The sequence below is a fragment of the Thamnophis sirtalis genome, unplaced genomic scaffold (assembly GCF_051295495.1).
Source record: "Thamnophis sirtalis isolate CommonGarterSnake01/CBP01778 unplaced genomic scaffold, rThaSir2_p1.2 scaffold_6, whole genome shotgun sequence".
In the NCBI taxonomy this organism is placed as follows: Eukaryota; Metazoa; Chordata; class Lepidosauria; order Squamata; family Natricidae; genus Thamnophis; species Thamnophis sirtalis.
This window is the reverse complement of record NW_028261386.1, coordinates 24840805-24958048: the sequence shown is the minus strand read 5'-3', so window position 1 is coordinate 24958048 and position 117244 is coordinate 24840805. Positions and strand designations below refer to the sequence as shown.

The window sequence follows — 117244 nt, the reverse complement described above, 5'->3', positions numbered from 1 at the left end:
TGACTGTGGCCATTGATTAGGTAAGAGCACTTAAAAACAGGAACAGGACTTTTTTTTTTTAACAAAATGAATAGATAAAATAGGAGCTGCCCTTTTGACTTATTCCTGTTTCTAGAAAGACTGCATAAAATACTTAAAATTAAAATTGAAAATGTGATGTGTGGGATGGACCAACTGCCCTTTATTACACTTTTACTGGATATTCTGCTTTTTTCTCTTATGGGGGGGGGAGAGGGAGGGAGGGAGGGAGGGAGGGAGGGAGGGAGGGAGAGAGAGAGAGAGAGAGAGAGAGAGAGAGAGAGAGAGAGAGAGAGAGAGAGATATGAATAATTCATTCGAAATCTAGATGGGAATTGCAAAATTACAAAATCAAGAGGCAGTTTTAGATCATTTTCACACTCCATAATTGGGGTGTATTTACCCTATTATTTTACAAGGATTAAATGAGCTTCTCATGCCAATGTTTGTCTCCTACTCATGTTTGTTAAAATATATCTTCTCTCTTATTCATGGGAAGTGCGATGGCTCAGCTGGAAAACTGACAGCTCAGGTTCGTGACCTGGGAGCCATGCAACGAGGTGAGCTCCTGTTCCTGCCCCAGCTTCTGCCCACCTATACTTCGAAAGCATGCAAATGCAAGTAGACTAATGGGTACCACTTCGGTGGGAAGATAACAGTGTCCCTTGCACCTTTGGCGTATAGCCATGCTGGCCCATGGCCACGGAAAATCTCTTTGGACAACACTGGCTCCCTTGGCCAAAAAACAGAGATGAGCAGCATGCCCTAGAGTTGGACACACCTGGACAGGGAAACTTCTACCTTTACCTTTATCTCTTATTCAGTAACTCAAAGGGATACCCTCCAACCTACAGATAGCTTCCCCTTCAGCCAGTGAGGCTATTTGGAATGTGTGGCTACTCTGTCAAAATGGTAGCTTGTCTTAAAGAACATGACCAATCAAAAACTCCTATTTTTTATTGCTGTTAAAAAAATTACCGGGGGAAAAAAAAACAACCAAAACGCAGAGATCATTATAATACAAATACTTCCAAAAACTATACATAAAAAGTGTTTAATGAAGTAAAAACACTACACAAAAAAGAAACAAAGTACACCATTATAGCAATGAACAGTTATAATTTTCTATATCTTAGCTAATGTAAATGGTATTCAAATGCATATATATTTCAATAAGTATCACTTTTTAACCCATTGTATTTTGTTTGTGGTTCTTATGTTTTTATTGGGAGATCTGCTTTTGCATTTTAAAGGTTTTTAAAAGATATAATTTACTTAGAAAGCAGATTATCAATGGTATTTCAGTGAAAATGCTCCAGACATCATTTATGCAAAACAATTGACCAAAAAGCTACTTTTTGAGCAACCTTTTAATTGTTATCATGTTTGACTGCAACTCCTACCACTCTTTTATGTAAAAATTCCACCTCTACTATAACAAAGGTTAAGGGATAATCCTATCCCATTTCCCCATATTCAATGAATTTGCTGAATGCTGGCCTAATCCTGACTGCTGATCAGTCAAAATGCAGGTCCCTGACTTGTAAAAGTGACATAACAAGACAGTCAGCAAGCCAGCAATAAATTTCCCGGATTTACCCTTTATCCTGCTATGATTCAGTTCTGTTGTCCCTGCTAACCCTGATGGGATGTCCTAATATCTAGAACGGTTACAGCAATTCTCCCTAACTTGCATTCTCTTCTTGGCACTTACTTGCTTACCCACACGTACGAATTTATAATCCGTTGTGTTTCTTCCTCTTAGTCACAAGGGGATGTTGTTACTCTGAATCATCAGAAAATGCTTTGGATGCCATCGCCACAGCCAGCTTCATGACACTTTTCAGTTGGTTTAATTGACCTGTTTATGTAGGAGCTTATGCGATAAGTGGCAAATGAAGGCCGTTGACAGTGATGTAATACGAGACTTCTGCCCTTCCATACACATTACGGGACAAGTCCTGCAATCTGCTCTGAGTCAGATGCCTAGACGCAGAGAGTTTGAAACATTTGAGCAAGGCAACTGGCTGCAAGATACCATACTGTACTCTCTCCTCTTCTTCCTTCATATCAGCCTTTCGGAGACTGAGAGATATTGTCTGTGCTTCAAAACAGGAAGGACAACCTGCAGGATTAACAGGGTGACATTGGTGGGGGCCACAAGTTCCATTGAAATCTAAGCATTTTAATAATTATAACATGCAATTAGGTGAAGTAGCTTTTGGTAGCTTCAGTTCCTGGCTACAGAGGGAATTCTAAACACTGTAATTTGGTATGTGCATTTTTAATAATCTTGCATGTTTAAATCATCAATTCATAAAATAGGTTTCTACTCATATAAAATTATTGATCAGCTTACAGTACCATAAAAACAAGCCAAAACACATATTTCTGCACTTGTGAATTGGTGTACATAGAGCAGGGGTGAAATTCAACAGGTTCTGACAGGTTCTAGAGAACCGGTAGCGGAAATTTTGAGTTGTTCACAGAACTGGCAAATACCACCTCTGGCTGGCCCCACAGTGGGGTGGGAATGGTGATTTTGCAGTCTCCTTCCCCCAGGAGTGGGGAGGGAATGGAGATTTTGCAATATCCTTCCCCTGCCACACCCACTAAGTCACGCCCACAGAACTGGCAGTTAAAAAATTGAATTTCACCACTGACATAGAGTATTTTAAATCGGGAAAGGGGAATTCCTGTCTCCTTCCTCTCCCATTTTGCAATATTCCTATCCAAAGCTATCAACTGTCGGTGATGTGATTTCTTTGTCACTTTAAACATTCAACATAGTAAAATGCCAGTATTTTGGCCCAATATTCTGCCGTCTATTCCTCAGTATGATCACATCTACTGCAGCCCTTGGAGAAAAATTATGAGCCTTTGCCTAAAAAAAAAAAGTTGCCTGCCCCATTTTAAAGTTAATAAAAGATATCCAGAACCTTGAATAAGTCTGCCAAGGAATCCTCATGTGGCAATATAGTACGGAACAATTTCATACTCAGCAGCCAAAGTTTGGGGCGGGGCACATTCCCTACACACAATTGGTCCCTCTGTAAACTGCATTTTAAAGGCACAGACCATGCACAATTCATAAATGCAAAATAACAAATGCCTTGCCCTTGGATATCTGCACCAGAGTACCCCATCTATCTTAAGCTAAGTTCTTAAAGTTGTGGTATTCTGTAGTATAAACTTTTAAGTATTATTAAAAGCCTTCCCTTGCAGCCATTGCGGTGCTTTGCTTTCACAACTGTTGTGCAGAGACTGTTCCAGGGCGGGCTAGAAGCAGAAGGAGATAGCTAGACTAGTAGTGTAGCATTCCAGGAAAGGGAGCCAGAGGGAATGCTCAGCTTCCAGAGCCTCTGGGAGGGCTTTGCCAATCGCTTTTCCTTCCGAACCAATGAGGAATAGAGAAGCAGCTCCTTTTCTTTCTGTTGCTAGCGTTGGAAAGAAAGGAATGCATGAGGTTCCTGGGTTGTTGGGAAGGGACTTCATCCAACATCCGAGATTGTTGTGTTTCTGAAATCTAAGACATATTGCCTGTGTCTCTCTGTGTGTATATATACGCGGACGCATTTGCAAAATTGTGTCAGTGGCTGTGGGTTAATTTTGCCTCTGGAGAGAGATCAATTTAGCATGTGGCAAACAAATGTCCCCGAGCAAGAACCGCAAGGGAAGATTTGGGAGGGAGCCAGGAAACTGGAAGGGAGGGGAGATCTGACCAAGATTGCTCAAGCTGGGAGAGCTACAGAGGAAAATGAGGGGGGTGGGGGTGGGGTGGGCAGGAGGAGTTAACAAGTCCACCCTTGCGTTGCCAGACCTGAACTAAAACTGGAACAGATTTTAGCATTCGATCTGCACAAGTCAGCCAATGTTGTTTGGCCTGAAGATGTAGGGAGAAGGAAGGTTAAAATGCTCTACAGTCTCCATAGAACACAAGAAATCTGTATACTACACTTACTTTCTCTGGCATCCACAAAGTGAAGAAAATCAAGGCCAAGAGGCCACATGAAAGAAAGATATTTTAAAAAGGGACCATATAGAGAGACATGCAAGGCCTGTTTTATGTAGTTTGGTTTTGCTTTAAAGCACCAAACAAAGCACTTTTGAAACCAGAACAATTTTTAGAAAACTAAAATACCTACGAAATAATAGAGTAACTATGCTGGGGAACGTAGGTTTCAGGGACTGTAACCAGTGGTGTAATATTTTTAAAAGGACATGGTTGATTCTGTTCTGCAAGCTTTCCCGGATGACTACGGTACAATGTTTGGTGATTAGATGATCAGCAGTGTAATCCTTTGCTCTCCTTGAGGCATCAATATTGGAGACAGTGAGATGTTGTTTTTGTTGATTTCTGCCTTTTTCTAAATTGCTAAATTCTTCAAAGGTTTCCAGACGAATGCTAATAGATGAAGAATTTATTAATAAATGCAGCTATCCAGTATCTGCTTGACTTCCATTCTGGGGCTAAAAGTGTTATGACTTTGGGCCAGTCATTCTCTTTAGCCCAACCTGCCTCATATGATTATTGTAGTGGAGAAAATTGGAAGAGGACATTATGTATATTCACCACTTTGAGTTACTTATAAACGTAATAAAAGTGGGATAAAAATCTAATTTCCATCCAGACTAAATCAGTTTTCCTTGTGCAAGGTGGTTGCATTGTGTGTCTTTAGATACTGGGATATTTAAAGTTAAAAAATATAGTTGTTTTAGTGTGGAGTACTTCAGCAGGTATTTTAAGATTATGGATGATAAAGGAGGCAGATAGAGCAGTGCAGAGGTGGGTCTCTACCAGTTCGGACTGGTTCGCCTGAACCAGTAGTAACTTGGTGGCCTGAGTCGCTGGAACCGGCAGTGACCCAGGCCTGCCAGACCCCTGAACCGGTTTTCCCGGCGGCGCCATAGGGGGCGCCATGTTGTTTCTGGCTTCTGTGCAGATGCAGAAGCATTTTTTAGTACTACATCAAGCGTGTGTGCTTTGCGCAACCACAAGCGAACTGGCAGTAGTGGCTGCCACAACCCACCCCTGGAGCAGTGGCCCCCAACCTTTTGGGCATCAGGGACTGGTTCCGTGAAGAAAGGATTTTCCACGGACCAGAGGGGGTGTGGTTTTGCATGCTGCCTGCATCCCGCGTACTCTTGTTTTCAATCCGGTTTCTGGCATGCTGCAGCCCAGTACCAGTCCATGGCCTGGGGGTTGGGGACCCCTGAGATAGAGTACATTCTGCGTCCTCACAGGAACAGATACTAAATCAGAATGGAATAAATTGACATTAAAGGTAGGTCCAAAATTTAAATATATGTTGATGTCCCCGAACATAAATACATGCAATTACAGAACTGTTGGAAAATTAATTTGAAAGTGGTTCCCAACTCAGGAAGTTAAAATATGGCATAAATGTTCTAGGGATGTTTAGCAGTGTACACTGGGTATTAGAATGAACTTTTGTTCATTCATTTTCATACATATTCTACATATCCAAGATGGGGATCTCATCAAAATCTAGACATTAAATATGCAGGACATCTACAAAAAGATAGTGTATATTGAATATTAAGTTGCAAAGCTCAAATTTTAGATATGTTTGAACATTTTAATTAAAGCATCATTGGTTATAAAAAGGTTTGAAAGGGGTTGCTGTGCATACTGAAATACATTTACATATTGATACACATTTTCACTAGAATATGATTGTGCATTTGCTTTTCTTTAGATTATTGTGCTATATGCTGTAATTTAGTAGTTTACATTTTATTTAGGTGTATCATTATTGTTAATAAAATTAACCCCTAAGATTTTTTTCCATATTCAAAAATTGTGTAATATGTGGGAGGGAGGGAGGGAGGGAGGGAGGGGAGGGGAGGGGAGGGGAGGGGAGGGGAGGGGAGGGGAGGGAGGGAGGGAGGGAGGGAGGGAGGGAGGGAGGGAGGAGAGAGAGAGAGAGAGAGAGAGAGAGAGAGAGAGAGAGAGAGAGAGAGAGAGAGAGAGAGAGAGAGAGAGAGAGAGAGAGAGATGTGACTAGTTGTGGTTCATGCGTAGCCCAGCAGATCTATGTTGTAAACATCCAGAGAGCAACAAGATGGCTGGAACAAATTCCAGTTGCCTGTTTGTTCATAGCTAGTGCTTGTAGTTTTTTACCCAGATCTGGTAGCCTTACCTAAAAATAATAATAAGCATGAGAAGATGAGCTGGTAGGATCATAAAGTAGAGAAAATAATAGAAACTGAAGAAGCTAAAGTGCTCTGGATTTTAGAATTCAAACAGGCACCTGCCACATAACATACCAGACTTAACAAATGTCAATAAGACAGACAAAAAACTCCACAATCTGAATAGTGGATGTGGCAATACCTAGAGACAGCAAAACAGAAGAGAAAGGATTGGAGAAGATAACAAATGCAAGACCTGCAAATAGAAATAGAAGGACTATGACAAAAGAATGCAAAGTAGCACCAATAGAATAGGCGACTTGGGTGCAATCCCAAAACAACTGAAGTACCACTTGAACACCATTGGCATTGACAAAATTCCCATCAGTCACTTGCAAAAGGTAGCTTTTCTCAGAACAGCTTACAACCTGCAACAATATCTTTGAACACCATCAAGCATCCACATCTGCCTATCCCAAGTCCTTGGGAAGAACTTGATACATGTGTTAAAAATACCAAAACCCGTATGAACATCTGGCTGGCTATGCAATGAACCATAAAAACAATAATAATAAAAGAACGCACAGCCAATCTTAAACATATCATTTCCTCTTCAGAGAAATTCAGAAGCTCTAATAGCTTTAATTGTAACACGCTAGCTTGCTCAATTAAAGATTTAGACATGCTTTCACATGCAATATACTAAATATGGCTAGTGTTTATTATATTTTATTATATTTTATTTTATGATATTACATTACATTACATTACTGTTGTTGTTGTTGTTGTTGTTGTTGCGTGGTTAATCTTTGGTGAGATTCACAGTCTTTGGGGCTGGTTGGTAGCTCAACAGCTCGAGTTCTAACCAAGGACTTAGGAACTGTTAAGGTAACGGAGGATATAAGCTGTTCCAAGTAGGGTGGTTTTTTGTAGAATCAGAATGTTCAAGTCTGATAAATTTAAAATTTCCAAATAGCGAGGTAGCCCTTTGGGTATTGCTCCAAGGGCTCTAATTACAATCAGGGCAACACATGATTTCTTTTTCCACAGTCACTCAACTTCAATTTGCAAGTCCCGGTACTTTGTGATTTTTTCTTGCTGTTTATCTTCAATTCGTGCATCTCAATTGCAATGTCAATGAACCATGCTTTTTTTCTTTTCAACTATTGCTATGTCAGGTGTGTTGTGGGCCAAGTGCTTGTCAGTCTGGATTCTGAAATCCCACAAGATCTTGACTTTCTCATTCTCTAAAACCTTCTCAACCTGATGGTCCCAGTGGTTTTTGCTGTACTCAAATCCAAACTTTTGGCATAATTTCCAGTGAATGATCTTAGCAACGCGGTCATGGCGTTGTAGGTAGTCAGTTTGTGAAATTTTGCTGCACCCACTGATCAAGTGGTTGACTGTCTTGTCTTTCTCATTGCAGAGGCGACATTTGCTGTTGGTGCTAACGTTGAATTTTTGCCTTCATGTAGTTTGTGGCTAAGGCTTGTTCTTGAGCTGCCAAAATAAAGCCTTCTGTTTCTTTTTTCAGTGCTCCTGATCTTAACCAGTTCCAAGTTAGCTTTTGGTCAGCTTTGCCTTCAATACTTTTCAAGTATTGGCTATGCATAGCTTTGTTTTTCCAATTTTCAGCTCGCTTCTCAATTACTTCTTTCTTATATTCAGTTTTTGACTTAGTTGTCTTTAAAAGGCCTCCTTTATTTACTTCCTTAATCATTGGTTCTTCACTTTTCTGGATGTAATCATACAAGCTGTGTTTTTCTTCTTCCACAGTCTGTTTTACTTGTAGGAGTCCTCGACCACCCTCTGCTCTTTGTAGATATAATCGGTCAACATCACTTTTAAGGTGCAAAGCCTGATTCATTGTCATAAGCTTCCTTGTTTTTCTGTCCAAATTGTCCAACTCCATCTGGGTCCAGTCAATTATTCCTGCAGAGTATTGAATCACAGGTATAGCCCAGGTATTTATGGCTTTTATGATGTTATTGTTGTTGTTATTGTTATTATTATTTGTTCATTAAACATGATACTCAGTCAACTGAACATTCAAAAATGTATCACAAATACCATTGACTGGTGTTAATAGTTGATACGGGTTGCTGCCAGCTTTCTAAGTATCAACCAAGTACCTTCTTAAAATATATGGGTAGTTTCGATGGCTAGGTTGCGGTATTTTGTGATTTATTTTCCAGTTCTTTTTCTTCAACTCTGGCATCATCATCATCGTCATCATTATCATTATCATCATCATCATCATCATCGTGTGTTGTGCACACCTAGCCTCTTTGATTAGTTTATACATAGTTCAATGTACTGTACAGTTCAAGAAATGGGTTTTATTCAGTAAACAGTTTAAATGGGTCATATGAACATAATCTAATGTGGATTTAAATATGGAGAGACTATGATTAAATTTAGTTATGGTTTCTTAAAACAAATCTAGCTCAAAACATAGTTTATTGATCTGAAGTTATGGGAACACAGATGTCAGGCCAGTTGCTATCTCTAACTGTAGCCCATTTCACAAGGTATTTTTATAAAGTTCATTATTACAAACTGTCTTGAACGATTGAGGTATAGAATAAAAATAAAATATATCTTGATTACTAGATAAAATATAATTCATAAACCATATAATCTCAGAATTCCTTTCTCAGAGATAATATCTATTTAATACACACTAGGATTTGCTGGGATTTTTAAAGTATTGCCAGATGTCTAGATCTTGTTTGATTCAATGTCATACAAAAAACTCAGCATTTGATATGAAGTGCTGTACTCCTATTTTCTCTAGCCAAATGTCAAAGGATATGGAAAAACTGGCTTGTATATCTCACTGTGCTTTTTCCTGCTTTCTCACAGAACCAAATGTTACTGATAGCCATATTGGCCTGTAAAGAAAAAGCGTCTTACAGATCAGATATCTTGATTTTGACAAGGCCAACTAACGTGCCACAAAATTGTGGGATGAAAGGAAGCCTTTAAATTGTTAAAATACAGTACTGATGCTTTCAAGAAATTAAAATTATCTAGCTGACAATCACAACTGAGCCAATATTTGGAAGCAAAGCTGGGAGGAAGTTTGGGGTGCAATGAAAGCTGAAAAATGTAAACCTTCCACTAACTGACATCATCTAAAAAAAGCCAGCGATGTGTTTATGGATCCCTTTTCCAGCTTTCCTGATGTTGTCTCTTTAAGGAAAGGAAAAGTTCAGCCCACTTTTGGCTTGCATGTGGGTGTCTTTACAGCAGAGAGAGCCAAGCCAAACAACACAGATCCCCTCCCTCATCACGTTTATATATCCAGCCTGCTGAGACTGGATCTCTCTGGCTCAGAAAATATTTGGCAGCTGCAGGGAAAAAAAAACATGTGTGGGTTTAATTTCTGTTCCTTTCCTTAACCACTGTGGTGGTGGTGGTGAAAGTTCTCAGGACTATGATAAAAACTTTTTTTAGAAAAGAAAAGGCTCTCAGTGAATAAAAAAAGGCAATTCAAATTCCCCTTAGAAAATTATTCCGTGAGCAAGTGACTTAGTGAGATATTCCTGTAAGCATTTATATTTCATTCTTTTCTAAAGGCTGATGTGCGTCCCTATACTTTGGTCTAATTTCCTTGAAATTTGTTCCACTAGATGAATCACATGTAGTGAAATCTCATGCAAATGTAGTTAATGTACTAGAAAGTCTCTGAGAACTTGCATAAGTGTAAAGATGCACATCAAGAGCAAAAGTGCAAAAGGTGTGCAATGAAAAGCACAAAAGAAATACCACATGGAGTAAACATAGGTAGTTTCTGCTTCAGGCAAAAACAGAACAGTGCCTTGCTCAAGGCTATATAGCACAAACCAGGATGTACTTAGCCTATAAAGCATAAACCGGAATGTACACAGCCTATGTTATTACACTTGGGTGTCTAAAGGTGTACAGAGCCGAGGTGGCGCAGTGGTTAAATGCAGCACTGCAGGCTACTTCAGCTGATTGCAGTTCGGCTGTTCAAATCTCACCGGCTCAGGGTTGACTCAGCCTTCCATCCGAGGTGGGTAAAATGAGGACCCGGATTGTTGTTGGAGGCAATATGCTGACTCTGTAAACCACTTAGAGAGGGCTGAAAGCCCTATGAAGCGGTATATAAGTCTAACTGCTATTGCTATTGCTACAACCTGAGAGGTGCTTTTGTTTGGCATTTATCAAGCTTTGATATCTGGTGACATACCGTAATTCCAAGGACCTCAAGACTGCCTGCTCTAATAATGGGGTAGGATGTACCTGTGACCATTTCATTGGCTTCTGATAAACTTCACTTATCCAGGTTTTTAAAGAATTAGATTGACATTTTGAGGGGAGGCTGATACGTTTCAAAGCCCAATTACTGGCCTCCTAGGCAATCTTAGAATGAGAAAATAGTGCATGGTTGTAACTGAATGGCTTTTCTTACATGGCATGCCTTATAATTGTTGCCTTTAAATTCACCCTGATGGCTATGTTCCTGTATTTGTTTCTGCAACACCAAATGCTATGATCACTTGGAATGTTTTAAAGACTTCCCAGTCTATCCTGCAATATTCTGAACATCCTAGACAGTATCCATCCAAATACTAACTAGGGGTGTTTCTGCTTAGTTTTCCAGATCAGTGAAAATTGTCTTGATGCTACTATGGTTAGGCTGATATGCTTATACTTTGCTAATTTGAATATGATTTATTCAGCCCAATTCAGCCTGGCTTGCATAATAGATAACTATGGACAAATTACCTAAGTTAGCAAGTTTGGGATTCAGTGTACCAGGTAAATAGAGTCATTGCTTTGTCAATATCCATGCTTCCAATAGAAGCCTTCTCATATCCCCAGCTTTTTTAAGGTGCTTACTGCTAAACTAATCAATAAAACAGTGTTATTGTATCTGAACTCCAGCTTCTAATGTCTCCTCCATTTCCTGCAACTGTTATACATAGTGTTACTAGATCTGGGCTGTATTCTGATTTTTCTGCAGTCTAACCTGCTTTACAAAAGCACCTTGGACTTAAACCCTTCTCAGCTTATACAGGTGAAACTCAAAAAATTAGAATATCATGCAAACGTTCATTTATTTCAGTAATGGAACTTAAAAGGTGAAACTAATACATGAGATAGACTCATTACATGCAAAGCAAGATAGTTCAAGCTGTGATTTGTCATAATTGTGATGATTATGGCTTACAGCTCATGAAAACCCCAAATCTACAATCTCAGAAAATTAGAATATTGTGAAAAGGTGCAATATTCTAGGCTTAAAGTGTCCCACTCTAAGGGTTCCCAAGCCTTTAAATGGTCCCTCAGTCGGGTTCAGTAGGAATCACAATCATGGGAAAGATTGCTGACCTGACAGTTGTGCAGAAAACCATCATTGACACCCTCTATAACAGTGTTTCTCAAGCTTGTCAACTTGAAGATGTCTGGACTTCAACTCCCAGAATTCCCCAGCCAGCATTCGCTGGCTGGGGAATTCTGGGACTTGAAGTCCAGACATCTTCAAGTTGACAAGGTTGAGAAACACTGCTCTATAAGGAGGGAAAGCCTCAAAAGGTAATTGCAAAAGAAGCTGGATGTTCCCAAAGTGCTGTATCAAAGCACATTAATGGAAAGTTATGTGGAAGGGAAAAGTGTGGAAGAAAAAGGTGCATGAGCAGCAGGGATGACCGCAGCCTGGAGAGGATTGTCAGGAAAAGGCCATTCAAAAGTGTTGGGGACTTTCACAAGGAGTGGACTGAGGCTGGAGTCAGTGCATCAAGAGCCACCACACATAGACGGATCCTGGACATGGGCTTCAAATGTCGTATTCCTCTTGTCAAGTGGCTCCTGAACAACAAACAACGTCAGAAGCGTCTTATCTGGGCTAAAGAAAAACAGACCTGGTCTATTGCTCAGTGGTCCAAATTCCTCTTTTCTGATGAGAGCAACTTTTGCATCTCATTTGGAAACCAGGGACCCAGAGTATGGAGGAAGAATGGAGAGGCACACACTGCAAGATGCTTGAAGTCCAGTGTGAAGTTTCCAGTTTGTGTTGATTTGGGGAGCCATGTCATCTGCTGGTGTTGGTCCACTGTGCTTCATTAAGTCCAGAGTCAACACAGCCATCTACCAGGAGATTTTGGAGCACTTCATGCTTCCTTCCACAGACGAGCTTTATGGGGAGGCTGACTTCATTTTCCAGCAGGACTTGGTACCTGCCCACACTGCCAAAAGCACCAAAACCTGGTTCAATGACCGTGGGATTACTGTGCTTGATTGGTCAGCAAACCCGCTTGACCTGAACCCCAGAGAGAATCTATGGGGCATTGCCCATGAGAGACATGAGACCGAACAACGCAGAAGAGCTGAAGGCCGCTATTGAAGCATCCTGGTCTTCCATAACATCTCAGCAGTGCCACAGGGTGATAGCTTCCATGCCACACCACATTGAGGCAGTAATTGCTGCAAAAGGGGCCCAAACCAAGTACTGAGTACATATGCATGCTTATACTTTTCAGAGGTCCGATATTGTTCTATGTACAATCCTTATTTTATTGATTGCATGTAATATTCTAATTTTCTGAGATTGTGGATTTGGGTTTTTCATGAGCTATAAGCCATAATCATTACAATTATGACAAATCACGGCTTGAACTATCTTGCTTTGCATGTAATGACTCTATCTCATATATTAATTTCACCTTTTAAGTTGCATTACTGAAATAAACGAACTTTTGTACGATATTCTAATTTTTTGAGTTTCACCTGTAGATATGTAGAGATCTATATAATTTATCAACTGACTTGCAATAGAACTTGCTTGATAGCTTTGCGTAACACATTTGTTGATGCCTTATTACAGTGAAGGCTAACCTTTTTGTCATCATGTGCCGAAAGCATGCACACATGCCCGCACCCATAATGCAATATATGTACAACACCCCCCGCACCGCTCCCCTACACATGCACACGTGACCCCCTCTGCACCCCATGCATGCATGTGAGACACCACCCCCCGCACCCCATTTTAGGCATTTTTACAGCCTCCTGGGCCTTCCTGCAGCCTCCTGGGAGCAAAAACATGCCACCACCCCTGCATGCCCTGTTTTGGGCCTAGTAGGCCTCCTTGAAGCCTCCTGGGACCAAAGGTGGGCTGGGGGGGCAGTCACAATCCCTCACTCATCCAAACCTCCCGCCCACATGCATGCGCATGCATCTCCCACATGCGTCCTGCCTCCCCGCACATACACAAGAGACCTGAAAATTAGTTGGCTGGTGGGAGCCGCACATGTATGTGTGGTGGAACTGAGCTGGGGCGATGGCTCATGTGCTTGCAGAGAGAGTTGTGCATGCCACTTGTGGCACTCATACCACCTGTTCGCCATCAAGGTCTTATTAGAATTGGGTAGTTGGCGAACCAGCCATTATTTTAGTATGCTGTATGAACATTAGGCCATAAAAGTAGCTTATTTGTTTGGGGACAGCATATGAACACACCCATTGTATGTTCTTAATATCAGGTAGTCATATGGATTTTTACAGCCCAGATTTGGTAGCCCTAAAATGATCTTACTATGAAAAATATCTTGGTTATAACTTTGGTACAACCTCATCATTAGCCCATTACTATGGTATGTTTTGAACTAACTTTGTATTTCAGAGGGTTTGTTTCCTTTGGGAGAGCCATGTTAGTCTTTTCAATAAGTTTTAAAATGCTACAAAACTGTTTGAACTGATCTATAATGTATTAATGGAACTACATCTATATGGAAGGATGTAAATGAATAAGACTACTTACTTTTGAAAGTTAAGTTTTTTGAAATAATAAAACAATTTGAACTGAACATTCCCGATTTAATACCCATTCATTTCTTGTAGCAGGAAATTGAGAGAATAGCTACTAGCATTCCCATTTATAGAGTGCAGAGTGCAAAGCAGTGGTCAAATAGTTAAAAATCAAATACCACAAAATTTCATTTGTCCAATAGACACTTATCCTGTATGAAGTTGTGTGTTGGCTTTTTTGAATGAAATATAGAGGGCTTTCCATCTCACTGTAGAATAGAAGGATGCCTCAGGGTGTTTTGCAGAGCATTGTTAACTGTGGTTATATAACTACCAGTGGCCACATCCTCTCTAAGCCTTTTACACTTTACATCGAAGAATGTAAATTAGACAAATGTGACATGCACAAGACTAGTCAACATGGATTAAGTATTTTAATGTTAAATATTAAACTATCAAATAATTTATTCCATCTATTAAGTATATGCTTATTAAATAAGAATCCCAATTATGAGGGTTAACAGTCTTCCAGATTAGTTAAAACAAAGTATACAGCACATGAAGTATTGTAAGTAAAAATCTTTTTTACACTAGATTTAAAAAAATAAGAGATCAATAAGAGTTATTGTTTCTGCTATTATTTAAAATCCATTTTATAGGATGTTTGATTGCCCTTTTGAGCAATGTACGTGTGTTAATATTTGTATTTTTATTTTGTTGATTTTTCTTTATTTTTTTAAACAATTCTCAGGTCAGAGAGGCATTTCTTAATAATAAAGAAGCCCCAATGAAATAACATAGTAAAGCAGCTTTAAAGTTAATGGTGAGGGATTTCCAGTAATTGAAACTGTAATTATTAAAATCTTCATTTGCTAGGTGACTTACAGGCAGAGATCAAAAATTTGATTTTAGTAATACTTTGCTTAGTGGCAGCATTCAATATTTTATAACTGGTTAAATACTGTGTTGCACGGGCTCATTTTGTTAGAAAAGCACAGAATTTTGGCAAAAGATCTTTTTTTCCCCCTTGGTGAAAAGTGCAAAGGAAAGTTGGCCACTGACCTACAGAATGTGTTGATCCTTAGCCCAGAGGTAGCCACAAACTGCTTTTGCTTTGGAAGTTAGAAAATGAGTTGGGAGGATCCATAGCTTTCAACAGTGCATTCCCATTATATGCAGACAATGTCAAGTTTTGTTTCTGGTAAGCATCTTGGTTAGGAAGGCAGGATGAGATCTCCACTTGATATATTATAATATGCTGGGGATTTTTGAAGTATTCAAGTAGATATTACAGGAGAGCCAGTTTGGTCTAGTGGTTAAGACACCAGGCTAAAAAATATAGACCAAGTTCTGGTCCTTCCTTAGGTATGAAAGCCAGCTGTGTAATTTTGAGCTAATAAATCTCTCTGCCTCAACAAGCCAGTTGGTCAATTTCTGTTGCAACCAATGGATCAACACTTGAACCCTGCACCTGTGGGGAAACACTCGGAAGGGGGAAAAAGGTAAAACATTACATAGCAAAAAGCAACATAAATAGTTCCACTAGAAGACACACTAGAACAATTGCCCCTTGTGAGGTTTCTGGAAGGTACCCATATAAACTTTTACAATCATCCCTCTCTGCTCTGTGTTTCTTTTTTAAACATCAGTTCCTCATCAGAGGCTTTTGTTCAGCTCTTCATTCCAAGATGTTGAAGGGTGTGGATAATCATTTTTCTGGGATGAGGATTCCTGCACTGGGCAGGGAATTGGACTAAATGACCTCTAGATTCAAGCTTTGCAATATACCAAATGTTTTGGAATCTGGATTGGTTGCCCTCTACCAGTCATTGAGCTGTTCCTTATTAGCAATTCTTGGTGGAACTCAGTCTGCCTTTGCTGTGGGGATATACAAATGTCTTGGTGTAGTGATGCACTGCCTTTATTCAATTGGCTAATGGTTGACAATGCAAATACAGTGGAAAGGGGCTGTGCAAATCATAGACTGGAGGTCCTATTTACCCATAGCTGACTTAAAAGCGCTACCCATTTTTCCTTTAAACTAAGTTGGCAAAAAAGCAATTGAATGCTAACATAGCATTTGCTGTCCCTATTGCTATGCCTCTCTCAGTTCTCTTCCCAGTCATCTGACTTCGAGTAAAAGGGAGGGCTGGGAGCCTAAACGCTTTACATATTTTTGAGGCTGCCCTTGCACATTCTGCAAGAGGAAAAACATCTACTCTTAACGCCACTAACAGCTAATAATGTCTTACAGTATTCATAGGCTGGGAATGAGATGAAGGCAGTTTGGGGAGCCAGCTTAAAAAAATGTTGCAAGGGCACATGCACACCTTCAAAGATAGAACCAGGAGGAAGGGGGAAGCTTAGTTATTTCCAGCATCCCTGACAACACTAAACAACAATAAAAAAAGGATGGATGCGTTGTTATAAACAGCAATCTCCCCAGTTAATAGCGACTTCCAGTGACAAAGACTTTGTGGCAGCAAAAAAAAAAAAAAAAAGCTTTGTGGATCCTATTATGGTCTTCGGTTCATTCTTTACCTAAGAGTAGGAAACCCAGAAGTTCTGGGACTTCACATGGTAAAAAGCAAGCCACTGAAGAGTGAGTGGGAAATGAGAGAGACAAGCGAAGTGTCTGAAGGAGGTGACCCCACTCACCACTGGCTTCAGTTCCTTCCCAACATGGGTCTTTAGTACCTGGGCCCCACCATCAGCATACAGAGCCTGCCAAATGATACCCGATCAAAGTCGGCCCTTCCAGATGTCGAAGAATTTCCAGTATTCCGGACAGCAGGGATAAGGATGCTCGGGGTGGCAATTCAAGGAAGGCTACAACTGCCGTCAGTAATTCATTGCTCGGCACCGAAAAGCGTCCTATTCCTCGAAAAGTTGTGGGGTTTGGGGGCTCTTTCGGGCACAACCAGCTACTCTTTTAACCACGCACCATCTTAAAAGGTCTGCCATTTTTTGTTTGTTTGTTTGATTTAGACTTGTTATTTTCTTCTCTGTCCCGCTGACGACGACACTACATGGCCCTCCTGTCCCAAATGTTGAAGGATATTCGTCGTTTCTTAGCCTGGCCTTCTCTGGGACAAGCTTTACACGTGCGCACGGCTGGAAATGGAAGATTAGGCCGCCAGATCGCTTCGGAGTAAACAAGCCTACAAACTCGCCTGTCAAACATGATAAATGTGTACCCAACGGCGGTAGAAGCGCCTCACGGCTGGGGCTTTTTATGACTGGGCGTGCGCGAGCGAAGGGGGGGGGGTGGGGGAGGAGGAGAGGCGGAATCCCAACCGGCCGCCTCACTCAAGCAGGGGGAAGGGACGCTCCCCCGCCCCGCGGCGAAAATAGCAAGCCCCGCCCCTTCACAGCGGGAGGGCGAGGGAGGTGCCTTTCCTATTGCCTTAGCAGCTCGAGCGGGCGCTTTTGCAGCTGGATGCTATTTTAGCCACTGAGCGTGCTCCCGCCCTTAGTGATAAGGTTGGGTTCCTCTCAGCTTCTTTGCCAGCGGCTCTTCTTTCGTGATTGGCTCCCTCTCTCTCTCCTCCCCCCCCCGCCGCCCTCCCTCCCTCCCTCCCTCCCTTGGGTCTCCTCCTTCCTATCCTCGTCTCTTGGCCTCCAGCGCCAACTCTTCCCGGTTTGGTTTCGGATTGGTCAAGCTCGCATCCCAACTCCTCCTTTTAAGCGTTGCGATTGGATAGGCGCCCCGGTCGCTGGGTTCTCTGATTGGACGCCGCTCTTCCCTCGTTGGGCTGCCGCCCTTGACATAAGCCCCAACCTGCAGTTCTGGCTGTTCTGTCAGGAGGAGAGAGAGGTTGAGAGGGGGGGGTGGGGAGGGGGGGGGCTGTTTCCACGTGGGGAGTGGCACGTAGTCATTTCCGCCCTGTCTGTAAGCTGAAGCGAAGGAGGAGAGGTTGAGCGCTGTTGCCCGAATCACGTGGGACGGCGAGGGGAAGCGGAATGGAGCGAGCCCTCCGATTTCTCAATTGGAAGCTCTTTTGTTGCGTGGCCACAACGATGTGCTTTTTTCAAACGGGAGGGGGAAACTCCAGCGCAGATGCTCTCCCGCCCGTCCCGCGGTTGCTGTCAGCTGCCTCTTGAATGCATGCAAAACAAACAAGTCTTAACCTTGTGGCTGATGCGCGTGCTTCCTCTTCCTCCCATTAGTTGATTAAAACATAAAAGCTGTCATAAAGGCTGTTGCGTTTTATCTCCCAGAACCGTGTGTGTGTGTGTGTTTAATGTGCTAAGTAATCTAGCATCTGATTTTCCAGGCAGTAATGCGATTCGAGTCTAGGAAAACTTAGGCCCCACTCAAGGAAAAAAATCAGCCCAGGCTTCACAGCAGCAGAATACACGGCAGATAATAATACTTGGCTATATATGTGTGGTCGGAAGTGAATTTAGTTGTTTTTGACGGGAGCTCTTTAATGATAGCTTTGGAGTTCCTCCCAATTAGATTTTCATTTTGAAGTTTGTCATATTTGTGCAAGTTTACATTCCACACACACACACACACACACACCCTTATTCGGAACCTTTTTCTGAAAGAACCCTTATCTAATAGTTCATTTGACATCTTAACTGCTGGTGACCTCTTGGGTTTGGTTGGATGTTTCTTGCAGTGTGTGTGTAAAATAAGTAAAACAAGTTACAACATTTTATACAATATATGTATAAACACACACACACACACACGCGTATCCTGTTTCCCCAAAAATAAGATCTCCAGAGGATATTAAGGCCAATTGGGCATGCGTTAAAATAAGCCCTCTCCGAATGCTTGCTGCCTCCTGCACCACAAAAATAATAAGACCTCCCTGAAAATAAGGCCAACTGCTTATTTCGGGGGTCAAAAGAAAAGACCCTGTCTTATTTTTGGGAAAACGGTATGTAAGTATGTGTATGTATGTACATATGTATATATGTATGGTGAATGGGTTCTTCTATTTCTAGTTTTGAATAACCCTGAACAATAGAGAATTGACCCCTCAAATTTCTGTTTCAATTTCCGTTTTACCAATCTGTTATTTAGACGTTTCCTATAGTGCCCAATTGATTGCCTTGGCAATTTTCTGGTTACACATAAATATGAAGTCATTGTGTTTACTGTTTCCAATTAGTTCAACAAAACCATGCATTTTTAGGATTAGTTTGAGGTCATCTCTAGTAGGTTCAGTTAATAATCTATCCTTTATATTTTCTCCTGTTTTCCTAATTGTATTTTGCATCTTATCTCGCAGAGAAAAGTAGCATGCCCCAGGACAAAATCAATTTTGCATCCTTGCATTTTCATCCACAACCATTATAAGGAAGAACTTTTTGAGGTTTCTGACTTCGTTGAAATTATGCTTTCTATAACACATATACACACATAGCCTGCTTGTGTGTTCCTTCCTCTGTTCTATTTAATACATTTGCATTTACATGATCATCTTGTTTCTGTTTCACAAGGTGTTTGTTATTCTGTATTTATTTTTTTACTTTTTAGCTCCCCCTCATCTTGGCACAAAGGTTTGTATTTAACAAAGAAACGGATAAGCACAGTGTTTCTCTTTGATATCTCTGGATTTAATTTTTTCCTGTGTCTGTTTATCTTTTTATCATGTTCTGTTTTCTTGTAGTCTATTTCTCCATTTTTATTTGGCTGGTCAGCAACATTTTGACCCTCATCCCGCTATTGATGATTCATCACAAAATGGAAGGTCAGTTTTTTTCCAAGAGCCCAGTTTGTTTGCTTTTATTATCCTACTTAGATGAAACTTCAGATGATGCAACCTTTGAGGGCCTTTACCAGGTTTTGTGCCAATAAATTAGTTTTGGAGATTACTGCCTGGCCACCTTCCTGCTTTGCAACTTTCTCACCTAAGGTGATTTCTAGGGTGGCATTGGAGAATGTCATGATGATTGCTCTTGGAAAATTTTAGTATTCATATTGAGGCTTTTTACGGGCAGGCAAGCTTTGGATGAGATGATTATAAAACTCTCAATTCAACATTATCCAACATTAGAGTAAGTCATGGTTTTGTTTTAGTCTTTGTCTTCGACATGAAACATGATAGTCTGGTTACCATGGAAGTGAACGTGATATTTGCTCATTGTCATGGCCAGGCCAATATTTAGTGACGTTTTATCCCACATAATCAAAACTGTTATTGTGAGGTGGGGATTGCTCCTTTGCAGATTCTGAAAGATTCCTGAATACTTTGAGGAGAGTCTCATACCAGTGTCCTAAATCCAGCTGAGGAAGTCAAAAGTGGTTGAGGTTGAGAAAATTGCCCTGATGGCAAAACACAAGGAGTCTTACATGATCACTCCCAATCATAGCAACCTGTAAAGCTTACTCTGTTGTCTGGGAAATTCTGAGACATAGAGATCAAAGGATAAATATTATACCACCATGATGGCGAACCTATGGCCCGCGTGCCACAGGTGGCATGCAGAGCCCTCTCTGCGGGCTTGCAAACCATCTCCCCAGCTCAGCTTCACCACGCATGTGTGCACATCTCCCGCCGGCCAGCTGGTTTTTGGATCTCTGCTGTGCATGCATGGGGGGGGGGGGGGGAAGGAGAGCGCCAGGGCATGTAGCGATGAAAAGATTAGCCATCACTGTTATAGCACATAATAAAGCCAGATTGTACTACTGGTCAGAGCTGCAAAGTTGGCAACTTCATATGGGATTTCTATACCATTCTTAAGTATTCTAAATCTGTCACCTATGCTCACTTTTTAGCACAGCTAGAGCATTACAATCTTTGAAATGTTATCTTTCCATTTTGATTGGAGAACCTCATTAGGGAGTGTATGTGGTCTGTTTCACGATGGGCCGGAGTTATCTCTCAACAAGTGCTTTCAAGGATCTGATGAACGCTCCTTCTGGGTTTTATCAGATCCATGAACGAAGATAGTATTGGCTTTATTGTCATTGTACAAAATAAATACAATGAAATTGGTTACAACACAACAAAGAGAGGGTTTGATAGCTTCATCTTCCTTCAATTTTGTTTTTTTTTTAATGTACAGTAGAGGGAAGTAAGTATATCCAATCCTGTTTCATTCTACTGTACTTTAAAACACAGTGTTTTACTTGAGTTTTTCTGTTAGCAGATCCTTTTGGTATTTTGTCAGAACAGCAGTCAGCTGATTGAAGAGAGCAGAGTGTTCCTTTCACAAACTATCTCTAGGCTTCTGGTTGAACTGTGGAGTTTTTTTTTTAACTGTCTTGTGCTGCATGAGTGCACATACACACACTAGCAAACCCCCCCTTTTTATGGAGGGCTTTTGCTGTGCCAGGGCTCTCCCTCACAGCCCCGTCAGCCAACTTTAGTGTCCTATTAATGCTATCTGTTGGAAAGTACTGTTTGCAAATGTTTCACCCTGAGGAAGATCGGCAATTTCTTCATTCATTCATTCATTCATTCATTCAATCAAAATAAATAAATAAATAAATAAATAAAAAGCAAGCAAGCAAATGCCAATTGATCTTTTGGGGGGAGGGCCCCCCACTCTCCTATTGGTCAGTTATTTATACCAACTGGTCATCCTCAGTTGATCTTGAAACTCTAAGCAATGTTGTGTTGCTTAAATTTAAAAATGTGGGAAAGATCAGAAGAAGAATATTAGGTATATTCACACTGACTTCAATTATTTATAACATATTGAATCTGGATGGGAAACATCAGGAATTCTCAACATCCAGGAAGAAGGCAGCGATACCCCACTATCTGAATTGTTGTCATGAAAACTACATGGACGTGTCCAGCTTGAGTTGAGAAAGTTGTTATTTTTACAGGTCAGATGGAGGAAGAACTTCATTTTATGTTCTAAAGGCTGCAGCGGTGAAGATGAAGCACAACAAGCTTCATGAAACATGAAGGAATTGGGGAACACAAATGGTGGAAGTGCCCCAAAACTGGATTTCTTGCCTGCCATATATCATCAAGTAGCCATACAGCAGAATTTATTTGAGTGGCTAAAGATTTTCCAGGATCTACATTGGTGTACAGCTGTTCAACCTACCACATAGTCTGTGGATGAGTCATACAGTACTAACCAAGAGATTTGAGTGCATGAAGAATGGCGCACATGGCCTTAAAGGTACATCTACTGTTAAATAAATGAAGTTCACATAAGCTAGTCCTCTCTTACAATATTCCTATGATTCCCAGAATTCTAAAAATAAAAAGCACTGTTTTGAAAAAAATACTACTTTTCAAAAAATATATATATTGGGATTTCAGTAGTACAAAGTAGCAGTACACTGCTGATCATGAAATCACCAGCTCGTGTACCATTAAAAAAAATGGCTGGGATTTGAAATTACAAAAATGCCAGTATGCTGCTGTTGATAAAACAAGCACTAATGAGCAGCCTCCAATGTTGCATGAATTAAGCTCTGCACAGTGGGATGTTTAGTTCACACTCTCCCCATTGCCTCCTCCATGTGCATCTTTAAAACATGCTACAAAGGCCTGAAAGACATTCCAAAGCACAGGATAGCACATTGAGGAGAAGCCGGCCCTCTCCACACACGTCCCACACCCCATTATGCAGCAGTGGAGCAAGTTTATTGCTCCTCTCCCAGTGAAATTATTTTGCTTATGTCAGCAGTGCACAGCTTCCTTTATACTGAGGGTTATATTTGGCCTTTGACTGATGTGTGCTAAAAAGTAATTACATTTGGGAGAAAGAAGTAGGCAGGACCAGAATGAAAAGGAAATAAAATTTAATTTAAATGTCCTCCATGTGGCAGTGCCTGTCCAACTTCGCTTGCCCTTGGAAGCTAAACACTGTTGAGTTGGATATTAGTGTGACAGATAAACATACGTCTATGAGAAGCCACCAGGATACCCTATGGTTAGAGACTGAGAAGTGGAAGAAAAATTCACGGACAACAGCAGTAGAAAACACCTTGCCCAGTTGCCCCCAAATCCTGCATTGATATATGCCCATAGGTAAAGGTAAAGGTTCCGCTCGCACATATGTGCTAGTCGTTCCTGACTCTAGGGGATGGTGCTCATCTCCGTTTCAAAGCCGAAGAGCCAGCACTGTGAAGACTCCGTGGTCTTGTGGCTGGCATAACTAAACATCGAAGGCGCATGGAACGCTGTTACCTTCCCACCAAAGGTGGTCCCTATTTTTCTACTTGCATTTTTACATGCTTTCAAAGTGCTAGGTTGGCAGAAGCTGGGACAAGTGACGGGAGCTCACTCAGTTAGGCGGTGCTAGGGATTCAAACGGCTGAACTGCTGACCTTTCTGATCGACAAGCTCAGTGTCTTAGCCACTGAGCCACCGCATCCCCTTTATATGCCCATGGTGTCTATCCCCTTACAGTAGTATCAAAGAGAAAGGAAGCTTTTCTGTAGAATTTATTTGAAATTAATCGCAATTAAGATAACAGTCATTGGTAGTTGTTTTTAGAGCCATACCCACATCCTAGGTTTTTGAAACAACACACATTCTGCTTTAGATCAATAGTTAATGAGGTTTTTCCTTCTAGCATTCATTTTTCATACAGGAATTCCAAGAACAAGCAAAGCCCAGGTTCCTCATGAATTAATGCTGGACAAAATAATTTTGAAAATAATGAATTTCTTGAGATAAGATACATTGTTGTTCTTGCCACTTTGGTTATTCTTAAATATTCAGAGGAGAAGATGAAAGGAACAGGATAGAAATGGAAAGACTACAATTGTACTTGTTTTCCTTACAGCAATTTTACTTTGAACACAGGGATATTCAAGGTTACCCTGAGGGCTGGTAAGCAAGCAATCCTTGAGAATGTTTCCATGCTTTAGTGGTAAAGCGAAACAGGGCCACCAATTTCCACATGCTCTGCCCTCTACTAGATATTGCTGATTGGGAGAGCCACAGAAGATTTCCCTGTGCTGTTCCAGGGATTCCATACACTCTGCACCTGGAGCCACACCATTATTTATTTTAGTTTCTATGACTGCCCACTGTCACACGGTTCTAGGTGGTTTGCATAGGTTAAACCAAGCAGCACAACTAAAATACTGTACCGTGGAACACATACAGAACGGAGTGCACAGGCCAAGAGCTAAGCCTTGGCATGCTGTCAACCATGTAAAAGTGGAATCGGATAGCATAGAGCCATGCAGCCACTTCTTTGTCAGACTCATGTTTCTTCACTTGGATTCTGCTCTCTACTTCTCACTCTGGTTCATTTTCTATCTCTGGTTCCTCACTATCTGTCCTTGTGTCAGTGAAGATCAGCCAATATAGTAAGCGAGAATGGTTGATGTACTTAGACTACCCAGCAACTGTGTCCCTGGGCTGGTTTGTATACAGTGTTAGGATTTACTTCAACCATTGTTCGATGATACCTCCTACACATGGTCAAAATCTTTGCCTTGTGTTGCCCATCCTCATTTGTTCCTCAGTATTTCATCTGGAAAGCAATAGAAAGAAACCTCATTTTAGCTCTGTGTGAGTTGCGGTGAGAAAGGTGTTGCATTATGTGTCATGTTTTCATGCATTATGCATTGGGATTCTCACAAGCATTGCCCCTTCCCACAATCGCCAGCAGCATTGTCTTGAGTAGAATGGTCACTAGGGTATATGGATATTATTACACCCGTGAGTCATTTAGTCAGCAGATAACTGTTAGACAACAGTCCTTAATAAATGCAATTTATTATATATTGCTAGTCCCCCTTTCAGGGATTGTTTCATTTTATGTATACTCATTGTGTGGCTTAACTGTCTTCCTGTGCATAAAAGGACTTGTTGCTAATTGAGGTGGATCCAGGATTTAAGACAGGCCTTTGGGGATGAGGCTGGACTAGCAAATGTTATGTGTTGTGTGAATCCATCCAGAATCTTAGGAAAATAAGCATGTTTTATACTAACTTTCCAATAGGCAATTTAATCATTGCAGCCAACACTTGGCAGTTAATCAAACCAACAATACGAGAAACTCAAAATAAATACTGCTCATTGGGAAAGATAATATCAAGTTAATATGCAGAGTCAGACTATTAGAAGAAAGAAACTTCCTTCTGAACATGGAAGTCTTAAAACCAAATGAGTACAATGAACAGAAATTCAGCCAAACAAAATGTATGCTGGCTACAACTGATGTGTAAACAAAATGTAGATTTGAGTAAATAAAACAATAGGAACACAATTCTGACAATATTAACACCCACTATACAAAACAATCTGGGAGGCAATTTAAATAGTTTGTGTGTGTGTGTGTGTGTGTGTGTGTGTGTGTGTGTGTGTGTGTGTGTGAGAGAGAGAGAGAGAGAGAGAGAGAGAGAGAGAGAGAGAGAGAGAGAGAGAGAATTAAAGGCTTTCTGCAGGAGAACACAAATATTAAGGAGATGGGTTAGAATTTGAAATTCATAACAGAAAAGGTATTTTAATTTTGCATAGTTGTAGACTTAAAATAATGTTAAAATACAAAGCAACCAACCTAACAACCCAGTTCATAACAGAAATTAAACATAACTGGATTTTTTTCAGAGTGAAATCCTACTAAAATGACTACAGCACAGTTGCTTTATAGCCAGTTTTCTGGAAACTTTGGATGCTGTTAATTTATTGGGAGCTGCACAATTGGGGCCAACCCAAGAGCTTTATGGTTAGAGGGAAGATTAGCTGCAACCACCAAGAACATGTAATGTATTTTGCCTTGTCTCATGTTGTACAATATATCACTTTTGGATTGCAACAAGAAATGGTGTGCAGATTCCTAGAATTTTCAGAGACATCATTTTGATATGCTTAATCATGTCTGGTTTATTTTTAACATGTAAACTTCCTTTGAGCTATAGAGGCAAGCCTGAAGGCATGGGATTATTTTTATGTTCATTAAAGTGTGGCACAATCAGTTATATTGTGCCCTGACATCAGGTATATGCCCAGAGTTAATGCAAAGAAAAGACGTTCTCTGCAATTCAGGAAGCATTTCAGAGAAATACCATACAGGGACAGCTGGCATGTGCTTCTGCCTCTCTCACCATTCTGTTTTGTGTCCACTCCTCCTCCTGCGCAGCCAGAGGCAATGGGAGAAACACAGTACTTTTTCCTCTGCACGTTTAAAACTGCAGTTGTGAACAGACAGGCCGAAGCAAAGCGAAAGATGTTGTGTGTGTGCTTGCATTGGCACAGTGCACAGAAGACTTGGACACGGTCCAAACTGACAGAGAAGCCACTGGGTGGGGAAAATAGCAGGGATCTCTCTCTCTCTCTCTCTCTGTGTGCGTGTGTGTGTGCATGCCTATGTGTAAATCAAGCTAATCTGGAGCTTCTTCAGTCAATCCAGGAGATCATGTTCCAAAATCTAGGCTATTGCCATTGCCACATGAGGAATTGGAGAAATGATTCATCCCATCCAGTATTAGTATAGCCCTAGCTTCTTCCTGGCCTGATGAATGCATTCAGCACTAATGAACTAACTAGAGGGATTGCCTATCCGTGCTAGATTACACTTCCAATTAGGCATGTATTCCTGATTTTAATAAATAGCATTCTCTGGGGAGGAGCACCCTCCTTGGCATGAGTGGGTAAATTAACTGTTTCCTTCCATGCTCAACTGCAGAGAACATTCCAATTTCTGACCTGGGAAGAAATGCCTGTTAGCACCGACAGGTAATCCATGAATGGAAGGAGACTGTTATTTCTTTTCTGGATTGACCCATTCTCTTCTGTCTCTTCCCTGTGAAGTTTCTTTCTTCCCATATTTAACCTCCACGATTTGAAATCAGCCTAAGGAGAAATGGCACAGAGGTAAAAGTAGTAGGTCCATTGTTACCGACATGATGATTCGTAGTATTAATTGAATCTAGCAAATATTTGCACAAGCCATTTCTATTATTGTTTATTTGACTGCCTTTGAGATCTGTCTTTGAAAAATATAAAGTAAATTAACATCACCGGTTCTCTGGGTCTAATGCATTCTTATGTGCCAGCACCATGCCTCATTGCTACCGTTAATATATGGGCATTGATACAGCACTTGGCACTAATATTGATTATTCAGTATTAAAATGAAAGAATCCACTGTGCACATGCTTTCCTTTATTATTCCTGAAAAACTTATGCCACAGACAGAACCAAAGGTTAAGGCCAGAGCTTTATCATGCTTACAGCAACACCAGATTCTGGCTGGGCTCATGTCAGTTTCTTGTATTAGTATCAGAAAGACACTTAGGTTTATGTTTTACATGAGGATTAGTAGTTAACTTTATGTACTAAACGCTAGCTGATGAAGCCTGAGGCTACAACAGTACTTATTATCACTTAATTATATAACTTTGTAGATCTTCCGTAGTACCAAAAGGATGATGAGTTAGGGTTAGGGTATGGGGGTAAACCCCCCCCCCATCCTCAGGTATTAGGGATGATCTTACAAAGTTGGAAAGGCTACCCATAGGGTATCTTTATTTGAGTCTGTCATTTTTACAAAAAGTCCTGAAAGAAAGATTGGCGGGTCTCCCCCAAATTGCAAAAAAACTGGGACAAAACCACGAACGCATTTAATAATGGGAGGCTCGTTGCTGCATCTTTTCCTTGTCGGTGGGCTCCACCACAGACATAATGTGCTGCTGTTGCTGCTGCTGCTGCTACAGGTCGGTTTTGTGAAAGATTTATTTCACGACAACGGCATTTGCTCCAATGAGGACTTTCTGGGTTTACACGAAGGCGACGAATAACGTTAAAACAATCTGTCTCGCTAAGGGAGAAGAATCCCCTTGTGGACTGGAAAGGGGAAACCTGGGGGCGATACAAAACCCTGCTCTCTTCTACCGAGCTCCGCAATCGCAGCCAGGAGTTGAAAAAGAGCTTAAAAAGCAGAGCTGGGCGAAAAGGAGTGGGTGAAAGCGGGGGAGGACGGCGAGGCGCTAGCAGGAGAGCTGAAGCGGCTTGGCTTCGGTGTTTATTTTTTGCAGGGCTCCGGCTGGGGGCGTGTATTTAAATAGAGCCGCGCAGCCAATGCGCGCCGAGGGGTTGGGCCATGAGGGCAGCTTGTTTACAACAGATCTTTCCGAGCTGTTCTAACCCGGCCGGCAAGGAGGAAGAGGGCGAGAAGCAAAGCCTGGCGTCGGGAGCACGTGGAGTCGCAAGCGCGGGAGAGGCGGCCAGGCCTCCCAGTCCGCTCCCCCTGCCGCCCGCCCCGGGAGGAGCCGCCTGCAAGGTGAGATGATGGGTGCAGCGACGGGGCTGGACAGGCCCTGCCAAAGTCCACCGTGCACTGGCGGGACTGATAAATACATTAAGGCAAGCTGGTGGGTGTTCTCTGCCAAAAGGTGGCAGATCTTGCGAAAGGACAGCCGAAGTGGGGGCTGGCTCGGAGCAAAGGTCCAATATAGTTCCGAACGACCCGTGCAAAGGTGGCTCTCGGAGAGGGAGCTTTTAAGCGGCTGGAAGGCGGCGACTACTTTACTCTTGCTGGTTTTGTGCTTAATCGGCCAAAGCGGCTATTGGCAGATATATTGCTTCTGCATATGCAGGATCCATTATTAAATTTACAGTAGTTACTTCATCTGCCTGGAAATGATCCAAGTCCTTTTGGATTCCTCTTAGAAGTCAGCGGCCATTGCTTCGTCTGACGACGGAAAGCTCCCCAAACTGCTTAGGCGTTAAGTAAAAAAAAAGATGCAATTTTGGTTTTCACTATCTCCATGATCTGCCTCAATACACATTCTCGGCTTCCAATGTTTTAAGCTTCCCGGGTTTTCTTTCTTCATATTTTTCGCATTTTTTGTAGCTGGCTGACATGTTCAACCGCTTTTCCTCCAAACCCCCCCCCCTTTTCCAATTCCTGTTTGCCTAAATTAAGCTCTTTCCCCAATGAAGAAAAGCAGAATCTCCGCCTTTTCTAAGGGCGCAGCTGCAGGTGCATTTGACCACCAACCTCTGCAGACAGCGTGTGTATTGGCCATGCTGGCGGAGGAAATGATTGTGTAGCCTAACGTTCAGAAGGCACAGGGTTGGCACAGGCAGTTTTAGCTGTTTCTCAGAGGAAGCAAACTACAGCTCCCTAATCATTTGTGTATTACTTTTTTGGATGTTTGTACATTAATGTCTGCATATATTTTGCTTCTACTGTAGTCTTAAGTAGAAAGTGAACAACCTCCTTTTTTCACTAAGATTGAAAATGTTTTGATTTCCTTTATTTTGCAAACAGGTATGTTTGGTCTTTGAGACTTTTAGCTCACTTAAAAACACTTTGTAGCTCATCTCAATTGTGCAATTACAGAAGTTCTTCCATAAAATTGGGGTGGGGGGAATCCTTTGTATGCATTTGTACCAATTTATATTTATTGACAGCCTCAACTGTGTAAACAGAAAGCCCCATAACAGCCTTTCTGAATCCTCCAGCTAGAGTGGACTGGAATTCCTAGAGCTTTCAGCTTCTAAAAATTTTAGGAATTGCAATTCCAACACATCCGGAGGGTGCCAGGTTGGGAAAAACTGCTTTAGATAGCAAATGGATGGTGGAAAGGGGTTACTTCAAGTCAAACGAAGGCAAACAGTGGCCCACAGAACACATTCAATCCCCAAACCACATTTTTTGGCAGGTGTCAAAGCTGTGTCTGTATCTCTGGATTTCAACAGCATAATAACCTTAGCACCATTTGTGGTGGGGAAAAAACACAGGACTGTTAATCTAAATCCTAAAATAGGCCTGGCATACTTTGGAAGAGAAGCCAATCTTTCTGCCTCAACTGGGAAAAATGGAGAATTTCGGTTCCACCAAAGTTGCAGATAAGCCTCTATTCATTTTATGACCCACCCAGTGCAGCTTTCCAATGGTTTATCCTCCACTCCTTCAGTTTAATAGAATAGATACACCCAGATCTCATTCTTGTATTTGTGAAATATCTTGCTTCTTGGTGATCATGCTGGATAATGTATCTTGTATCATTAAGGTAGGATATATAGCTGTCAGAGATTTTCACTTACAATTGGCACATGCTTGATGCTTTAAAATAAGATTGGGAGGGCCCCTAGCTTACACATAAATCCTTTTTGGCATATAGAGGGGCCCACATTCAAACCCTGATATCTCCAGTGGAAAGAAGGATCCATTGGATATTCAAGGTTCCAAATTCCAAATTGATAGTTAATAGTCTGTCCTGACATAAAGCAGCTACATTAATCTAGGAAAAACTAAGACTTCTTAATGGTGAGAACTATTTAATTACAGAGATTTTATAATTATTTTATAACAAAAATGCCTCAGACCAGCCTATATATGACCCCTTTATGTTTTACTGGTGCTTTAAGACCTTGTTTGAAATCCAGTGGCAAAATGGCTGCACTTTGGCAGGTCAGATTTGATCACTCTTTTACACTGGGAAGGGAAATCAACAGAATTGGACTTTCAGAAATCCATATGACACAGGAATGGATATAGTCCTGGAGCATAGACTTTAACTTCAATGAACTATGCCATATTTGCCCAAAACAGTGGAATTGTGAGAATTCTCCAATTTTGTTGGATCTTAAGAAAGATTCCAAGGCTGTTTTAACTGGAAGCTAGTATCTGCAAAACATGTCTTCAGCATTGGTGCTTGCTTTCCCCCAAATAATTGTACTAGTTAATCCAAGCTAGTGTTCCAACTTTTTAAATCTCCATTTCAAGGAACCTAAGGTCTTGTCTAGGTAAAACTGAATTGATAAACACAACTATGATATACAAAGCAGCGCTTGGAAAGGTTACCTGGTTGTTTGATCCAATTCAGTCTTTTTTTAAAAAACAAAACAAAATAAAAGAAGCTTACTTTTAAATGCAAATGAAAAATTGTTCTGTTTTTGCCTTGCAGTTAAGAATACAGAATGTTTCTTAGAACAGTGTTTCTCAACCTTGGCAACTTGAAGATGTCTGGACTTCAACTCCCAGAATTCCCCAGCCAGCGAATGCTGGCTGGGGAATTCTGGGAGTTGAAGTCTGGACATCTTCAAGTTGCCAAGGTTGAGAAACACTGTCTTAGAAGACCAAGGAAGGAGCTCTCCAACATTAAACTGATAAATATGAGGTGTCAAAGGTGTCACGTTTTAGCTTGGCAGCCTCCCTTTTTTTTCTTCCAAGTTTTCTAAGCTCTTTCATTGCTTCCTTGAGTCTTAAGGTACACTCCATCTTCTATTTGCAGTGTAGGTGTGTCTCTTCAAACAAATGATTGCAAACCCCTGGGGCAAACAACTTGTTAATATGTGTGCTAAGAAGGATAACTGCAGTAGTGGCAAATTCAGTGGTGAAAAATGGCAAACTTTTTTTTTTGGAAATAAAACTGATTTCCTCTGGTGAACATGGCTCCAATTCAATGCTAAGAAGTGGATTAAAACAAAACCCACAACAGCTTTATTTGCTTAATGAAGCAATTCTATATATGTTAGTAATTTTTGAGTCAATTCATTGGACAAGTGACGGCTTTCTGTATGTCCCCTTTGTATGGTAGTGATAGTCTCTGCAATATATTTTGTCTCCCCCTGCACACTTTGTCTTTGCTTCCATGCTTTTTTGTAAAATTTGTGTTCTATAAGCCCTTCTTCAGAACTTGGGTATATTAATTTTTAGGTGTCAAAATGTATCTTTTCATCCTGTATCCATAATAATTCATGAAACGGTCTTGGCTTTTGTTTTCCCTTCGCCTCACCTTTTTAATGAATATATTTTATATACATGAATTGTACCTATTATTTTATATTTTGTAAGCCACTTTGCAAGGCGTTTGCATAGGAAGCAGCGTAACTAGTGTCCAATATCCATCAAGTGTTTCTGAACAAATGTATTTTGGCTAAATCCTGCCAGCTAGGAATGATGGGACTTGAAATCTGACATACGTAGTAGGGGACTTCTGGCCTTCCTAGCTCCCAAAGTGTTGTTAAACAAAGCGCGATGCCAGTGTCCTTTATCGTGTGCCCAGTACAGTATCACCCGATCCTCGGAGCTACAGTGGTAACAAAACCTCCCTCGAGTGTGCGAGGAACCAGAAATTCACCTGAGCTAGCATTTTATCTACAGCGGCGGTTCGACACATGCCTCGAGGTTTCCATGCCCGACTGGTGGCACTTGCCCCGTGGATGCTGTCTGCCCAGTCAGCTGGCGCCTGCTATTTTGTGGCCACGCGGGTTGGCGGATGTGTGCAGAATTGCCAAGCCGCTCACCCCACCCCCCCACTCCCAGCCGGCTCCTCGGTGCGGCTTCGCGTTGTTTGCGTTCTGGTTTTTGCGCGTTTCCTCGACGTGCTGCTATGCCGCCGCCACCGCAAAGCGAGTACCTCCCTTCCGAGCCGGGACTCCAGGCCGGGGGCTGCCTGCAGCCGCGTACGTGAGGCAGCTTGTGCCGGGGACAGAGGAGGGGAGGAGACGGGACTGGAGGGGAGGAGAAAGGGAGGAGGGAGCTGGAAGGGGAAGGTGGATTTCAAAACAAGCTTCGGAAAGGAAGGAGGGAGCGGAGCTGGCAAGCGGCGTCTGGAGGTAAGCGGAGAAGCGCCGCGGGTGGCGGCGGGGAGAGCGCGCGCGCACACACCCACCCCTTTGCGCCCGCGAGGGAATCGGGGGCCGCTGCAGCCGCTCGCGAAAAGAGGCCGGGAAAAAAAAAAAAGCCCAAGCAGCCGGGGACTTGCCCAGTGCAAGCGGAGTGGGTGTGTGCGCGCGCAACCTGCCACGGGCCGCGCAGTTGTCGGTGCCGCGCGGTTCGCGGGCAGTCCGTCTTCCACCCGCTTCCTCTGCAAAACCCGAACCAAACTTCGTGGATCTCGCTTGGTCTCCGCCCCGGTTTAGGAATTAATTGCTTCCTAGCTGGAAAAGGGTGAGCTCTTGCGCGCAAGCTTCCTGATCCAACGCCGCGGACAGCGGTCCCCGGCGTTCTTAACACTTTACCTGCCCTTTAGATCTACTCTTGTCTTTTGCACAACCGGACTGTTTTATGCCGGTGCTTGCACCGCGGCAAGTGGTTTTCGCTGTGCGGTTGTCCCCCACCCCTTCCCCTCGACGTGGTAATGAAGTCCCCTCGCATTTCCTCCCCCTTTGGACAAGCCCTCCAGGACTTGGAGAGAGGAGAGGGAGATGGACTTAGTTTTTGCTTCCTCCTCTCCCCTCAGTCGATCTACTGCTGTTCCTAATTTTTTGCGATCACTTGGGTCCCGGTAGCCAGGCTCTTCCTTGTGCGAGCTGCCCTGTGTTTTGATCAACGCGTGTTTGCCACGCCTCCCTTTAGTGGGCGCTTTTCCCTTCGCTCTTGTCAGGGTTTTTCTCTCTCTTTTTGGCACCTGGAAGGGTGCAGGACTAAGGCAACACCCGCTTCTCCCTTCGTCTGCAGGTCCCTCGCCGTCCCGCCCTCCTTCCTAGCTCCTGGGTCCGCTTCAGCCCTTTCCCCACAGCCAGCCAAACCTCCCCCGCCCCCTTTCTGCCTTCTAGCCGCTGCGCCTTCCCCGCCCCTGGGTTGCCCATGGCACGCCTACTCGAGGCGCAGAGGGGCTCTGCCCCGGGAGAAAAAGTGCCACTCCCCCTCTTCTTGCGGCCATGTCACGTTTGCCTTTAGACCACGCCTCGCAGTCCAGCCCCAGATTCTACATTTTAAGTCTTAAAAAAGAAAAAAAAGCATCGATTTTATATGGCTTGCCTGTCTCGCGAAAAAAGTGACTTGGCGGTTGTTGAGTCTTGCCGGTCAAACTTTCAGGGCGCTTCCCGGGGACGTCCTGGAACGCGAGACTTGTTACGTTGCTGAGTCTTCTTTGCCATTATGGTTTGAGTGGATGGTAGCCCCATGGCTCCTTCTGTGGAGAATCTTTACAAAACCACTAAGGGGAGAAGAAGATACTACAACAGTTGAGAAGACCCGAGCAGTCCAGTGCAAAGCAACTATAGTTTTTTTTTTTTGTTTTTTGTTCTGTGGGTCTCTGCAGCTGTCTCCCTTCACTGTCGTTTTTCTTTCTCACATAAATATACTTGTGCAGCTGTTAGCTTTTGCATAGCTAGGCAAGGCTTCAGCTTCTGGGCAGTGCCTTCCACAGCTTGGGTCCCATTTGTCATGCACCCTCTCTTCCATAATGCTGTGCAAGGTTTGAATGTGTTCGCTCAAAAAGTAAATCTCATTGAGATTGTAGCTCAGAGCTCGCTGTTCTAATGGTGTGGAGTTTTAATGTGCAGTTAAAATGCTCTGGTAAGCAATTAAATAAATAGCTCTTTGCCTGCCAGCTTTCTGGTTCCCCAGACCTGAATTCCTGTGTCTTTATTTTAGGAAAGATTTAGGTATTTGAATGAGGACATTTTAGGAGGACTTTTTAGGAGATTTGGACCTTAGTTTGGATGAATTCTGCAACCAAAAGATCCTATTCTGGAGATTTCCTGCCTTAACAATTAATCATCTTGGAGCTCTGCTAGCTGCGAAAACTGCGAAAGTATTTTTCATAACTCTCACTGGTCAAGAGAAGGACTAGTATCTGCCTTTCTGCAATATATGGGGTGAGCTTGTTGGATTTGCATGTTGTGTGAATGCAGCCAGCTTGATTACCGGTAGTTTATAGCTCAGATCACCGTGCAAATCCTCCAGAAATGTTTAAGAGCAGCAACCCAGATAAGGATGTTTTGTGAACCTAGTCAGTGTGCTATGGGGTGGAAGAAAGCGGCATCTCTTAATGGGGAATCTTTGGCATGAACGAGCTTGTCCGGGCCCTGCTTCTGGCCTTGAAATAGAACAGGGTGGGATGAAATGAGAAGGGGAGATTACCCCAAATGATTGGCCCTTCCTGTTTCCCACTTTGTTACCGTGCAGGTTTTCACTCCTCTTGTGGACCTAACTGGTACTTGTTGTGTTTTCTCCACCCCCCCCCCCCAATTTGTGCCACACCCCTTCTTTATGCTTGCAACTTGGAGCATATCTCAGATCTTCTGCTTAGGAGCTTTGAGCCTTCACCACGTCACACCATTTACCTCACAATATGCCAGTATTGTAGGCTGTGCAATCTGGGAAATGTAGTCCTGAACTTCTTTGACATTGAGGAAGGTTTGTCCTGTGAGTTAATAACACCTGTTTGATGACTGGTAGCTCCACACTTGATTACCTTTTACTATGCAGTGTTGTGATGACATCTGGACTTCTGCCATTTTCTCCTGGTATTTCTTGGTATGTGTGTTGCTGACTAAGTTTGTGATTAGCCGGTGATCAGAGATCCTTTTGCCTCTTGGGAGGCCAGGCAGAAGTTCCTTTCCCCCAAAAATGGCTTGCTTCTTCTTCTTCTTTTCCCCGGAGTCACCAAGATTGCCCTAAGCAAGCAAGCTTATATATATAATGGAGTTATCAAATTGTTTGTGGAGCAGAAATTTTTGCAGACAGTAAAAGTCTTTTTGTACATTTCAAATGGCAAAAATGGCAGGGTCCCAGATTCTCAGAAGAGGTGGTGGTAGGGGAACCAACTTTGAACACTTTGTATGTGTGTGTGTAGCTCTAACGCTAACCTTCAAGTCAGTCTTGACTCTTGGTGACTGCCTGGACAAGTCCCTGCAGTTTTCTTGGCAAGATTTCAGAAAGGGTTTGCCCTTTTCTTCTTCCCAGGGTTGAAAAAGAGTGATTGGTGGAAGTTGCTCCCCTAGCTTAGGGCCTAAGGCAGGACTGGAACTCACAGTCTCCTGTTTTCTAGCCTGATGCTTTAACCACTGCCTTCAACTGGCTTCCCACTTTGAACATTGGGTGATGTAAAGTGCTGATGGAAGAACATTTTTGAAGGCCAAAACCCTCACTTACAGGTATACCCAGCAAAGCTACAGGGTCTTATTTTTTGGAGAAACATGGTAGCTTTGCAGGGTATACCGTATTTTTCGGAGTATAAGACACACCTTTTTTTCCTCAAAAAAGAGGCTGAAAATCTGGGTGTGTCTTATACATCGAATACAGCATTTTTTTGCCTCCCGAAGCCCCGCCCCTTCACCAAAATGGCCGTACATACTCTTATGGAGGCTTTCAGAGATGATCTGGAGGCTGGGGAGGGCAGAAATGAGCAGAAAATGAGCCATTTTTGCCCCCCCAGCCCCCAGCAGCACTTTATAAGCCTCCTAAAGGCTATGCATGCAATTTTTTGGACAAAAAAGGGCCATTTTTTGCTCATTTTTGCCCCCCCTTCCCAGGAGCACTCTGCAAGCCCCCCCCCAAAGGCTATTCATGACTTTTATTTGAAAAAAGGCCCATTTTTGTGAAAAATTGGCCGTTTTGGGGAGGTTTGCAGAGTGCAAAAACTTTTTTCCCCTTTCAGAAAGCTCTTTAGTTACAGTGATTGATGAGAATTAGATTGATCAAGTGCTGTGCCAGCAGAAACAAGTCTTAGGTGCTGCAGGTTGTCAGTGATTTCCTTCTCCAGCACATGTATAAATACACCTGGAAACATCTACCTACCTACTTACTCTCTCTCCCTACCTACCTACTCTATTTCTCTCTCTCTCTCTCTCTCTCTCTTCCCCCTCCCTCCCTCCCTCCACCTACCTACCTATTATCTCTCTCTCTCTTCCTACCTACCTACTGTGTTTCTCTCTCTTTCTTTCCCTCTCTCTCCCTCTCTCGACCTACCTACTTTTTAAAAAATTTGCCTCTTCAAAACCTTGGTGCGTCTTATACTCCGGTGCGTCTTATACTCCGAAAAATATGATACCTGTAAGTGAGTAGGTTAAAGTATAAGACGCGGTCTTATTTTCTTTTGAACCCCGAAATAAACTTATTATTTTTGAGGTATAGGAAGTGGCGAGCGTGGTCACCTCATGGCTGCTGTATGTTGCAATATTTTTGGGGAGGGCTTATTTTTTGGGGAGGGCTTATTTTAGCACATGCGCTCAAAAGCCTGATTGGGCTTATTACCCGGGGAGGTCTTATTTTTGGGAAACAAGCTGGAGGAGCCTGTTGAGATGAGTAGGTTGAAGCAAGTGTAAAGCCATTTTTGAGTTGACTTTAACTTCTGGGGGCTTCTTGTCATTTTCTTAGCAATCTTATGGTAGTGCTTTGCTACTGCCTACTTTTCTGATGTTTTTTCCACTTCTCTGTCTAGCCATAGCCTTGGGATTTCCTGGTGGCCTCCTATCTCAGTATCAAAAAGGTGTGATTCTATTTAGCTTTTTTTGCGGGTAGCCAATGTTACCTTGATAACTTGGTAGCTTGGTACTGCCATGTATGTTGAAGCAGAAAACTCTTTCAAATTCAACCAGGGACACATTCCCAGATGGAGAATCTTCTTGTCTTTTCAGTCTGTCCAGTTCCAACCTCATGGCGATCTTTTCAAGAAAAATCCCTCAAGCCCGTTTCCCAGCATTTATAAAGAGTTGTGGAGGGAAAAGACTGGTGCACTGTAGTTTGCTTCCAGGAATAACTCCTGCTGGTGTGATGTTCAGTCTGTCAGAAAAAAGGCTAGCTTTCTCTTTGATCTTTTAGTTGTCAGTATACAACGAGATCATTTCTATGGCAGGGAATTAAAATATGATGCCGCTCAGAGAAAGTTGCAAGAACAGTTTCTGTTGTGCGTATGGTTCTTGCATATGTAGCTACTGTGCCCCTCCTAATGATGTTTTGATTTTGGTATCTGGCATTAAATCTGAGAGACAAGGGTGTAGTTTGGCAGCCGTTATTGTTACTGTTGTTATTGTTAAGAGTCTATTCCTTTGGCAGTGATCTGCAAGAAATTATGCAGCAATGTGGATTGGGGCTTAAGCAAGCAGTGGGCAGGGCCAGACCCAGAAGTAGGTTTTCAACACCCCCATTTTTTCCTCTCTCTTTGGCATCAGAGTCTCTCTCTCCTCCTTTCCTTTCTCTTTTGCCCTTTCTTTTCCCAAGCAATAACATTGGATGGATTGCTCTTGCCATCAGTCTGACCTGCATGCTTGCAAAATGAGCTTTGAAATTTCCATGTGGTCCTAGTGCAACATGCTGCCCATCCTCGGACTAGCCAGATGTTGCCCATAACATTTGTGAGTCTGATTGGAAACAGCGCCCCCTTTCTGCCAACTGGCACTCCCCGAACTGTCCTGGAAGATTTGATAATTCCTTTTTTTAAGAAGACTAACAAGAGTCCACACATAGAACATTTCTAACCCTTTCCTGCCCCTCCCCCTCAAGACTACCTGTCTTGATTTTTGTGATGACATTTGTCCTTTGCATTAATGAAGTACCAGGTGTGTGTATGTTCATATGTGTGTTTGATCTGCATTCATTTGGGATTGAGAGAGCTGCAGAATTTGACCAGTAGACTTGCTGATGGAACTTGGTAACTGGTTTACACATTACATGATACTGCAGGTTGTGGATCACTATATTGCAGAAAGCCAGCTGTTATTTTAAGCATATTGTATGAGCAATGTAATCTCATTATTAGCACAGCTAATAATATTTTTAAAAAAAATATAGTAATCTATTTTTTCTTAGTTTGGATATATACCTTATTGTGTGAATTCCATAGCTATCAGGTGTGGATTTTGAAAATGTGGGCAACTGCAAGATGACAGCAAAACGATTTAAGAAAAAAATGCCACTCTTTGCTGCCCTCTACTGGTTTTCCGGGTTTTTGCAGCCCAGATGCGGTAACCCTAGTGAACACTCTGTGTTTTGTTCAGTTGTCTTTGCACAAGCAAAAGGCTGTTGAATCTATTTTAGCTTCATCTCTATTATATGCAGTGAGGCTTTATGGTTTGTGACTGCTCTTTTCCAGCCTGAACTGGAAGATGCTGAGCTGGAAATCTATTGCTTCTGTGTGAAAAGGATCAGCTCCAGCTCCCAGTTCCTGCAGGTTGTAGACACTTTTGCGATTGAAGCAGGTTGGATGCAGGGCTGATTGGGTTCAGTGTGTGACATGGTAAACTTTTCTTCTCTTGAAATAGTCTTGAAATCTGGTTCACTCTGCAAGGGGAGGTGGGAACAAAGCCCTCCTACCATGTCCTCAAGTTTTTCACTTGAACGTGGGAAATAAAAGGGATCTCCCTCACATCAGGGGCTTCTGCCAAACCATTGTATAAATGTGCCAGATAAATTGTTGCTGGGGAGATATAAGTGTAAGGAATAATGCCACCAGGGCATTCACAAGGGGAGTATGTGTATACTTTCCTCTTTCTCTTCTGATTGTATCTTCTCCAGCTCTCCATTATAGACTCATACCTGCCTCCAGGCAAGGCTGCCACTCCTCCTCCTTAACAGACTTCTCCTTGCAGGGAATATGCTGAGAGTAACTGATTTAAATTTGCAGGTTTTAGACCTTCCTTCTAAAAAAGCTCCTGATCCCTGCTTTTTCCTTCTTGGAGAATCTCACTTTTAACCCTTTGGTGCTGCCTGATTCTCCCCAACACAAGGCTGAGGGCAGTGGGAGTTGCTGCCCTTTAAAAGCCAGAGAGAATGACTTTTGAAGTTGGGAGGGTTAAGCTTCTATCAATCCTTATCCTAATTGTGTGTTGAACTGGGCTTGTAATCTGTACAAATCTAACTAAGAGGCTGAGGTGGCAGAAAGTCCTAAAGAATATACACCAGGGCTCATTTCCCAGATAAATCTGCATAGGATGGTCTTGCAACTTTGCTGCACAAGTTTGCTTTTTAGAGGCTGTTCAGCTGTAAAAATAACCCCTCTTGCATCAAAAGCCCCCCCTATTTTCAACCAATTTCAGCAAAGGATTTATTGGGTGGTTGCTGTCAGCCTCATTCCCCCTCCTTCCATTTCTACCATCTGGGTTTCATGATTAGGACCTGCCTTACAGAGCCTTTTCTGGGAAATGGGAAATATAAATATTTTTTTTTAAAAAACACGTGATCTACCTTTAACATTAAGTTATTCCTCTTGTTGATGTGCAATAGCAGATGTAACAGCTTTATATTAAAGTGAAAGCCATTCCCTTAAAAGACCAGATAGGAATACAGATAGACCTTCCTTACAACAGTGCATTTAATGACCGTACCAGTGGTGGGTTCCAGATCCCAGTGCAACCTGTACGGTGCAACGGGACTGGGTGTCCACCACATGAAAGCGTGTACTTACTGCCCACGACGCTCCAGCTGTTCAGCGGAGCATCGCGCAGGTGCCATACATTCCATGCACATGCGCAGAAGCCCAAAAAACCTCAAATACTGGTAAGAAGGGCGGATGGGCTCTCTGGAGCACTGTATCGGAAAGGTACCTGGTGCTCCTGGCAGGCCCCGGTACCCCCGTACCAGGGCGTAACGGTCGTAACCGACAACTGGACCGTACAAAGATAAAACGGCACTGAGAAAAATGACTTTTGACCGTTTTGGACAGTTATGACCTTTGCAGGATCCTCATGATCATGTGATTAAAATTCAGGTGCTTGACAATTGGTTCATTTTTATGACCATTAATGTATTATAAGGTCATGTGATATCCTTTTGTGGCCAACTGACAAGTGAAGTCAAGGGGAAGCCAAATTCACTTAACAATTGGGTTATTAACTTATCAACTGCAGTGATTCACTTAACGACTGAGGCAAGAAAGGTTGTAAAATGGGGCAAACTTCACTTAATAAATGTCTCACAACATCAGGGCTTAATTGTGGTCATAAGTTGTGGACTACCTGTACTTGACCCAAAACTTCAGATAACCCTGAGAACTTTGTGTAATGTAACCAAAAGGAAAATTGTGAAATATAAGGAGAATAATCACTTTAAATGTGGTTCATTTGAAATGCAAATCAAAGTAAATGAAAGTTAAATGTTTGTCCTAGCCCTATCTTAGTTTTCGAGTGCTGTTTCCATCATGTTTCTCAAAGATAAAATATGCATATCTTCCTTCAAGATTTTTTTTATTATGACTGATGCCTACTAAAGTAATATTTTATATTGAAGTTGAATATAGCTTCCTTCATTAAGGTTTTTCATCTTTAAAACTGCTGTAATCCAAATATAGGTCAGGTTTTGGTTGGCTGAGGGGTTAGTTTTGGTGGTGGGCAGGTATGCAAAATGGGTGCCACGCAAGGGTGGGCTAATACTTTTTATGTTTTTTCTTTCTTTTTCGCTGTTTCTTGAAACAGATCCCCCCCTGTAAAGCTTACTTTATGTTTATGCTAATATCTCATTTTTTCCTAAAATTTAGCAGATTACAGAAAAAAATTCCTAGTTGCAAGTAAAGGATTCTGATGTTATACACAACTTAGATTGACCCCCATTGCCAAAACACAAAATGGGGGTAAAATAATATACATTGATATAAACTCTTTAAATATTTAAATACAGATATTTGGTTTTCAAAACTGCTCCTATTTCTTTAGGAAGTCACCCAGGAATGCGTCCATTGGATAAGATGATTTGAAAACAAAATAAAGCATTTATTTACAACTTCTGGAAAGCTCTTAAAAAACAACTTTTGGGTTTTACATTACTAGATGAATAATGTAGAGTTTGCAGATGTAGAGTTGGGATTTTAATTTGAAAGAACTATTAGATTAAAAATTGTGGGTGGCATGGTGGCCTTGAAGTGGCGCTCTCACATCACAATTAGGAGGCTGTGAGTTTGATCCTAGGTAACGGCTGATATTTCTCTCTCTGGGCGCAGTGAGTAATTGTCTACTGCTGCGAACTCTGTGTAGGTGTTAGGAAGGGCATCCAGCCAGTAACCTCTCAGCTCCGTTCAGTCACCCTGATTAGATAAGATAACCGTATCTATTTACCCATCCAGTGATCCATATTTTGTAGGTAGGCTTGCCAGAAAAAAATACGTTGTGTGCTGAGAGCGTTGAGTCTGGAAATGAAGAATGGAATGGGAACCAAGAAGAAAACTTGGCCAAGCCCTCCTTTTTTTTTAACCTGCTCCCCATTTTTTTCCATTTACTGTTCAGGAGAGCCCATTCAAACATCAAAACAAGGTGAACATGACTACAACTCCTCAAATGTCAAGAGGATTTTTAAAAGAAAACTTTTACCCCCTTCCCCACATGTAAATAGGTGGTACATCCAAGAGAAATTCTAACTAGTTCTGTTTTTGAAGAGGATAAGTATAACTATTATTCCAAACCATATTGCTAAATCACAAGGGCATGAATCTCAGTCAGAGGTTAACAACTATTGTATTATGATAAGCAGCCTTTAAAGGTATAGTTGTTGTAACTACTTCTAAAGCATTCAAGCCGGTGATTTCACCCAGTTCTTAACTTGTCAAAGCAATGCTGTAATGAAGGCAGTACATCTACCAGAGCAGAATTGAAGCAACCTCATTGCACATATGAAATCAATAAATAGAACTTGCTCAGAGCCAATAGATACTTTCAGCTGATTAGAATAATTTGCAATGTTCCTTTTTGTTGCGTTAACCAACCTGCTTTTTGCAGGCCAGCTTGCTCTCTGAATTACAGGTACAGGCAATTCTCCATGTACGGCTGGTTGTTTAGTGACTGTTCAGAGTTATAATAACTCTCCAAAAAGTATGTTTATGGAGATTCTCTGCCATCCAGGTCGTGGTTATCCCAACAGGTACTTTTTCAAGAGGCAACTGGACTTGTCTTTGGTTTGTCTTTGAAGACATTTCGCTTCTCATCCAAGAAGCTTCTTCAGCTCTGATTGGATGGTGAGGAATGGAAAAGTATCTCCAAAAAGCATTACAACCCAGTTCTAAAGGTCCGGTAGCTGCCCCCTAGTCATGTGACTGTAATTTATGACATTTTTGCCAAAGCACTTGCTTCCCGTTTTTTTTTGGGGGGGGGCAAAAACACCCCATAGTGGGCAATTGGTTTGCTTAACAACCATGGATTCATTTAACAACTATGGTGATACACAACGACCATTGCAAAAACGGTCATAAAATTAGGTCGGTCAACATAGGTTACCCGCTTTATGCCTCTCGTGACTTACGACTATAATGGACAGGGATAAATCAAAGGCTACTTGTATTTCATATCCAGATTGTCTGTAAAGCCTTATCCTGAATTCTCTCAGCTAGCCCTTTCAGATGTGTTCCAACCAGCTGGCTACAAACTCCTGGAGTTTTAATCCCAGGATATCTGAGGATCCAATTTGGGAAAAGGCAGTTCTACTCCAAATATGAAAGAGAATTAACTGAGATGATCTGAATGAAGCCTGTATATACAAATTAAAAACATGGAGCTCAAATTTCAGCTAAACTCTGGAGGGAGCAGGTGGCTTACTGGGTACAGAACCTGATGCCTCCAGAATCACAAGCAACTCCCCCCTCTCCTTTAGAGCCTGCCAAAGTATAAAGTTAATGGGTCAGAACAGGAAACTTCTTGGGAAAAAAAAGGGCCTCTGTCATTTATCCTTGCTTGCATGATTTTTGTACCGTACCATTTTTGTTTCATTTGTAGGCTGCCTTGGGGCAATGATCTGGTGGTTGCAACCTGGATTTTTCACAGGCTGTTAATATCTAAAATATAATGTAACATGCTAGTTTGACAGAAATAATTCTTGGAATTTCAGTTTGGCAAAGTGCTGTCAGAGGGGGGAAGAATTTAAAAGAAGACAGACTGTAGCTCAAGTGTTTCTCAACCTTGGCAACTTGAAGATGTCCGGACTTCAACTCCCAGAATTCCCCAGCCAGCGCATGCTGGCTGGGCAATTCTGGGAGTTGAAGTCCGGACATCTTCAAGTTGCCAAGGTTGAGAAACACTGCTGTAGCTGAAAATCTACCTGCCTTGCTATCTTGTCTCTTCTTTCTCGGCTTGATTAATTTCTTAAATTTCCTAAACAAATGCTGTGGTTCAGGCCAGCTTGGAAATTGCATGTGCACATTGAGAACAAATTAAAATGTTCTCCCCCTTTTAAGTTCAGATATATAGGGAATCATTGTGATGTGTGTGAGCCAGGCATTTCACACATGACCTGAAGTCATTGCTTTGTTGCAATTTCAAGGAGTGAGTTCTGGATACTGGTGAATTCCAGGCTTGCTATAATCAGGAGTCCCCAAGCTTTTTTTTCCCCAGGCTAAGGTCCCATGTTTTGCCTTTAAGGATATTCAATTCAAAAAGAAATGGGAAGAGCAAGAATAAAACTGAGTTTGAATTCCTTTATATCTCCTTACAATTAAAGAGGGCTCAGAGAGGACTGCAAAGCACTGTGAAACAGTATATAAGTCTAGATGCTATTCAGAGGCGATATTCAACAGGTTCCGACCAGTTCTGGAGAAACGGTAGCTGAAATTTTGAGTAGTTCGGAGAACTGGTAAATACCACCTCTGACTGGCCTCCGCCCCCCTCTATTCTCTGCCTTCTGAGTCCCAGCTGATTGGGAGGGAATGGAGATTTTGCAGTATCCTTCAGTGGCGGGTGAGGCTCAATTTTTTTTACTACTGGTTCTGTGGGTGTGGCTTGGTGGGTGTGGTAAGGCTTGGTGGATGTGGCTTGGTGGGTGTGACAGGGGAAGGATACTGTAAAATCTCCATTCCCCCCCCACTCCAAGGAAAGATTACTTCAAATTCCCCATTTCCTCCCAATCAGTTGGGACTTGGGAGGCAGAGAATAGATGCGGGCGAGGCCAGTCAGAGGTGGTATTTACCGGTTCTCTAAGCTACTCAAAATTTCCGCTACCGGTTCTCCAGAACTGATCAGAACCTGCTGAATACCACCTCTGGTATCCTTCCCCTGCCACACCCACCAAGCCATACCACACCCACCAAGTCATACCATGCCCGGTGGTAAAATATTTTGAATCGCATCACTGCTATTGCTATTGCTAAATTTGGTTAATAGTATGACTCCTGCTAGGTACTTAATAATTTCCATCTCCTGTCATCTTAATTGGATTATACCAAATCTCTGGGATCCTTTCCCAGAGTTTTTAGGGGCCACTTATAGCCCGGGAACCTCACATTTGCTCCTCTGACATTGATTTATCCGTGCCCAATGGTGGGTTGTATTATAAGCATTTCTTTTTCAACCGGCTGAATTCTGAGCGCAACTGTCTGTTTACACAGCAGTGGCTTGCTGAGTTCTGAAAAAGCCATTCCTGAGCTTTGGGGCTAGAGCTTCCTGTCAGTACTGTCCCATGGGACATGCGTGGGTATTGGTTTTGCTTGTCTACTCTGTTCCTAAACTGTCTTTTAACACAAAGCACTCCCCCAATTGATGCAAAACACAGAAATCTTTTTCTTTCTCGATTCTTTCATTGCAGAAGCTCAGGGCTGCATGTCTACACAAGGGAAACTTTCTTCTCTTTCTCCTCGCTACTTTAACTGCAAACAAAACCTGTTTTAACTGAAAATACATTCCTGGCTTGAACTCATGTGTGGATGCAATTAGTGAGCAGGACTTTCTCGGGGTGAGATCTGTTCCTTGCTTGATTCCAGGCTGAATAGTTTCAGCAGTCTGACATGGCTGAGGACTCCCATTTGGTTATATAGTGAATAGAATAGAATAGAATAGAATAGAATAGAATAGAATAGAATAGAATAGAATAACAGAGTTGGAAGGGACCTTGGAGGTCTTCTAGTCCAACCCCCTGCTTAGGCAGGAAACCCTACACCACTTCAGACAAATGGTTATTCAAGCTCCTCTTAAAGACTTCCAGTGTTGGAGCATTTGCAACTTCCGGAGGCAAGTTGTTCCACTGATTAATTCTTCTAACTGTCAGGAAATTTCTCCTTAGTTCTAAGTTGCTTCTCTCCTTGGTTAGTTTCTATCCATTGCTTCTTGTCCTGCCCTCAGGTGCTTTGGAGAATTGACTCCCTCTTCTTTGTGGCAACCCCTGAAATATTAGAACACGGCTATCATGTCTCCCTTCTTTTCATCAAACTAGACATACCCAGTTCCTGTAGTGCTGTAGACTTTTCCAAAGCAAACTGCAGGCCTAGTGAAAACGCTTGCCCTCAATGCCATGAAGAATGTGTAGCCCCACATTCATTTGGGATATCTAGGCGAATGTTGGCTAGTAAGAGCTACAGGTTGCAGGAATGTTGTGGCCACATTTTCTGGGTCCTTCAGGTACGATGGGCTCTGCCTGTATTTTCTTAGAGCTTCTGTTGCCTGCAGTTGGCAACTAGGAACCATAAAGTAAAAATATGTATGTGTGGAGTACGTGCGTGTCTGGATTTCCTCATAAAGGCTCTGCTTCCTTAGGATGGCTTAAGTGTTGTGCTTGAGAAGTGCAAAGCCGAACTGACAAACTGTGGTCTGTAAGCTCTTTTCTGTATACTCCAAGCTGTATAGCTCTAAGCACCTGCTGTGGCTGCTGTTGAACATCAAGAGACATGTTTTTAGCTATTCTGGTGACGGAAATGCAGAAAAGAAAAAAAGAAAAAAAAAGAGGAGTTTACATTCTAACTAGCTTTCCATGAATGCCTCCAGTACCTCCAAATCTAAGGAAAAATCCAAACACCCTGGCCTCACCAAACAGATGACATGATCATACCCATTTTGCAGTATTGCCCTGCCAGGCTGAGACCTCTGTGCTTCCCCCACTTTAATAAAGTGTGACTCTTGGCCAGCGCTGGGGTAGAGGTACTTCAGATTCCTTTGCAGGCTGTGCTATAATTCATGCTATCAATTGCTCATCCTTCCAGTAATTATTAATTACTAGGGCTGGTAACCTGGTATTGCCCGGGTATTTATTTATAGGGGGAAAATGTCCGAACCAAAGGTAATTTCTAATGTTGGATTTTCGCCTTTACTAGAGGGAACCCCTTTGTGGAGTACTGTGAAGCCGTTGCCATGGCAACTCCACTGCACTGTACAGTAGAAGTCATTTTATGGCAGTACAATAGAAACCATTTTAAGGCACAACAGGCTGTATCTTACCACCACAGTATTTATTTCCAGAGAGTAAGTCACCTGTGTACGAAGTTTGGTTGAAATTGCTTGAGGTGTTCCAGAGTTGTGCTGGAACACACACACACACACACACACACACACACACACACACACACCACACACACCACACACACACACACACAGACACAGACACACACAAACACAAAATAATAATGTCCTTTTCTTTTTTACTGATTGCAGTGTGTCCGTGATGGCGAGTGTGCTGTCCAGGAGGCTGGGGAAACGGTCGCTGTTGGGTGCCCGCATTTCTGCACCCCCTTTGCTGGGGGATGGGATGCTGATGACAGCTCAGGTTCATCCCCTGCAGCCAGAACACACCAGAGCATCTTCACATCAGAGCATCCTTTCATATGAGGATGGACACTTCAAGGAACATGTTGAAGCCTCTGGCAATCAGAACCAAAATTGGCCAGTGCTACAACCTGGCCAAAAGGTACTGAATTTGGTGCTGATGACTATAAACCACCTTTCATCTAAAAAATGCTGGTATTAAAAAGAAACACAATTCTGTAATAACAAGCCATGCCGGTTCATTCGGTCAGCAAGTGAGAAAATAATTTTATTTAGGGAAAAAAAAGTAAAATGCTTAGGGAAACAAAAAAATTGGTTTGAGGCAGAAAAATGAGCAGGATTGCTATTGACACCAATTTCAACACCCTTGAGACATATTCCAGAGTTAGGGGGTCCATCATGGAGAATTCTGCCTCTTTTATTATGTGTAAAATATTTCTTAGGCTGAAGGTAATTGGATAAAGTCTTAACCAAGGAACAAATAATGAAAGACTTGCTGTTTCATATATTTTGATTTCTAGCCATTAAATTGGACTTAGAAATTAAATAGGAAACTAATTTAATTCCTTAAACCTTGGGGTAGATCAGTTTTTCCTACTTTGGCATCCTCTAGATATGTTTAGACTACAACTCCCAGAATTCCCTAGGTTGGAGAAAGCATCTCAAGAGTTTTACAACTGAAATTCTAGTAGCCAAATTCTTCATGAGCTGAAGTTAATGAAGTGGTTTCAAGGGCAACAGCCACACAACAAATCAGTGGGTGTTATGGACTTCTTTCGTTGAGCTAATATTTACAGATGTATCTGCAAATATAAAAAAAAATCAGTTTTTTTTTGTGGGGAAGGAAACTATTTTATTTCTGTACCAACAAACATTTCATGTCAGGCTTCACAGTTTATTTGCACTGCCACAAGATGCCCATCCTGTCTCACTGCTGTGTAAATAGCTCAACCCCATCACATCACTTTGGCTATACGGGCTGAGGTAATGTGAATTACAGGTAGACATATTTGAAGGAAGTTAATCACATCTGTTCTAAGCCAATGATGTCAAAAGTTGAGTTAGTCTTTATTTCCAGTCTTCCTATGTTACTTGCACCCAGCCGGTATATTATAGATAGTTAAAAACACCAGACTAGAATCCAGGAACTGGGAGTGCAAAGGCAGTTAGTTGACCTTGGCCCAGTCTCCCTCCCCCCCCCCTCTCTCCCTCTTCTCCCTCCTTCCCTCTATCTCTCTTTTTCTCTAGCAGACCTAGGAAGAAGAAGGCAATGGCAAACCGCTTCTAAAAATCTTGCTAGGAAACTGCAAGGATTTGTCCAAGCAGTTGCCAGGAATCAACACTAATTTGAAGGCACAAATGAATAAATATAAATAATCTGCATTCTCTTGTCGGTATATAAATTGTTTTAAATGCATTTAGAATATCTCTCTAAACCATATAAAGTAATGTAACAATGACAGCATGTAGTTCCCACTTGCACTATTATGAATGCTCAAGCATGGAGGTGAATTGAACTATATGTTTGGCTTATGACTAAATTATAACAATGCATTCTTTATTTCCAGGGGAAGGGTATTTCAAAGAATGGGTGCAAGAGATGAGAGACCCTGTTCTCGATTGACACCCCATTTATAGATCTGATATGATACTGTGTAGAAATAATGGACAGCGATTTTGCACTTTTGTAAATGAATCAAATGGAACAGGCTATTCTTACTATGCTTTATTCATTCGATATCCCAAAAGATAAAGGAAAAGTTTTAGTGTCACGTGTCACCGGGGATTTAATGTACTCTAAAATTGCAGATTTAGCTGCACATGGTAGAATTTCCAATGAATTTCTATATATTTAAGAACTTGATTTCATATCGAGTGATGCACGTGATATTTGGAAAAAAAGGGTTACTTAAAATGTGGCTTGTTATCTCCTTTCCTTGGGGCTAATTTCCTGTTTCTTTTGTTAAATGTCAAGGACAGGTTGCTTTTCCAAATGGAAAATACTGACTGGCAGTGATGGGCACCAAGCCCAGCCTTTCTGGACGGTCCAGCTTGGGGAAGGTTGGGTTAAAAAAGTGTGAAATTAAGGTAACATTAGGGGACGACGACACAGAGAGAAACGTTGGGTGGCATTGCGGAAGAAGAGGAAATGTGAAGAAATCCTATTGTGAATTTCTATAAAAATAATTCTGGTTCCAAGTCTTTTGCTGGAGTTAGTGGACTATAAAAAGAATGCATTCAAAACCACTCATCCACAGACTCAGCATGACCAGTGCCTAAAAGTATTTGGGAGCTTTAGGAAACAAAAATATATCCTCAAAAGCTGACCAAATGAAAATAGGCCTTCCCCTCAGCTAGTAAATGCCAGCATTGTTTTGCTTAGGTGAGTTGCTATTTCGGGCAGTGACACACTGTTTTGGGGGTTGCATTTAATAGTTGGCTTGCTAGAAACTTCCCCCCTGAAGGAGGCAGGTATGAGGTGCAAAAATTAATGCGTATTTATTACATAGGTGAATATATTACTTACACTCATTTAGCTCACTGTAATCATCAGTTAAATCAAATTAAACTAAATACATAATTGATTGCTCCCTATACACTTCTCGTCTCATATTAAAAATAAAGTTGGAGACAATTTGGAGGGGCTTTGGGGGAATCTAAGACTTTGGGGATACACAGCTAGTGAAATTCAGCAGGTTCTGACAGGTTCTGGAGAACCGGTAGTGGAAATTTTGAGTAGTTCAGAGAACCAGCAAATACCACTTCTGGCTGGCCCCAGAGTGCAGAGGGAATGGAGATTTTGCGGTATCATTCCCCTGTAGTAGGGTGGGAATGGGGATTTTGCAGTATCCTTCCCCTGCCACTCCCACCAAGCCTCGCCCACAGAACCGGTAGTAAATGTTACCACTGGTACATATGGTCTGATTCAGAAGGTGCCACAACAGCTTTCAGGATTGTGTGGGTAGATTCTGCAAAGTCCCAGCTGCATGTCACCCAAGGCTAAGCAAAACAAACAGTTGAACCAACCAGCAAACTTTGCCTGAAATATGAACAGACCTCCCCTTGGGAGTTCTACCATTGGAGTTGTTCCCACTCCTTCTGCAAGTGGGTGATGTTCAATAGCAGCCTTGCAGATGGAGGTTGTTACAATGGGTATCTGGTGTCCTCCTTATCTGCTGATCACTGGTCCTTAACTTATAACCACAATCAGAAGCGGAATTTCCATTCCTAAGCAAAGCTGTTGTTAAGAGAGTTGGGTCCAATTTTACAACCTTTTTTGCCACGATTGATAAATGAATTACTTAACAATGAATTATTTCATTGTTGTTAAGTAAATCATGCCATCATTAAGCGACTCCAGCTTCTACCATTAACACACAGGCAATAATAGCAATAGCAATAACAGTAGACATATACCGCTTCATAGGGCTTTCAGCCCTCTCTAAGCGGTTTACAGAGTCAGCATATTGCCCCCAACAACAATCCGGGTCCTCATTTTACCCACCTCGGAAGGATGGAAGGCTGAGTCAACCCTGAGCCGGTGAGATTTGAACCGCTGAACTGCTGATCTAGCAGTCAGCCTGCAGTGCTGCATTTAACCACTGCGCCACCTTGGCAATCCTCGACCTAACAACATTTCATTTACGACTGTTCAAAATTATAGCAGCGCTGAAAAAAGTGACATATGACCGTTTTTTCACACAACCATTGCACCATCCCCATGGTTACATAATCAAAATTCGGACACTTGGCAGTGTATTTATGACAGTTGCCATATCCCAGGGGTGGGGTGGGGTGGGGTTCATGTCATCCCCTTTTGTGACCTTCTGACAAGCAAAGTCAATGGGGAAGCCAGATTTGTTTAACAACCGTGTTGCTAACTTTGACAACTGCAGGGATTCACTTAACAAATGTGGTCAGAAAGGTCGTAAAATGGGACAAAATTCACTTAATTTTGTCTCTGTTTAGCAACGGAAATTTGGGGCTCAGGTGTGGTCGTAAGTCAAGGACTAGATGTAGTTAGAAACCAACTGGGAAGGTCGGAAATGGTGATCACATAATCACATGCTCTATCCCAGTGTTTCTCAACCTTGGCAACTTGAAGATGTCCGGACTTCAACTCCCAGAATTCCCCAGCCAGCATTCGCTGGCTGGGGAATTCTGGGAGTTGAAGTCCGGACATCTTCAAGTTGCCAAGGTTGAGAAACACTGCTCTATCCCTTGTTAATAGTTTGCCAAAAGCCCCAAATTTGGTCATGTTACTGTGGGGATTTTGCAACCGTTGTACAGTGAGTGTGAGTATTGCTCATAAATCTCTCTCTCTCTTTTTTTTTTGCTTTACAACACTCTGGGCAGTTTACGATATCAGCATTATTTGCATATTGCCCATAACAATCCGGGTCCTCATTTTACTGACCACAGAAGGATGGAAACCTGAGTCATTCTTGAGCCCTGTCAGGATCGAATTCTAGGCTGTGGGCAGAGTTTGCCTGAAGTACTGCACTTAACCACTCCGCCACGAGGAGTCTTATAATAGATTTTGAAAGTGGATGGAAGTTGAACATTAACCTATTCATGAATACATTTTCATTGCATTAGATCTAACGGCAGCATTTTAACCCGTATACATAAAGTGCTCTACATCCTCTCTCATGTCAATTGATGCCTAACCTTAGAAGGAATTAGGACAGAGGCGGGCAACTACCGCAACTTTACAATCTGGGGACTTCAGTTCCCAGAATTCCTGAGCCAGTCAGCCATGGTTGGCTCAGGAATTCTGGGAGTTGAAGTACACAGTTCATAAAGTTGCCATAGTTGCTCACCTCTAGGGAGTTGTCAAGAGCTCTACTGGACCCTGTACTGGGCTGCATGAGGCTACCACACACAGGTTGTACACAACTGTGACTTAATGCATATATTTTTTAATGGAGCGTTACAGATCCCGTCACTCCAGTTTTTCAGAACAGTAGGGTCAACTGCAGCTTCCCCAGTTTTTCCATATAGTAATTAGGATCCCTCTATAAATAACACCCCCAGGAATAACAACTCAAAGAGTGCCCCTCTTAGCCTGGATAAAATTACATACAAAAATAGACTTTAGGAAGTTAAGCAGCAAAAGGGAAAGACCTTTTTTCCATGGACTACCCAAGCATAGGCTAGTCATTCCCTTCCTGACTCTCCTAGCCAGATGAACTGCGCTGTCTTACTAGATTGCATGTGCTTTTGCATGCGCAGAGGAATGGTTGGAGAGATTTCATGAGTTTTTTTGCTTATTCACCTATTCTGACACTCTTTGAGAGATTTCACAAAGCCTGATGGAAAGTCAGCTGACAATCCCAGTGTGTCGCTTTCACTTAGAAGTTGAACCAGAGTGCAAAATACATCACATGCTGGTCATGTAGATATGGCTTCAGAGCACATACTGTATCTCTGTGAAAGAAAGCTGTGCCTTTCCTGTTGTTCAGGGATCTGGAAATGCATTTTGGAAGCCCTCCCATTATAAGGCATCAACACTCTGAATTTGTTTCAAAATGACATTTAGTGTAGTATCTTCTCTTTAACAATGGTCAGCCAGTTGCTTTACAACAGTGGTTCCCAAACTTGGCAACTTTAAGACTTGTGGACTTCAACTCCCAGAATTCTCCAGCTAGCTCTTCTGGCTGGAGAACTCTGGGAGTTGAAGTCCACAAGTCTTAAAGTTGCCAAGTTTGGGAAACACTGCTTTACAACATGGTCCCCAACCTTTTGGGCATCAGGGACCGGTTCTGTAGAGAGACGTTTTTCCGCAGACCGGAGGGGGCGTGGTTTCATGTGCTGCCTGCATCCAGCAGATGGGGCTTCGCTTGTTTCTGCAGCCCGGTTTCTGGCATGCCCTGGACCAGTGCCAGTCCATAGACCCCTGCTTTACAAGCTTGAGCACCATAGCTACTCCTGTTCATTGCCTCTGAACATAGGGTGCTATTGGTGGCACAGCGGTTAGCATGCAGTACTGCAGGCTACTTCTGCTGATTGTCAGTTGTCTGCAATTTGGCAGTTCGAATCTCACCAGGCGCAAGGTTGATTCAGCTTTCCATCCTTCCGAGGTCAATAAAGGACTCAAATTGTTGGGGGCAATATGCTGACTCCGTAAACCGCTTAGGGCTGTAAAGCACTGTGAAGCGGTATATAAGTCTAAGTGCTATTGCTATTTGAACACTTGGCTCATAGTTATTGGTAGGTTTGGCTTTGGTTTGTTTGTTTATGTTAGGAAAAATGGAAACAAGGACAATAAAACAGGTTAACTCATTTGGAGACCAGAATAACCATTATGACTGATAGTGGCTTTTCTTCCTACAGGTATACGTCTTTTACAATGGGCAAGAAAGTGCTGGGCTGGTGGAGTACCATGACCCAGTCAGTCACGAAGTGAAGGTGTTGCTCCCAGAAAAAGGTTTTTATGTCACTAGGAAAGATGACGAAGTGAGACTGGCTGAAGTTATGATGTCACCTCTCCCCAAACTGGAGATGGATCTTGGAACCCCTACAACAATGGATTATAGCCCGGTTCCTGTGGTGATGGAGCATTGCACCTCTGCAGCAGACATTGCTGTGACATCTGCTTTGAGATCGGTTTCTAGGAGTATTGATGTACCAAAAAGGTGGGTGGTTTGGAATGCCCATTTGGCTGTAGTTATGCAATATTGCATAACGATTCCATAATAACTTAGGGATTTTTCCCCCCTTGGCTGAAACAAAATGTGGAAAGCAGTTCCCCCCCCCCCTGCTGTTTTCTTTCCCTTTCATTTTATTAGGTTGAAAGCACAAAGGCAAATACAGCTTTGTTTGCACTTAATCTTACATAAGCTACTCTAGGAGCCTTTTCAGCTGAAGGGTGGTAGATGGAGCTATTTATAATATTTTAAACAAATGAGTAAATAATTTGCAGCCACAAACTAAAATAACATATCTTGACTAAGATGCCTTGGCGATAATAGTTTATACCGTGATCTACCCATTAGGCTAGTGGAAACATGCTCCATGAAGGGTTGCCTTTGGAGATAACCCAGTAGCTGGACTGGGTGCAAATTACAACAGCAAGTTTGTTGTCAGGACAATTCCACTGGAGTATGGATCTTTCCTATTTTGAAGTTGCTATACTGGTTATTAGTAAGCTTTAGGGCCCAATTCAAAGTGCTGCCCATTACTTTTAAAGCCTTTTACTGGTCAATATTGAGTTATAATATTGAGCCAGGGTGGCGCAGTGGTTAGGATGCAGTACTGCAGGCTACTTCTGCTGACTGCCAGTTGCCTGCAATTTGGCACTTCACATCTCACCAGGCTCAAAGTTGACTCAGCCTTCCATCCTTCCAAGGTGGGTAAATTGAGGACCCAGATTGTTGGGGGCAATATGCTGACTCTGTAAACCACCTAGAGAGGACTGCAAAAGCACTGTAAAGTGGTATATAAGTCTAAATGCTATTGCTATTACTATAACCAGCAGCACCTTGCTAACGTAGAATTTGCTTCTTTGGTAGGGCAATATACACTGAGACCTTTTTCCATGCAGGGTATCTAAAGTATAGGCTATATGATAGACCTCCTTGGTAGTGGCCCCTCTTTATGGAACAAGCTACTCCTGGAAGGATAGAGACCTTCATTCCTCTTTGCTTTATAAAAGCAAGTTTAAGTTGTATTATGTTTTGTTCAGGGCTTTTGGCCCTTAGTTATGTCTGAGCAGCCATTATAAGTGGTACCATTGTTATTAAGGTTTGGTTGTAATGATTGTATTTTAGAACTTCATTTGCTGCCTAGTATCTGTAGTGGCTGGGGCAGCCTATAAAAACTACAATAAAGTAAGTAAACAAATAAATCCTAAATGCTTCAAAATGAATTAAGAAAAAAAAAGAGATAACAACGCCAACAAAATTGATCTAAAATCTGCTACTGTCCAATTGAAACAATCATATTACATTTAGTTGTTAAGAAAAGTGTTAAGAGAAGAGAAAATGTAAATGCTGCCCATTAACGTATCTGGTACTGAAGTTGAAAGACTGCTTCAATATGTTTTGGCTTTCTGGTGTTTTAGGCGACTACTGCAATTTATTTTTCACTCCAGTGGGTAGAGTTAGAGTCTCTTCCACCTGTACACCTCCATTGAGCCCCAGCCCCTCCAAAATTATAATAGGCTCCTTATATAAATAAGAAATTCCAAAAAGTTTTCTGATCTGCTTGTTTTTAAAATTGACAGTAGAAGCTTTTTCTACTAACTTCAAGAGGTCTGCTTTTATGACCAGCAGGGAAGGGGTGGGGTTGTTCATGTTAAAAGCTCCCTTTAGAACAGGGGTCTCCAGCCTTGGCAACTTTAAGACTTGTGGACTTCATTTCCCAGAATTCCTCAGCCAGCTTTGCTTTGCTGGCTGACGAATTCTGGGAGTTGAAGTCCACAAATCTTAAAGTTGCCAAGGTTGGAGACCCCTGCTTTAGAAATCTTCACCCTGGAGGTGGAAGAGACAAGAGTCCAAATCTTGTACAGATCCAGAAGAAAAGACCTGGATTCACTTGAATTTGTGGCTGTTAATGACTTGTTAAAAGTTGAGACTTTGATCAAAATGCTTTACCGGTTGCTTTTTAATGAATAACTTGTGCCTGAAGAAGAAAGTCTTGCAAGAAAACAAATGCAAGAGTCATGAAGCACTTGAGATGGAATTGTGGGATGAGCAATGTCTTCGCTAGGATAGTTGGTCTGTTGATTCTTTTGGGGGGAACCATCTTATTCTTCCCCCTCCTTCTCTCATTGCAGGAAACCAGATGCTGCAGTAGAGATGGATGAGATGATGGCAGCAATGGTGTTAACCAGCTTATCCTGTAGCCCTGTGGTGCAGAGTCCCCCTAACAATGAGGCCAGCATCTCTAGTAAGTTTGACAGCAAAGGGCCTCTGATGGCCATTTGGCATTCTGTGCCAAAACAAAACTGGTTTAGTGCATAGCTCGTGCAGTGCAAGCACTGAGACCACAATGGCTTAGCTTTGATACAGCTTAGCTGTATCAGCCCAAATGGATGTTCTCCTATTGTTGTTGGAACACAAGTTCCAGGATTCTACCATGTTGGCTGCTGATTCCGGAGATGACAGTCCCGGCACATTTGGAGAATGCCAAGCGGGAAGTGATTATTTGCAACACAGACATTTCAGTATCTGCTTTTTCTTGAATACACATACGTGAGAATTTAGGCGATCCATAGAAATATCTTAGCATCTTTTTTTAAAACAATTTTTATTTGCTTTTTAAACAAGGACAAACAAACATAAAAAAAAAACAAAACATCTTCGTTACAAATTGTAGAAAGTATGTAAGTTGGTTACGGTATTTCCATGCGTCTCTTCCATAGTCGCTACCTGCTTTTCATATCAAATTGCATATTTTAAATTTACCTATATTCATGTATATCACAATTATTATATCTCAACCTTAATTTGACTATAATTGTTTTTACGTCCTTTTATATATAATATTCAAAATCTAGAATAGGATTATATGATAACATTCCATTAAATCATCCTAAAATCACCCAATCACAATAATCTTTATAACATATTCTAGATAAAGCTTTTAAACCTCCTCTCATAATCTCCATATATTGTTTATATAAAATTTCATATTATCAAACTAATATATCTATATGTATTGTTATCATTATTAATCATTATTTAACTATCGCTATTGTCACTTCATTTTATACATACTACTAGTAAACTAAATTTAACTTAATTTTTATTATACATTTTCATTGCATCAACCTGTATCCCTCCAGCAATAGTATGGTCTTATATCTCTTGCCATTTGTAGCATTAATGTTCTAGTTACTTTCTTAATAAATCTTGTATAATCTCTTTTTTTGAGGCAACAATGTGGGCAATCCGGAACTGGAAAATTAGGCTAATGTGCACAGAGCAGTTTTCAGCTTATATCAGAAAACTTTCTGATTAAAAAAATAAGGCAAATGAGGCTGATTAAGAAAATTTCTATTAATTGTAGATTTGGGATATGAAATTTCTACCCTGAAATAATGATTGCAGGGGAGAATTCTGTGATGATGCTGATGGTATGGAATAGAGTCCTTTTTTTTAAAGAAGTCAAGAAAACTTCTGTATTTCAATTGGAAGTATTTTAATTCTGTTGAAAAGCCTTTTTTGGGGTAAGCGTTATTGATACTTGATGACTTTTAATTGTTTAGCCACTTTGCAACTCAATTTTGAAAGTTGTGTAAAAGAGAAAGTGGCATAAACATAGGGAGTAGAATAGCATTAAGTGCCTTGGCCAACACAACAGACTGTTCAATTCAGCTTTTAGAGATCCAACTTTTCTGCTCTACTTCTTTGGTCTTTTGGGTTTCTTGGCTACCTGCCCCAAATCTGTGTTTCTAAAGCCCTCATTTCTTTCAAACTTTCTTCTTGTTAAACGGCTCACATATCTCTTTCTTATGTCCTGGACAAGCGTTTCTTAAAAGTAGGCCATACCCAGTTCAGATCCAGAATTTTGTTCCAGCTGTGAGGTTTAAGAATGAAGTGTACATCATAGTAAACCAAGTCCCCTCTTGATACCTTCTGGGTTCTACCAGATTTTCCTTCCCAGCTTTTCTCTCTTTGCCATGGTTTTACTAAACCTTTTTGCTTATTGATTCTGGCTCTCTTATGTACTTAGCATTCCACACGTTTCTGAACTCTTGAAAATCTGCTCCAACATTTCCTGACATAAAGTGAGTCTGTTAATATTGTCTGGCGAACTGTTTTAAGAGTTGCAGAATGGGGAATAAGGGAAGATGGCATATGGGGCACTTTTGCAGTTCTTGTTCCTTTTGATGAAGTATGCATGAGTAAGTTTCCCCGGAGATTGTCCCCGGTTATTGAGTTCTAGCACATAAGGAGAATATCTTCTTTGCTAGAACTGGCTTCTGACACTTCCTTGATGCTCACCTGTTTCTACTGCAAAACACATTGAAATGCTCTTCTTCCTTGGCTCCTAAGAAAATGAGAAAGGGATTTTTAGTATTATTTTTTATTATCTTTCTCTTGCTTCCAGTACAGGAAAAGGCTGACTTGAGGATATGTTCTGTGAGAACAGACGGAACAAACTTGGGATGTTCAGTCTGAAGGAAAGAAGACTTAGGGGAGGCATAATAACCAAGTTCGGACACTTAAAAGGAAGATGGCCATGAACGCTTCTCCATGGCTGCAGAAACCTGGCTCACAAATAATGTATATTAGTTGTAGCTATCTAGATTTCAGTTAAATACAAGGAAACACTTGATGGTAAAATTTATACAACAGGAAAGTAGCTCAAAGGTGGAAGTGGTCGTTTCTCCATCTCTAGAGAATTTTAAGATGTTGGATAGCTGCCTCGCAGTTTAATTAATCTTTGTGCTCATTGAGGGTTAGGGGTCTTCAGACTTTCTGGCTGGGGAATTCTGGAAGTTGAAGCCCACCCACATACCTTCAAGCTGCTTATGGCCTCTTTCAACTCTGTGATTCCTTTATTGTCTTGAGTTGCTATTTCCATTTGCCACATCCCTTACCCCTTGGTCATGTTCCAAAGCCTGAAGATAAGGATTTAGTTTGCTATGATGTTTGAAAACCAGCACAACACTTGAGGGATATGTAGAGAAAATATACCAGAATATTGATATGCCACTATGAAATGAGGAAGGTGCAGTTCCCATAGGTAGGCTGCTGTTTGCACCTAGATGGGTAGCTTCACAATTCACCAGAAGGATGCCCACAGGTAGAGGCCAGTTCATAGACTCTGTTGGATATGTGTATATATACATTCTTGAATCTCCCATCCACCCCCAATTATTTAAACTTTTGTCCCTCTTTCTCTTTTTTTAAATCGATTTCTGAATTTATGGGGGTTAGAATCCAGGAGTGGGGGCTGTAAACTCAGCATGTTATATGTCAGAGGGAAGAAGTCAATACTGATTGGCTGATATTCTTGGATAGATTGTGGTTGTATTCAGGGAACCGAGCTAATTCTGTGGCAGATTTGATTTGTGAGTTGCCAAACATGCCTTCTCCTTGTTTGATTTGTTTGAATTCCCAGCCTTGCCTGCAGTCCTAATACTTCCTGATGGTTCTCTACCAAAATACAAATAAGTTTAAAATACTTAGCTTTTTGAATGCTACCACCTATCTTGGCAGGGGTCTCCAAATGTAGGAATGGGATTGTGAGGACAGATTGGTAGGTGGGAAAAGGGTACTGCCCCACCCCTCTTTCAGACCAAAAAATCTCTTTAAATATCCTTTTGCCTACTAAGTTTGATCCAAATTCAGAACTTTTCTAGCAGAATTGTCTGTGAGAAGCCTGTAAGTGGAAACCCCTGAGACTGGCTGTTTGTGGACAGCAGTAAAACCTTACCTATAATCCCTCCAGCACACCCAGCCATTGGAGAACTGCTAGAGAAACAGCTGGCTGGATTAGGAATGGTGTCTGCAGTCCACAGTGGAGGGAGGGGGTTGTGTAATCCAACCCCTGGCTGCCGCTTCCAGTGATGCTCAGACCTATTACGGGAGTAATAGGCACCAAGAAGAGCCAGTGTCTTTATATGGAGGCACTTCCCATAAGCCTCTTTGGACTTCTGTGTGTCTATTTAAAAATAGGAGCCTTCCAGCGTGGGAAATGCAGGTGCTTTGCAGTCAACTAGGACAGTCAGGCCTGTTGCATGTCTGGATGCTGGACTGGCAGTGAAGGTGTGAAAAGGCTTCTAAAATGGAGAAGAGGGGGAATATCCGGTGCCTTTTCCTGTCATTCCCTTCCTGATTCCAACTTCGCAGAGAAATATTATATACGAAAATATAAATTCGTCTTGATTGAATTCATTGGAACTTTGTCTCAGAAAATGCTTACAGGACTGTAGTCTCAGTAAGTGGCAGAAATTTGTAAACTTACTCTGAGTAAGCTAAGCAGGGTTGAGCCCGGTTAGGACTTTAAAGGGAAGCTGTCAGGGATGTAGGCTGGATTGGAAAATCCATACAACATCCTGGAAGTGGCAACCACTCTTGTTCTGTGGCCATGGAAACTGTAAGGCCATGCCCATACAGCAGTGGTGGGATTCAAATTTTTTTAAATACCGGTTCTGTGGATGTGGGTTAGTGGGCATGGCATGGGTTGGTGGGCGTGGCAGGGGAAGGATACTGTAAAATCTCTATTCCCTCTCCACTCCAGGGGAAGGTTACTGCAAAATCCCCATTTTTGTGTTTGTTTTAAAACGTCAAATACTAACAGTAAAAAGCAGACTGCTGAATGAAAACACAAATTTTCTTACTGCACTGTGCTTCGGTTGGCATGCTCTTGGGAGGCAAGGAATTATTATTAACTAAGAAATTTAAGATAGCAGGTACAGTTTTCTTCCGGGTGATGTTCATACCAACTTTAATAAACTACAGTAGTTACATGAGAGGCTGTGATTGGTCTAAAAAACGCTATGGCCAAGTGGGATTTAAATTTACGGTTTCTTGTTTTGTCTGGCTTTTGAACTGTTGCAGAGATCAGAGCTCTCCGTAGCCATTGAAAGAATAATTTAATCTAAACTAGTCCACCTCTTCCATTCAGTGCTATCTTCCTCCATCTATACCTATGTCAGGGATGGGGAACCATGGCCCTTGGCCAGGGGTGAAATCAACTTACCTTCGCTACTGGTTCACAAATGTGAATGGGCGGGCGCATGAGCTTCATTTGCGCGTGCTACCTCCGGACATGAACAGAGCGTCAAAAATGGGACGTGATGATGTCCAGGCGGGTTGGCAGAGCCTCCTGCTGCCAGTGTTACCGGTTCTCCCAAACCGGTTGGAACCAGTTGGAACCGGTTGAATTTCACCACTGCCCTTGGCTCATGTTATAAAAGGTCATGGTTCCCCACTCCTGCTCCGTGTAAAAGTGATAAAAGTGCTAAACTGAATAGAGAATCAACTTAACTGCTCAAGAGCTCAATAAAAGCGTTATTCACCTGTTTATCCTCTCACTTTGTCTTCAGCATCCCAAGCAACCTGCGATGCCTGGAAAGAAAGTGGTGACATGTCAGATGGTGGGAGCAGTACCACAAGTGGGCACTGGAGTGGCATCTCCACCCCTTCTCCCCCACACTCAGAGGCCAGCCCCAAGTACTCGAACGAGGCCTTCAGTTCGCCTCGGGCTGATGATGGCTTTGAAACGGACTCGGATCCCTTTCTCTTTGAAGAGCCTGCTCCAAGGAAAAGGAAGGTACATAATATGACTATAAGACGGGGAACGAATTGTTTCATAGAAGGTGCAGGTCTAAATATAGATTTCTCCCTATCGGATCAAGAAAGAAAAGTATCTACGCAAGTCTGCTCTTCCAGAATTTGTATTTTTACTATCAGAGCTACATCATTACTGTTCCTATCCACTCCATTAATTCTTGTTTAATTATTTGTCAGGACTTTGTATGCTGGGTTTCCCTCAAGGTCTTATATTGTGTAGAGCCCTTTCCCTTCCAGTTTTTCACCTAAACAACATCCTATGAGTAGGTGGGCCTGAGAGACAATGTACCTTCCATGCCTGAGGTGGATCTGAACCTGGGACTTCCAAGTCCTAGTTTAACACCTTAAATCATGATAATATCCTTGTTCTCATTTTTACTGGCAACTGTTTTAACTCTGATTGGCTAACAATGGAAATGTATTAATTTTGATGTGAATAGGACTTATTTTGATTTTTTTTTAAAAGGAAGTTGATATAAAACTGAGCCATCTTTCGGAGAACTGTTAACTTCAACAGAATCAAGAGAAGAATAAAGTCAGGGGTGTCAAATTTGTGGCCCATGGGCCAGATGCGTCACATGCTGGCCACACCCACCCATGATTTGGCGAAAGAGAAAAAGTTGCGATATGTCATGTGATGGCAACATGACGCCGCAAATTTGACACCTCTGAATAAAGAGGTGTGGTCATCAGTAATTAAGAATTCTGGGGGGGGGTGTTAGATTTTGCGCAACTTATATATGGCCATGAATTGACTTAGAGTTGTTTTTCTTCTAGAATTCAGTGAAAGTGATGTACAAATGCTTGTGGCCCAGCTGTGGCAAAGTCCTTCGCTCCATTGTTGGAATTAAGAGGCACGTGAAGACCCAGCATCTGGGGTAAGGCCTTAAATTGCAGTTGTCACATTTGCATAGTTACATTGGAAAGTATTACCAGTAGATATAATTATACAGTATTACAAAACAGTAACTGGAGTGGGGATAGTTTGATGCCGAATCTGGACTTTTTCATCTTCCAATATGATCCTCATGAATGGTTGCTGGAGAGTGAAATCAGATCCTAAGGAGGGACTTAAGGTGGATTTTGGTGTACTGCAGACGATGATCCTTGCCCCTGCTGACCATGTTAAAGGAGGTGGCTGGGTCCCCATTTTTATTCCACTGGTGAATAAAATGAGTTTATTGGCGTTTGTCATTCACCCCGTTATAATTCACCTTTCCTTTATGAGGCTGCAAAAATGATATGATGAGTAACTTACTGTTCTGACCAAGGCTTCCCAAGAGCATGAAGCAAACTTCTTGTCCTGACAAAAACTTTTATTAATTTACTGTGAATTCTGCTCATTCACATCCAGCAAAGTCTTTCAAGGTAGGATTTACAGTCACAGACCTTATCTGGCTTGGAGAGCTGCCAGGCCGATATCTGCAAAACCTGCCAAGGAATCTCGGAGAGTCAGGAACCAGTTAAGGGAACTAATTGTCTCCTGCAAACTGCACTCCCCTTTCGCTCCTCTCTTATTTCTTCTGGAAGTCCCTTTGTGGCCTTACTCCCAAGTCGACCCCTGTTCTTTAGCTGTTCCCTTTGTCTGGCAGCTCTGCGCATGCGCACACTGGGAACAGGCTCTAGCTGTTCGTCTGCCTCTCTGATGTCTGACTCTGAAGGCAGCTGATAACTGGCATATAGCTCTGCCTCCTTCTTGGCCTCCAACACAGAGCCCTCATCAGAGCCTTCTCCAGATTCCATAACTGGCCCATGTTCCTCCCCAACTTCCTCACTGTCCGAATCTGCTGCCAGCTCTGCTGGCTGCTGGCGGGTCACAACACTTACTGAGTCAAGTTCATGCTCCGGATGTATAGTTCACGTTATTTGGAAGGCCCAGATCAGGGTTTTGAGGTTGGGTACGTTTGAAACATTGAAAGGAGGTATCTATGCTTACAAAATGTTTGCTATGGTGTGCGCAGCTAGTCACAAAGCACTCATTTACCATAGTTGCAGGAGTTTCATGGTATCTTCTGTAGTTCCCCAGAATGGGTATCAGAATGCTTAGTTCTTTATTTTTGTGTGGGGCTGTTGGGCGCAATTCTAAACAAAATATGATATATTCATCCACTCCTTATGATCGTCCACGAGATTTGAAAATGCCAACTTTTCAATTGAGTTAAAAACGGAAGTGAAAACAGTGAATTAAAACTAAAATGAAGTTAACACTGAACTTAACTCAGTAGAGTTGAAATTGAAAATTTCAAGAAAGAAAAGGGGTAAGTGGGTTGGACGTAGGGAAATGCCATATGGGTTGTTTGTAAGCATATTATCTGCCCTTGAGATACTTGATCGTGTTCATCATTTTTTGAATCATCTTCTTTGCTGTGATGGGGTTATATTTATTGGGAATTCCTGGAAGACAGCACTTGTTCTGGTAGGCAGTCATTTATTTTTGGTTTTTTTGTGAGTTACAGAATATAATTTAGTCTGGATTTGAGCATTGCCAGCTATTTTCTCTGGCTTGAATGTAGTCTTGGTTACCTGGCTAGAAATGACAGAACCGTGTTTGATATTCGCTGTGTGGTTATGGGGCCCTCTTGCGGGGAGAATTGGTTATACTTTCCCCATCTTTTTAAATATCTTCTTTTGCTTTCAATGATCTTTAGTTCTGTTGAGCTTTGCTCCTTCAGTTAACTTTTCTCTCGTTGATTTGTTCTTTTAGCAGATGAATTATTTTAACAGTGCATAATACCAGAGAAGCTTAGAGGATAAAGTTATGAATGGAGTTAGATGAGAGTTTTGCAGTCCATAGGGGAAAGGTCTGCATTCACCAGTTAATTGTTCTGCTCCAAAAGCCTTGGCACCAAAAAGGGATCAAGTGAACCTGAAAAATTATTCCCATCTTGTTGTATCTGTTGCAGCAGATGGACTTAGTCGAGCCGAGGTGGCGCAGTGGTTAAATGCAGCACTGCAGGCTACTTCAGCTGACTGCAGTTCTGCTGTTCAAATCTCACCGGCTCAGGGTTGACTCAGCCTTCCATCCTTCCGAGGTGGGTAAAATGAGGACCAGGATTGTTGTTGGGGGCAATATGCTGACTCTGTAAACTGCTTAGAGAGGGCTGAAAGCCCTATGAAGCGGTATATAAGTCTAACTGCTATTGCTATTGCTATTCTGCATTCTTGCCTTTGCTACTCTATGAGCAGAATGTTACCCTAAAAAAAAGGCTTTATGGGGATTCCATGAAATCGTTCTTGGTTCTGCGGACAAATGCAGAAGAACTTCAGAATTTGTCAGAAAATGTGTCTCCATCTCAGTGGACAAAGGAGGATTGGCAGAGCTGATGATTGAGATGGTAGAACTGGTGTTAACTTATCTACTTTGGGGGGGTGGATGTGAAAATTCACCAGATAAGATGTTGTTCTACTTTTACATTCAGGGACAAAACCCCTAGACCAGGGGTGTTAAACGTGCAGCCGTCACGTTGTCGTCATGTGATGTATTGTGACTTTTTTCCCTTCACTAAACCAGGGGTGGGCGTGGCCAGCGCGTGACACATCCAGCCTGTGGGCCACGAGTTTAATATCCCTGATCTAGATTGTTTCAGCTTTTGCAACAAAACACTGGAAAAGGTTACTTGGCAGTTACCTTATTTATTCTATATCTCCTTCTTTCATCATTGCCTGCAGAGATGGTGCCAACTCTGACCAGAGAAAACGAGAAGAGGATTTCTACTACACTGAGATGCAAGTGAAGGAGGAGGCACTTCCGGAATCATTAGTAGTTGCCCCTAATCCCACTGTAGGTTCCTCTCCTATTGTGATCCAACAGGCTGCCTCTCAGCCCGAGCCTCTCATTCTGGATCAGGCAACTCCCTTGGAGCCTCATCTGCCCAGCAGTGCCCTCAGCCAGTCGGCCCCCAGTTCTTTCTGGCATATCCAGGCTGACCATGCATACCAGGTAAGTCAATGCCCACCTGCGCCCCAGTGTTAAGAATCCGCATTCCTCCTGAAGGTGTTTGGAATTATCCTGTGGAATTGTTCACCTTAATAAATAAAACCGCCCCTCAGTTAAATGATTGGGTAGTTAAGTGGCAGGATTGCGGTTCTGAGAGTAGTGGTAAGAAGGAGGATGTTTGAGTTTCAAATAAAGAATAAGGTGAAAGGTAAAGGAGGTGGTGGCTCAGTGGCTAAGACGCTGAGCTTGTCGATTTGAAAGGTCGGCAGTTCAGCGGTTCAAATCCCTAGCGCCATGTAATGGAGTGAGCTCCCCTTACTTGTCCCAGCTTCTGCCAACCTAGCTGTTCAAAAGCATGTAAAAATGCAAGTAGAAAAATAGGAACCACCTTCGGTGGGAGGGTAACAGCATTCTGTGCGCCTTCAGCGTTTAGTCATGCCGGCCACATGACCATGGAGATGACTTCAGACAGAGCTGGCTCTTCGGCTTTGAAACAGAGATGAGCACCGCTGCCTAGAGTCAGGAATGACTAGCACATATATACAGGAGAAACCTTTACCTTTAAATGTAATTACCTTTCTAAGCATTTGTATTCTTATTCTGTTCGCTTATACTGAGAGAGCGAAAGAATAATGCATTGTTAATGTGTTCATCCTGTAGAGAAGAGTAAGGGGATTGGGCATGGTTAGCCTAAAGAAAAGGAGGCTAAGGGGAAAACATGATAGCATTTTTTTTTTCATACTTGAAGGCCTATCATGGGGAAGCAGGTATGGATATATTTTCCAAAGTGCCTGAGGGCAGGGCAAGAACCAGTGAAAGTACTACAGAGAGAGAGATTCAGCTTTGAAATAAGGAGTAGTTTCCTGTCTATGAGAGCTATTAAACAGTGGAACAGCATGAATCCTGGGGTCATGATTGCACCATCTTTAAGTTTTTTAAATAAATCCAAAAATAAATATTTTTTTAAGAATAAATAAAAATAAAAAATATAAACCAAAAGCACCTGAGGGTAGAACAAGAAGCAAAGGGTGGAAACTAATCAAAGAGAGAAACAACCTAAAACTAAGGAGAAATTTTCTGACCATTAGAACAATTACTCAGTGGAGCAACTTGTCTCCAGAAGTTGTGGGTGCTTTAAGAAGATGTTGGACAACTGTATGAAATAGTATAGGGTTCCTATCTGAGCAAGTGTGTTGGACTAGAAGACCACCAAAGCCCCTTCCAACTCTTGTTGTTCTGTTAAACATTGGACAGCTTTTTGTTGAGATAGTTGAGGAGTCTTGCACTGAGTAGGGGGTTGTCTACTAGATTTCCAATGTCCTTTTTCCAACACTATGTTTTTCAAGTGAAAATTCACAGAAAGTGAATATGAAAATGCTCTTCATATCTTAAGACAGCCATTTTTCTCTACTTAGGCTCTGCCATCTATTCAGATTCCTGTATCCCCGCACATATTCACCAGCATTAGCTGGGCTGCTGCAACCTCAACCATCCCCACTCTTTCACCGGTGAGTCTCACATCTTTATACTACTAAAACTCATCATGACTTTTCACTGGATAAAGTGGTACATCGCAGGGCAATATTTTTTGAATCAAGGAACCTCAAGTAGACTAACTTAAAAGTATGCATTCAAAATCTGGGATCTGTAACTCCTGATGGTGTGAAATTGGAGATAATTATGGCTGTGTCAGTGCTACTGGCTGCTGCTGCTGGGCTACTGCAGTCACATGATCTTCATCAATTTTCAACATTCTGTAACAGTTTCCCAGACAGTCTTGCAATCCCTTGCGCCCTCCCCCATCCAGTAGCAGTCACAAAACTGCCTGCTGGAAAAAGAGACCGGGGTGGGCAAGGAAAGAAGGATTCCCAAAAGGAATCTCAATGGGGAATTCAATAAGAGGTCAGGTGCGTTACTGCTCCCCTTGCTTTTTTGACTGCCCTTCATCATCATATTTTGATATGAAACATGTCTGAAATGACAACCCAATGGAACACTAATTTTATTTACCATATATTTCAGTGTATAAGACACACTCCCCCCCCCCAAAAGTGGGTGGAAATGTCTGCGTCTTATACAGTAAATTTTGCCAAAGCTCCACCTACCCTCCAGCCCCCACCCGCTGGCCTCTGCCTCCCAGCAATTTGCCTCCTTGTAGCAAACAGGAAACAGCCTGGTCAGCTTCAGCACAGCCTGATTTAGCAAGAGCAACTGATTGGTGGTTGGATCTGCCTCCTGGAATACTGCCTATTAGCTGTTCCAGCCTATTGCTTCCTCTGTTTGCCCCATTTTTGGCCTCCATACGTCCCGCTTTCAGCCTCTGCGCACCCCAGTTTTTGTCTCTGCACACCCCAGTTTTAGCCTATTCCAGGTAGTGGGGATCCCCGCCGTCTATCCCCGCCGCCTGGAACAGGTTGAAAATGGGACGCACGAAGGCAGTGATAGGTGGCAGTGGTGATGGATGGTGATGGTGACGATGGGCGGTGGCAATTCCTGCAGCCTGGAACAGCTGATAGGCAGTATTCCGGGAGGCCTATCCAACTGCCAATCAGCTGCTTGTGCTAAATCAGGCTGTGCTGAAGCTGACCAGGCTGTTTGCTGCAAGGAGGCAAATTGCTGGGAGGCAGAGGCAGATTTTTTTTCTTGTTTTCCTCCCCAAAAGCTAGGTAGGTCTTATAGTCCAGAACTTTTTTGAACTTTCAGTTCAAAAAATACGGTACTTACCCACTTATTTATTACTAAATTTATTTGCCGCCCATCTCATGTCAAATGACTCTAGAATATAGAAAGTTGTCTGGGTATATACCTAAGAAGAGAATCTGGATTAGTTCAGAAGATTGTTTCAGAAATATATTAACATGTACTTGATGGGTGGCATATTCTGAGAAAGCTGTGGTTTTTTAAGATCCCTTTATGAATGATTATCTTACGAAATTCGCTACCACAAATTAAAAATAGATTTTCTTTTTTCTGTATGAGCAAACAGAAACGTTCAACTGCCTGTCAGCCTGAAAAAAAAAGTCCCCTCTCTCCCAAAACCAGGCATTTGTAAACAAAATGTTTCCAGAACATCCAATCCAATTTCCTTGACAAGAGGTTTTTAGTTTCAAAACTTTGAACTTTGGTTTGGGTTGGATTGAGAGAGAAAAACAGAGAATTCAACTACACAGGGAGAATCTGTCAGTTAAAAGTATGATGCAGCGTTCGTCAAATAGTGTGATCCTTCTGTGGTCCGTAAAATGAGGACCCAGATTGTTGGGAGCAATATGCTGATTCTGCAAACTGCTTAGAGGGGCTGTAAAGCACTATGAAGCAGTATATGAGTTGAAGTGCTATTGCTATGAATGGAGGGGAGTCAGGCTGCAAATGTTTGGAAGGTGAAAAAGGAGATCTATCCAATTGTTGTCAAGTTATAGAAGCCTTGTGCAATTTGGAAAGTGTTGCCCAGAACCTCAGTTTTCAAATTCTGTGAATCCTACAATTCTAAAGGGTTCTGAATTGGGAAAGGCAAATGGGAGAAAGGATCCTTCCAATAAAATGCCACATCTTATTTCTTCTCTACATACCTACCTCTATATCCTAGCCCAATGTTGGCAAACCTTTTCGGCACTGAGTGCCGAAAGGGGAGCATGTGTGTGCGTGTGTGTCAGAAAATGGAAGAGCATTCCATGGTGTGCATGGACGTGCCAGGAAGATGATCTTCCGGTTTCCGGTGCATTCATGGGCACCAGCAAGCTGGTCTTTGCGCACACATGTGCGCCACAAACCGGAAGACCAGGTGGCCGGTGCTCATGAGCGCAACAGAAACCAGAAGATCATCTTCCCAGTGCACACATGAAGACCAGCTGGCCGGAACCCGGAAGAGCAATGGGCAACCACTCGCGTGAAGGGAGAGATAGCTCTGCAGGCCAGTTCTGGGTGGCATATAGGTTATAGGTTCGCCATCACAGTCCTAGCCTCTGCATGGTAAAGACACATTTCACATGTAAAAGGAAATCTCCTTTTTCCACTCTCCAAACTGATTGCTTCCTCCTTATATAGCTGTGAAAAATTTAAATTTGTGGTTGGCTTTATTGGAAGGAGGCCTTTTAGGGAGATAGTGGCCAGTAGAAGAGAAAATGGGAATTAAAGGGAATATCTGCATTGAGAAGCAGCATACCTCAAAAATAATAGCAGTTTGTGTTCTTCCCGGAAGTATCACCCTGAAAAAAAGAATGCTGAACTAGATTAAGAGTTTCTGTTATCCGGAAGGGCACCAGTTCTCTGGAAATTGATATTTTTATTTTGATATTTCTAAAGAAGAAAAGGCCGTAGAAGTATCGAAATAGGACATACTTTCAGCAAGTTTACAATTTTCACCTGAATAGGAAAAAAACCTTTCAAAGTTTTTTTTTTTAGACACCCACCCATAACCATTTAAGGCCGAATAATAAAACCCAAATAAATCAAGAGTTTTTCTTGCAGGTTCGAAGCCGGTCTTTGAGTTTCAGTGAACAGCCACCCCCGCCTCCGGTGCTGAAATCCCAGCTGATTGTTGCATCCCCCCCAAGAGCACCCAGTGGCACTAGGTAAGACCCGGAGAAGCCAGACTGAGCTGTTTCAAGCAGAGCTGGGAAATAGCAGGTGTCAGATATGCTCAGAAAGTCAAATGTGGGGGAATTGTCCTTCAGAGGTTTTGAACCCGTGCTGTTGGCTTGGGCTCAGAGGAAAGAGCGTTCTGCTTGAAATTTTGGCTGCCAGAAGAAGTAGACATGGGCTGTAGGGTTTTTTTTGGTCAGTGGCATGATTGAGCAAAAGGCAGATTTGTATGTTTGGTCATTTTTAGACGAGACAAAATGTCTAGATCAGTGATCCCCAACCTTTTTTTGGCCATGCCCCACCTAAGCATCTCTAAAATCCTGATGCCTCCCCCTACCGTGACATATAATTCTTACGTTACTCAAATAGTGAACTTGTCAGATGTGGCTCCTTCAAAATTCACGAAGGGAAAACCTCAACTCCATTGGTTTAGAGAAAAGGTACTTTTACTGAATATGAAGTGAAAGCAGCGAAAGTAAAGCAAGATCTGAAACTAAAGATGCGGAATTGTACATATCAAAGGTTTACCCAAGTCGTTCCCCCCCCCAATAACCCCAAGCCGAATGTCCAATCTCCAGCCCCCAAGGGTGTCATGTGGGGTGCATCTGTAGGTAGCTTCATCCATCTGGTATGCAGAGATGGTTGACCTTGACCAGACCTAAACAGGACCATTCAGGATGCACAGAAAGTGGTGAGAACAAAACTCCCTCCTCTCCCGGAGATATCACCTCCAGCATGATTCCCCTCCCAAATGCCGAAACCCCCTTCCTCCCCATTTACTATGGCAGACGATAGCAAGCAAAGCAATGTAGAGGCTGACAGAGCAGAGGAAGCCTAAAAAGCCATTTTCATTTTTTTTTTTGTCTTTTTTTCTCTCTAGAAAAGTCCGTGGCGAAGCCAAGAAGTGCCGCAAAGTTTATGGCATCGAGCACCGAGATCAGTGGTGCACAGCCTGCCGGTGGAAAAAAGCATGCCAGAGATTTTTGGACTGAGAAGGATGTACCTGCATTCACACCCTTTTCTGGTGGGAAGTCTCAGAGGGCTCTCTCTCTTTCTCTCTCTCGCAGTTACCCAAGAGCAAAATAGCCAGATCTCTGTATTTTGGCCACATCCAGGGCTCTGTCGTCTTGGAAGCAATTCCTGGTGCTTTGGCAGAAATCTCGCGAGCCCCGTGTTTATCCCAAGCTGTGTATAGTCTACATCTGCCAGGTTTTCTAACGTTCAGTGTTTTGTGGGAAAGCTTTTTCTACACGATTTCTTCTTCTTCTTTTTTTAAATGACAAATAACACAGCCTCCCTTTCTATCTGTAAATAAGGAGGACAAAGGAAAAAACAAAAGCTGATTGCTTGATCTATCTTACAGACTTGTTTCTAGGTGGGTCCAGGGACCAAAGACCTTTGATCTGTTCCCCGGTAGAGGGTGAGGTTGGCTGTGGAGTTGGATCAATGACTGCAATATGGAGGAGAGAAGCAACTGTTTCACCTCCCCTGAAGTCACATAACCATTTAGAGAGTGCAAAATGGAGGGACAGGAAGGGAACTCTTATGGATGAGGACAGTTGCTCTACTAATGGACACCCTGTTTCCCTGTTAATCCTCGGATGCCCGCACAGGAATTAGCCATTTGCATCCTTAATGAGCACTGCTTTTTATTTTGTTTTCTTTAGTGGCTGTTGGGAAACAGCCATTGCTTTAAATTGCAAGACCCCAAATTCCAAATAACCATGAAGTGGAAGGAACATAAAAATAATCTGGATTTTCTTAGCAAGTGTAAATCCCAAAACAAATGCATTCTGCAAGAGCCTTAGAACTATTGGCTGATGTAACTGTTGGTTTGAGATGCATTTTGAACATCCCCAATGCAACTTTTATTACCCAGATACCATAGGAACATCACAATCTCCCCACTTCCACTCTACTATGTGGCAGTAAATTAAAGTTCTCCATGCTCCAAGCAAGAATCTGGGTCAGTCTTGGCTTTCCCAACAATGGGAATGTGCATATCACATTTGTACAACTGTGAATTCTTCTGTCTTCATTAATGGGCTCCCCAAATCAGACCTATCTTCCAGCGAAGAAATAAATGTTTAATTATTAATTGAGTTTCCCATGAATGGTAACGTGTTTGGACATTTTCATTTCTTTTTCTAATTATCGTACGTGCCAACAGGTAATGAGCAAAGTAGCAAAGTAGCAAAGCGCATAAAAACCCATGATTATGCTCTTCCTTCCTCTTCAAGGTCAGCCCACCTGGTGCCAGCAGTCTAAACCTTTGAACAACAAGTGAAGCAGCATTCCAAGTTTTGCATATGAGAAAGCCTGAGATGTTTTGTAGGGCATGCTGGTCCATGTTCAGTTTCTTGGAATGCCCATTTATTTTGCCCTGCCGCCCCATTCATTCTTTCCATCCCATCTTTCTGGATACTGAGTGATCCTAGATCCACAGTCTCGAGTCCCAGTCTCTCAGGATGTAGTTAGAAGAGAAAGAAATGGGAAATTGGGAGGGACACAAAGATATGCTGGAAATAGCACTTGAAGACAAGCCAACATTGTCTTAGAATTGATTGGGATTTGATGAGTACAATTTTCAAAGATACTTGAGTCATGTAAGAAAAAAATGAACATTTTGCAATTTTTTTTTGAAGGGGGTGGTTTGAAATAATAACCAATAATTCCATCATTGTAAACTTGTATTTCCTTCATGATTGTCCTCAAAACCTGAAAAAATTGTAATAATCTATCTCCCCATCAGATTTCTGTCTGACTATTCTTGTTACAACTGAGTTTGGGTTAAACTACAGTGAGAGACGGTGGAATTGGAAATGGTTGCCTGCTTGTTACATACTTGTTTTGCCTTCACACTTAGTGTTGGTTGTATCATCTACACAAGGAACTGTGTAAATCCAAAGTATGTTAGCCAAGCTGTACAAATATTCCTTTCAATTTTCTGTGATTAGCATGTATATGTTAGGATTCATATAGACAAAATTCCTTGCAAATATTGTTCTTTCTCTCTCTATTTCTCTCTCTCTCTGGTTATCTGGTGGCATGAAGGTGGGCCAGGCAGGATCTCAGTAGGATGGGGGAATACAGTCCAATAAACCAAGTGTTAGATGGGTGTTGCAATGGGTGGTAGTTAGCCATATGCCATCAACATAATAGGCAGGGCTGAAACTTTGAGGTAATTGGGTATTTTAAGGAGTGTTATGCGTGCCTTGGCATCTGTTGGCCTAAGCCATGCATTTCTCTTCTTAAATTTCCCAAATCAATTAAAATGGATTTTAGCCCTGCCACGCAGGAGGGTGGGGGCTCTCAGGGCTGCAGATGACGTGTTGGAGGTGTGTGGAAGTTTACATTCAAAGTTGGCAAACTCAAAAATGCATGATCATAGGTGGTGCAATGCTGGCTTCAGTGGCAAGCCTAATTAGAAATCGATGGCTAGTTTCACCACGGAAGTCATTGTCATGCTATTAAAGAGCCATCAGTTTGGCTGATGGGGAAATCTGTTCCTCCATTTCGGAAGTCATGTGGCTTGGTTTGTTTTCATTTTGCAGAGGTAAAATGGCAACACCAACAGTAATGATAATGGAAATGGAAAATGAGATATATTGGTAGGTATTTACATTGTTTGGAAGTTGGTTCTCTGCCTCTTTTCTCCCCTTCCCCGAAGCGTTTTGATAATCATGAGCCATAAACTAAAGAGATAAACCTCTCTCTGTAAAATAGTAACTGAACTATATGTCCTGCAGAATTATAATTTCCTTATATAAAAATGTGAGCCCTTTTATCTTTCTTCGAGGGTACTTTTAAGGGATGGGTGGAAGAGTTTAAAAAGGAATTATGTATATTTTTGGTGCTTGTTGATTGCTTTTTTTTTTGTAATCTTGTGCATAATATTCACAGTACGTCAGATTTTATTTTTCTAGCCTGGACATTGGATAGATGCTTAACTGATCTTGTAATTAGTTACAAATTAATTTGTACAAATTGCAAATTAATTTTTTGAAAATTAAAATCGGAATCAGATTTATATAGTGCAAATTCTGAATAGGGAATTTGGGAATATTAAAGTTCAGATAAGAGGTATTACAATTGAAGCGTCATGTTTATCATAAAATGTGGGATTTTAAAAATGCATTGCTTGGGTCACGATAGTCTGATTTCTGTGAAAATGTCTTGGAACTTAAAAAATAACGAGGAACTTGGCTTTGAAAATCATGCTCCATGCCAAAATACTAATGAAAATTTGGGGTGGGAGGAATTCCTAGATGAAACATTAGTTTTAGCTTCAGGAGAAACCTCAAATCTCTTCCTCCCCATTCGAGATACATTTCTCTCACTTCTGCAGCTCTGGTTCAGTGAGTTCTTGGGAAACATTGAAAGGCGTTGATCCCCTCCTTTCAATAAAAGCAGGGGTTGCTGAGCAGAAGCCCTTGGTCCTCAAAGATAAACTTGGCCCTTTAAAAACTACAAGTTCACCTCATCAAGGATGACCCATTACCAAGATATGAGTTTACTAGGATTAGTGAGTGGGGCACAAAAACACCAAAACTGTTGCAAGATGCAGGAGGGCCTTGACCTACCAGCCTGTTTCCTGTTACAGCTGTGGTGGGATTCAAATTGTTTTACTACCGGTTCTGTGGGTGTGGCATGGCGGGCGTGGCTTGGTGGGCGTGGCAGGGGAAGGTTACTGCAAAAATCCCCATTCCCTCCCCACTCCAGGGGAAGGATACTGTAAAATCTCCATTCCCTCCTGATCAGCTGGAACTCCAGAGGCAGAGAATAGGTGGAGGTGGGGCCAGTCAGATGTGGTATTTATCAGTTCTCTGAACTACTCAAAATTTCCACTACCAGTTCTCCAGAACTGGTCAGAATCTGCTGAATACCACCTCTGTGTTACAGCCAAGTCAACGTAATTGTTGCTGTGGACCAACCATTTTGGTGCAGTTATTTGAGTGATAGTCTCTGCTAAACAAAGCAGCCAGTTGTCATTACAGAGTCATGATTTAGCAAGTGGATGAATGGTCTGACTTAACCATCCAAGAAGATGGATGCTTCTTTTTGGAGATCTGTGGCTGATGTTGCTCAAATTAGATTATTGACGCCATTGTCTCAGAACTCTTCTGCTCTCACAAATGAGCCAGATTTTCTTTTTCTTTTTTTGGCATCCATTCTTCCTCCTGACAAACTTCACTGCTTCTTTCTGTCCCCGAATCCAGAATCTCTGGATTTCCCCAATGAAAGTACATCATCTGCGACTTCCAAGCTACAGCTATTTTGGAGGTTTGGAGGTTTGGGGCAGTGCAACTGCTTTTTCTTTCTGGACTAAATTGTAAAACATTAAAAAACTTGGGAGAGCTGATGGAGTTGATTCCTATAAATCCTCTTAATAAAAAGAGAAAATTAATATTAAAAATACATAAATGGGCAAGGACTTTGAAATTGGCCACTTTAATGATAGCAATGCATTGCTCTGATTATGCCTATCAGATACTCAAAGGAGGGTTTTGGCTGCTTTTCTGCAGCTGCCTTCCTTCAAGCTCTTAGTAACTCTCTGGGTGGCATGTCTTATATAGACTAAAGCGATAAGATGCAAAATTGCAAAGCCAATCTGTTGCAGGTTGATGATCTAACAAATAATTCTTAGTGGGAACCTGTGAATTTCAAAGCCATTTCTCCTCAAATTCCAAGACGAGCACGGCTCCAATTTGACACTGAAAATTGAGTATTGAGAACAAGGCTTGATTAAAATTCAGTCCCCTAAAGTAACATTAAAGTTTCTTTAAAATCCCAACATTTTTAACTGCTGCTTCTACTTTAGCCATCCTGGTATGGATGGATCCTTGTATCAGAGTAAAATTGTTTCTTTTCTGATTTAGGAGGGGAATCTCTCAGTTCCGTGTTGAATCAGGAGAGAGTAGTCAATGAGTATCTTCAGATTGAGATTTAAAGATCAGTTTCTTCAGTGGCAAAAGTCTGGGTCTTATGCTTACAAAAAGCAATGGTTTTTTTTTTGGCGGGGGTGGGTGGGGAGTAGCTGTTGTTAGAATGTGATTAAAAAGTTGTGTGGAGAAAAGGCCCTATAAAAGAATAAGCAGCAAAACACTGAAGACACGCTGGAACAATGTTTTCTCATCCTTGGCTATAAGATGTGTGAACTTCCCAACTCCCAGAATTCCCTGACCAGCATTGGTGGCTAGGGAATTCTAGTAATTGAAATCTTAAAGTGCTTAAGGTTGAGAAACAGTGTTCTGGAATATAGGATATCCGTGTTATGCCACGACAGATTCTTGGAATCGAAGTGTTACTATGGTGTCAAAGAATATGTGCCATTTGCTGGTGAGGTTAGGAGCATAACCATCAATGCTGTCCTCTCTTTTGAACAAAAAGCCAGCCCTTTTCAAATGCCTCATTCCCCCAACCCTCAAATTTATAGCACTTAATTTTGGAGAGTGAAAAGAAAAGCTAGCCTTCCATGGGAATATATTTCTTACCAGTATTTTTGAAATAGGACATGTTTTTCCCCCTTCTCTTTTTATTTTGTGAGCTATGCGGTACAATTAGACTGGACAATGTATGTCAGTGATTTCTTTTAACCAAGAAACTTTGGAATATAATTCTCTTCCTTCCTTCACCCCAAGTATAACCTCCCCACAGGAAGGAAAAGTTGGAAGGAAGCAATTTTAGGAAATATTGCTTCCTAAATAATGGTGTTGTAAAACTGTTGTATTTGCAGTGGAGACTATCCTGTTTCCCCCTTCATAGGAAGAACCTGTTTTTTGGGGGGGCAGCCATTTTGCAAAGGTAGCCTTCATATGTCACCAGTCCACATTGTGAGTTGAAGAAACCGAGGTGCTCTGTTCATTTCTGCCTCTTCTGCTCACAGGATTGTCTGTTTCCCAACCTTTGCTCTTTCTTGCAATATAGGCCAGAGAGAGAATGAAAGAGAGCCCTATCTGTACCCAAGCCACTACTTTTTATTCTTTTCTGAACATTTTTTGAAAAATGCTTGCCATTTCACAAATGCAACTAAGACTTTTCTCCTGGCTTTGAAAATAGCAAAAGAAAAAAAAAGTTTTGGGTTATTTAGACCAGGGTTTTTTGGGGGGAGTTGAAGTCCTCCAGGCTTAAAGTTGCCAAGATTGGAGACCCCTGAATTAGGCTGTCTCCTTTTCCCCATTTTTGTTCAGCCCAGTCTTTCTGATTACTTGAAACAAGGCTAGTTTTTCTGTTGGATTTGCACAAAACCTGTGGGTAGTGAATGGACACACTCCCTGTCACAATCCTAGGAGCATAACTCACTTCCTGGGTCAATAGGATGCATCAGAACCCGACGGCTTCCCAAAATAAGGTCCCTAAAGGTTTGTTTTTATTACTGAGTAAAGAACATTAGTGTATTTCTGATGCCAGAGGATTTTAGCTTTAATCTAGTAATCATTCCATGGGCCTCTTGTCTGGATGAACGAGTGGTACAGTCTTTTAATTCTTCCATTTTGATTTTAGTTACTTTGGATTACAACAGGGTTTCTCAACTTTAAGATGTGAGGACTTTAAGCATGCTGGGAGTTGGAGTCTACATAGCTTAAAGATGCTGAGGTTGAAAAATGCTGGATTACAGCAGTGGTTCCCAAACTTGGCAACTTTAAGACTTGTGGACTTCAACTCCCAGAATTCTCCAGCCAGCTCTGCTGGATTACAGGATTGATTTCTAAATCTTATATCATTTTTCAAAAATTAACTAGAAGATCTGCAAATACCACTGGGGGCTGTGTAACCTTTTTTTTTGAGGGGAAGGGAGAAAATTGTGACTTGTGCACACATATATAACCATTTTATTAGCAGTAACAAGGGCCTGTTTTCTATTCATGCTATGCACTGTGAACCCTTGATTTTGTTGTTTCAAACAAAAGCCACCAATGTTATGTAGCAAAATCAGCATACTGGAAACACCACTAACCAGGTGTTTATCTGCTGGGTTGGACTCCAACTCCCATAATTACTAATCAGCATGGAGACTGGGGGTGATGGAAACCAAAACACCTCGATGAGGTTTAGATGTAGAACTCCAAAATCAAATTACGGTAATTTCATGTGTCCAATTTTTTTTTAAAAAAATGTCTTTGCTTTCAAATAGGAGAAGTGGAATTGATTTCCAAATAAAAGGGCTATATGATTGCACAACGGTGTGTATATATATATATGTGTGTACTGAGTGCAGATGTGCGTGAGTGCCATGCCTTGTTAGACATGTGGAGACAGTTTGCCAGCTCATCCTCTGGGATCAAGATGTAATTCTAGGCAAATAGGATTCTCCCCTAAAACTGAATGCACACATTAACTCCAGTGCAGGGTAGAGAACTAGGAAACTATTTGGGTTTTATCACTCTGCTTTTACATAGAGCAGAGGTCTGCAAACTTGACAGCTTTTAAGACTTGTGGACTTCAACTCCCAAAAGAGCTGGCTGGAGAATTCTGGGAGTTGAAGTCCACAAGTCTTAAAGTTGCCACGTTTGCAGACATCTGACATAGGGGAACACAAAGTGAAGAGGAAGCCCCAGAACTAGCCTCCTTAGAAGATCAAGAATAAGCCTGTTAAAACCTTGGTTGTTAAGATCACTTTAAAGCCGTTACTCAGTTGGTTTTCTGAGCTTGAGATTGGTGAGCCTGGCTTTTTGAATTTCTTAAGCATGAAAGATTTTTTGGGGAAAATAAAAGGAATGAAGGTAGGAGTGGTTGGATAGTTCTTGTAATCTGCAAACCGCTGCTCTTTCGATGGTGATATGCTATCAAGCCTAAGGGGAGGGGGAAATCTGTTGTATCGTGAATTTCTATCTAATTGGAGCTTTTCTTTTGATCGTCTTCCAAGTATTATTTTTTATTGTAAACAAAAAATGTGAAATGTAATTTTTACAACAGCAATATGAAATATATTTTATAATAAAAGGATATGGCCTGGTAGATGCCGGTTTCTGTATTTTTTGTTCCTTTTTGGAAGGGAGGGAGGGTGGGTAGGTAAGTAGGCCTACATAAAAATGATTCTTCCTCCTACTTTTCCAGAAGACTATTGACTCATACCCTGTTTCTCTGAAAATAACCTCCCCAGATAATAAGCCCAATTGGACTTTTGAGCGCATGTGCTAAAATAAGCTCTCCCCCCAAAATAAACCCTTCCTGAAAATATTGCAACACAGCAGCAGCCATGAAAGGACCACGCTCACCTCCTGCACCTCAAAAATAATAAGACCTCCCTGAAAATAAGACCAAGCGCTTAATTCTGGTGTCAAAAAAAAAAATAAGACCCTGTCTTAGTTTGGGGAAAACACGGTAATCCCAACTGGTGAGGATGTGTAAGGAGGCATAGAAAGTTGACTTTTAAATTAAACCAGGCTACTGGTAAAACTATTAACCCAATAGCCAGACCGGACTATTCATGTGGAGCTGAGATGTCTGGCCAGAGGTACTTCTTGAGAGTCTATTATTTGAAGAAGTTTCTTGTTGAACAGTTTTCCCTGTTAGAAAGTTCTTACTGATACCGAACTAAATTCTACTTCATTGTAATTTAACACTGTGCTCAAAAGCTGAAGGATGATCATATCTGTCTCTACAACTGAGATGATAAGTGACACTTTCCTCCCTCTGGCATTTTTCAAGCTAGAAATTTCTTGATTAGTACACAAGTCAACTTGTATAATTGGGCAAAAGGAGTGTCTCAAAATGCATTTGTACTGGTATAGATACAAAGGTCATCCAAATAGGGAACTGGCACCCCAAAGCTTCATATGATTCCTCTTAAAGCAGATAGATCTGCGTATATTTCAACCAAGGGACTTTCACAATAGCTATCAAGATTAGTAGTGTCTTTGAACAGAAACTTTGGTGGATCATCAGATAAATGTGGCCAGTTCTCAAGTGTTGGGCAGACCAGTAAGTATAACTGGTGATATAACTGTCTGCTATAAACATAGTTTAACATATAGCAGCTCCAGCTCAGTTGCAATTCAATGAAAGGTACAATGAGTGTTTACAGCGGTAGAAATTTTAGACAACCTGAAAGTGCAAAGAACAGTCTCTAAGGTTATTTGTGAAAAGCAGCTCCATAGCAGGAAGATATTGTAATGGGGAAGCTTGCAAACTAGAAAGCATCTTTCAACAATGGTTAATAATGGTAAGTTTTGGTCTATCTAGTGTTTCTACTACAGGATGTTCCTTTTTATTACTCTAGTTAAATCACTACGGTTGAGTGATCTTAAATCTTTCTGCCCTAAACTTCAAGAATGCCAGCATGGAATGAGTTAAAAGACACATCGTTTTATAGCACATCTCAAGCATTTGGCATACTTAGGTGTATGTGGTTTTTTTTTTTAATGAACAGAAGTAGTTGGGTTAGGTATAGTTAGGTGTGGCATTAATAGATCTTCTTCATGGAATTTCCTACCTCATTTTTAATTGCAATGAAATAATGGTTCCACAGAACATCATGTGCCAGGAGATGAAACACCTCTGGGTTGGCTTAACTAGTTGGATAGCTGACTCCCTAGGTTGAACAGAATTGGGAAATAAATTTCATTGCTAGAGTTGGTTGCCTGCCTACAGTATAAAGAAGCTAATCATGGTTAAAGACCTAAGATAGACAGGAATAAGGAAGCTGCCTACTTGTTCATGTTAACCAGCCAGAGTAGTTTAACAATTCAGGCAAATTTGTCCCTGCAGTGTCCCCATATTTTTTCCAATTTTTTATTCCATGAACGTGATTTTGTGCAATCTCATTATGTCTTGAAAGTTCTAGACTAAGCATTAGTTTCTTAGACCAAAATCAGTTTGCTACTGATGTAGTTGCTCCTGTAGTAGTCAAGCTGGACCAAGCAAAGCAGAACAAAAAAGGTGACCAAGTGCTGTTCCTAGTATATAATTCCTAGCTGTACTATTTTCCTAAATCAATACACATCAAGATACTTTAAAACATTACATAAAGTATATTATTTAGACATAATAAAACAGTTGTCAATTAAATTGTTTTAGTGATCAGTTTCACAACTTTAAAAAATATACAAAAACAATTAGTTAAGAAAGAGATGTAAATTAAAGTGTAACAGCAGGGTTTTAATCTCTTGGTGATTCAATTTTTTAAAACAATGATTTAAATTACATTAAATAAACTAATCCAGAATGAAACAATCTCAAAAGGAACACTATCAATTTTCCAACAGTTCTGCTACATCTTAAGAAGCCACACAATTTCAGCAACACTTTTCAACCAGGAATCTAACCCTTAAGTCTGCTAAATGCCTCCACTTTGTATCTTTTATGAAATTTATGACTTTCCCTTTACAGCTATTGCGTATTTTGACATCAGAGATAATCCTCATTTAGCAACTGTTTAGCAAATGACAGTGATGAAAAAGTAACTTTGGGACCAGTCCTCAAATTTATGAACTTCACAGGTCTGTAAAGCAAAGGAAAACTGATGTAAGGTCATAAGCAGTCATCTCACTTAGTGACCACTTCATTTAATGACTGAGTTGCTGGTCTCAACTGTGATTGCTGAGCAAGGACTATCTGTATTTACTGAGCTAAATGAGTGTGTAATATGCAATTTAAAAGTACCAACTTTTTCCTTCAAGATCGCTCCTATCTTAGAAGCCCACTTTTGCATTTTCCTTGCAGGCATTGTTTATCCTTTTCTTAATCGCCAGTGTTTCTTTTACCCTTCTGCCCTTGCCTCAACTTAGGACAGACCTTGATCAGAAATATTCAGCCTGATTTCAGTGATCTGCATTTCTACTTTGATCTTTTACTGGCTTACAGCACAATTCTATGCAAACCTACTCGGAGGTTAAGTCCCATTATGTAGCTTATCTCCAGGAATGTATTAAAAATTCGTAGTAATCAATTACAGACCTTTAAAGCTTTAATGTATTAAAACTTTCCCTTTTGCTTGCAAACGCACCTGGATGCTTTTTCTCCCATTCTGTAGGTTATCAGACTACTTTTGTTCTTTTGTAAAAGCTGTAACTGGCACTGCCAGGGGAAACAGCATGGTTAATTTCACTCCACACAATTATTTTATTAAATTTAGATGGTTTCTCTGAAAGTGTTCAAAATTTTCTTGCAGATATATACTTTAACTTTTGTTAGAAAAAAACATTCTTTGCAAGCAATGTAAAATTTAATTATGCATACTTTTCAATTTAAACAATATGTTAGAATTGCCAATCTATTTCTAATCTATATTTGCAACAACCACAGCAAAGACTTCTTAAGAGAACGAGTATCAACAAAATAACTTTTTCATATGGCTACCTTCAAAGTTTACACAGGTTGGTGAAAAGTCCAATTTAAATATTTCGAAGTAATGCTTGTTCTCTGAAGATCTTTCTGTGCATATAAACACGACTTCTTTTCTGCATAGGTTCCCCCCCCCCCGCTTTTCCTACTGCAATCTTTATTGTCTTTCCCTGGTGTGAATCCTCTGATGCAAAGTTAGGCTTGTGTTTCGACTGAAGCTCTTCCCACACTCCAAGCATTTATAGGGCTTCTCCCCCGTGTGAATCCTTCTATGTGAAACAAGATCTGTGCTCTGGCCAAAGTACTTCCCGCAGTCCGAGCATGGATATGGTTTCTCTCCTGTGTGGATTCTATGATGCCTAACAAGGCTGGACTGAGTGGTAAAACTGAGGCCACAGTCTGAGCAGCTGTACGTCTTTTCCCCGGTGTGAATCCGCTTGTGTTTCACCAGGCTTGAATGGTCCCGGAAGCTGAGGCCACAATCCAAGCAGCTGAAAGGCCTCTCTCCGGTGTGTGTCCTTTGATGTGAAGAAAGGCTTGTGCTCCGACTGAAGTTCTTCCCACACTCCAGGCATTTGTACGGCTTCTCCCCTGTGTGGCTTCTCTCGTGCTTAATGAAGCTTGACTGGTCAGAGAAGCTCTTGTTGCAGTCTAAGCAGCTGTACGGTCTCTCCCCGGTGTGGATTCTCCGGTGCAAAGTTAGGCTCGTGCTTCGGCTGAAGCTCTTTCCGCACTCTAAGCATTTATAGGGTTTCTCGCCGGTGTGGGTTCTTTTGTGTGAAGCCAGGTCTGTGCTCTGACCGAAGTATTTCCCGCATTCCGTGCACCGATATGGTTTCTCTCCTGTATGGATTCTCTGATGTCTAACTAAGCTCGACTGAGTGCTAACGCTCAAGCCGCAGTCCGGGCAACGGTAGGGTTTTTCCCCAGTGTGAATCCGCTTGTGTTTAATAAGGCCTGAATGGTCCCGGAAACTCAGGCCACAGTCCAAGCAGCTGAATGGCCTCTCCCCTGTGTGCGTCCTTTGATGCGAAGAAAGGCTTGTGCTTGAATTGAAGCCCTTCCCACACTCCAGGCATTTATAGGGCTTCTCCCCTCTGTGAATCCTCTGATGCGAAGAGACGCTTGAGCTGTGACTGAAGCCCTTTCCACACTCCAAACATTTGTAGAGTTTCTTGTCTTCCAGAAACGTTTGACCATCAGCAAGGTTTTGGTTCCAATTCACACTCTTCCCAAATTTGAAGTTTTTACTTGACTTTCCCTCTGCATGGATGAACTGGTGAATAGTCAGACAATTGTTACATCTTTTATCTGTTTGGCTGCTAGGCTGAACTGAGGTTTCATTGAAATTTCTGCCTTGAGAAGTAATAGATTTATCACCTCTTTTCTCCACAAAACTTCCATCTTCTCCCATTGGTCTACTTTGATTCCAAAAATTTTCTTTCAGTTCCTCAGATTTGACTCTTTCTGATGGTTTCCCATCACTCTCACTCTTCCATCCATTATCCACTGGAATAAAAAGAGAAATCCAACAAAATTTCTAAGTAGGACCTCCAGACATTGTGTTACATATCTAGTTAGTTTCTTAGGGCCAACTCCCCCCCGCCAACAGTTAACTAGTCGCCTAGGTGGTTCCACCACAAAAGCGCGGAGGACAAAATCGCGCTCGACAAAAGCGCGCTGTGACATCATCACAGCGCGACGAAAAAGATCGAAAAATTGTAAAAATAAAGCGAAAACCTTACCCTAAGCCCCCCAAACCTAACCCTAAACCTAACCCTAAACCTAACTCTTAACCTAACCCTAAACCTAACCCAAAACCTAACCGTTAAAGTAACGAAAAACCTAACGCTAACCCTTATCCTAACCCTAACGCTAACGCTAACGCTCTAAAGCTAACCCTAACCCTTAACCTAACCCTAACCCTAACCCTAACCCTTACCTTTATGTGAATCGGCTTGCTTTAATTTAATTTTTATTAATTTTTATTTGAATTTTTCGATCTTTTTCGTCGCGCTGTGATGACGTCAAAGGCGCGATTTTGTCGATCGCGCTTTTGCCGTCCGCGCTTTTGCCGGGTCACGGCCTAGGTCCTTCCTAGGTAATCTGCTGCAGGGTTTATCTCTCTTTCCATTAGGATTCTGACTTACAGCGACAAATATAATCTTAATGGTTCTTCTCTGCAACATGCTTAATAATCAGCTAGAACCTCAGTACTCTACATCTCATTAGCAGTGATTTTGGCAGCACATTGCTGCTTTAATTGGGTCAACAACTGCTATTTTAGGAAAATACTCTCCACCTCACTATACCTGGTATCTTATGAGTCCTTGTGTCAGTCAAATACTGGTAAGCTTTATTGTATGACTAACCCCATCCCTTTTGACAAGAAAGCAGCGGTAGGGGAAGTTTGCCTCTTGGTGCTCTATATACTCTGAAAAATATGGTATTTACTCGTGTTTGCACACTTTCGCACTGCTAGGTTGACAGGAGCTGAAGCGAATCATGTGAGCTCACCCCATCACACAGCAGCATTTGGGTCTCAAATGTGGGCTTACAGGTTCACCGACAAAACCGAGAAGCCGTTATCCGCGCCGACATAAGTGCGGAGGGCAAATCCGCGCCGTTCGAAGCACTAAGGAAAAAGGCGACCCTAGCGCGACGACATAACTGCGGAGGGCAAATCCACGCTTTCCGAAGCACTCAGCACCCTAACCTAACCCTAAACCAAACCCCTAAACCTAATCCTAACCCTTACCTTAATTTAAATCGGCTTTCTGCCGCCGCGCTGTTTTAAAGCGCCCTTCTGTCGCTGCGCTGTTGTCGCCGCGGTGACAACGTCGCGGTGATGACGTCACGGCTTTAGCGACGCGGTTTTGTCGCCGCTATTTTGACGAGCGCGGTTTTGTCGGGCCACGGGGCTTACAAATTGTCAACCCAACATTCCAACCAGTAGAGGGTTCCGCATCCCGTTGCAACCGGTATGCTGCAATGGCGCCGGGCGTCCTTGTCGGGCACGTGCACTGTGTACGCATGCACACACTACCACCTAGCGATACTCAGCTGCTCGGCATAAGTTGCACAGGTGCCGCATGAACAATTGGCCTGTTTGCATCAAAAAGCAGTAAGAAACATGGACGAGCAGGTGGGCCAAACGAGCCACCATTCTGGTATGGTGGCCGCTGCTCCCAGCTACCACTGGTACACCCGTATCGGGCCATACCACCCAGAACCCATCACTGATTCCAACCATGTGAGCTATTGTGCTTGGTTAACTCTCCTAAAAGCATCAAAAATTAAGGTTACAAATTTGGTGCTTCAAACATCCAGATGAGTCAACATGGAAGCAAACAGACTTCTAACTCTGCTATCATTTGTTGTGGTCTGAAGTTTTGCACCCCAGGTTTGGCAACTTCACCAAAATGCCACAAACTAGGGATCTCACTGAATTTCACTATGTTGATTTGTACCATTTTAGCAACTTGTGCACTAATTAGGTGCAGGCAATAGCTTTTATGTCCATGCTGGTGATCTTTATGCTGTGATATACTTTTTTTTTTTTCATTTTGTCTGAGAGTAAATCCAGATCATTGGATGTAATTCATAGTATTAATGGGCATCTTGGAAGTTCTATACGGCCCGCAGCCTGGATAGTTTTGGGACAAGCTACTCCCAGCAGTTACCAGTCAAATCTAGATGGGAAGATTCTCTTGGAATCCCTACTCCAAAGCAAGCAACCATCAAGCATAAAGCTAAGCCTTTTCTCCTGCTGCCCCACTACTATGAACTAATATTCCCACTATGATTAGCCCAGCACCAGTCCTCTTGCAATTTAACAAAGCTATTAAGACTAAGCCAGCCAAGAAATGACTTAAGACTGACTTGAGAAATGAGATTCCCCACCCAAAAAATTCTTGATCTGTTTTCTAGGAATGCTGTTTCTGGGCATAACGCAATTAGAATTACTATGGTTATATTCGATTACTGTATTTTATAATCCGTTTACTGAAATGGAATTAATGCTGCGTGAAGCCAGTTGCAACTGAAGCAGCCCAGAAATTCCATAATACAGAAGTACACAGCAGCTTATTCAACAATCCATGATGAAAATAAGACGTGGCTTAGTGTTAAGAGGGACAAAAATGAGCAAAGCTCATAAAATATTCCCATAGTCCTTACCAGTGTCAATTCTCAACTGGACACTAGTTCCACAAGGAGCTGGGCTCCCTTCTCTGCAGGGAATGCTGTTATTTGCTTTCTCCCCTGGGGTGTTTTTTGCTCTTTCTTGGCTTGCTAAGGTCTTTGACCACTCCCAGTTCTGGAAACCACAATCTTCTCCTTTACAGGCTGACTTGCCATATAATTCCATTGGTTCTGAATCTTCTGGTGCGTGTCTCTCCTCGCTGATTCTGATTAAATGCTCCTGGCCTGTTGAAGTAATAATAAAAAAAAAATTGTTCCCCAAATTAGAAAATATGCAACTTCAAAATTATTTTCTATATGTATGTGTAAACGGAATGAAGTGGAAGAATCACCTTTCAGATTTCAGAAAGCATTTAGCTATCTCATGCATACATCAGATTAAGAATCCAAAATTCTGAGCATAATTTTTCTATCTCTTCCATATACTGAACTTTATCCGAGTACAAAACAATTATATGCTTCTCAACACTCTGTTGCCTCTAGTCATTATGAAAAATCATTACTGCTTATAAGCCTAAAATAAAAAATAAAAAAATGTTATCATTCTAAGATAAAAGACTTATGCAATTGTGAAGGTGAAAGAATCCCCAGGTGCATAAAAAATATATTTATTGAGCCCAAATGCATTTCAAAAATAAACCTATGTTGCATATCTGAGTTTTTTCTTCTCCTTCTTTTCAATACAATCAGGCCTTTCACCTTTCCTTCCTTTTTCATATCCCAAAGACCTTAAATAAAATAAGTTCCGGAAGAAATTAAGTGGAGGTTGTAAATTTAGACCATGTGGGTGGCCTCGGTAGTCTGCTTTTAAAAGATCAAATAACATTCAAGAAACCCTGGGAAAATTATTTTCTCTACCCATTTCCATTTCGCGACCGAAGGGTGTGGATTCTGAAAGCATACATCATCCTTTCTCTTCTCTGAAGGAAGGAGTCCTAGCTGAACACAATGAAATTTAGAATACACACAAGGACATTTCGCATTACCCAAGAAGCAGATATCCACTGTTTCATCTACTCTCTTGGTTACAGCACACAGAAGTTTCCTTTCCATGTTAGCTGGAGCTTCGTCTTGCTAGAAGTTTGAAGTTTTCTTTTCCAGTGTAGGAATGAATCCTTTCAAGATAAAGCAAACAAGCTGAACAGGCATAAAAAACATAAACTATCCAATTCTGTTTAGTAGCCCCATTAGCACATGCTAGAGCAGTGGTGGCTTTTTGGCACCAAGCGCCGACACTGGAGTGTGCACTTGTGCTGGACCACCGAAACCAGAAGAGAACAGCTGCGCATGTGCGCGCAGCCAGCAGCTCTCTTCCGGGTTCCATCACATCCATGTGTGCCGGCCAGCTGGACTTCATGCATGCGCGCAACGAAACCCAGAAGTGCAGTGGGCAATGGTGTGTGTGCCTAGAGAGAGGGCTCAATGTGCCATCTCTGGCACATGTGCCATAGGTTCGCCGTCACAGTGCTAGAGGAACATCAGGACTGAATTACTTGAATGTATATATTAAATTTATTGAGGCCTTTGGTTGGAAACTAGTTACACATAGTTCATGATGATCTTGCACGGAGTTGACTCAAGAGGACAGAAGAGGAAGTTTCTGTACTTTAGTCTGTTAAAATATCCTCTTATGGCTAGACTGACCCTACAAAAATGATATCCAATTCCACAAAATTAATGCAAATAGGAAAGTCTTTTATGTTTCCTTTTGATATCAACCCTGATTTTCAATGCTGTTGGACTTAATGGCCTAAATATTTCTTTCCACCTCTGTATAATAAACGCTATGACCTAAGTTTTTCCAATGTAAGGGGAAAAATATGAATTCATTAAAACTTGGTCTTTTTGTAAGGTGGAAATAAAGTAGAGCAGGAATTCGTCTTTTTGTAAGGTGGAAATAAAGTAGAGCAGGAATTCTTAATAGAATTTCAATATAAAACCAATAAAATTAATTTGGTTGATCTAAAAGCAAAAAAGATAGTAATAGATTATCACTTGAGATAAATGAAGGTTTACAATCCCTGATGGTTTCAAACTCTAGCTGTTTTCTCTTTCTCCTACTGTTATCCATATAATTACTTATGTCCACGTCCTTCCATCCTTGAAGTGGCTCTTTTATAAAACAAAATAGAGCAAAATCTCCTATAACAGATCTTACCATGATAAAACTACAGCATGTAAGGCACAAAATACACTATATTGCCAAAAGTATTCGCTCACAACTGATTCTGATTATGTGGATGAGTGAGCAAATACTTTGGGCAATATAGTGTATGTAGCATGTAACAACACAAAATATGGTTTTCTCTTCTGAAAGTTGCATAATCAACAAATTATACCAATTAACAGAAGTTGTCAAAATGTCCAGCTATACATATATATCTTAGTTAGGTTATTTCAAAATCCTTATTCTTTCCTCTGTTTCTTTTACAGTTTTTTGTTGTTTTTCTGTTTTGTATGTTGCTTTTTATGATAAAACAGATAAATAACAGACAAGGAATTTATGTATAACAGTAATATTACCGTATTGAAATTTGAATTTTTCCAGCTTCTTCTAGTGAAACTACAGTCGTTGACCTTTTCTGCCACAGTTGTTAAGTGAATCTCTGCATTTGTTACGTGAACCCGGCTTCCCCCATTGACTTTGCTTGTCAGAAGACGCCTGGGAAGGTTCAAATGGTGATCAGGTTGCCCTGGAGCAGTGCAACATCATAAATATATGGCAATAATTTTGATCACATGACCATAAGGATAGTGCAACAGTCATAAATGCGAGAACGAGAAGTGGTCATAAGTCACTTTTTTCAGTGTCATTGTAAATGTAAACAGTCACTAACTGGTTATAAGTCAATGACTACCTGTATATCATAAATTAACCTAACAGCAGGGTTTGCTCACTATGGTAAACTACAAAAAATCTAAGAGATTAATTCCGCCCAAGCTTATTATGGTGTACAAATGCACCCACCAAATCTTTAATTAAACGGGATGTATTCCCAAACAGGTTAGATCTAGGACTAGTTCCCAATTAATTTTAAGACAGGGGTCCCCAACCTTTCGGACCTCAGGGACCACTAAATTCATAATTTGAATCCCGTGGGCCACTAATGACCAGCTAGGTAGGTGTGGCTAGGTGGTCATGTGACTGAGTGGGCATGGCCAACTTGATATCACTCATGTCAAGGGGCACCTCTACTTGCCCCTCTCCTCCCAGCCACTTCTCGCCTGCCTGCCCAGGCTCCTTAGGGCCCCAACAGGAAGCAATTGTTGGAGCTAAGCAGCCACCATAAGAAAGAGTTGGCAAAACAGCTGGCTCAGTTCAAATTGGATCTGACCAAGAAGGAGGCTCAGCAGAAGGACTTTACTGAGGACTAAGAGCATAGGCTTTCCAAGCAGAGGGAAGATCTGCAGGAGTTCAAGGCCAGGTACTGGCGCCTGGAGGCTCAACAGGCTGAGATGATCAGCCAGTTCCAGGCCATGATGCAGTCCCACTGGAACAAGGCCCTCCAGCTCTTTGCCACCATCAGCACTTCCCTCCACCCTTCACCCAAATCCCCACACCAGGAGGCTGAAGCAGACCCCAAGTCAGAAGTTCTCCCCTCCTCTGACCCCTGCAAAAAGACCCAGAGGGAGAGACTCTCTGCAGCAACACAAGTGTTCATTGCACGTATCTGGCCCAGGGACCATAGTTTGAGGACCCCTGATTTAGTGCAATATAAAAAATGCAAATAATTTTTCTGCAGACCACCCAAATTTTCTCGCGGACCACCAGCAGTCCATGGACCACCAGTTTGTGACTGCTGCTTTAAGAAACAGAAGCCTCAAATTACTGCATATACAAGCATATTACATGCTTCCTTATCAGTACAAAAAGCATGGTAAACTGTGAGAAGTGAAGTCCTCCAAAAATGGGTGTCCCAATCTGTGCAAGAGGCTTTGTGTGTAGGCTATCACTAGAGATCACCCTCAATATCTGAATATAAGTGGAAGGACAAACAATACTATCACTTGTATGTTTTGTGCAAAGCAGAACTATTAAGCAATACTTAACTACTGGGGGCTTAATTCTTTGTATAACAGCATGTAAGCAGCATCTCACTTCTTTACATAAGAATTTCTTTACAGTCCATTTTGGTTTAATTACATATAAACTGTGCATACATTAAAGTGTGTATGTCTATTATTTTGGAAATAATTAACTGTTTTGTTAATTATACCTTCCCTTTTCTCTCCAATAAGGGAATAAGGGTTTTCATTTTCTTTGCAAGACAAGAAAGATTACTGAACAAATATACATATCTCTAATATTCTCTAAAATGCACTGAAGTAGAAGTAAATTCAAATATTACCTTTAACATTAACATTTATCTATCAAAAATTTAGATATCAGAAATTTAGTTATCATTGTGGCAACATCTGCAGAACAATAATCACTTGCATTTTAAATTTACTAATATTTAATGCTACAATAATCCCACATGCAAATATTTGTGTGGTATCATTTTTGAAAAAAAAAAAAAGGTAACTAGTAACATTAGAGTAATACAAGGACGGATGTAGTTTGAAAAATGAGCAGATGATGATAAATTCCTTGCAGCAGAAGCAAACAAAGCAATAGTTAAAAAAAAAAAAACCTCCTGAACTGCCTCATCTGTCAAAGCCCAATGCTCATGCAAAGTAGCAAGGTTTTTGAGGTGGGTGGGAAAGCAGAGATTCTGAGGCCAAGGTCGGAATCCACAAAACTTCATAGGGGGGGGGGGAGGAATTATTTCAAGCTAAACCATGTGAGGTTTTAATGACTAAGATCAACGTTAAATGGAACCTGGAAATAAATATGCAATTAATGGTACTGTCGAAGAATATGCATAACATGATTCAAATGCTTCATTTCTCTCTCCACATCTCCCCTCCTCATGCACACACACACAGAGAGGACATACACCCTGCAGCTTGTTTCAGCTGCTGTCTGAACAATCTCAAGGCATACTTTATAATAATTTAGCCTGGCTGGCTGTAACCCCACACATCATGGAAGCTGGGTCAATTTTATCTACAAAAAGATTGCAGCCATCGAACTAGCGAAAGCTAAGCCACCAACCCAGAATCACTCTAAGCTTTAAAAGGGGGAAAGCCTCCAGCTAAGAATTATATTGCAAACTTCCTACCTTCCTTGCTGAGCTGCAGATTTTGCTCCCTGCCACCTGCCTGGACTTAGGCTTCACTTGGCGTGCTTCCCCCCCGCCCCCCCCCGCGTCTTCCAACCCATCCCTCTAATAAGACCGGCTTGTGATCGACATCCTGATAATCTCCTTGCAGATTTCCAGCTAAGCTTTCCCTGCAATTTCTCTCTCTACAGGTGTTCAATGAAGCCCGAGGGAGGGCGTATTCATAGAGAGAGACTACAAAACCCATTAGTCACCAGGTATCGCAAAGGTCCCCTTTCCGCTATTATAAACGCGCAGAGGGAGGAAAACTGGTCCCTTGTGTGAGCTGGGGGCTACGGGGGATGAGAAGGAGAGGCAGCTTCGTGTCCTTCCGATCTGCTTCTCAGCCTCTTTCGGGTTTTTTTCTTGCGGGTGGGGGGGAAATCCCGCTCCCAACACTCACCCAGGTCTGTCCAAGCCCTTTTCTCCCACCTTCCAGCTTGTGCAATGCAAGAGAAACATCCCCCTCCACCCCAACCTCCCCTGGGGCTCTCAGGAAACCTTGCTTGCATTTTCAAACGCCAGCTTCCGGGGCGGGCCTAACCAAGGAAGAGCCAATAGCAGAAAAGACACACACACAGAGAGAGAGCGAGAGAGAGAGAGAGAGAGAGAGAGAGAGGGGAGGGGGGAGGGGGGAAGGGGGAGGGAAGCGGCTTTGATTATTTTCCTGGGTAGGAAATGATCGGGTTGGTATCAGAAAAGTCGTTCTAGAGCGGGGGTCTCCAACCTTGGCAACTTTGGGACTTCAACTCTCAGAATTCCTCAGCCCCTTAAAGTTGCCAAAGTTGGAGACTACTGTCTAGAAGTCCCCTCCCAACATAGTTAAGATTTATTTGTTTGTTTGTTTGTCAAAGGTGTACAATATAGCAGGTATTAATATAAACATGGACATGAACGAAATAAATGAATACAAATAAATGGGGAGGGTAGGACAGGGTCGGTAGGGAACCTCTTAGGAATGGGGTGGGGGTCTATGGCAGACAGTTTAAGGTTGAAGCTGTGAGGGTTAGAGCAGTGGTCTCCAACCTTGGCAACTTTAAGACTTGTGGACTTCAACTCCCAGAGTTCCTCAGCCAGCAAAGCTGGGAACTCTGGGAGTTGAAGTCCACAGGTCTTAAAGTTGCCAAGGTTGGAGACCACTGGGTTAGAGGATGTAACAACGGAGTCAGGTAGAGCATTCCATAAGTAGACAATAATTACAGAGTTTGCGCTATGTCAAACTCAAGTGATATTTTGTGTGTGTGTGTGTGTGTGAAGCCTTTTCTAAAAATGCAAAATGTTTTTGAAAGTATGTATGCAAAACAGAACCTTGATTTTAGATACTGTGTATTAGGAGAGTTGGTGGGGATGGGGTTAGGGCAGAGGTAGTCAACCTTTTTATACCTACCGTCCACTTTTGTATCTCTAACTGCCCACCGTTCCACAATAATGGTGATTTATAAAGTAGGGAAGTAACTTTATAAAATTTATAAATCAGAGTTACAGCAAACCCCTACTGCCCACCATGAAAGCTGAAACGCCCACTAGTGGGGGGTAGGGATCAGGTTGACTACCACTAGGTTAGGGGGTCAGGTTACAACAACCTTGCAAGATAGACCTGTGCTTGTACTATTACTGTGGAATTTCTCAGGCTTGACAACTTTAACATGTGTGAACTTCCAACACCTGCAATTCCTCAGTCAGCTGGATGGGGACTTCTGGGATTTGACCTCCACACTTCTTAAAGTGGCCAAACTTGGAAAATATTGGGTTAGAGTCAGGGGTGGGTTCCTGCCAGTTCTAACCTCTTCTATAGAAGAGGTTCCACAAATCTACAGTGCCGTTTAGAACCAGTTCCAGCTTCCTCCCCCCGCCCGTCAGCACATCATCAAGATGAAGAGCGAGAGGAGGAATTCTGGGAGTTGAAGTCCACAAGTCTTAAAGCTGTCAAGTTTGAATATCCCTGGGTTTTTTTTTCTAAAGGGTTAGGGGTGCGAGGATCTTGTAACTTGACAGCTTTAAGACTTGCATGCTTTAAATGCCAGAGTTTCTGAGCCAACATTTTGGTTGCTAAGCAAGAGCACATTTTACAAGTTGGCCATGCCCACACAGTCACATGACTGCCAAGCCACTCCCACTTGGTCACATGGCTGGCAAGCCACTCCCACCCAGTCACATGGCCGGCAAGCAATAGCAATAGCAATAGCAGTAGACTTATATACCGCTTCATAGGGCTTTCAGCCCTCTCTAAGCGGTTTACAGAGAGTCAGCATATTGCCCCCAACAATCTGGGTCCTCATTTTACCCACCTCGGAAGGATGGAAGGCTGAGTCAACCCTGAGCCGGTGAGATTTGAACCGCTGAACTGCTGATCTAGCAGTAGCCTGCAGTGCTGCATTTAACCACTGCGCCACCTTGGCCACTCCCACAAAGCAGGCCACACCTACAGAAGAGGTTCTAAAATTTTTTGAAACCCACCACTGGTTAGAATAGAACCAATTTGCAACCCAGTAATACCCAGCCAAGAGCTAACAACTAGGTATCCATCCCATAGAAATGGGAGATAGTAAGCAGTCTGTTGGTTCTGTATTTCCATTTAGTAACAAAGAAGAGATTTGGCTGTGCATACATTACATGGAAACTCCTTGTAATTTTAGTCACCAAACCTGGAAATGGGATGTGAGAATTATGATTTTGCACTTGTAGGGAGCTGAACCAAGTATGCTGACTGGGATGTTGCCAAACCCATATTTAAAGTTGCCAAGGATGAGAAACACTGTACTATGTTATTGCAGTGCACCAAGATTGGAAAAAGAATGTAGAGCAATAATCCATAGTTTGAACTGCAGGGTGAGGGGAGGCACAGAAACGCAGCTGAATGAGGAAGACCAGTCAAAGACATCAATACTACACAAGGATTGGAACTATTTTTAATTGAAACAGCTTCAATGACATAATCTTGCATATCTGAATGTGTTTCCACCTTCCTCCCTTTATCTGTGTGTGGTTTAGGGGGAAGCGTATCTAAAATGTTTTATCAAGTTATTTTCTTGGCCCAAACTCAAGCCACTCTTATCAGACTGTTGCCTCAAGAGCGACTCTTTTTCCTGTTCCTTCTTCCCTCTATATTAAGAGCCATCTGATACGAGAAGGAATCTGTGTAAAAGCTCAAGTCCTTGGAATCTTATCTCTATTATAAACTCATGAGGTGTATTCATGCAACATGCTGAATTGTAATAAGCTTGATTTGTTTTTGGTTTAGCAGATTCTGTACATTCAATCATTGTAGTGTTGCAAGAAATGTCCATCTGGGTTCAGTTCCAAGTGGGGAGAAAGACACTAGAAACATGGAGGCTGATTGGAAAAATGGTTTATTGGTGAACAGGACCACATGGATTTGAAGTCCTGGGTAGCTGATCACATGGAGTGGAGAGTGAGTGTTATTTGTACCTTCTCTTGGATTTTGAACGAGCTTCCTGTTCCTGTGGCAAGGTCAAGTATCCTATTGGCTGTCAGACTCCCAAGGGGCGGGTGTCTTAGCTAACTTTGTAGGCTGTCTGTGTCCAAGGCTTGGTTGAATCTTGCTGGGTGATGTAATGAAGGGTCTTTGGGCAATTCCTATTGTGGCTGAGGGCTAATCCTACCTTTGTTGGCTCTTGGGTGAGGGTATTTGCTTATGAATAGACCTAGCCATCTCTTTATCTCTTAAGTGCTGACATCTGCTGTGGGCTATTGAGGAGGGTGGGGGATATTAAGAGTGAGTCTGCTTCCTGCCTCAAAACATGATTCTCCATTTCTCATTCCTAGAATATTTCATTCTCCTAGGAGAGGGGTGGATGCTAACTTTTTACAGTAGTTTGCACAATACAGGATACTCACCAAGGAGATGCAGGTCTGTCCTCCTTCACTGGATGTCTTTAGGATCATTATTCTCAGTTCAATGTATTCCACACAATGCTTGGGTGAAAAGAAGTTCTAAAGTGGTGCCCAAGAGATGGTATAAATCTCCCTCCCCCCTCTCCCCCTTCCTCCCTCCCTCTCCACAGGAACAGGAAGCTCAAGTTCAAGAGAGGGTATAAATAACACTCACTTGCCACTCCATGTGGTCAGCTACCCAGGACTTCAAACCCATGTGGTACTGTTCATCAATAAACTATCTTTCCAATCAGCCTCCATGTTTCCAGTTTCTTTCTCACTACTTGGAACTGAACCCAGATGGACATTTCTTCCAACATGTGTGTGTATGTGTTTGTGTGTGTTATAAAGAGGGGGGAGGGAGGGAGGGAGAGGGAGAGATACTGTAGATAGATGACTTCTGGATACTGTTTGTACAAGTTCCTGGAGTTTTCTTGGCAAGATTTTGGAAGTAGTTTGCCCTTACCTGTTTCCCAGGACTGAGAGAGGAACTGGTCCAAAATCATCCAGCTGACTTGATGCCAGAGATAGAAGTCACCGTTTCCTGATTTATAGTCTGGTGCCTTAATCCACACTAGATGGACTTTGTAGTATAAAACATGGACTCTGTAGTATTGTACTTGCTAATTAATATAGTTATTTTGTATTTTAATTGGACTTATTTCTCTCTCTCTTAAATGATGTTAATGGTTTATCAAGCCAATGCAGACTGGAATGTAGAATGTATTAATTGATAACTTCTAACATTCGTAAACTTTAAGATAAAAAAAAAACTTTGCTCTCCAGGTCAGGCAAAATAGCAGCATGTTTGTTTACTATGACATCTGCAAGTCAGTCTTTTGATAGACAGGAGGGAGGAGGGAGGGGGAGAGGGTGGGGCGCATTGGCTGGGATCTGGTTTGTCTCTTCTTAAATTCCGAAAAACCTATTCTCATTAACATGCTAAATTTTACAGCCCTGCTTTCATCTGAGCTCATTTAAATAGACATGTTTAACTCCATGGGACTGATTTTCTATGCGAAGGTGGGATTACTTTTCATCCTATCCAATCAACTTTTCTCTTGTAATTCTCCTTCGATGTGTTAACTATAAGATTGAAAGCTGAGGAGTGGGGTTTCCCTCTTTGAATGAAAGAAATCTTTTTTAATTAGAATCTTCTGAATAAATTGTAATAAAATGATCTTCCTGTCTCAGTCTGTTTCTTTGGAAAATATGCATGCTGAGGCATGAGCCTAAAGCCATGTTTAGTTCTCACTTTTCTTCTTTGCTAAGATAAGAGCCAGGATTTCTTGCTCATCTTCTTGGAGCAGCATTCCCTCTCCCTCAGAGGGGGAGAATCCTATTTAAGGAGCAACTGGAAATTCCTCCTCCTCCTCCTCCTCCTCCTCCTCCTCCTCCTCCTCCTCCTCCTCCTCCTCCTCCTCCTCCTCCTCCTCCTCCTCCTCCTTAGCAGAGTTGGAAGGGACCTTAGAGGTCTTCTAGTCCAACCCCCTGCCTAGGCAGGAAATCCTATACCATTTCAGACAAATGGCTATCCAACATCTTCTTAAAGACTTCCAGTGTTGGGGCATTCACAACTTCTGGAGGCAAGCTGTTCCAATGATTAATTATTCTGTCAGGAAATTTCTCCTCAGTTCTAAGTTGCTTCTCTCTTTGATTAGTTTCCACCCATTGCTTCTTGGTCTACCCTCAGGTGCCTTGGAGAATAGTTTGACTCCCTCTTCTTTGTGGCAACCACTGAGATATTGGAACACTGCTATCATGCCCCCTAATCCTTCTTTTCATTAAAATAGACATACCCAGTTCCTGCAACTGTTCTTCATATGTTTTAGTCTCCAGTCCCCTACTTATCTTTGTTGCTCTTCTTTGCACTCTTTCTAGAGTCTCCACATCTTTTCTACATCGTGGCAACCAAAACTGAATGCAGTATTCCAAGTATGGCCTTACCAAGACATTATCAAGTGGTATTAACACTTCCTGTGATCTTGATTCTATCCCTCTGTTTATGTAGCCTAGAACTGTGTTGGCTTTTTTGGCAGCTGCTGTACACTGCTGGCTCATATTTAAATGGTTGTTCACTAGGACTCCAAGATCCCTTTCACAGTTACTACTGTTGAGTACCACCTATACTGTACCTGTGCATTTTGTTTTTCTTGCCTAAATGTAGAACCTTACTCTTTTCACCATTGAATTTCATTTTATTAGATATTGCCCAATGTTCAATTTTGTCAAGATCCTTCTGTATCTTAAGCCTATATTCTGGAGTGTTGGCTATTCCTGCCAGCTTTGTGTCATCTGCAAATTTGATGAGTTCCCCATCTATACCCTTATCCAAATCATTGATGAAGATGTTGAAGAGTACTGGGCCTAAAACAGAGCCTTGGGGTACTCCACTGTATACTTCCCTCCATGTAGATGCAGTTCCATTGAGGACTACACGTTGAATATGGTTGGTCAGCCAGTTACAAATCCATCTGGTGGTGATGCTGTCTAACCCACATTCTTCTACTTTATCTAGTAGTAGGTTATTGTCTACCTTATCAAATGCCTTACTGAAGTCCAAGTAAACTATATCGATGGCATTCCTCTGGTCCACTAATTTTGTCACTTTGTCAAAGAATGCAATACGATTAGTTTGGCATGATCTGTTTTTGACAAACCCATGTTGACTTTTGGCTATTACTTTGTTTACTTCTAGATGTTCGCTAATTTGTTGCTTGATTATTTTTTCCAGAATCTTTCCTGGTATTGAGGTCAGGCTGATAGGTCTATAGTTTCCTGGATTTATTTTTTTCCCTTTTTTGAAGATGGGAACCACATCAGCTCTTTTCCAGTCCTCTGGCAATTCCCTGGTGCTCCAGGATCTCTGAAAGATATAGTTCACTAGTTCTGAGATCTCGTCTGCCAGTTCCTTCACAACCCTGGGGTGTAATCCATCCGGTCCTGGTGATTTGAACTCGTCTAGGGTAGACAGGTGTTCACTTACCATTTTCTTCCCTATTTCAATTTGTGTTCCTAATCTGATTTTTGTGGTGCTGTTTTTGATAGGTTGGACTGTTTTTTCCCTTTGTGTAAAGACAGATGCAAATAATGAGTCAAATAGTTCTGCTTTCTCCCTGTTGCTTGTCACCTTCTTGCCACTTTCTCCCAGCAATGGACCAATTGTTTCCTTAACTTTTTTCTTGTTTTTAACATGTTGGAAGAAGCTTTTTTTGTTATTTTTTACTTTAGTGGCAAGCCTTTCTTCATTGTGAGCCTTAGCTTTCCTTACTTCATCTTTACAGGCTCAGGCTATTTGCTGATATTCTGCCTTAGTTATGTCCCCCTCTTTCCACTTTTTATACTTATCTTTTTTGTCTTTCAATTTGTCAGAGAGTTCTTTATGCAGCCATGCTGGTTTCTTTTGGGAGCTGTTATTTTTCTTCTTCATTGGTATTGTGCTAGACTGGGCTTTTGTAATCTCATTTTTTCAAAATTTCCCAAGGTTCTTGAGTTGTTTTCCAATTGAGGATTCTCATCCATGGAATTCTTCCCAAGCTCTCTCTAAGTTTATTGAAATTATCTCTCTTAAAGTCCAAGACTCTAGTTTGACTTTGTTCTACTACTTATGTTTGTATAATATAATGTTGAATTCCAATATTGCATGTCACATGCACCCCAGGGTTCCTGTGGTTTCAACACTTCCTCTTCCTCTTCATCCATCCATCCATCCATCCATCATCTATCTATCTATCTATCTATCTATCTATCTATCTATCTATCTATCTATCTATCTATCTATCATCTAATATTATGTATTCTTTTTCTTTCTTTTTTCTATATATATATATAAAGGCTGAATGCATGCATGCATGCATGCATGCATGCATGCATGTATGTATGTATGTTCCAGCATAACTCTGGAGCGCCTTGAGCAATTTCAACCAAATTTGGTACACAGATGACTTACCCTCTGGAAACAAATACTGGATTGGGTGGGTGTAAGTCACCCCTGGTGTGTGTGTGTTCCAGCATAACTCTGGAATGCTTGGTCCATTAAGGAGAGCAAGTACAGTAATTGTTTGTGAAGTCAGTTCCTTCGCAGCTTCCTCTGGAAAGCCAGCTGTGAAGTTCGCCCTCCAGTGGACCAATGGGGAAGTGCCTGATGGATTTGGGGCAAAGTGCCAGGATCGTAGACAGGGCGGGAAAGAGGAGCGCATGGGAGGGGACAGGGATGACTGGTATGGGAGTAGGGAGAAGAAAGGCCCCTTTCAATGGCTCCCTGTCAAGACAAACACTTTAACACTTCTATAAATACCCGGGCAACGCCAGGTTATCAGCTAGTATCTCTATAAATCCAGAAGGCTTTTTTTCTGGAATTACTGTGGCAGTGGGCTTGTAACCTTTTCAGTAGATAAGTAAAAGTAAATAGGAAGCAATATTGGCCTTATCCATTGAGGTTTTTTACCAAGCAGATGGCTTCCTCTGAACATTCTACATGTGACTGCCCAAGTAATCCACCAAATTAATAATTCAGCCTTACTCTTCCTTTTGTTATTTGTCCTTATCTCATGATTATGTTTTATCTTTAATAAACCCTCTAGACTTCAAATAATCTCAAGTTTGGAGGGGTTAGATTTATATCCTCTCAAAAGTGCAGATTTTGATGATGTGATAATTCATATAATTGTTCAAGTAAAAGTTTATATTTGTGTTAAACATTTTACCCATTTACCTCACACAAGAACTCAAACCAAAGTTTAAAATACTTTTCTACAATTCTACCAAGTATAGCTTATTCAGGAAAACATGATTAGAATTTGCCTTAATCTGGGTTACCATGCTCATTAACCCATCTCATATAACTAATTAACAAGTTTGTGGCTTGGGGATTGCAGGAAATATAGCCTGTGATACAGTGGTCGGTTCCTACCGGTTCGGCCAAACCAGTAGTGGAATAGCGGCCCGGAACCAGCAGCGACCCAGGCCTACCATGCCCCCAAGCCGGTTCCCCGGTCTCTTCTGCCATTGCTGGCATGCTTCTGCACATGTGCAGAATAGTTTTCAGACAACTGTATGCGCAGCAATGCATGGTGGGCGCACAAGTGCACGAAGCGAGTGCACATGCGCAAAACACCCTGTCAGCGAACCGGTAGTAAACCAGTTAGGAACCCACCACTGTGTCAATCTCCCCCTCCACCTGTAGTGATAGAAGGGGAAACACATTATGAGGTGAAAAAAATCTTAAGACTCCAGGATGTATAGGGGTCGTTTACAGTATTTAGTGCATTGGAAGGGATCCCTTTTGTCTGACGCTACTTGGGTGAAAAGCTGGAACCTAAAAGCGGATAAGTTAGTAAAACAATTCCATGATAAGTTTCCAGATAAGCCAAAGGGTCCCTCTGGTGGTGGTGGTGGAAAGAGGTGGTTAATTCTGTTATGTTAACCGCTACATTAATCTCTTATAGGAACCGCTTCCCTTCTGAGGAGAGGCTGCATGTCAGGCCTGAAATCATATTCCTTTCTGGGTCTTTGGCCTGCCACACTAATATTCTATTCTACTATGCTGTTTCATTAGTGGGGAGTTGGGAGGGGGAATAGTAAGGAGTAGAATGTGATGTTGTGAAAATAAAATTCCTTTATAGAATCCAAGGTCATCCTGTGACTCTACACCTCTGCACCTGACCGGAACTAGATGGTTGGAACTGCCAGCATGGCAGTGGAAGATTGGGCCATGTGATGGACTTGTGGGTGTGGGGCAAGATCTTGAACTTTCAACTAGGTGGGGAAAACCCAGGAAGCTCAGATTCAGGTTTTTCCAGATGTGCCAATATGACTCTCTTAATAAATTGGAACTTCGAGCAATACTTTGCCTTGGACTCTGATTTAATTTTGGATGTTATTTGGAACCCTAACACACTGCTGCGACATCATGTAATACCACTAAATGAGCAGTGCCAAATATTCTCCATGTTTGCATGTTTTTCCCCATGGAAGCCCTACTTGGAGTTTTAAAGTGCTCAAATTCCAATTGGAAAAAATGACTTAGTTTGGGATTGGAGTTCGTGATCTTAAGAAATGAAAAGTTTCTAAAATGCAGTAACCTTCAAAGGTTTCCCTCCCAACCAAACCTTAGCTTTAAATGCTTTACATTTTCAGCTTCAATCAACTCTTGAGGGTTGTAAATGGGTTCCTGCATTTGTGAGCCATGCTTGCCAACTCAGTGTGTTGTGACTAGCTGAAATCCTTCCAGAATATTTTAATGCAATTGTTTAGATTTGACTTATTCCATTATATCAGAGGTGGGCAAATGTAACTCCTTTACGACCTGCCAGTCAATTGTAGCTTATTTAACAAACCCCAGTTAAGCAAAATATAATACATCAAAAATGTGGGGACCCAGCAGAAAGCTTCTTTAATCTGGGAAGGGACACTGAAAAAAAAACATAACTGAATGAAAAAAATAGCAATGTCTTCAAGAGATATTCATATTATTCAGTACTGGGGATCTTATCAAGGTTGGTAAAATGAGGACCCAGATTGTTGGGGGCAATATGCTGACTCCGTAAACCACTTAAGGAGGGCTGCAAAGTGGTATACAAGTCTAAGTGCTATTGCTATTATACAGCACTTAATGAAGTTAACACTGTTAAGCAGAAATGCATAAATATGCACTCACAAATGAGTGCACTGCCGTAGAACTAACAAGAAAATGAAACAAGTTCTATAGCAGTTTTAGTTCATCCAGTTTGGAAAAATCTTTATAGTGTTTATTTTTTATTCTGTGATTTTGATCTTTTTTTGGGGGGGGGGAGCGCCAAAAGGTACGCTACAAGGCAAACTTCCATGCACTCTTGCCAGTAGATAGAAATCTACTCCAAATAAATAACGTGGCTTTTGATTAAAGTGCAGCCTCTGAAATACTTTTAATTAATTTTAAATGCTTTTGCCCTGAGATAATAAATTGTTGTCAGTACAGATTTCAAAGGGAGTAGGAAATTGAGCCAAAAACTAGCATCTTCAGGGATTAGGAAAGCAGAAGTGATTCCAAATATTATTTAGGGTGCTTTCTGGAGAACTAGAGCCAATGTTGATCACTTGGTGCAGGTATGTGCTTGAGAGGCAGGAAATATGTTTCTGCAGGAACTGATTGTATTCCAGGGAGATATACATTTCCCTTAGAATGCCATGCTGTGTATCAAGCTAAATTTGGAAAGCTAAGCAGTGGTAGTTAGACGTTGGATGGGAGACCACTAAGAAATATAAAAGAATTGAGCTAACATGGAATTTGAGAATTGAGAAAAATATCTTTGAAGTCAACATCCTTAACATACTTTTGGTAAAGTTCAGCAAAAAGAAAGAGGGCCTCAAATCAGGTTTACATCAAATAGAACACCAGAGACTGGACAGCCATTCACCTGGAATGATATAGAGTCCTGCTTGAGCAGGGGGTTGGGCTAGAAGACCTCCAAGGTCCCTTCCAACCCTATTATTCTATGCTGTAAGTTGTTATGCTGTTTACACAAGGAAGCAAAGGGTTATATTTTCACTTGTTGATTATTTCCGCTACCTGGGCAAACTGGCTTCACACACACTCCCACATAGCGTATTCCAAACCTTTATACTCTTAGCATAATCCCTAAATTGCTAATTTAAATATTGAGGGGTTCTACTTTTAGTATGAACTTTTGTTCACCTCTGGACCCCTGCCCAGATTCTTTGCCCATAGCTGTAAGTTAAATGTCATGCTGCTTTCAAGTAATGGGCATACTTGCAACATTTCTTCAAACTGTTTTCTGACCACATTTTTTAAAATCAAACTAACACCCCTTCTATGTGGTCTATACCTTCAGCATTTTCTAGCAAACACTTGTGCTGATTCTTATCTGCAGTTAACATCTGCAGGCAAGCTTCTGTTTATCTGATCTATGTTGCTGGTGGCTGAATCTTCTGTTTAAACTACGTAGCTCTTAATTCACTTATGGAGAAATGTGAGGCATAGCTCTGACCAGGGGTGGGTTTCAACCAGTTCGCGGCGGTCCCTGTGAACCAGTTGGTCGGCGAACCCGGAAGTAAGTAACTTCCGGGAACGGCGAAGGGCGCGCCCACCCGCCCGCGGTCCTTACCCGGTTTTGACGAGTTCTGCACTTCCACGCATGCGCAGGACGCATACAGCGCCTGCGTGATCCTCCAGGAGCAGCTGGAGCGTCGCGCAGACGCTAGTATGCATGCGTGCACCGCGCGCGTGCACGAGGACGCCACCGGCCCTGTTCCAACTAAACCGGTTGGAACGGGGCGAGAAACCCACCCCTGGCTCTGACCGAAACTCTTTTATAAGCGAAGTTAAAATACCTGACCTTCACTGACCAAGTCTTCATTGGACTAAAGTTAAAGTATCAGGTGTTCATAGCAACTTCTGTGCCTGGGCTCCTTGACTCCATTTCTGGCTTGTCAGTTGAGTTTCCCAAGCTTATGGTCCAAAGACACTTCAATTTGCATTTTCTATGGGTAGGCCTGTGATACTTAGCTCAGGGGTTTCTGGCTACCATGAGAACCCTGTGACTGTCCTAAGCCATACAGGGCCAGTAGCAACTGGGATAGTAGCAACACATCTGATTTGGTTTTCCTGTTGGATCAGTAGCTATATGATCTGGACTTGGGGGAACTCTCCAAGATTTCACTGTCAGGGTCAAATCATTCTCTGGTGGCTATAAGATAAGAATCTCTGATTACTGTACTTGACCGCAGAGAGGTGAAACCTATTTGATTAGTTCACCCTAGTGATTGAGGAAGCTGAATGGGTTCCAAAGGAAACTTCCTGATGATCCACTCTACAGTCTAACTAAGGCTTTGGCTTTGCCTCGAACAGGGAGTGACCAAGACCTTCAACCAGATCACACCCATGCAACCTCTCCCTACCCATATAGCATCTCACTCTTCTATGGTTCATAGAAGAGCTGAGGTGGGCTTCAAAAATTTCAGCAATGGGTACTCTGCCCAGTTGATGGGTGGGCGTGGCCATGGTGGGTGTGGCCTAGTTGGCCTCCTGCACCACAGCAGGGGGTCCATTTTTTCCTTCACCAGGCTCTGGAGGCTTTTCTTGAGCCTCTGGGAGGGTGAAAACTGCTTCTCCCAGGCTCCGGAGGCCTTCCCAGGCTTCCAGAAGTTTCAGGAGGCCCATTTTCCCTCTCCCCGAGCCTCCGCGTGGGCCCGCACTTACCTCACACCTGAAATGTGCCATGTGAAATTTCCTGGGAGGGCTGGGGCGGGGCAGGGTGGGATTGGTAGGGTAGGGTGGGTGTGGCCAGCCAAGGGTGGGATTTAGAGATTCTCCAACTGACCCTAATGTTAGCTACGGGTTCTCCTGAACCCGAGTGAACCTGTAGCAGCCTACCCCTAGCTGAAGCAGGTTATGAGAAGTCTGGAGCATTGCTGATGGAGAACAAAGAATGAATTTGAACTAACACTGGTTAGAGCTACTATTACTATGGCGGTAAGAGTGATGAAGCATTAATACTTCTCTGCCCTTATTGCATCTGCAGATAGCCAACTGGCAGCATTATTTAAGGTGATTTAGATCTTTCTGGGTAAATGGGCCCCGAGTTCCACCTTCAGGGTTATACCAAGGAATTTGTAGAATATCTTTCAGATAAAATAGCTGTTTTTGAACAAGTATGCAGATGATTCAGTTTATGCTTTAAATCTGCACACCAGCCAGAGTCATGTTTGTTTGTTTGTTTGTTTGTTTGTTTATTATATTTATATGCCGCCCTTTTCCCCCGAAGGGGACTCAGGGCGGCTCACAACTCAAACCAAGGAAGGGGGTACAGACAAAAAATTAAAAAACGAAACATAACAATGCATAATTTAAAACACACAACAGCCATACCATTCGAGGAGGGGGGCAAAAGCTCTTTAGCCCCAGGCCTGTCGGAACAGCCAGGTTTTAAGGGCTTTGCAGAAGGCCTGGAGGGTAGTGAGGGTTCGAATCTCCACGGGGAGTTCGTTCCAGAGGGTCGGAGCAGCCACAGAGAAGGCTCTCCTCCGGGTAGTCTCCAGTCGGCACTGGCCGGCGGATGGAATTCGGAGGAGGCCTAATCTGTGGGATCTAATCGGTCTAGTGGAGGTATGTGCAAGATATATGATCAATTACATAAAATAAATATATAAGCAGGACAGCACTTATGTACTGGATCTAAGAAAAACATTAGATGTGTCCATGATGATCAGGAATCAAACTCCGCTCAAACGAAACTTTAACTTTTACTATGATACGCAACTTATTTGCAAATGCTTTTATTCTGAATTTCTGATGCAATTAGATATTGGTTTAGGGGGTTTCAAAGGGGACTGGGGAAGTCTATTAATGGCTGAATGGAACTTATGAAATGAACAATAAGGGCAATAGGGACCATCTGATCATCTCGGCTGAAAGGGACCATCTGCTCATTGGTCCTCAGCTGTCATTTAGAGGCAACCGTTCTACCATGCTGCATTGAGGAGAGATGGAAGATGGGAGACCCACCATCTGACTTTGCTGGGGGACCAGGTGCATTTCTCTGGATTGCTTCCATTAAAGCTGAGTATTACATTAGAGGAATGTTCTGTGTTAAGAACCAATACCCCAAGGTTTTTTCCCCCTTCTTCTGTCCCAGCTGCACTTTTTAAAAACAATTTTATTGTTTTATTTTATAGATTTTATAGATAACAAGCCTGTGAGTAAATTGCAACCTGGTTTTGTACCAGTTTTCACGAAACAGATATAGACATACTAGTGCAGAAGTGGCCATAGAAATAGAAATTTCATGATGACATCATCATAGTTATTACTGTTGTTTTTTATTATTATTATTAATAATAATACGTACTAATAAAAACTAACATAAACTAATAAAGATAATGGATGGTGTAGGAAGATTACAGGTAGTCCTCGACTTATGACCATAATTGAACCCAAAATTTATTACTGTTGTTTTTTATTATTATTATTAATAATAATACGTACTAATAAAAACTAACATAAACTAATAAAGATAATGGATGGTGTAGGAAGATTACAGGTAGTCCTCGACTTATGACCATAATTGAACCCAAAAATGAGAGTTGTTAAGGGAGTTTTGCCCCATTTGACAACTTTTCTTGCCATAGTTATTGAGTGAATCACTGCAGTTGTTAAGTTAGTAACATGGTCGTTAAGCGAATCCGGCTTCTGCCATTGATTTTGCTTGCTGCAAGGGTCGTAAGTGTGAAAAATGGTCATAACTCACTTTTTCCAGTGCTGTTGTTACTTCAAATGGCCAGTAAATGAACTGTTGTAAGTTGAGGATTACCTATATGAGCAAGAATCAAAAATATATACAAAGAATGACTTCTGGCTTCTTCTTCCAAAGATGTACTAACATTGAACCCTTAGTCTAATACAGTGTTTCTCAACCTTGGCAACTTGAAGATGTCCGGACTTCAACTCCCAGAATTCCCCAGCCAGCATTCGCTGGCTGGGGAATTCTGGGAGTTGAAGTCCAGACATCTTCAAGTTGTTAAGGTTGAGAAACACTGGTCTAATACTATCATATAGTGTCCATTTATATCCAAAAGGAATTTAAAAAACCAATAATCAAGTACATATTTGATGTAATTTGACACCCCCCCCCCAATTTTTGTTCCACCAGTGACTTTTCTCTCACAAAATCCGTTAATTTAACCATCATGCCAGTCCTGTCACCTTTACTTTACATTTCTCTATTGTAAGTATGACAGGGCCTTTCCAGCACTGTGTATAAAAATAAAATTCACCTTTAAAGTGCCTCAAGATCTTTTGTTCATTTACTGCCGCTAGACTCTAATTATAGCTTGTTGATTTCACACAGTTCCTGCTTTCTATATGTACTACTACAGTACTACCCACTAGAGGGAAATGTTGGCTCAATTTTCCCTTTTCCTTACATAGAAGACCTGTTCTGTTTTCAGTCCCCAGATGGCAGACTCGGTTCTTCCAGCTTCCGATTCTCAAGGTTTAGGTGTAAGAATATGAACACATTTCAAGGCTTGTGATGTGAAATGGAAACTCAACTTTTTAATAACGTATAACTTTCCATCACCTAGTGGTACATATTAAACCATTCAAAGGCTGACCTTTTATCGTTCAGAGAAAAACCTAATCCTAGTGATCATTAAGATATAGTTTTTTCTATAGGACTGAATTTATCATTTATTGTCACTGGGAGGCAATTTCATTGAATCCAATGAGACTTGAATAGATTTTGCAGTGAATTCTCATGTAGGTGTTGACTATCCTGGGCCAGACAATGCCTAATATTTAATGATATCTAACATCTATCTCTGTGGGACACGGTGGCTCAGTGGCTAAGATGCTGAACTTGTCAATCAGAAAGGTCGGCAGTTCAAATCCCTACCGCCGCATAATACCATGAGCTCCCGTTACTTGTCCCAGCTTCTGCCAACCTAGCAGTTCGAAAGCATGAAAAAATGCAAGTAGAAAAATAGGAACCACCTTTGGTGGGAAGGTAACAGCGTTCCGTGCGCCTTCAGCGTTTAGTCATGCCAGCCACATGACCACAGAGACGTCTTCGGGCAGCGCTGGCTCTTTGGCTTTGAAACAGAGATGAGCACCGCCCCCTATAGTCAGGAATGACTAGCACATATGTGTGAGGAGAACCTTTACCTTTACCTAATCTCTATCTCAGAATTTTTAGTATTTGTTGATTTTTAGATAGATGTTTGTTTTGTGCCTTTAAGTCATTGTTGACACCTGGTGACTGTCTGGACTAGTTCCTGTAATTTTTTTTTTTTTTTGCCAAGACATTTTGGAAGCAGTTTGTTATTGTCTTCTTAGAGCTGAGAAATAATGGCTGGCCCAAAATTATCCAACTGGCTTTGTGCTTAAGGCAGGACTAGAACTCACTCTTCCAGTTCCTAGCCTGTTATCTTAAACTACTACACCAAACAGATTCATGTATATAGAAATAGAAAACTTAATACATTTATCTGCTTTTAAAACATTTCTGTGTATTTCAATGTAATACAAGTAGTCCTTATCTTACAACTGATAGTTTAGCAGCCTTTCAAGTGACAATGGCCTTGCAACAGGTACTTCATGGCCATTGTAAAATGTTGTGCTGCTGCCCCCAATCACATGACCACATGTTCTGCACTTGGCAATCTATTCATCTGGCCAGTTGCCAAATGTCCTGTGATCATGTGGTTGTCATTTGCAATCTTCTCGGCTGGCTTCCCCAGAAAGTTAATGGGGAAGCCAGCAGGAAAGGTTGCAAGTGGAGGGGGACTTGGATTTGTGCACTGAGGGATCTCCCTCCTCTCCAGGGAGAGAGGGGAAATCCTTTTCCTCACTGGAGGAACAGGCTTTAAACCTGGCAAAAAAGGAATGCTAATAAATGTCAGAGTTTTCAATTGCTGAGGTGGCGCAGTGGTTAAATGCAGCACTGCAGGCTACTTCAGCTGACTGCAGTTCTGCAGTTTGGCTGTTCAAATCTCACCGGCTCAGGGTTGACTCAGCCTTCCATCCTTCCGAGGTGGGTAAAATGAGGACCCAGATTGTTGTTGGGGGCAATATGCTGACTCTGTAAACTGCTTACAGAGGGCTGAAAGCCATATGAAGTGGTATATAAGTCTAACTGCTATTGCTATTGCTATAATATTTCTGCCTTTCCAGAGGGGAAATTGCTAGTGAACACCAGCATTCTGAGCCCTCGTGAACGGAAAGACAGGGGATGAGTCTATCCTTTCCTAGAGAGACTGATGTGATTGGTGAGAGTCAAAACTAACCCAACTGGACCACATTTAATCAAGGGTAACTGGGATGAGAATGACTAGCATGTGGGAGTGATAAGGACATCTCATAAGGGATGAGGCTCCTGTTTTTTTTAATGGTTTTAATAAACTGAAACTGAAAAACATTTATTACAATTATGCTGGAGAAAATGTGTTCTGTAGCATTATAATTACATTGGCAGCTTTTGTTTTTATCATCTGTTCCTTGGATAGTTCAATATAGGATTTGATTTGAACCCATGCCCTTATAGTATGAAGCCTGCTACTATGTTTTCCTGAAAATAAGACAGGGTCTTATTTTCTTTTGACCCTCCAAAAAAAGTGCTTGGCTTTATTTTTGGGGAAGTCTTATTATTTTTGAGGTGCAGGAGACAGCAAGTGTGGTCACCTCATGGCTGCTGCCATGTTGCAATATTTTTAGGGAGGGCTTATTTTTTGGGGGGGAGTTTATTTTAGTGCATGTGCTCAAAAGCCTGATTGGACTTGTTATCCAGGGAGGTCTTATTTTGGGAAAAACAGGGTATAAAGGCCATGCCAGTTTTAGAGACGATGCAAAAGATATTAACAATTTTTTCCCCTTCCGATTGCGGAAGTGGTGGAAATAGAGAGATACAGTATTTTAGCTGGAATTCTCTGCACGGGAATTACATTAAATGGAGTGCACCTATATCTAGCTCACAGATCCATAACAGTTTCCCCTAATGATTCCTCCGAGCATTGCTGTCTCCTTTTGAAAAGAAAATACAGTAATATTAATTTTATCTCTCCTAGGAGTGCTTTGAAGATTAATGAACAGTTTATGATGATAGAATAGTGCTTGTGCTTCCCCTTATACTTGTGCTAAGGGGAATGGGTAGATATTGTTGAGGACAGCTGGTCAATTTTTTTCCAGTTATTCCTGTCTAATGTTTTCCCAGTGTGCTCTTATTAAGATGGGTTGATTCCCATTATTCCCTCACAGCGTAGCTGTCAGGGGTGCTTGAGGAATATATGCTCTTTCTCCAGGCAAGTTAATTTGGCTAAGATCTAGGTTTTTCTTCTTCTTTTGTGGTTCAGTCTCCTATTTCTACTCTAATTACCTATAGCATTAGCACTTTGACCTATACATTACCCCGGAGCGCTCTCTGAGCAGTTTACAATGTCAGCATTTTGACCGCAACAATTTGAGCCTTCATTTTACCAACCTCAAAAGGATGGAAGGCTGAGTCAGCCTTGAGCTTGTTGGATTGAAGTCCAGACTGTGGGCAGAGTTAGCCTGCAATACTATCACTCAAAGAATAGATCTGGAAGGGATCTTGGAAGTCTTCTAGTCCAGACCCCTGTTCAAGCAGGAGGCCCTATACCATTTCAGACAATGAGTGTCTAATCTCTTCTTAGAAACCTCTGGTGATGAAGCACTCACAACTTCTGAAGGGAAGCTGTTCCCCAGGTTAATTGTCCTCACCACTAGGTAGTTTTTTTCCTTAATTCCAGGTTGTGTCTCTCCTTGATTAGTTTCCATCCATTGTTTCTTGCCTGTACTCTGGTGCTTTGGAAAATAAATTGACACCTCCCCCTTTTTGGCACCCTCTCAGATACAGACATCTCGAGCTCCATTTTTGCTGGCAGAGCACTCAGGCCACCACGACAGCCCCCCCCCAAACATGAGTGACGTCGAGCTGGTCACACCCACTCTGGTCACACACCTGACACCCCCCCCCAGGAGATCAAACACAATCCTGATGTGGCCCTCAATAAAATTGAGTTTGACACGCCTGTTCTGTGGAATCAGAGACCGTACATCCAGGGCAATCTTGCACAATATTTTAATAGTTTGCATATCAGCACCACAATCACAACAAGGGGAATCTTTCCATCTGCACTGGGTACAGGCGCTTCTTCCAGTATCTGTTCAATTTCAATGAGACAAAGCGAGGGAATTCAAAACCAGGTGGTTTAGTAGAGGGATCACTAATGGTCAAGCCACAAGAAGATACCTTGGATCATTCCTCTCTCCAGGGATACTTGGAGTTAAACTGGGTTAGATGTTAAGTGAATAACTGTTTTCCAAGCTGGCCTACAGGATTTCAATCTTGTGGGTGGGCTGTGCATTATCCTGGTGGATGGGGAGGGCCTTGCTGTTCAGCATCCTTGACTTTAACATATCCTGGCAACATTCCCATCACCCGGATACTATTTTCATCTTCAGACCATTACAATCAACCTTAAATCAGCCTTAATTGTACTAGTGTTGAAGTAGTATTTTTCTTCTTTAGGTGAAATGCATCTAATGCAGAGGTGTCAAACTTAATTTCATTGAGGGCCGCATCAGGCTTGCATTTGACTTTGGGGGGAAGGGCGGGCGGGGCATGGCCAGGGGGAGGTATAGCCAAATCATTGGGGGTTCCTGTAGTGGCGCAAGTGCTCTGCCAGTGAAAACAGTCTCTCGACTTCCGTTTTTGGCTGTGATGGCTTCCTGCCACCCTCTGCCAGTGAAAATGGAGCTCGGAGCATGCAGCCCTCCCGAGCTCCACTTTTTCTGGCAGAGGCACCATGGCCCAGTTTTTTGCTGTTTCCAGGGTGGTCCCATGGGCCAGATCTAAGCACCCCATGGGCCAGCTCCAGCTCCCAGGCATTGAGTTTGACACCACTGATCTAATTGGAGCCACAAAGTTTGTAACGTCTGTTAGTCTTTGTGCCCATTTCCTTGAAGGGAAATCAGATGACTTCAGTGATTGGAGAAAAGGATAATAAAAACAGGATAGGGCTCAACAATGGGGATCACAGATCTCATGTAGGCATTGTTTTCTGTTGATTCTGGATGGATGGATGGATGGATGGATGGATGGATGGATGGATGGATGGATGGATAGCTGGCCCTCCAGTTTGGCAGTGAGGCAGGGCTTTCAGTGCCATTGTAATTATTACCAAACCAAGCCCTGGGAACAATCATCCTTCTCTAAACTAGAAAGAGAGACAATAGCAACATTGAGTAAAGGATTGGATTCAAGTGCTAGGATGGATAAAGAGCCCACAGTTAAGTTCAGTTTCAACCATGGAAACTCACTGGCTGACTTTGGACTAGTCACTCTTTCCCAGCTTAGTTTCTCTTAAAGGTTGTTGCTGTCATAAATTTAATAAAAGGAGATCCCCATCTAATCAGCACATGTAAGAGCCGTGGTGGCGCAGCGATTAGAATGCAGTATTCCAGGCTAATTCTGCTCATAGGCAGGAGTTCGATCCTGACCGTCTCAACGTTGACTCAGCTTCCATTCTTCCCAAGTCAGTAAAATGAGGAGCCAGAATGTTGGGAGCAATATGCTGACTCTGTAAACTGCCTTGAGAGGGCTTTGAACTATGAAGTGGTATATAAGTCTAAGTCAGTGGTGGGTTTCCATTTTTTTACTACTGGTTCGCTTATGTGCATGTGTGATGCTTCTGGGCATATGGGCAGGTGGGCGGAGCCTCCCACCATCATCACTACTGGTTCACCTGATCTGGGCCGAACCGGCAGAAATCCACCTCTGATTTAAGTGCTATTGAGCTCTTGGAAAAAAAGGTAACAATTAACAATTTCATGAAACCTACTGAACCATAATTAGGCAGTTTAGTACATGATATTGTGGGAGCCATGCCATTGGGATGGGTGCATGATGTTTCTGAGAAAATACTTTATTCTGAAGAATCTCTCACATTTCAAAGAGTTGTTAAGGGAACCTATGCAGCCATCCTGATTTCCAAGTTCTCAGAATGAGAAACAGATCTCTGTTTAGTTCTTTATCTGAGGACTTTGGAAAAGGGCATGACATGAGTCAACTCAGGGGTGAAATTCAGCAGGTTCTGACAAGTTCTGGAGAACTATTAGTGGACATTTTGAGTAGTTCGGAGAACCGGCAAATACCACCTCTGGCTGGCCCCAGAGTGGAGTGGGAATGGAGGTTTTGCAGTATCCTTCCCCTGCCATGCCCACCAAGCCACGCCCACAGAACTGGTAGTAAAAAAATGAATTTCACCACTAATCAACTATTATGAAAGGAGACACCCATCCTAATCACCCATTTGACAAGCTCTCTTTTTTAAAGGAGAATTGGCATTTTGATGACATTCTCATGGGTAGAGTTTTGCTGCCCTGTTCTTATAGTTAAATCTTGCATTGAGTTAGCAATATGATCTCCAAGTGTTGGCTCTATAGCATTTGATGACCTTCAGAAAAGTAAATAAAGATTTGATTGTACTCCAAACGCTTGGTAAAATACAAATGGAAAAAGGACAGGGAGATGGAAAGAATATCTGCCCTCCAATAAGAAGGTTGATTTATTTTCTCTGGCGTCCAATACATCAAATAAATCCCAAGGAATCTCCTGAAATGATTCCTGCCACAGGTTACTGTCTCTGTTTTAAAAATCTTGATAAAATTTTGGAACATTTTTCTTTCTCTTGGTAATAATTAGGAAAATTGTTCAATTTCCTGTGCACAGATGTGATGGAACATTATGAAAGGCTATTTATGTCCAAGAAGAAGCAGGCCTGGCAATATGGAAATGGAGATTGATCTATATGTAGCTGGCTTTCTAGGTCTTTTTTGGCTATGCAGGAGGAGGAGGAGGAGGAGGAGGAGGAGGAGGAGGAGGAGGAGGAGGAGGAGCTAGTCCCTTCCACCAGTGAAACAATGGTTCAGAAAAGATTGTGCAGATGTGACTTTTTCCTTTCTAGTACTTGGGGACAGAAATTTCTTCCTCATTGAAATAGTTAATTTTATAACAAAAAAGAAAATAAAAAATGCCATAGTTAAAAGTTGCAGCTTCCTGGAAGTTGACAAATATCTCTTTGAGAGATTTGCATTCCTGAAACTTTTATTTTTTATTTGCCCAGATATTAAAAGGGGATTAAAGTGCACTCCTACACATAAATCTTTAGAAATATGCTCTATTTTGAGCAGCTGTTTCTAAAGATTGCAGCTAAGTGCACTGTTCTCTTTTGCTTTTTTTAAAATGTCTTTAATTATTGGTAAATGGCCTCATTTTTAAATTATGATTGCTTCAATCTGTGATATATTAGTTCAAGAATCAAATGGGTAGGAAACAACATCTAAATGAAAATGAAAAAACACCATTCGTCCTGTTTCTCATGTTCAGGCAATAAGAGGCATTGTTTTTGGTATCAACAGGTTGTTTGGAGGAATGCCAAAGATGCAGAAATACTGGCAAAAATAGATATAGGTGCGGAGGATAAAAATAGTTGAAAGTCCTCTGCGAACTGACAACTGGGAACAGGAATGGGGAAATGGAATGGAGTAACTGGGATCCTGTATTCCAATTGTAGTCAAATTATTTTTGGCTTTTCTGAGTAGGATCAGGGTGCTCTTGTTTTCCCATCTCAATGTTGCTTTCCTTGCACATATCCAGATTGAAGATGGAAGAGAGATTTTTCTCTGCCACGCATCAACGGCGTTGTTGGTCCTCTTGAGCTTTGCAATGAAATGTCATGGCTGCCCTTCTGGGTTTGTAATGACTTCTGCTCAGTTAAATAATAATGAATACTGTTATCGAGCACAAAGATACATCCAGCTTGCCAGCTGTAGTCTCATTTTGTATCCCCCGTGAAATACATACATTCCCCCCAAACAACAAGGAAGAGTCAGCTCGGTACGGCATGTGTGTTTCTGCTCTTGTTCCATGGCATTAACTTTTATGGGAGTCCCTTTTGATTTTAAAATGTGATCTGACAAAGGATTCATCTGTCATCTGGCACGCTAAGTGCTTCCTAGGGCCTAGTTTATGAATGTTGGCACAGGAAAAATTCTGGTTTGGGATAATCAACCTGTTTCAGCCCACTGAACCTCCTACCGAATAAAGAACTTCTCTCTGTTGTATGTGGTGCTTTTTACTTGCCAGCCAATGCTATAACATCTATTGCTCTTTGAAAAACTTATGGGAGAGAAGAACTGAATAGGAGGTAGTTAATACTCTTGTGAATCTGAAATGCTAACAACAACTCACACGTCTCCTTTCCGTAACATGATTCAAGCAGAGATGCTAAGGACCTTTTCTATCTCTGGACAGATGACGGAATATACTGCATTCAGGTTTGGTGCTACATAGATTATCTGACTATGCAAGGCCATATATAAAGGAAAAAGGGAGGAAGCTATGTTAGTTCATTAGAAGAAAACAAACTGCACAATAACGATGTGATGCAGGTAGTTCTCAACATATGATCACAACTGAGTCCCAAATTTTTGTTGCTAAGTGAGATGTTTGTTCAGTGAATTTTGCTTCGTTTTATGACCTTCCTTGCCACAGTTGTTAAGTGTATCACTGCAGCTGTTAAATTAGTAACATGGCTGTTAAGTGAATCTGGTTTTCCCATTGACTTTTTTCCTTGTCAGAAGGTCACAAAAGGGGATCACATATCTCTAAAGGTAAAGGTTCCCCTCGCACAAATGTGCTAGTTTTCCTGACTCTAGGGGGTGGTGCTCATCTCTGTTTCAAAGCCAAAGAGCCAGTGCTGTCCGAAGACGTCTCCGTGGTCATGTGGCCGGCATGACCAAATGCCAGAGGCGCACGGAACGCTGTTACTTTCCCACCAAAAGTGGCCCCTATTTTTCTACTTGCAGTTTTACATGCTTTTGAACTGCTAGGTTGGCAGAAGCTGGGACAAGTAATGGGAGCTCACTCTGTTATGTGGCGCTAGGGATTACAACCGCCGAACTGACAACCTTTCTGATCGACAAGCTCAGCGTCTTAGCCACTGAGTCACTGCATCCCTCTACAACAGGCACAAATGTGAGTCATTTCCCAAGCATCTGAATTTTGATCACATAACTGATGGGGATGTTGTGGGCTTGTAAGTATAGAAAATGGCCATAAGTCACTTTTTCAGTGCCATTATAACTTCAAACAGTCACTAAGTAAACTGATGTAGGTCGAGAACAACCTGTACTTTATTAGGATCAGATAATATATTATAAATTAAGCTTTTCCCATTCTCTGAAACTCTCCTTGAGGCTGAATCTGGCTGGGTAACCTTTTATATCGAGGGCTGAACATTTTGGAGAGACTGAGGACAATGATGCAAAGTGAATGGGGCTAATTTTTCTTGATTTCAGCAGTTCTTAATGCTTAAAATATGTTTATGTTTGTTGTTAGACTCGGCCTGTACTTTTAAGGTTTTTCAGAACAAGTAAGAACTGTGTCATCAATTTTTCAGCCACAGAAGCCAGTGGAGTTTGCAGATGTCAAAGAAGGGACTCAGGGATGTATTTTGCTCACCCCTGGATTAGATACTTAAGCAGAAAAAAGCAGGGAAGAAAAGAGGAAGCTACAACATGTGGCATGAAGGATGAAATTTCTGATTTTATTGGATTAAATGACATCTAAAAATTTTATAGCACCTAGGAGAGCATCATCCAATTAATTCTGCAATCTTCATTTACATTTTAAGATTAGAATTATTTGAAGCATCCATCAGTCAAAAGTTATCAGGCAATTATTCTGTCTTTCCCTCTTTAATGGATTTTTGTTGTTGCTGTCAATAAAATGAAGGAAATGGTGGGAAAAGAATGGGAGAAATTACATGAAAGACAGTATTATCTCAACCGAATCAAATTATTTTAAAAAGCTGGGATTGATTGCTGAATCTTTTCTAAGTCTTTTCTAGAAACAGCCTGTGACCAGATTAATATGTTGGCATTTCAACAGCAAATTTATCTTCCCCCCCCCCCTTCTCTTCTCATCCTTTGCATTTATTATTAGTTTGGTAAAGGTTTCTGACAACCTGGAAGCTTGCTCAGTATTCTGCAATCAGCCAATTTTTTAAACAAATTACCATCCAAGGAACCATGGTGGCATGGTGGTTAGAATGCAGTATTGCAGGCTGACTCTGCCCACTGCCAGCAGTACAATCCTGACCGGCTGAAGGTTGACTCAGCCTTCCATCCTTCCAAAGTTGGTAAAATGAGGACCCAGATTGCTGGGGGCAATATGTTGATTCTGTAAACCGCTTAGAGAGGGCTGTAAAGCACTTTGATGAGGTATATAAGTCAAAGTGCTTGGATGTTCATTATCCAATGGTAATATCTCTCTTTAAAATAACCCAGTAGATTAGATATAAAAGTGAGGTACTAATGGTGTTATTTTTCATACATTAAAACCATGTATGTAA

The 117244-nt window shown here is 41.9% G+C and overlaps 2 protein-coding genes across 4 annotated transcripts; one reads left to right on the top strand and one right to left on the bottom strand.

Annotated features, from left to right (window-relative positions):
• Positions 1 to 28015: 28015 nt before the first annotated feature.
• On the top strand, positions 28016 to 78686 carry ZNF395 (zinc finger protein 395). 3 transcript variants are annotated; one of them, XM_087717444.1, is made up of 10 exons: positions 28016 to 28119; positions 46851 to 47103; positions 53298 to 53599; positions 55741 to 55853; positions 60967 to 61193; positions 61991 to 62091; positions 64883 to 65153; positions 66566 to 66658; positions 69615 to 69718; positions 70609 to 78686. In XM_087717444.1, the coding sequence occupies exons 2-10, from the start codon at positions 46861 to 46863 to the stop codon at positions 70718 to 70720; spliced, it is 1566 nt and encodes a 521-aa protein (XP_087573570.1). In that variant the 5' UTR covers positions 28016 to 28119; positions 46851 to 46860; the 3' UTR covers positions 70721 to 78686. The 3 variants fall into 3 exon arrangements, with proteins under 3 accessions (XP_087573570.1, XP_087573568.1, XP_087573569.1); XM_087717442.1 differs by lacking the exon at positions 28016 to 28119 and adding an exon at positions 32328 to 32408; XM_087717443.1 differs by lacking the exon at positions 28016 to 28119 and adding an exon at positions 32447 to 32742.
• Positions 78687 to 82154: 3468 nt separating this feature from the next.
• Positions 82155 to 89100, bottom strand: LOC106542917 (uncharacterized). Its single transcript, XM_087717441.1, has 4 exons — positions 88740 to 89100; positions 87203 to 87331; positions 86193 to 86441; positions 82155 to 83522 (listed from the first exon to the last, which is right to left on the bottom strand). The coding sequence occupies exons 2-4, from the start codon at positions 87267 to 87269 to the stop codon at positions 82171 to 82173; spliced, it is 1668 nt and encodes a 555-aa protein (XP_087573567.1). The 5' UTR covers positions 87270 to 87331; positions 88740 to 89100; the 3' UTR covers positions 82155 to 82170.
• Positions 89101 to 117244: the final 28144 nt, after the last annotated feature.

Excerpts from the sequence above, each read along its gene's own strand:
- ZNF395 (XM_087717444.1), top strand. The coding sequence starts at position 46,861 with ATGGCGAGTGTGCTGTCCAGGAGGCTGGGGAAACGGTCGCTGTTGGGT. Across the intron at positions 66,659-69,614 it reads CCATCCCCACTCTTTCACCG|GTTCGAAGCCGGTCTTTGAG; the intron begins GTGAGTCTCACA and ends TTTTTCTTGCAG. Across the intron at positions 69,719-70,608 it reads AGAGCACCCAGTGGCACTAG|AAAAGTCCGTGGCGAAGCCA; the intron begins GTAAGACCCGGA and ends TTTTCTCTCTAG.
- LOC106542917 (XM_087717441.1), bottom strand. The coding sequence starts at position 87,269 with ATGGAAAGGAAACTTCTGTGTGCTGTAACCAAGAGAGTAGATGAAACA. Across the intron at positions 86,442-87,202 it reads AGTGGATATCTGCTTCTTGG|GCCAGGAGCATTTAATCAGA; the intron begins GTAATGCGAAAT and ends TTACTTCAACAG. Across the intron at positions 83,523-86,192 it reads CCAGTTGAGAATTGACACTG|TGGATAATGGATGGAAGAGT; the intron begins GTAAGGACTATG and ends TTTTTATTCCAG.